This window comes from Apodemus sylvaticus, chromosome 5, assembly GCF_947179515.1.
Source record: "Apodemus sylvaticus chromosome 5, mApoSyl1.1, whole genome shotgun sequence".
NCBI lineage: Eukaryota > Metazoa > Chordata > Mammalia > Rodentia > Muridae > Apodemus > Apodemus sylvaticus.
Window position 1 is genome coordinate 12,544,376 of NC_067476.1, and position 129,368 is coordinate 12,673,743.

At 52.5% G+C, this 129,368-nt stretch overlaps 1 protein-coding gene and 1 pseudogene across 3 annotated transcripts; both read right to left on the reverse strand.

Annotated features, from left to right (window-relative positions):
* Positions 1 to 14,990: 14,990 nt before the first annotated feature.
* LOC127686539 (uncharacterized) lies at positions 14,991 to 15,122 on the reverse strand (annotated as a pseudogene).
* Positions 15,123 to 22,902: 7,780 nt separating this feature from the next.
* On the reverse strand, positions 22,903 to 99,496 carry Lmx1b (LIM homeobox transcription factor 1 beta). 3 transcript variants are annotated; one of them, XM_052181089.1, is made up of 8 exons: positions 99,358 to 99,496; positions 98,407 to 98,593; positions 27,466 to 27,698; positions 25,445 to 25,626; positions 25,223 to 25,300; positions 25,018 to 25,084; positions 23,355 to 23,498; positions 22,903 to 23,060 (listed from the first exon to the last, which is right to left on the reverse strand). In XM_052181089.1, exons 1-8 carry the CDS (start codon positions 99,494 to 99,496, stop codon positions 22,903 to 22,905), a joined length of 1,188 nt encoding a protein of 395 aa, XP_052037049.1. The 3 variants fall into 3 exon arrangements, with proteins under 3 accessions (XP_052037049.1, XP_052037048.1, XP_052037047.1); XM_052181088.1 differs by having other exon boundaries at positions 23,334 to 23,498; XM_052181087.1 differs by having other exon boundaries at positions 23,355 to 23,515; positions 24,990 to 25,084.
* Between the last annotated feature and the right edge of the window lie 29,872 nt (positions 99,497 to 129,368).

Here is a 129,368-nt window from a genome sequence, read left to right on the forward strand (position 1 = left end):
TAAGTATTTTCCTACGGTCCCACCTCAGCTCATACCAACTTGGTGCATTTTGGGGTTGTATTGTGATGTTTTGGGGTTGTATTGTGTTGGAGTATTTGATTTTAAAATGTGCTGTTCCACTTGATGATGAGTTTTATAAAGGACTTGTTTGATGAGTATTGACTTGGCATTAGGACAGAACTCCCAGCACTTTGTCAAGTGGCCCGAATGATACAACTGTCATTATTCAATTCATATTTATATGAAGTGGTGGTCATTGTTATAAAATCAAAATATCAATCAACTCTGAAAAACTTTGTTGTTCTATGCCTTGTGATAACAAATATTCAGCCAAGATCGAATTCTTTATGCAAAATAAACAAATCCAATTCATTAAGTATGCAAATCTGCTCATTTAAAATGTCATACGTAACTTTAGAAATGTTTTAAAATGAATTTCTTCATGACTTATTATGAGGAAATGTCTGATTTGTAGGTGTGTTTTGTATACTGACATTCCCGGGGTCATGAGAAAAGTTTCATTAGTGGAAACTTTTTGAGCAAACTTAATTCCTCCTTGGTGTTACCAGGTGGGTTAGTGAGAGGACCGTGAGCGCCCTCTATAGGTCAAAATAGTTAATGCAGCTTGCTCTTCAAAGCTTCATTAATACCCGCAAGAAAAACCAAGGCTTCTAGAGGTTTCATAAAGGCAGGCAATATGCAGAAACGACACATTCAAAGTCCACAGACAGTGTTGGCAAAGTCATAATTCAAAATCCAGGTCTTTTCCCTGCTCTCAACCATATGCCAAGGGGAAAATTTGGGTCATTAAAAATCCTTCAAAGTGACTTAAACTGGCCTTCTTTTTGTACTGTCCCCCAGCCCCCCATGACACTCTGAGAAGTAATGTTTCACCAAGCACACAAAGCCATGGTGACCAAGGGATGGCGCCAGGCCTTTCTGCTGCCTTCCCTGGTATTTTTCATGGTATATCCTTTCTGTCAAAGCACCTATGTTTGTAAGATCCAACAGTTTTTTAGGGCTCTGCAGTAGCTGCAGCGCTGTTGTCTGCTTGCCGCTCCCGAGGCTTCAGAGAAGCGCTCATGGAGACGGGCCCTGACTTGACCAATTTGCTCTCTCCAGCTGGTGAATAAATTGAGGGGTGAGCCCAGACAGGGAATGAATGAGTGAATGGTAACGGAGACAGAGATAGGAAAGTACGCTGAGAAGTCCGGAAGGATGCAGTGCCTGTAACCATAGCAACGGCGATGCTGCTGAGCGATAGAGCTAGGAAGATGGTAACCATGGTAACCGTGGTGTTGAGGTGTTGTTTAGACGGACAGGCCCTCAGCTGCCCTTGCCCATGCCAAGTCTGACCTGTTTACTGTCCTGACAAGATAATGACCACAATTAGCAGCCACTGTTCCAACACACTGGGCCACACTCTTGTGTGACTCCTGCAGCTGTGAGGGCACAGAGCCTGCCTGGATGTGAGTGCGTGTGGCGGGAAGAGAAGCAGGGTGGAGGGCAAATGGGCAGGGTGTGGCTTTCGCAAAGGTTGGAGACTGCCAGAGATGGCGTGCAGAGGGTGCGTGGGTACGCTGGCGCAGAGGGACAGTCCCACGAGCGTGCAAGCCTCAGGGTCAGACATATAGGAAGCACGGTGTGTAATGAGGGATGGGGCGGCTTGTGTGGTCGCAGTGCGGGCTCTCTCTCTCTGAAGTGTGTGTGTGTGTGTGTGTGTGTGTGTGTGCTCCCGCCCCCGGCTCTCGGTGCAGGGGGCTTGGGGAGGGGGTGCTCCGTCCCATCCATCACCCGGAGCGCATTGAGCCGGGCGGATATGGCGGTGTCACGGGCGCCCCGGCTCGCAGATCTTATCCTCTTCATTTCCGCCCGAGCCGAGCCCGCCCGCGCCGGCTCCCTGAAGGCTCCATCCATCACTGGGGGAGGGGGTGCGGGGGGGCGCGGGGAGAGGGACAGCGGGATGCGAAGCCGCAGGGCGGACACCCGAGAAAAGCATGGGACGACACATCAGGCGCTGGCGACAGGGCCCTGGAGACGCGTGCGGAGCTCAGGGCCCGCAGCCGGGCCCCGCGGGGTGACCTTGCCCGCTGCCCCGGAGGGAGGCCTTATTTCATTTCCCCGCGCTGCTGAGGTTTCTGCGAAGTGTCTCTCTCACCTCTTTAAATTTTATGGCGCTTGGCCCGTGGCCGCCGGGCTCCACCCCGGGGAGGAAGCGGGTGCCGGGGCGGAGAGGCTCCGCAGGCCGAGGGGTGGCCCCGCCAGGCAGGGCGCGGGTCAGGCGCGGGTCCCAGGACCTCCTCGTCGTCTGGACCCCAAGGCGGGGCTTCCCTGAGCTCCTTGGCCAGGACACGCCCCTTTCCCTGGGGTCCTTCCCCACCGCACCCCTTCCTCCTGCTCTCTCGGAGTGTTGGGTTGGGCGATGAAACCCGGATCGTGGAAAGGGAGCAGGTGGGGCTAAGGGGAAGCGAGTCTTAGGGACACTAGCCTTCTGGAGGCTTCTGCTCGTAGCGTGGTGTCCCAAGATCTGAACCGCCGTCAGCGGCACCGGGCCAGCCAGGCAACACAGTGGCTGTGCGTGTTCAGCATGGTACCCGACTGGAGACCAGACTAGGGCTGGGGATCAAAGACTAGAAAGAGTGCATCTCTAGGTCCTAGCTATTTCCACAGTCTGTGGTCACTCCTGCCCACGATAGATCCGTAAGAGAAAGCTGTTGGAGGTGTAGGCAGGAGGCTGTGTGTAGCCTTAGAGGTGCTCTGACGCGACGGTGGTGGTGGTGGTGGGGAACTAAAGAAAACAGAAGACACGTGTGAACAGCTGAGCGGTTTGAAGGGGGAAAGTGTGAACAGAAGACGGTGATTGACGGGGAGGGGCGTGCAGTGCAGAGAGGGCGGGGGGGGGGGAGAAAAGAGTGACTAGCTGAGAGGACTTGAGGGGGAGGGGTGCAAAGAGTAGAGGGAGGGTGGGGGAGGGGTCTGAACTGAGGGGAATGAAGAGCAGAGAGGACAAGAGGGACCCGAAGGGAGGGGTGTGGAGTAGAGAGGGCCTGAAGATGGAAGGTGTGGGTAGTAAAGGGGGCACGGGTTTGTGGAGTAGAGAAGAGGGTGTGTGAGGGTGCGGGGTGTTCTTAGCTGAGTGTCTCCCGGGACTGGACTGTCAAATTTGTGCACTGCCGGGGAGCTGGGGAGCTGCTGTCCCAGGACTTGCCCTCCCCCTCCCCCATTCCAGGGGACTCAGGACCAGAACACAGTTCATAGATCTGCAGTCACCGACTTCATCCTCCACTCTGTACCTGCTCATCGGGAGCGCGCGCGCGCGCGCGCGCACACGCACACACACACACACACACACAGCTGAGCAGTCGGTTCACAGCTTTTGACATGCAAGGAACCAGAACCAGGAAACCAGACCCTCAGCCCAGGGGAGACTGAGGGAGTCAGTGGCTGAGATGTGCTCTGCAGAAGCTGTGGGATACCAGGTGTAGAGGTTGAGGCAGTGAGCTGTAGTAGCCGGCAACTGGAACGGGCCACTTGGTTGGAGGTTGCTGGAAACCTCAGGAGTTGAATAATGAATAAGGCTCTGGAATCTTCCTCCTCCTCCTCCTCCTCCTCCTCCTCCTCTTTTTCCTCCTCTTCTCTCTCTCTCTCTCTCTCTCTCTCTCTCTCTCTCTCTCTCTCTCTCTCTCTCTCTCTCTTTCTCTCTCTCTCTCTCATTGGAAGGAAATGCTTTGAATATCGCTCTCCAGGGAGCTCAAACATTCCCATCTTGTTAGGAGCAGTTGGTCACCTCCTCATGACCCAGCAAGTGTCAGCCACCCTGGCACAGCCCATGTCCCTCTTCCTCCCTGGCTTTGGAGTGCTGTTGGGCTGATGCCGCTGCAGTCTTTATCACAGGAGACTGTCTTTTGCCAAGTCCTATCTATTTATCCACCCCTCTAGGTCCCTTGCATCTGTCACCTCCCCTTTTTTGTCCTCTTGGTTCCTGGGGTCCTTCCTTTGTATTACTGCATAGTACTCCCTCCTGGGATCTCTAACTTCAATGGAGCCTGGTCAGCTCCCTAGAACAATTTAACCGTTGCCCACTGTGCCTAGGCTAACGCTGAAGCTCACAGCTTGTTCAAGGCTGTCTTCTGCTTGTCCACCTTACTTTACTACACAGTAGTCTAGTTCATGCCTCCGGAGGCTCCCTCACTGTGGTTCGCTCTGCCTCAGGGGCTCTTCCTTCCTCTCTGACAGGCTAACTCCTTATTACCCTTCTAGGTCCTGCTCAAATGCCCCTGCTTGCTGATGGCACTAGTTCTACTGTGCCCTTGTGACCATAGTGGCCCCTTATCTCTGTTAGGTTTTCTCTTGCACTAGGCAGGCTGTTTCCCAATGGCTGGAGATGGGGATGCCCCTAACAGGAACCTTAGGATCTGAATAGACCGACGAGGAGACTTGCTCAATGAAAAAGGGAACATGGTGCCCGGCAGGCTCAGCACCAGGGAGACTGCTCCTGCTTCTGGCCTCTCCTGCATCTGTGTCTCTAGGTGAGCAGGAAGGAGCTCACAGTGGGTGTGGGCACTGTGGCTTTTACCTGTTCTTCCAAGTGCCCTGATGCTGTCTTCAAGGTCTGTGGGACAGCCACCTGGAAATGAGGACTCAAGATTCAGGAGCGTTCCACTTACTGCTTGTGGCTTTTGCATCTCCTCTCAGAGGAGGACTGGTTGTCATGGAAACCAGGGTGCAAGAAGTGCCAGCTGGCTTCTTCCCAGGGTGGGAGGCTCACGCTGAGCAGGCTGAGCCGTGTGGAGGGCACCTGGTGCTGAATGACTTTTGGCTGAGCTAAGACTCCTCACTCCATCCCCACAGGAATGTGAAGGCCCATCCCTGATCAAGCTGCAACACCCCCAGCCCCACCCCCAGCCCCACTCTGAACCTCTCAGGCTCTGCAGAGTCTGGGCTCCACTTCCGTTAGGTCCGCTGCGGCGGAAGCTTTGATCAGTTTGCTTCTCTCTAAAATGGTGTTCACAGATGCATCCACAATATCCATTTTTGAGGAGACGATGGCTCCTCAACCGTATGGTACATGAATGACAAAGGCAGAGCAAAGTGAGACCCTCCTTTTTTTTTTTTAAAGATTTATTTATATATAAGTACACTGTAGCTGTCTTCAGCCACACCAGGAGAGGGCGTTGGATGTCATTACGGATGGTTGTGAGTCACTATGTGGTTGCTGGGATTTGAACTCAGGTCCTTCGGAAGAGCAGTCAGTGCTCTTAACTCCTGAACCAACTCTCCAGCCCAAGGTGAGACACTCTTAATGAGACTCCTCATTTTTCTCCATTCTTAATGAGACTCCTCATTCTATCCCTACTCTTAATGAGCCTACTAGAAAGAAAGAGGAGTCTTTAGAGGCTAACCGTCCCCAGCCAAACCAAGCCACCAACCAACCAACCCACCTACCCACCCATCCACCAACCAACCAAAACAACCCTACGAACCTCAATGTGATGGTTGGTTTTTTTGTTTTTTTTTAAACTGTCAGCTGGTTACAACCTAAGATCACCGAGAAGAGATCCTCACTTGAGGAATGGTCTAGATCACTTGGCCTGGGGACATGTCTCCTGTGAGAGATTTGTCTTAATTGTTAATTGACGCAGGAAGACCAAGCCCATAGTGTGGGCGTCACTATTCCCTACTCAGGTGGTCCTGAACCCTATGAGGCTGAAGGCCAGATGAGAGCAGGCGGGTGGTGAGGGTCCATGTGGTAAATGTGATTATACTTTCTCTGCTCCTGACTGCGGGTGTGACATTCTGAGTTCCTACCTTGACTTACCCTCAATAACAGAATGTAATCTCAAATTATAAGCCAAGTAAATCCTTACCTTCCTGGGGCTGATTTTTATCACAGCAATAGAAACCAAACTAAGACACATGGCAAGGTGATGTAGAATTGAAATGTAAGCATGGAGTAGCGGCAGACTGTAGTCAGGAAAGTTAAGCCAAAGGTAGCAATGAACTCTGAGATGGAAAATTTAAATACAGTCCAGAGGCTGGGAGAGAGGGGTGGACTTGAGACTTCAGTCCAGAGCCTGAGTCTCTTAAAGGTGGCGTATGTCATCCAGGTCGGTAGCAGTCCCAGCCCCACAGGAGCAGCTAGAAATGCCTCAGAGTGTGCTTCCTGTATAAACCTTCAAAATACCCATAGCCTGACCATCCACAAAAGAAGAGAGCAAGTCAGTGGTTACCAAACACAAAGAAAGGAACCACGGAGTGTGGCAGCGAGGCAGAAGGCAGAAGTATCCTTAGGCACACCCTTAATACCTTAGCAGCTGGAATTACCTTATCTAGACTGTAAGGTCAAGTATAAAATGCTTTTAAAAATGCTAGGTAGACACACACACACAAATTTAGAAAATGCACCCAAGTGCGAGTGGTTAAGAATACTGGAAAGTACCTTGCATATAACTTGTGCAAATGAACACCATCGCTGATGGTGTAAGCATCTCTTCAGGGCTGAGAGGGCAGCTCAGTGGGTTAAAAAATGCTCGGTACACAAGCCCGACCGCCTGAGTTCAGAATCCCAGAACCCACATGAATGCTGGACTCAGCCTGAGTTCAGAATCCCAGAACCCACATGAATGCTGGACTCAGTGCCTCGGAGGTGAAGGAATCATCATGCAAGCATGAGGGCTGGGGCTCAGTCCCTAGGGCCTAGCTAAGTGCTGTGGGAGTGTGGCAACCCCTTGTAATTCTAGCCAGAAAACAGTGATGGGACCCTCTGTGGTGAGGGTTTTGGTCTGTTTGTTTATTTTTGAAAGTTGATAAGAGCTAGGGTCCTCTGGGAAGAGGAAATTTCAGTTGGAAAAAAAAAACTGCCTCCATCTCGTAGGTCTGGAGGCAAGTCTGAGGGGTGTTTTTTTGTTTTGTTTTGTTTTGTTTTGTTTTGTTTTGTTTTTGATGATTGATGTGGGCGGGCTCAGCCTACTATGGGGCGGGGCCACTCTGGGCAGGTGGATGGTGTAAGAAAGCAGGCTGAGCATAAGCCAATAAGCGCCTTTCTCTATGGTTTCTGCTTCGGTTCCTGCCTTCCACTTCCTGCTCTGATGTCCCTTCGTGACGTAACCCTTCGTGATGTAAGCTGTAAGATCACATAAAACTGGGCTGCAGAGGTGGCTCGGCTGTTGAGCACTGGCTGCTCTCCCAGAGGACCCAAGTTCGATTTCCAGGACCCGTGGCAGCTCACCGCTATCCGTAACTCCTATTCCAAGGAACCCAACGCCCTCATAGAGACGTAAATGCAGGCAAAACACCAATGCACACGAAGCCCGGATAAATACATTTAAAAAATAAAAAGAATATAAATCAAATAAAAAAAGAAATAAATCAAATAAATCTGTTCCTCCCCAAATTGCTTTTGGTCATGATGTTTATTGCAGCAAGAGAAAACAAACTTAAGACAGACCCCCCCCCCTCACCCGAGCAAGCTGCTGGTGAGACAGGCCAGATTGTCAGCGGCCTCACTGAATAGAGGACAAGTGATCAAGGTTGATTTTGACAATTTTGCACCTCCCACATGCCCTGCAAATCCATAAACATGTGCCCACACGCATGTAAACATGCATATACATGCAGACACATTGCACACATGAAAATGGAAAAAGAAAATGGAGGTTGGACACAGTAACACAAGCTTTTTCTTTTTGCGTTAGTGCCATATTCCCATGGGAAGACGTGAGGAATCTCCAGAAACTCACTGACCGGTTAGCCTGACTTACACAGTGGCAAAGAGACCCTGTCTCAGACAAGGTGGAAAAAGTTAGGACCAACACCTGAATGTGGTCCTCAGCCTCCACACAGGTATGTGCACATGTGTACCCCAAACACGAATAAGCACCTACATGCACACACACACACACACACACACACACACACACAGAATCTCATCAGATAGGTTTAATAGCAGATTGTATACAGCTGAAGATACAATCATGAACTGGAAAGTAGATATGTAAAAATTACCCAGAACACAAAACAGACAGCAAAGGGGGTGCACAAGGGGATGTTGTCTGATGTGGCAGAATGAGAAGAGTGGTTATTCAACAAGACCCATCAGGAAAAGGACAGAATGAAGGGTTTGAAATCGGCTGGCTCATGACTGGGAAAATTCACAACATATGAGATTTGAATTCACACTCGGATGCATTGTAAACAGCTTACAGAGCACCAAAAATAAGGAGACCATTAGAATGAACCAGGGAGCTGGGCCTGGTGCTACACACCTGCAGTCTTTTCATTTGGGGGCTGAAGGCAGGATGATCAGGAGTTCAAGGTTACCCTTGGCTCTATAGCAAGTTTAAGACCAGCCCCAGATACATGAAGCTATGAGATCTGTCTCTCCCCTCCCCACCCCGAGAACCAAGAACAACCAGCCTGAGAAAAGAAAAAGTTAAGGACAAAACAGTGACAATTGGAATGACAGAGGAGGCATCCACAGCCACCACAGGATTCTGTAGGAAAGCCCAGGCTGGAGAGATAGATGCCTCAGTGCTCAAGAGAGCTGACTGCTCCGGAGGACCAGAGCTCGGCTCCCAGCGTACACAAGGCAGCTCACCACCGCCTGAAACTCCAGTTCACAGATCCGATGGCCTTTTCTGGTCTCTACAGGCACGATGTTCACACGCACAAACCCAAACACCCAAACACAGGGATGTATGCATAGATATATAATTTAAGATAAAAATAAAGTCTTTAAAAAAAACAGAAGTTATCTTTAAAGGCATCTCAACTCTTAAAATAATGTGAATGAAACAAGACATTCGGCAATGTGAAACGGTTATTAACGGAGACGTTTGTACTTGACACACAGCTTTCAAGGATGAGAACATAATAGTGTCTTCAGGGGCCAGAGAGATGGCTCAGTGGTTAAGAGCACTGGCTGCTCTTCCAGAGGTCCTGAGTGCAATTCCCAGCAACCACATGGTGGCTCACAACCATCTGTAATGGGACCTGATGCCCTCTTCTGGTATGTCTGAAGACAGAGACAGTGTACTCATATACATAAAATAAAGCATTAAAAACAACAACAACAAAAACAGTGTCTTCACTGGACTGAAAGAATTTTCCAGCATTAGAATGCTCACCTAGATAGAGTTCAGGAACTCCTGGGTCTGATCCTCCTCCCCCTGAACAGCAGAAAATTAAGTTAAATTTAAAAGGAGAAGGAAATGGTTATTAATTTAAACTATTAATTTAAACATTATTATAAAAGTAAAGAAGTTCCTAACAACTATGAAAGTTTTAGCACCAGGAAGATGCAACAATGTAGCCAATAAGATAATCTCAAAATGTTCCAAGCTAATGGGTGGGAGGAGTAGCGGCTCGCTATCTCGGGTCTCAATCTATCTCTTCCCATAGTTGCTACTCCAAGCAGAGAAGAAATGGATACATTGAAACTTCCACTTGCTAAGGCAAATTGTTAGGAGTTCTAAAGGCTTAAATGCAACGGCTGGGAAATAGGTCTTTGCAGACACATGTGGGGGACAGCGTGAGCGCATAAGAACACAGAAGACTTGCGTTTTACATATCGAAATGTAATGTGGACCCAGTGATGCATCTGAGCAGGTGAAAACACTTGCTGCCAAACCCCATGGCCTGGACTCAGTCCCTAGAGTTCACGGTGGAAGGAAAGGACCAACTCCCCAGAATTGTCCTCTGACTGCCACATCCCCACCAGGATGTGTGTACCCACCCACACATACACTGACAAATCCACAAATGCATAAATGTGGAAATAATCCAGTGCATATGTTTGCAAATGAGAATAATATTGCCATGGAACATTTTAAAGTACTTGGAACTGAGTGAATGCATGTAATGAATCCAAAACAGTAGTTTGAGAGAAACTGAGAACCTTCGATGCTGGTACTTAGGTTGATGAACCTTAATTTGGCAAGCTACCCATGGAATGAAGACATTGCTAAATGAAAGACTCAGTAGCAACAAAACCTACAGCAGTAGAAGGCCTCAGAAATTAATTTTAAAAAGATAAAGATATAAAAATAGGAGCCAAGTGTGGTGGCATAGGACTTTGACCTCGGCGCCTGGGAGGCACAAGCAGGTCTCTGTGACTTGAAGACCTGGTCTACATAGCATGTTTCAGACTACTCAGGGCTAAATAGTGATACCTTGCCTCAAAAAAATCCCCATAAATCTAAACATTTTGTCTTTTAAAAGTTGAATAAACTTTGTAAGCATGTGTATACAGAATATGCAGAAACAAGGAATAAGCAATATAATTTTAAGTATAAATATTATTGTAGAGATTAAATATAATAAGAAACTATCCAGCATATCTTTGTATTAATGGCTTTATGAGCAGGTAAAATGGACAAATTCCTCGAAATATACACCTTATTCAACAAACAAACCAACACATAAAGGGCTGGATGAAGAAACAAATCCTGCTGCCCCATAGCTTCTCTCAAAACATCTCACAGAGAACAGGCTGGGATTACATGATCTGAATTGTCTGTGCCCTAGAACTACAAAATAATAACGATGATGTTGATAATCATCACACAGTTTTAAAAGTTCTCATCTTGCTAAGAATAAAAGGAAAATTTAACTTGCAAAATTTACCACTTAGCCAGTAACAGTAAAAAGCATTCATTCTTCTTACCAGAACCAGACCGGTGTCCCAGCTGGTGGTCTCCGTGTCAGCATCTCTCTGCAAGTTCTAGCCAGAGTGTTTAAGAAGAGAAGAAAAGAAAGAGAAAAGGCTCTGGGCTATACAATTGTCTACATATAAAAAATATAAAATAATTGAACAGGCTGGCCAATCCGAATTAATTAGTTTATCAAGGTGACAGGGTATCAGATCACTATTCAGACTTAAAAAAAAAAAAAGATTATTTTAGCCAGGCAGTAGTGGTGCACACCTTTAATCCCAGCACTTGAGAGGCAGAGGCAGGTGAATTTCTGAGTTTGAGGCCAGCCTGGTCTACAAAGTGAGTTCCAGGGCAGCCAGGGCTATACAGAGAAACCCTGTCTCAGAAAAAAAAAAATTTTTTTATGTGTATACAAACGCTCTTGAGCATGTGTGCGTGCACCGCATGTGCATGCAGGTACCTGAATAGGCCAGAAGAGGGCGCTGGATCTCCCAGAACTAGAGCTACAAGTGAGTGCATGAGTCTTCTGATAGGAATACTGGGACTAAAGGGAAACCGCTCTTAAACACTGAGTCATCTCCTCAGCTCCCAGCATTCAAACTTAACTTGCTTTTCTCCATAGTTGCCTACAAAAGTTCAGAAAAGGTAAAAATGAGAATAGTGGTAGAGAGGAAATCTAAATATACATCCAGTTAAAGTGTAGAAAATGATTCAACCTTACTGAAAAAATAGCAAGGAAGACACAGTGATATCAATTATGATTTATCAACTCCCTACATAGTACATAAAATAATCACAGTTCCAACCAAAACTTGAAAATTATTTTATAATGAATTATAAAACCCTTATAGAAAATCCAAAGCCCGAGGCCAGACGAGGGGTGCTCCCCCTGGATGAGGGTGAGGACCCGCTCCGGACGTGCTCCGGATGTGCTCTGGATATGCTCTGAACATTAGGGACTGTCAGTGGTTAAGGCTGCTGTGCCTCTCAGTGGCCTAGAGTGAGCAAGTCCCTGTTTCCATCCCCGGCAGGGCAGACAAACAAACAAACAAACAAAGCAGCGTGTTGCTGTCACAGATCAGAGACACAGAACAATGTGACTATAACACACGCCCACGCATGGAAACCTGGCACGTGATGGTCTGAGATTTCAGAGCAGTGTAATGGGATAATTGTATCCACAAGAAAAAATCGAAAACTAGCTCTACTTCACCTGTGTGCAAATAATCACAGGTGGCTTTGAAAACAATCTATTTTAAAAGTTTCTTCCCCCCAAAATAGAGTTTCTCTGTGTAGAAACTGTCCTGGAACTCTGTAGACCAGGCTGGCCTTGAACTCCAAGAACCACCTGCCTCTGTCTCCCCCAAGTGTTGGGCTTAAAAGTGTGCGCCACCACCACGTGGTCTAGCGCAAGAATTTTATATTGATTTACTTGTTGATTGGTTGATTGTGGGTGTATGTGTGTATGTGGTGTGTGAATAGTCTCTGTGTGTTTCTTGTGTGGTGTATGTGTGTATGTGTATGGAATGATGTGTGTCTGTGTGTGTGAGTGTATGTGTGGTATGTGTGTCTTTGTGTAGTGTGTGTATCTGTGTGTGATGTGTATGATCTTTGTGTGTATGTGTGTGTGTGTGTGAGAGAGAGAGAGAGAGAGAGAGAGAGAAAGGTAAACTATTAGAAATAAATGAGAAAAGACAAACAGAAGAAAATTTACCAAAATTCATGAACATTTCAGAGGAAAGGACACTGATGGGGATACTGACTGGTGTGCGAAGCTGCTCAGACTCCGGCGTGTGAGCCACTCATGTAGGGCAGTCACAGTCACACTGTCAAGGGGCTGGGGTCCTGGTGGCCCTGCTTTGACAGCGCTTGCTGCTCTTGACTGCCGTTACCAACATCCACATCGGGCCCTCCCACTCTACATCCAGGGATCCGACATGGTGTGGACTCTGGGCGCCTGCACTCACAAGTGCACTCGATGCATACAATTAAAACATAAAAATAAATCTTAGGAAAAGAAAAACCCACCTCATCCAGGCTGCCACACAGCGAAGAGCTACAAACAGCCCAGATGTGCTCATCAGGAGAGTGAACGCACCAATGTCACACAGCCAGTGAATAACCAGGCAGGGCACTGCTGTTGCTGGCGGGTCTTGGAAGCCAGAAGGGTGGAGTGTAGCCAAGTATGCCCTCGATCTCCTCACTTATCACCCCGCTTCTGCCTCTGAGGACCCCCGATAGCCTCCTGTATTGCCATGCCTTGATACAGATTTCTCCTGTAACATTCATTGCCGTGGTGGAGTGCTGCCAAGCCTGATGCCTTGAGTCTGATCCCTGGACCCCAGGTAGGGGTCCTTTACCCCCTGGAAACTGTCCCCTAACCCCCACAGCTGTGGTGTGGCACACACAGGCACAAACACATGTGCACACAAATTAAGCACGAACATGAAATATACACATGAAGAAATTGAGTGCCCCACATGCTGGTTCATGTAGCCACAGAACTCCCGAGGCTGAGGCAAGGCACCTGTGAATTTAAGGCCAGCCTGGACTACGTTGTTGGAATCTGTCGTAAACAAACAAACAAAACTAAGAAACGTCTGGAGTCTGTGTAGTGTAATATCATATATACAAAACTCAAAACCAACTATGACTGAGTCATATATCATTTTACGTGATCAGGAAGTTGGGTTTCTCTCTCTCTCTCTCTCTCTCTCTCTCTCTCTCTCTCTCTCTCTCTCATTCATAACTTTAGAAAACCTTTTAATGGATTCTTTGTGAGTTTCACATCATGCATCCCAGTCCCACTCATCTCCCTGTCCCCCTTATATCCACCCTTTGCCCTTGTAACCTCTCCCCAAAACAATGCGCATGCACGCGCGCACGCGCGCACACACACACATACACACACACACAAACACACACACACACCCCACACCCCACACACTTCTGTGACACCATCTATACTGGACCCTCACAGGGACTCCTCCAAGTTTTTCTGCTGTTGCCCTGTGTCATGGACATCCTGCAGCTTTGGATAAGCAGGACTGACCCTGTCATGAATCCCAACAGTTTAAAGATGATACAGATTTTTTTGGGTGGGCCACCTTAGAGCCCTGAATGTGGTCCTGGATGGTAGCCGAGCGTCTTTTCCCTTGTCTCACCACCAGGGGGCGATCTCCCACACTGCTCTGGCCAGGCCACCCAAGGCTACCACAGGCAGGGTCAGCTTCGCTGCTCTCGTGGCCTCCATGACAGCTCACTTCAGCTCCAGCTCCACTGTGCTGCCCAGTCAAGGTGCTGGGCCCACTCTCCAGGTCTCATGACCCCAGGGCCAGCTCTCCCTGTTACTGCAGGTGGCAAGAGGGTAAGGGTGGGGGTATCACCCTCACATTCACACCACCTCACATCAAAAGAGTGGTGGGGCCGGTTTTCCCATGCTCTGGCCCTCAGGGCTGGTTCACCTGCACCCTCGCCATCCAAGTCGGCTCTGCTGTCCAGGTGAGGTCCAGGGCCTGTTCTCCCAGTGCTGCAGCTGGTGAGGTCATGACCCCTGTGGGCAGCTTTCCTGACTGCCAGTGGTGGCACTGGGTGGGCGGGGAGCATCCCCTCTGTGCCCATGCCTCCCCCTGGCAGGTGAGTGGTGGGGTGAGCTCTCCCACACTCATGGCCTCAGGGCTGGCTCAGCCACACCCCTCGCCAGCAAGGCAGCCTCCACTGTGCTGCCTGGCTGAGGCACAGGGCCCACTCCTCCTAGTGTTGCCAGGTGTGGGAGATGGCACCAGGTCTTCACAGTGCCATATCCAGTGAAGGGAGAGCCGGTTATGCACAGCCCCTGGACATCCAGGGGCTGCCATGACCAAGGACATCCCCCTATTCTCTAGTGGTTCTAAGAGCCGTGCACATCCACCACTGCCTCTGCATAGCCATGCACTCAGACATGGCCCTCAGAGGCAGCTTGGGCTGGACCTCACCATGGCCCCAGGGGGCGGGGCTTGTCATTCACAGCAGGCTCCTCCTCTCCACCCCGAGTCTCCAGCTCCATCTCTCTCCATACTGCTCAAGCTGCTCGACTTCTCTTCCTCTCTCATCCGACCACCACACACCCACTCACGTGCTCACCATGGTGGCTTCTGTTGCAGGATGGCCATGTGGCTGGGGGTGGGGCCGTGGGTGACATCCTCCATTGGTGCTGTGTGGCACAGCAGCAAGCAAGTGTCTATGTCCTACCTGTGCTGTGCACGAGGGGGGAGGTCTATGGGTGGCATGGTGGCCCAAAGGTCTCTGTCTGTCTGTCTTCCTCCTCCTGCACTGCACTGTCTGGATTTGATTTGATTTTTCTGAGTCCTAGGCATCAGACACCAAACCAGGCATCAAGCTAGGATACATAACGGACTGTCACTGCTCTGTCCCTGACTGGTAGAAGAGCAGCACCACCAACAAGGTGTCTCTCTGCCCATTGCCAGGGTGGGGCTGGGGGGGGTAAGGAGGTGGGAGGATGGGTGGGCCAGGAAGATTTTAAGTAGATAGTTGTTACAGCCAGCTAAGCATTCATTGATATGAATGATCAAAAGCAAGTTAATGAGAAACATAGCACAAAATGATGATTTTACATGCATACACATACATGCAACATGCATACACACATGCACATACACAATGCACACATGCACACACACATAATGCACAAGCACACATTCACATATGTGCATGCAAAAAATACAAACAAATAGCCACAAACCTGGGTTTGAAACATGGAGACACACATCCAAATGGCCAGTACAGTAGAGGAGAATTCCAACCGTGTCCGACCAACCTGGATGAGTGAATTTATGTGACAAGAGATGGCCAAGCTTTGGGACAGAGTTCATGAGTATGACCAATGTTTATATGTGGTACTGGAGGATGGAGAAGACATGGACGACTGGTGGAGAGACAGGCACAGGGAAGATCTAAACATCCCTGTGCCCTTGCTCTGGGAGATGGTGCTTCTCTGTTCCCCTCCCCCAGAGAGTTGACTGAGACAAAATTGATCCTGTATAGAAAATAAGAGGCTTACGATGGCCTCTCTAAATGTTCAGAAGGGCTGGAGAGATGACCCAGTGGTTAAAGGCACACGTTGCTCTTCCAGAGGACCTGTGTTTAGTTCTCAGCATCCAAATGGAAGCTCACAACGATCTGTAACGTCAGCTCCAGGGGATCTGACGTCCTCTCCAACCCCATGTGCTCCAGGCTCACTCCTCAGCAGCGCTCTGGCTTTCTCCAGCAATGTCAAAAGGGGCTCAGACGCATAGCCAGGCCCCAGGAATCCCCAGCCCTTCATCTAACCAAAGTTGGCTTTCTCGTAGAAGGGCCCCCCTTTCCACTCCCTCTTTCCCGGGCCTTTCTGATGGTCAGTAGTTTTGGAGGATCTTGATTTACTAATTCCCTTCCTGGTGGAGCAACGGGGAGATTTACCCATGGTGATGAACCCCTGTCCAACCTTCTCCCAGCACAGAAGCATTTTCTCACGTGTGCCCAGTGTCTGCAAGCCACTCTGAGCTCCGAGCGCCTCTCTTCACAGAAAGGAGCACAGCTGGTGTCTCAGGGAGCCTAGGCAGGGCTGAGACAGGGAGGGAGGGTCCCTGACCATCAGACACCCAGCTCATGGTTTTCATTTTATTTGCTCTCTAGGAATGTCTGACAAAGAAAACACCTCCAGTTTCTCTTCTTAAACACCAGTTCAAAATCTGTCCTGTACAGAATAGGATGGCATTGGAAATTTGGGGGCTTTGTATACTAGACAGAGTATGTCTCTTAAGGATGCATGCACTGGTATTCAGTTCCCCTGTGGCAGCGCTGGGAGTGATGGAACTTTAGGAAGTGTGATCTTGGGAGAAGTACTGAGGTCTTGGGGAGCGCTGACTTATAGTTTTCAAGGGGCCCTGAGTGGGAGGGGGTCTTTGTAAGGCTGGTCTGGTTTTCCAGATACTGTGATACGGTGTTCTTACAGTTGCTTCTCCATTGTACGGAGCGGGAAATTGCCAGTATCCCGAATATCATGGACCCCTACTGCCTGGCATTCATTCTCCCCACAATAATGTCAGGACCCTTAGCAGTCCCTTCTGCAAGCACTGGGAGCCCAGCCTGCTGGTCTGTGGACCATGGCCTGGCTGACTCCCGAGTGCCACCTTGTGGCCTGATGTGTGACTGCAGATTTCATGTAGAAATTCTGGCTAGCCAGTCTTGGGGATTTAGAAACTGGGGAAGTAGAGGGAGAAGAAAATGGGATGGTGTCCACAGAGAGCCACGTGGGTTCTCTGTCACGTGGGCACTCTGATCCCGCCAGATCGGGGTGTGGACAATACATATTCGTCATCTAGGGAATGGAAAAGGGTTTTGTTTCTTCTCTGTTCCATTTGAGAATGTAAACATTTCTTGGTTCTGTACAGTAGTTCACAGTGTGCTGACCTAATTTACTCTGCTAGTCTGGAGACAGGGACATGTAAGTTGTCCCTCCTTTCCTGTCTGACCCTGGTGCCACTCGGTCTCCATTTTTGACTCTCAGGCTCCCAGGTCATCGGGGCTTGCCTCTTGTGGCTCTTCCGATATCCTTGATGTTCCCTGTCTTGCCCAACCCACTATAACCACGCTGGAATGCTCAACCCAAGTGTTTCCTCTTCCAGGAGGGTTTCCCTGGAGTCCCAAGCACTGAGGTGATTTCTCCCACTTTGAGTCACTTATGTCTTTAAAGTATCTGCTCGTGCTTGGCCCAGGACACCTGGTTCACAGAAGAAGGAAGATGGAGATGAACGCCCAGCCCCTCTTCCTCCAGCTCCAGCCAACTCAAAGTAATGAGAGAGGTCAAGGTCTGCCTGAGGACGCTGAGCAGCCATCGACCTGCAGGACCTGGGCCTTTGAAGAGGGCACTCCCCACCCCCTTACTCCCTAGTCCATGCCTTCACCTGGACGGGGTGGGGTAGGGGTGGGGGAGGCAGGTGACAGTGAGGCTGTGGATTAGCTCATCCCCCACCCCCACATTTTTTAGTGACAGGATTCTAGACATTGCTCTAGGCTACAGGGTTGGCAGCCCACTGCTCTCGAAGCATTGAACATGGACGTCCCCCCACCCCTCCCTCCGTCGTCCCTCCTCCAGTTCCAGCTTGGAGCCCAGCCACCAAGGCTCTGTTTAGTCCTGCCTCCGGAGCTGTGCAGTTTGGACCATGTGACTTAGCTTCCCCGGAGTCTTGTGAGGCACGCTGAAGGTAGGAGAATTCCCTACCTCCAGGTGTCTGGCCTGACCTTGGAGGATCTTGTCCTAGGTCCAGAAACAGTGGGCCTGGAAGGAGCAGCTGGGTGTGGGCGTGGGCGTGGGCATGGGCGTGGGTGTGGGGTGGGCTGGGATTGACAAGGCTGAAATGCTGTGATCCAAGCTGCTCTCCTGTCTCGGTTGTGTCCTTTTTTTACTTCATCAAATTGAGCCATCACCTCCTCCCCTGGGCCTCAGTGTCCCTTCTGAAGCCCGGGATCCTGCCTTTCAGGTTGCAAACCAGGAAAAGGAATCTCGGAAGTCGCTTAGCAACGTTACCCAGCAGAGGTTGTGGAGGGGCAGGCCCCTAGGGGGCGCTGGTGCTCACCCGCAGGTGGTCCTGACCGCCACAGGAGCGGCTCTATCTGCTGCGTTTTGTTCCCTGGCTAACCTGTCCATCAGTATCCCAGGGAGGAGAGCCAATGCTTGGCTTCTGGATCCTCAGGGGGCCCAGCTGTGGACCTCATTTGGGGTCATCTCTGGCATGCTCAGCTCACACACCTCAGACTAAGACTGCCCCGCCCATCTTCTCCTTTTGTACACCCCAATAGCAATGACCAGGGTCTAGATATTACCTGAACACCTTGAGAGTCTGGACTTCTCTTGCTTACCACAGGTACCACCCCGGCCAAAGCTGCTGTCACCTCTCACCTCAGAGACCCAGCTGACCTCCCTGCCCCCACTCAGTTCACCTAAGCCAATCACATGGGCTTTCGGCTCAGCACCGTCTTTCTCCTGGCCCCACCTTAGCTGACTTTCTGAACAGATTCTGCCCCCTCCGAGGTTTATAAGCCTGGACCATCCTCAGACACCTTCTCACCCCAGCTCCTTCCCCAGCCAGGTAACTTCAGATCTCAGCTGAATGGCTTCTTCCAGGAAGCCTTCCCTGATTCCCACCCACCCCCATGAGACCAGCTGCCCCAGGACCAAGGCTCCATTAGGTCACCACTGTCAGGCTTTCTACATCCTCTGAGGTGACCATCCCGTCCTTGCTTCTCAGCCTGGTTGACACTCAAAGAAGCCCCCACAGGCAATGGGCACCTGAATGAAGAAATGGGTGAGCTGGGAAAGTGGGCAGAGGGGACTGGAAATGGATGGCTGTGTTGGGCTCAAGGCTGGGGATGGCTAGAGCTGAGGTGGTGAGGAGAGGAGAGGGGGATTGATTATGAGGTGGAGTCGGGCAAGACCCAAACCCTGTGCCCATGCCTTGTTGCCCTGGCAGTCACAGGGAGGTCCAGTAGTGTCACGGGCAGCTCCCGCTCAGGCCCAGGCCCTGTCCTCCAAGGAGAGGCCACACAGGAGTGTACAGGTTGTTTATTTACAAATATACCAACATCTTGTCTTTTTTTTTTTTCTCGCTGTTTCCATTTTCTGCTTTTGTGGGAAGAGGCAGAAGGTGAGTGGGAGGCGGGGGTGGTGATGTGGAAACGCTAATAAATAATTTAACAATGACAAGTTATTAAATAAAATGTGTGTGGGGATGGCAGGCGGGCAGTCTGTACAAGGTAAACGGAAAGAACACGATGGGTGGCCTGGCCCCAGCCCAGCTGCAATGACCCCCTCCAAGCGGGACCCCAAGGCAGGGCAGAAGCCCAGAGACCATTGGCAATTGACTCTGTCAAGGGCCACATGTTGAAGGGTCCTTCCTGTCTCCCTGCTCCCAGGCCACATGTGAGCCTCCTTGTGTCGGGTGTGAGTGTGCGCGTGTGCGTGTGCTGCCCCTTCTGCACATCGGTCAGCCCTGGGCTGCAGCGTCCCCCTGTCCTAGGGGTGCCCAGAGCTCTAAGCCCATCTTCCCCCGCTGAGCAGGGGAGGGGGGCGTCCAGACAGACCAGGAAGTGGTCTCACTTCAAAGGGATGTCTCTAAAGGAGAGGCTGCCCCTCAGCTGGGCATCTCATGTAAGGGCAGGCAGTCTCTTGATGTCCACGCCCCCCCCCCCCAGGAAGCCTCCATGATAGCAAACTGCCTGTGCCACCCTTGGTCTGACTCTCACCCCTGTGCAGTGTCTGTGTGTGGCCTCTTCTGAGTCTCTGAGGACAGCAGAGGGAGGGAAGCCTCATGGAATGAATCCACAGATTGGGCCCTAGCTGGGACAAAGCTCAGGTTCTTGTCACTCTTCTGTGACATCTGAACGGGCTCCTTCCTCTCTGCCTGAGCCTCATCATGCCACACCCCCAGCCAGGAGATGGGACTTGGTTTTTCTCTGAACCCCCTACCCATCTCTCAATTTCTGTCTCATTTCCCTATCTCCCTCTGCTCCTCAGGCTGCAGGCTAGCCCTATCCCCCAGCCCCAGCCCTACACCACCGCCTTCTTCCAGCCTCAGCCCTGGAGACCTGAGTGTGCTATCTAACAAGGTCTAGGTAGGGCTGGATCAAAGGCTGTCTCCCCCCACAGGACAGAAGCCCTCGTCCCTGCATCAATCCAGGGCTGGCATGTCACCTCAGCAGGGCAGCGGGCCACAGCCATGGTGAGAGAATCCTGAGACTGGCCGCCAGGGCATCTCCGGTGGGATGGCTGGGGTCCCTCCTCTGGCAACTAAGAAGTGTCCTGATGATATCTTCTGGCTGGGGACACCAGCATGGGGACAGCAGAGGCCAGGGCTGGACTTGGGCTTTGGAGGCCCCAGAACAGGAAGGACCCTTGGGACCAGCAAGTGTGGTGAGGACACATTGTCCAGGGGTGGGGTGGGGGAGGGGTCCATTCGTGAGACAGAGATGGGGACGGACCTACTGTCCTTTCCTCTGCTGCAGCTCTGTCACCACATTGCTGTGAAGCCTCGGACACATCCCTGCCCCTCTCCTGTCCCAGGTTTCCCAGCAGCCACACAGCCTACTGGTATTGTGTCTTCCAAAGTAAAAAGTGGATCAGAGTCGGCCCGGGCTCGCGGGAACTCGTATCTACCCTGAGTCTGTCTGGAGTGTGCCCTGTACCATTCAGCCAGGGGTCTGTGCCCGAGGAGGAAAGGGTGAAGCCCAGGAGAGCGGCTGGCTCAGGACCACACCTTCAGCGTGGAGATGAGGAGTGATGTCATCACAGGAAAGATGAGGGGCGAGCGGAAAGCTGTGCTGGCTGCTCTTCCCTGCCGACTCCACATCGTGACATCTGAGTGGAGCTGAGGGCTCTGAGGTCCCCAGAGACAGAAAATAAACCCATGCGGCTCAATTAGCCAGGCACAGGAGCCCAAAGTGGTGACAGAGAGATACTCATCCGCAGTGCTCACAGCTAGAGCTCGGCGGACATCAGGATGGGTGGGCAGGTGAGAGGCGTGTTAAATGGTTGGTAGTATTCTCCTGGGCATCTGGCCTGGGACACAGTGCCTGCCAGGGGCCAGTGCGGGGAGTGCCCAGGAAAGACCCACCGCTGCTTCAGCTTTGGTCAGGGAGAGTTCAGGAGACTGGGGGCCGGGATGACTCAGGAGGCTGAAATGCTGGCGGGCTATATACTGTGCAAGGGTACTGCGGGGAGCCCCACACGGATGATGACCTTACCCAGCTGGTACGGAGGGAGGGGATACAGCGGCTTCAGAGTAATGCCCCAAGCTGATGGAGCCAACAAAAGGAAAGGCAGCCAGGTACAAGCCGTGGTCTTTCATGGGCTCTAGGCAATCAGCATCCCACCCACACATACGGAGGGAGTTGTGGCTTGTCACTGTGTCTGTGTGAGGCCCTGGGAGGAGGGGGTTGTTATAGAACAAGGGTGGGGCTCCAAAGTCATGAGGACCTAAGCCACATCAGCAGAGCTAAGGTGCCAAAAGCGGAGAAGGTGCCGGGCCTGTTCAGTGTGAGCTGGCTATGGTCAGAGGTGTGGCTGCCCCACACCTGCAGAGCAGCAGGAGCCCTGGCAGCATACAGCCTCAGCACAGACAGGAGGAGACTGAGGGTCAGGGGAGCCCAAAGAAGAGCAGCTGGTCTGGCCCTCTGTCGCTGGCCCTATGTAAGAAGAAGGACTGGAGGGAATACAGTTACAGATGGTGTCGAGTGGCAGATACTGGAGGTCCTTTCCATCGGGAGTGTCTGCTGTGGTCTGTGTATACGTGGTTCTCTGAGCTCCATCTTTGCCCTGGGACCTGTAGGTCTGTGACTACCCTCCTGCCCTGGCCATCGTGACTTGTACAGAGCCTGGGAGTCACCTAGGTCTGCCTGCTCACACCTCAGGCCTCCTCCTTCCTCCTGCTCCAATTGCTCTCAGAGGAGGCCCTGCCCTCTGACCTCGCTGCTGCTTCTGTCACTATGTGTGTGCACCAGGTGTATATGCATGCACAGGTGTGCTGTCTGCAGGTGTGTGGCTTTTTGTGTGCGTCTCTGTCCCTTTGGGTCTCTCTGGGTTCTGTCCACGTCCCTCCTCTTGCTGAGACTCCTAGTTCAGGCAGGACCAAAGAGCCTGCCATGCCTGCTTGGACGCTCCTCTCCTGTGCTCCAGCCTAGGGCTGGGAACAGTGACCCTGGGCCTCCCGGGACCCAGAAACCATCCCCTGCGCTGACCAGAGGGGGAAGTGGTCTCCAGCGCAGGACACCCGTATAACTGTTTCTCAGGTACCAGGCACCGTCCCAGGGCTGGCCTTGCAGGGACAATGGAGGTTGGCTGGAAACAGAATGTGAAAAAAAAAAAGAAAAGAAAAAGAAAGAACAAATTTAAGCTTCCCCCCAAAAAGAGGCAGGGGTGGGGAAGGTAGTGATGAAGACAAAGGACTGGGAGGCAAGTGGCTGTCCAAGAGCTCTGGTCCCCAGGGGTCACAAGGTCTCTGTGGGCAGGACACAGTCCCTGCCCAGGCTGCACCCATCTGCCTTGTCTGGCTGTGCCCAGTGGGCACTTGAGCCAGGTCTGGCTGGCCGAGGGGAGGGCACCGTATGGCTGTCTGTAGAGTCTGAGCGGGTGGCGGGCTGGGGGGCCGACTGGCTGCAGAGGCCTGTGGCCCCACCCTAGGCCCAGGCCCAAGCGTCCATGCGGCCCGGCTGGCTCTCAGGAGGCAAAGTAGGAGCTCTGCATGGAGTAGAGCCGGTCGATGGGGTTCCCCACGCGGGCCTGCAGGGAGCCCACGTCGGAAGAGCCGAGGAAGCAGTCGCTGAGGCTGGTGAGGGAGGTATCACTATCGATATCGTGGAAGATGGAGTCGTTTCCTGTGGGATGCAGAAGGGATGTCAGGAGCTGGGTGTGGGCCAGGGCTCCAGGGGGTCCTGGCAGCCCCACGGCTCCATGGCCAGGGGGTGTGGACAGGCCAGCTGGCTAGGGCTAGCTTCCTGTCAGGGGTAGGCGTGCTGGCAGGGCTGGGTAGACTGCCCTGGGCCTTGGGCCCTTGGCTCTGGGCAGCAAGGACTGTCATAGCCTCTGTCTGCCTGGCTAGGCAGGGACAGAGGGCAGTGCTGGGGCAGATGGGGGGTGGGGCAGCTTACCATAGGGGTTCATGTGGTCACCTGGCATTTGGGGCGGCGTGAGGCCCTGCTGGAAGGGATCGCTGCTTCCGTAGGGGCTCTGCTCCATAGCCACGATCTGCTGCTGCGGAGGGGCCAGCGGCGTGTAGGAGGCCATCATGCCCTCCATGCGACTTGACAGAACCTCTGAGGACAGTGAATGTCTTCACCATTTGGTCCTGTCCTACCCGGAAGTCCCTGCAGAAATCTCCCGGGTCCCTCTGACTCCCCCCACCCCCAGTGCGCCTTCCATCTTCTAGCTCCAGGTTTTCCTGTGCTCTGTCTCCACTCCCAACATTTCTTCCCCAAAGACTTCCCATTTACTCTCTCTTCCACTTGCTCCATCTGCGAGAGCGGTGCTAGCTACAGAGGTGGCTGCAGAGGTGGCGGGCTGTGCTGGCAGTAGCCACGTGCCACAGCTCACCATGTGGGAGCACTAAGGTAGAACCCAAGTCCTGGAGAGCTTCCTGGAGGAGGAGCCCTTATCCCAGCAGGACCTAAAGAACTGGCAGGAAGGGGAGAGGATGGTTTTCCAGGTGAGTCTGGAAAGTCCAGCAGCTGTCTCCAGACCACAGGACAGTGAGGCAATCATCAGGGACACTGATAGGATGGACAGGCAGCAATGGGCTGTGTTAGGATTCCCTCTGGGGCTGTCTGTGCAAGGGAGGCACTGTGGAAAAGTGTTGGGAGCACCGCAGAGCGCAGAGGCTGGGTCTGTTTTGGGGATGAAGAAATGGGGTAGGTCCCGGGGACTCTGTCAAGGTCTCTGCAGGAAAGGCAAAATGGGTAAGGGACCACCACTCCCCAGATGGTGACAGAGCAGAGGGAAAGGTGGGGGTCGGAGGGGTCATGGGCAGTGCGGTAGCACCAAATGGGCTCTGGTGAGCAAGGGAGGGTTCCTGGTGGCATCTAGGAGGGAGCCGGGGGCACTAGAGAATGAGGCATGTTTTTCTCCAAGAACAAATACAGGCTGCCTGGTGAGTGGCGGCAGAAGACTGTGGGCCCAGGAGGGCCTTTAAGGGAAAACAAGAAATACGGGGCTTTGGAACGTTGTCAGTAGATCTCTAAGTCCAGGCTGGGATGCTGGCCTGGCTCCAGCGCTAAGTGGTAGAGCTGCCTGTAGGTGCCGGGCGCCTTCCCAGGGACCTCCCACTACCTCTTCACTAGTAGTCTCTGGAGCTCTCTGCATCCCCCCCTCTCCATAATGTCAAAGTCTCCATGTCCCTGTGCAGCCTAGGAGACCAGCCCTGGTCCAAGATGTTGGTGCTGAAATAGATTTCTGAGTGAAGCCCAGCTTTGGGGGACATGGCTTACACTCAGTGGACTGCCCCCCACAAGGCTTCCCCATACCTCCCAGCTTCTCTGAGATGCTTTCATAGAGTGAGTGAACAGCCAGTATATGTCACTGCTGACGGTGCGGGTTGGAGCCCTATAATAGGGTAGCTTTGCCCCAAGGTAGTGCGGTGTCCCCAGAGGTGGTTTGAATGTCCATAACCCTCAGTTTCCTAATGAGGCATGCCTGACCGCCCTGTCCTGGTGGGAGTCCATGAGCTGAGTGAGACAGGGTGGGTAGGAAGTGGGGAAAGGGGCCAGCAGTGACGTTCACAGTAAGCACCTTGACATGTCTTCCACTACAACCTCTGCTCCCCGTGTCCCTGAGGCTCACCTTGGCCCAGCCGCTGGGAGTTCTGCTGCTCCTGCTGTTGCTGGTGCCGCCGGGCCAGCTTCTTCATCTGCAGAGGGACAGTCCAGGTGCCCACTCAGTCCCAGTCCAAACGCAAGGCTCTGCCTTCTCATCCCATCCGGATGTCTCTTGCCCATCCCATCTCCCAGGTCTGCCCTGGAGCACTGGGTTAGCTGTGACCTCTCACCTTTGCTCTTTGGTTCTGAAACCAGACCTGGACCACACGCACGCTGAGGCCTGTCTCTGCTGCCAGCGTCTCTCGGACCTGACCCGGAGAGAGGGAGACAAGTCAGGTCGGTGTAGATGGCAGCTGGAAGGTGGCAGTTGGGTTGAGGGGTGGGAGGAACAACGGACCCACAATAAGCAAAAGGGGGTGTTGGCTCCAGGCTATCCCCCCAGTACCCCTCACCTTCCGACAGGGCTTGGAGGAGACCTCAAAAGAGGCCTTAAAAGCTCGTCGCTGCTGGGTGGTGAGGATGGTCCGGGGCCGTTTGGGCCGTCTCGGGTCCTTCCCGTCATCTCCACTGCCCTTACTCTGGCTGCCCTGCCCCTTGGCCGGCTTCAAGTCTCCATCTTCGTCCTCACTCTTCACTGTGGAAGACACAACCCAACCTGTCAGTCGGAGCTTACCTGTAGGTGAGAATTCACTCACCCTCTGCTGATAATTATGGCTCCCAATGACCTCAGGATAAACTAGAGCCGTCCCTAGGCCCATAGATCCTTCTTTGTCATGTCCCATGATCCCAACACATACTCACTTCCTCATTCAGGGCCCCATACCGGTTTAACCCTGCTGACCCACAGGTTCCTCTATAGCATCCTCAGGCACGTGTGTGTGTGTAACCCTGCTGACCCACAGGTTCCTCTATAGCATCCTCAGGCACGTGTGTGTGATCACACACACACACACACACACACACACACACACTTAGGTGCTCACATGCTCAGGGAGACTGTGACTCAGTACCCAGGTGCACATGCATGGCTGTGCATAAGACTTAGGTTGAGGGGTGGGAGAGACGCTTCTGCCCCCAGTGATAGCATTGGGTCAGGGAGGAGGAATAGACCCACAACAAGTAAAAGAGGCACACACTAGAATGTGTGCAGGGTTCTGGGGCTCGCACACAAAGGCAGATCTGCTCTTGTGTGACTCTGAAGGCCAGCAGCTTCCTGCAGTAAGCATATGGCAACTATGGCCCAGGCTGGCCCTGGGCTTCCCCACCTCATCTTGTTTGAAAGCCACCTTCTCCTGCTGGCCTCTGAGGGTCCATGTGTCATGCTAGCTGGGGACCAGGGTGAAAGAGAGGAATAGCTGGAGCCTTCCTTCTTGAGGCCTCCAGGGACTAACAACTGGCAAAGACACAGGGACCAGCCATCCTCACAGGAGGACTTAGGACCAGGACCTGCAGGCACGTGCGCGCGCGCGCACACACACACACACACACACACACACACACACACACACACTGGACTCAGTGACGGGTGCACACACCTCTATCTGTCACTTGGAGACATTTACCATTGCAGGCTCACAGAGGCCGATACTCATGGGCAGAGGTACTTACATGCCAAGACACATGTGGCATGAAGAAGCATGTGTGCACATCCAGCAACACACACACCCTTCTATGACCCCAGGGTTTTGGGTCTTAGTGACCTGGGTACATGGCCAAGCTTCCCAACAGCCACGAGTGCTGACACCTGTCACTGGAACTCGGCCCCTCCCTAGCCTCACTCTGGAGGTTAGCCCCATGGAGGGCTGTGACCTTACAATGTCTGTGGGCTGGGCCAGTGGTCTTCCCTTCCATGGGTGTGCTGGTGGCCACAGGGATGCTATCACAGTGTCTAGTCTAACCCAGCGGCAGATATACAAGGACTCTGTCACACTGAGGTCCAAACACTGGGGCCCTGGCAACTGCAGACACTCCCCACGTGGGCAGAGGACATACCTGTGGGTCTAGGGTACTGCCAAGGGCAGGCCAGCCATCTTGGCATGCTCCCTGCCCAAGTCTCAGGAGTGACAAGGCCCCAGCCTTCAGGTTTTTACTAGCGAGCAAGCGAATGCATGGGTATAGCACATGTGAGTGTGTATAAAATGATGCATGTGCATCCCATGAGTGTGCTGGTCAAATGTAGAGGTATGAAGAATATACATGTATGTGTGCACATAGGAGGAGCTTTGCATGTCTGGGTGTGTAAGCACATGTCCTCACATATGGGCACACAAGGAGGTGTCTTTATGGCACTGGGTATGTGTGCAGTGCACAGGTGTGTGTATCTCAGGGCTGGCACCCTGATAAGTGATAGGGTGGATGTGACATTGGAAGTGGCACCTTGGTGCTGGCTGGACGTGCGTGGACGAGCAGGTCCGTGGCTCTCAGAAGTCCCCGCTCCAGCATCCCACTGAGCCATGTCCCAGCCTAGGCTCACCAGAGTCAGACTCGTCCGGGCTCACGGAGCTGAGGAGGTCTTTCTCCTTCTCGTAGTCACCCTTGCACAGCAGCTGGCCCTCCTTGAGCACGAACTCATCCCCCTTGCGCAGCTGCCTCTCGCACACACAGCAGCAGAAACATCCCAGGTGGTACACACACTCGAGCGCCCGCATGACGAACTCGGTAGGCGCGATCTTCTCCATGCAGCCGCTGCACTTTGCCGCGAAGAGCCTGCGGGGCACAGAGGAGGCACGGGCTGGGCTACAGGGGTTCACCCAGGACCTCTCCCTCCCACCCTGACAGACGGGGGTGGGGGCAGGGACACACCCTCCTCTTCTGCCTGTCCCAAGGTGGTCAGCTCTGTTTCTGGGTCTTCCTGCTCAGGCATGGAAGCCACTAGAGGGCAGTGTGCAGGGTCAGTCTCACACCCTGACCGCTAGCTTCCTTCACCCCTATAGCAATCCTAATTTTGCTCTGCCTTCAAGCCTGGGCCCTCCTACCCTCCCTGGGTCCCCGGATTCTCAAACCCTCAACCCTTTTGCACCTGAGCCCTAACTCAGGACACAGAGGCGCTTTCTAACACACTCCTGCCCCACACTCAACCATAGCTCCCCAGTGCCCACAAACCATCCCATTTCACACCTCCTGCTTCCCAGCTGTTTATTCTCACACAGCCACCGCATCTCCAGGGCACCCTCACAGTGGCCTCCGGACACATTCTGTCCCTGCCACTTGGCTTGGTGCCACCTTCTGGTCCCTTTATTTCAGCATGGGCACGGTAGCTGCTGTACTCAGCACGTTACATGCACATGTCACCTGATCTCGCAATGGCCCTTGAGACCAGAAGAGACCTGGCCCTGTTTTAGGGATGAGGAAGAGGAAGTGCAGAAAGGAGTTCGTGCTCAGAGTGTGATGTGACAAGCAGCTCCCAGAGTCGGCTGATCCAGGCTCATCGTGGCTGACTCTGTCCCATCCAAGGAGCCTGGCGGGATAGGGTCCCTGCGCCCCTGGCTGGCTGATGCTGCCGGGTCCAGCTGTTCTGCTGACCACCCCTGCCCACACCCCACACCCTGTCACATGCCCGCTCTGTGGGAACTCAGCTTCAACAACACTTTGATGGAAAAATTTATGAAGAATCAAATTATTGCTGCTGGGAGGGAATTAAAACCATTTTTCATTCCCCGCATCCCCGGGCCACGTCTGCGGGCGCCACCTTGGGAGCACGGCGCATCCCATCCCTCTTTATGGCCCGCCATCACAGGCACAGATTACAGCTGCAATTCTCTGCTAATCGGTTCTGGAGCAGGGACAGCCGTAAAAGCCAGGCTCGCACCCGGCCTCCTTTCCTGGGGCTGCTGTCAGCACCGCCCACGACAAAATGCTGTTTCACAGTGGACAGGGATCCCTTGGCTTCTGATTATTGCCCTGGCACTGGCCAGAGCACTCAGTGTGGGTACAAGCCCAGTACCCACCTCTATTCGGTCTGGCAGACTCCTATTCAACCTGCAACACTCAAGTCCAGTACCACCTCCTCTGGGAAGCCTTCCCAGAGGCTTCCTTGATGATGCTGTGGCCTAGGAGAGGTGTCTTCCCCTACCTACCTCTGAGCTTCCTTATTGCCTCAGGTTGCTCTGTTGCAAAATGAGGAAGTCAGAAGACCATCCTGAGAATTTGATGACACTGAACATGTGAATCTGCAAGAAGTCACCATGCAGTTCTCCAAGGGGGTCCCAGCTCTAGTGGGGATGCCTGAAGGCAGGCTATGGCTCCTTCTAGTTGTTAGGGGAACTCTGTGTGCATTTGTGGTTGGGTGTGCAAAGTCTTGGTGTGGGACTGAAGGTCAGACCAGGCGCTTGAGGCAAGTGGGTACCCTCTAGGCCCAGGCCAGCTTGAGGATTTACAAGAAAGGTACATACCAGGTGGTTTTATCCAGGGGGGTCCAACCTACCCCACTGGCAACCTTAGGTAGGCAGAGGCTCCTGGGAACCTGTCTGGCTGTGGGTCTCTATTTAGAGGCAGACCACTCTATGATTGACCAAGGTGCCCCGTAAGGGCTGCAGGGCACTGTGAACAGATGGGCACCAGCCAGGCCTCAGTCAGCACATCTTGTGGGGCTCCAAGAAGCAAAGCCCCCTAGGCTGCAGAAGGCAGCGAGCAGGGTGTGTGTTGGGGGTGACCTGCATTCGGTGACTATGCCACAGAGCTTGGGCTCCTGCCTCTAACAGCCGTGCTAATGCCTCGGCAGCAGGGGGTGGATTGCGACTTCTCCGTGCTCATCAACACAATCTATTATTAATACCCCTCCAAAGGCTCTAGCAGCCATTTCCAGGCAGCACAGTCACTCGGGGTGTCATCTGTTATCTAGATTGCAAGAGCCCGGGAAATAAAACAAACGGCGTGCACTTTATAAACGGAATGTGCCATCCGTTCGGTCTCCAAGCATCTCTCCACCCAATAAAACATCGGGGGGCGCGTATGAAATACTCACTCCCAATTATGGGGCAGGCTTTGTCTACCATGCAGGGATGGAGTGAGTGCTACTCGCGGGCGCATGTGTATGTGTGTAAGTGGGGGGTTCCCTCCTCTCTCCAAATCCCCTTCTCTCCCTCAGCCCCTTCATCATGGGCACATGGCCGGAAACAGAAGCCACAGAGAGACAGGGAGAAGCAGGCCAGCCACAGGCAGGGTGCTGGGGCTTGGAGCCTTCATAAGCAATTCCCCTCCCCCAGCCTCAGCTTGCTTTGCGTGTAATGGGCTCAGTGCTGAAGCCTGCACCTCAGCACACAAGGCAGGGAGCTATCAGCTCAAAGCTGCAAGCAGACAGGGCAGGGACACACCTTGTCTCCACAACTTCAAAATACAAACCTAGGTCTTTACTCATCCTGGTTGAATGCCCTGTTCCCTCGTTCCATATCCACCCCGCCATGTGACTTTGGATTAGCCATTTAGCCTCTGAGCCTCCAGTTCCCCATCAACTACACAGGAACATTTGGGCTGGCCATGTAGCTCAGAGGGTAGAGTGCTTGCCTAGCATTCATGAAGACCTGGGTTGTATCCCCTCACACCATGTTAAACCAGGCACTGAAGCAAGCCTTCAAAAGTTCAAAGTCGGGGCCAGTGATATGGCTCGCTGAGGCTTGCTGCACAAGTCTGAACCCCTGTTCAATCCCTCAAAGACACATAAAGTTGGAAGAAAAGACCTCCGTGTGCATGAGGTAGCATGTATGCCCTCCCACGATACACACAGAGTAATAAAAAAAAAAAAGTAAAAGTCAAAGGTCATCTCTGGTTAGGCAGAGTTCAGGGCCAGTCAGCCAGCCTGGGCTCCATGAGACCCTGTCTCAAAAAACAAAACAAACAAACAAAAGCCAGGTGGCTGCAAAAGCACATGCCTTTGATCCCAGCACTTGAGAGGCAGAAGCAGGCAGATCTCTGAGTTCAAGGATAGCCTGGTCTAAAGCTCTAGTTCCAGGACAGCCGGGGCTACATGGAAGAACCCTGTTTTGAAGAGGGGGACAGGGAGCCTGTTCCTAGATAACTGCAGAGGGATGGGGAGGGTTAGGTCCCCGTGAGGCGCTTGTCACTATGCTGGTCCCGGGGTCTTCCGCTTCCACCTGCCCTGTACTGTCACCATGCTCTCACAATGCCTTTGGGGCCCATGCCTATTGGGGCCTCCATGACTTCTGGGAGCAGGTGGCTGACACTGGCTGTGTGCACAAATCCCAGCATGCCTTGCAGAAGCTCCTGGGCTCCTGCTCTCATCTCAGACCCTCTTGCTCTCATCTGTCCCACAGTGCCCTGCTCTCTTGACTCAGAGACCATCTATCTCAGGGCAGCTCTGAGCACTAAGAAGGCTTGGTGGCCGCCCACAGCATCATCTCTCTAAGTCCTCACAGACCTGAAGGGCAGGGCAGACACTTGTCTTGCTCTGACTCTGGATCCGGCCAGCCTTGTCTCTGCTTGCTGAGCCCGTGTGTTTGCCCCCAAGGCTATGAGGTTCCTGGAGGCCCAGTCCACACAGCCTGTGATCTTCCTGTCCACGATGGGTCTGGGTTCTCTACAAACCAAACTGAGCTGGGACATAGCTCAACAAACACGTGTTTGCTGAGCATGCAGGAAGCTGGGTTTGATCCCCAGCATCGTGTAAAACCAGACGTGGTGACCTACGCCTGTAACCCCAACGCTCAGGAGGTGGGTCAGTAAGCTTAAAGTTGTCCTTGACCATATTGTGACTTAGAGGCTGGCTCGGGATACATGAGACCCATTCTAAAAATAGTAATACAATAAAGAAAACCCAAACTGAACACCACTCTATCTGCACATTTTCCAATGATCATTGTGTAAAACAGTCTGTTGTGAGGTCTTCCCTCTCTGGAAGAGTCCCAGGCTGTGAGAACCCATCTTCAGCAGCAATTCATTTGGTTTGTCTGAAGCACAATTTATTAAACTCATAAGAGACTAATTTAAATAAAAAGTCTGAAAATGCAGTGCTTTGCAGAGGATTTGAATGTGGGTCACAAGACTGACTAACTTCCTAGCCAGGGAGCACTGTGGAGCACACATGGAGCACGGCTCTTCAGCAGCACACACACACACACACACACACACACTCACACACAGCCTCCCCGAGATGTCGTCACCAAATGGCATATGCTGAGCTCAGAGTCCTGGCTCTGTCACTTACCTGCACTTACCATCTGCCTCAGTGTCTTCATGTGTTTTATGGGGACACTGAGAGATGTAGCAGGCTGAGGTAAGGCTCTTAGGGGTTGGATGGGTAAGTGGGGGCCATGATTACTGCTATTGTCCCTCCAAGATTGCCAGCCCTGGCGTAGCATTCTCGTTGAGAAGAAGTTCCCTTTCTCCTCCTCGCTCTATAGCGGATGCATGCCCCACTGGTGCGCTTTATAGTTTGTGGGGCCCTTCGCCGGGCTCTGAGGATAACTTCTACTCTACATTTGTGGCTTTCAAGAGGAACCGCCCTCAGCCCTCTAGACAAGGCAGCAAAGGTGAGTCCGAGCCTCATGGGCCTTGTAACCACTACACTCCTCCACAGTGGACACGGCATTTCTTAATGGATTCGAAATTGAGGTTGAGGACACCCAAGACCTTAGTTTTACTTCCTTGCTGTAGTTTGAAGAGAAATGTCTCACAAAGACATTTGCATATGCAGTTAGCCTGTAGCACCATTAGCAGGTGGTGTTTCTTTGGAAGGTGGGGCCTGGGGAAAGGTTAGGTCCCTGGGCTGTAGCCTTGAAAAAGATACTGGGGTTCTGGCAACCATCATGACCTTCTGCCCTGCCACTAGACCAAGTGACCGTGGAACCAAACCCTCTGAGATGGTGAGCCAGAAGAGATGTCTCCTTTTTAGAAGTTGATTGACGGGCTGGAGAAATGACTCAATGGTTAAGAGCACTGACTACTCTTAACCCAGGGGTCCCGAGTTCAATTCCAAGCAATTGGTGGTTCTCAACCATCTGTAATGGGATCTGATGCCTTCTTCTGGTGTATCTGAAGTATATATACTCAGTGCACTCACATATATAAAATAAATCTTAAAAAATAAAGAAGATTGCCCTGGGGATTTTGTGACAGTGATAGAAAGCTAACACACTGTCAGTCAAATCAGACTTCTGTTTGGTTCAGACCACTTGAGAGTACATGACAATCTCAAAGTTAGCTCAAGACCAAACCATGGCCCTGAAGCCACACCCAGGCCTGTCACAAGTCACCATGTTTTTCGCTGCTCCTGAAACATAGCAAATCCCATCTGCTTCCAAGGTTTGCCACCTCCCACTCTTCCCTTTGCTTCTAGAATGCCGGTCTTTCAAGGTCTCCTTCTCCAGGAAGTCTTCCCTGATGCAGAGTCTCAGCTACTATCTATGTATCCAAGGTCTCTACTGAGCTAGGGATTGACCTGGTCTAACTCACCCCCGTCTGGCCATGAGATTATTAGTGTTTATTGAATGGGTGAACAACCTCATGAAAAATGAAATTGCAGTCAGGTTAAGTGAGAAAAAATTATGTTTCTTTAAGGGGCTCTGAGAATAGAGCTAGGTTCCAGGCATGGTGACATAGGCCTTTAATACAGCACTTGGGAGGCAGAGGCAGATCTCTTTGAGTTCAGATCTCTTTGAGTTCAAGGCCAATCTGGTTTACAAAGTGAGTTCCAGGGCAGCCAGGGCTACACAGAGGAATCCTGTCAATAAATAAATAAATACTGCCTAACTAACAAGACAGTTTTGTTCTCTCTGGCCCCCTCCACATCTACACAACTTACGAGTCTGTCTGTCTCTTTGTCTAATGTCTGCTGGAATGTCACCCTAGCTAGACCAGGTTGGTGAGGGCAGATGCCTCCTATAAGCCCACCCCTAGCTAAGCCCCAGAGCTCCTGGACACCACTGCTGGACTCATTGCCCAGTGGAGACCATGTGCATGGGTGCTCCTGGCCTGGTGGCTCTCTGTGCCCGCCGCTCCACCTCCCTTGTCTTTACCCATCATCCTTCTGAAAGTCAGCTCTGAGGATGTCTGTGCACAGAGTCAGGCTGCCAGGTCCCATAGAGATGGCCACAGAGTGACAGGTGATCTGCCAGTTGTGTTCACCACAGGAGGTAGGATGGCCAAGTGTGGGGGACAGTCTCTGCCCTACTAGCTTCCTGATTTGGGGGACCTGAGGCCCTGGTTCCCTGTTAGAAAATAGAGGGTGGATGCCCATCTAGCAGGTGTGGTACCTCTTCTCTAGGCCAAACCCAGGTGGTAGCAGGATCCCAGGTTCCATTGATGGGATCAAGATAGTAAGAGCTCCGTGTGGTGTGGGGTGAGCCTCTTACAATGGGGGCTGTGGGTGCAGTGGTGAGGGGCATGTCTCCTGAGCTTGGGGACAGTAGGGGTGGCAGGGATTGCAGAGTCAGCCCGTCACTGAGACTTTGGGACATCTCCCCCATGTGCCTGTGCATCCTTATCATTCCGGGCTTAGCTGTTTTTTATTTGGAGACAAAAAGGGGCCTGTTGATGGGATCCAACTCAAACCAGCTGCAAACATCTGCTTTGATGCGGCAGGAGCCGCAGGCAGGCCCGGAGTGCGTGTCAATCAGGTGGCTGGAATGTGCTGTGTGGCTGGCCATGCTTGCTGGCGGCCGGTGGTGGTACCTCCTGGCCTGCCAGGGCTTGGCAGGGCCTCGCTGACCTGCCGCCTGCCCAGCCTGCATGAGGGCAGCCCGGGGGCTTCTCTTAGCTCTTTGATCCACCTCCGGGGCACAGTGGGGAGGCCCCAGCTAGGGCTGGAGGTCACACGCCACAGGCAGGCAGAGACCAGCCCAGCTTGGAGCCTGAGGTACTGTCTCCACACATCCAGTAATCCCAGACTCTGGAACCTTCTCCGTACCAGACACTAAATGCAGACAGATTGGGGAGCAGAAGAGACAGCCCACCCAGGTCTCACCTTAACTTCCATTCTCACATCAGAGGGGACATTCTAAGATGAGAACAGTGTATCTATCTGAGCAGAAAGACCATCACACACACGAGGTACAAAAGGAGACAATAAAGTAGCCGGCGGCCACGGAGAGCCCAGAGGGCTGCGGTTTTAGAGGGGCAGTCAGAGGCAGCCTGGGCATCTTGGGAAGAGGATCCAGCTGTGGGAACAGCACTTTAAAGACCCTGAGGTCAGAGTGCACTCGGGATGGCAGGAAGTGACACAGGGCACTGTGTCTGGAGCAGGTGAGTGAGGGAGAGGGATCCGGGTGCAGGCAGAACTTGGGGAGGGCCGATTATGTGACCTGGGAAGGCTCTGGGCTAACGCGTAGCAATTCAAAGTTTTTTTTAAAAAACCATTTATTTAATAGTTTGTATGGGGTGTGTGGTGGGGTAGGGGACAACTGTCTGAATCAGTTCTCTCCTTCTGCCGTGTGGGTTTGGGGACTTGAACTTAGGCCACAGTCTTGGTAGCAATCACCTTTATCTATCAAGCCATCTGTCTGCGTTCCCTGGCCGGTATCTTAACTGACTCTCTCTGGCAGCCATGGAGCTATGATGACCGAGGCATCACTCATCCCTAGACATCAGCTGAGTAACCTAGGCAGAGGTGAGGCTAGCTCCTGCTAGGTGCGATCAGGGAGGCATCCTGAAGTAGGGACCTTCTGAAGAGGAGGACGCCAGAGGACGGGCAGGTCTGAGCCTCTCAACAAGAGGTGGGGAGAAGCCATTCGACAGGAAAGCTGAGATGCAGTAAGGCAGGAGAGGATGGGGCCCAGCTCTGGACAGGATGTACCCAGGGCAGCACCTGCCTGCCATCTGAAGCTCTGAGAAGTGTAGACAGGGACACACAGAGAGATGGACATGAGCACAAACACGCATTCACACACATGGGTACAGAATGAGCGTACACCATGTGGCTTCCCGCCTGACAATTTGCTTCCCCTCTTCAGAGGAGGAAGAGCAATAGTTTACCTTATCCTGAACTACATAGAGAGGGTTGCCCTCACTCACCACAGTGATGGGCTCCTATGAGCCAGGCTTTAGAGTGTCCCTTCCTTTCCTCCTGCTGTGCACCTCAGCCCCAGGAGCAGAGCCAGATCCCTTCCCCTCCCCCTTCCTCACTGAGGTCACCAGCTCCTGTCTCTGCATCCAACAGGCCTTACCAACAGGCCTTAGTACTGTTACTCCTACACTCTAAGATTTATTGAGTGTTTCCTACAGACCAGGCCCCAAGCATTTTTTTGCACATGGATTGTTCCTCTAACCAGAAGCACATCCAGCCTCGTCACAAAAGAGGGAAATGGTTAGAGAAGGCGAGGCTGCTGCTCCCCTGGCCTTACTGTGGGGTCTTTGTTCTAGAAGCCCTCTGTTGCTTTACTCCTGCACACCTAGTCATAACTGTCTCACTCTGTCCGCTCAGAGTAGCCAGGTCCATTAACGTGGACTGCAGGTGCTAAGGATACGAAGGACTATGTGGTCCCCACAGCCCAGGTGAAGATGAGCCATGGGCTTTGTCTTGGGGTCCTCCATGGCCTAGGTGGGCTGGATCCAGAGCTATGTGTCCAGGAAGGGCTGTGGATTACAGCAGAACCTGAGAAGTTATATACACAGCCAGGTAGAAGGCAGCGCTGGCAGCAGGGTGCACCTGCTTGTGGCTTCAGAGACCTTGGAAGAGCTGGGGATGGCAACCCTCATCTGTAATTGAGGATCGCCCCAAGTTCAAAGCCGGCTGGTCTACTAGTGGGTTTTCGGCTAGCAAGTGCCACATAGTGAGTTCCTGCCTTAAATACGTGTGTGTGTGTGTGTGTGTGTGTGTGTGTATACATAGATGTATACATATATACATATACATACACACACTATATATATACACATATATACATACACACTATATATACATATATACATATACACACACACTATATATATACATATATACATTTACATACACACACTATATATATACATATATACATTTACATACACACACTATATATATACATACACACACTATATATACACATATATACATATACACACACTATATATATACATACACACACTATATATATACATATACATACACACTCTCTCTCTCTCTCTCTCTCTCTATATATATATATATATATATACACACACATATACATGCACACACATACTATATATATGTTTCAGAGGAGGAAGGACAAGATGGCATATTGGGTAAATGTGCTTGCTACATGATCTGAGGACCTGACTTCAATCCCTGGAACTGACATAAAGATGGAAGGAGGGACCAACTCCACAAAGTTGTCTGCTGACCTCTGCATGTGCATAGTGGTACATACATACATACATACACACACACACACACACACATTTCAAAAGAATGCACAGGATTCCAGCGAGGGAGTGTGTGTGTGTGTGTGTGTGTATGTGGGTGTGGGAAGTATGACTTGAGAGTTGCAGTCTGCATAGACAGACAAGCAGAAAGGCCATGATACCATAAGGGAGCAGCTGGAAAAGCAACGGCATGAATGAGGAATGCACAGGCTACTTGTAAGGCTGAAGGGACATTGCAATAGATTGGAGCAGGTTGCTAAGAACGAATGTCAGAGAGCAAGGCTCCAGGCCCAACACGCAATAGCTGGAGGTAAAGCATGTCCTTTTGTCCCATACAACAATACATGCATCCACTCACACAGCTACCTCACAAGCTATGCATCTATCTCCTTTCCCATTCGCACATCCATCTTCCCATCCATCCACCCATCCCTTTATCCATTATCCATCCAAAAGTCTAGTCAGACGGTGACCCACTTATGTCTGTATCCACCATCCACTCATCTACCTACCTATCCATCCATGCATTCACCCACCTATCATTTATCCATCCATGCCTTTATCCACCCATCCACCTGCCAATCCATCGATCTACTATCTATCCACACCCGCATCCATCCATCCAGTTTACTCCATACCTCCCTGCACCCCACCCATCCACTCACCCACACAGACTGCCTATTCACCCAACCCAACCTTTCACCGCAATGTGAAGTGTTAACATTTACTAGTGGCCAGTTGCTGTGCCTGGTGACAAATAGAATCCGGGTCACAGGCTGTCCTAGTAGAAGGAACAGCAGCAAGACATTCAAAGGGAGGGGTCTGGACACCACTGTGGGGTAGAGCACTGCCTCAAAATGCTATTGTGGTCCACCACTGCCACCCCAAAGATTTTGCCTTCTTTGAATGTAAACTGTAGCAGGCTTTAATTAGGGTTCTATCAACATTGAGAAACTTCCTTTGAGCAAGCGTGTCCTAGAAGAAACTCCATTAGGGCAATTTAATTTTTTGATCAATTTTCTTTCTGGTATAGTTAAATAATTTACAACTTTCCCCCCTTTCATTGTTTTGTTTTACTAAAATTATTTTTATTGAGATAAATGATTTTTTTTCCACCGAGCGCTTGCTCCACTGCAGGCTTTGTGCCCGCCCTGAGCCTTGCTGAAGGCCAGTGGCGACACTTTAACCCTGCTGAGCCTGCTGCCGGCAGCTGTACTTCAGACTGACTTTTTTTTATTTACCAAGGTAAATCTCCCCTAGGCTCCGGAGGGTGGTTCTCAACGCTGCCAACTAAATCACTGATGTTTGTTTTCACAGATCTTACAAGGCAGCCAATGAAAACACTCACCCAGGGACCAAGAATCACTCTCAGCCCGCCCACTCCTGTGGGTCAAGACGGAGTCCTGGGTATCTTATGTAGGCTATGAGTGTGCCCAGAACCTAAGTGTGTCGCTTTGTGTCCTTTGGGGTCTTGGCACTACCTCCTTTTCTTGGTCCACGCCCCAGGTTCCTGTGACTTGTGTCTGAGAGTCTGGTCCCTTACTGACTAAGTCTGAGTCTCTCCAAAGAGCCCTGAAGGCAGAATTGAGCAGTTCTGTTTCCCCACCTGGTCGTTTCTCCTCACTTCCTTTCTGCCCCGGCGTCTCTTGTCTTGTGCCACAGACACAGCAGAAGCTTTCCTAGCCCAGGCACTACAGCTTCCATGAGATCTGGCCCAAGGCTCTGCTCCACCACCCATTCTGTGTGCACAGTCTCTGACCCTGCTCTGACACATTGGGAAGCACGTATAAGGTCCTACCGAACGCCACACTGATGAAACCTGTCCAGTCCGGAGCTCTCACCACACAGGAAGTCTTCCTGCAAAGGTCCCAGGATCACCTCTAGAAAGGCAGGGTACCTTTCTCAATACAAAGCCAGGGCCTGATCCAGGCTAGCCTACAGACAGACTGGCACCACACCGTTCTCTGAGCTGGGAAGGTGGTTAGGGAGGAATGGGAAAGAAAGAGGTGCCAGAGATATGGGAACCTGAGAGTCACTCTTGCTTTGCCACTTTGAGGTGACACAGTTATAGTTGGTGGGCAGAACAAGTCTCCAAGATGAGCCCCTCAACAGGATTCTGAGAGGTGGGCACAGGAGTGGGCGGGCTGAGAGTGATTCTACAGGCTCCTAGGCATGAGGGTTAGACCCCTCAAAAGCCAGGGGGCTCTCCTGCAGGCTAGGGGTGGCTATGGCAGGTTAAGCCTGATGCCCCTGCTGGGCAGGGCAAACAAGGCCACTCCTGGGGACACCCCTCTCCTGTTGGCCCGTTTAGTGGGTAACTGATCGCCCCACGCCCCGCCCCAGCCGCCCGCTGCCCGCTCGAGCCGCTTAATCACCGCCCGCCCGGCTGCATTAGCATAGTAATGGCCTTTAAATTGAGCCTCTTTGTTTTTTAATTAAGCTCCCAGCAGGTACAGAGAAGAGCGATTATTGAGGAAGCTGCCAGCGCTAATCGCCCGCAGTCATTTGACAATTAAAAAGCGCCTAGGTTTAACCCTTTCCCTGCGCCCGCAGCGGTTCTACCTCCCCCCCTCCCCCGCCCCCAGCGTTTAGCACTGGCTGTGCCCGCGCACGCTTTAGATTGGGATCGGGGCTCGGTCCCCTAGCATCTCAGAGAGGTCCTTTCCAACACCCCCATTTTGATGAGGGGCAAACTGAGGCGCAGAGCAGGAAGGTAACTTGCCCAAGGCACACAGTTTGGGCGTGGGAGACAAGAGTTTGGCAGATGGGTTACTATGGAGATCCAGCGCCCAGCCTAGACGCTTGGCAACGCCCTCGGACAACACCTTCCCATTTAACGAGCCTGGCCAAAATTTTCTCGCCCTTCTAAACCCTTATGGGCCTCTCCTAACGCCTGTGGGATGAAACTCTCAGGCCTCCTCTCCCTCCCCTCCCCCATCTCTTATTGTGTGCAGGCACGAGATTGGGGCTCCTGGGTCCCTGAGAACAGCTGTGTAAGAAGAGACAGGCGTGTGCTGTCTCTGCCCAGGTGGGTGGCCCCCCAAAAGTGGGACAGGCAAATTCAAAGACAGGCACCGCAGTCCCAGGTCCAGCCCCTCCAAGGGGGAGGCGGCCAGAGAAGCCCCCCACCCCCTGCCATGTTTGGAGGGGAGGTTCTGGGGGAAGGCTGCAGTGTGTGCAAAGACCGAGAAGCACCACCGGCCTGACCTAGAAAGAAAATCTGAAGGGGAGGGACACATGGAACCCGAGGAGCCGGGCAGAGCGGGAGCCAGCCAAGGGGCGGGTCTTACAGACTTCACAAACAACTGCGCTTACGTTAGGGTAATGCCTCCCATGATTTACTACTGAAACATCCAAAAGGCAGCCACTTCCTCCATCCTAGCCCGAGTCTTCAGGTACCCTCCCCAGAGGCAACTTGTGCCTTGGCTGGGGTCTCCTTTCTGAGAATGAGACAGGCGACTTCTGAGTGTGTAAACCCGTGCACCACCCACTCTCATGAGCTTGGCCTTTTCTAATGAGGACTGGTTGGCGCCTCTCTCTCTCTCTCTCTCTCTCTCTCTCTCTCTCTCTCTCTCTCTCTCTCTCTCTCTCTCACACACACACACACACACACACACACACACACACTGTTCCCCAGAGCACCTGACTTCCACCCGGGTCTTTCCCGGCAGGCTCCAACCCTGATCTACTTAACCCGCACCCTGCGGATGGCCTTGCGGGCCATTTAAAGGATTTTGTCTTAATCTCAAGAACCATAGGAAGCCATTGAAGGGTTTTAAATGGGGAGTGGCTTGAGTGATTTACATTTTTAAAAGATCCCTTTGGCTCTTAGCTGGAGTCCTCTAAGAATTGCAGTTGGAGTCCAGGAGGAGGCAGGGGGCGGAGCAGCTCTAGGCTGGGGGTACCAGAGTGGGAGGCAGAGATTTAGGAGGGCGATGGAGAGTGGGGCGAGCCCTGGGGCTCGGGGACGGATGGAGAGATGGAGGGATGGAGGGTGCCCCGCCCCCACCCCAGCACTAAGATGGGCACAGGGTGGTGGACTAGGATATCGGGCACGTAGGCTCCACAGACATCCAGGAGGAGATGGGGTGAGCCTAGTCCCCCACAGTGCCCCAAGCTCTCTCTCTGACCCTCATCTCGCTGTCTCCCTATTACAGGCTGAGCTGAGGGAGTCTGGCAATGGCTGTCTTTCTTTCTCAGAGTTCTCTATCCCCAGGGTGCGGGGGTGGGGAGGGGATGGGGAGGGGGGAGGGGCAAGAGGGGCAAGAGGGGAATTTGGGTTGACAGGGGAGCGCTTGGCCCTGGTCACTATTTTTTCTGTCCCTGACTCAGGGGTGGACTGGGACAGGCTGTCAGCACCCTATAGCCCCCTTCACTCTGCCTATGACTCAGAGCTGAGTGGGGCCTGCTTGACAGGAGTTGGGGTGGGGGCGGTCAGGGCCACCCAGCAGCTGCCCTGTCCCCAGGACAGAGGCAGGAAGCATGAAGGCTTTGCAGGCAGCCAGGGGTTAACAGCCAGCCCACCCCCATCTATCAGCTAACATCTCCCAAACAGACAGACAGACAAGGCAGCTGTCCAAACAGGCCTGTGTACCTGGCCACAGCCGCAGAGGGGACAGGGCAGTGCTGTTGACTCAGCTCCTGCCCCACCACACACACACACACACACACACACACACACAGACACGTACGCGCACACACACAGACACGTACTCGCACACACAGACACGTACTCGCACACACATGCACACACACATACATGCACATAGACACATGTGCGCACACACATACACACACACACAGACACACACATGCACACGCACACACGCGTGCGCACCCCCCCCACACACACACACAAAATTTCCATACAGTCTCCCTAGGGTTTGTGCCAAAGGTTTGATGGTTGCTAATGCTGAATTTCATTGTTCTGAATTGGAGGTCCTGGCTATTGGGCGCTAGTACTGACTGGTCCAGCTCAGGTTGTCACTGTCACCGGTGAATCGAGAAACAACACTAAACTGTGTTCTCAGAGCAGAAGCAGACACCCTGGAGCCTGGGAACCTGGGGGAAAGCATCTCAGGTCCCCTCTCTTTCCCTTATGGTTCTCTGAGCAGGTTCTCTGAGGTTCCAAGGGGCCCAGGAAGCCCGTCCCATCACAGCTGTCCATCACCAGGTCCTTCACACAGGGTTCCCAGGTCTGACCCTCCTCCTTAGTGGTGAGCAGCCTCCCACCTCTCCAAGTTCCTAGGCCTGGAGTATCAGGTGCCTCGTCTCCCTCTGCTGGTGGCTTCCCAGCGCACTCTGCAAGTTCTCCCCAGCGTTCTTTCCCTGGGGAAAGGAGGTGCTCCCGGCAGCGTTGAGACTCCTAAAAACCTTGGCTCCAAACCTGCTCTGCTCAGCTCCTAGAACCTACCCAGAGCCTGGGAATCCTACTCCCACTGTAGAGGGCAAGGGACTGCTAACCAAGGCCCAGAGAGGCAGTATACTGTGCCAAGCCCCCACAGCGACAGCACAGTGCCCCAGAAGCGGCAAGACAGACTGGAGGGGTCTAATGGGTACTGCCCTTGCGGAGGACTGGAATTTGGTTCCTGACCCCGTGTTAAGTGGCTCACAAATGTCTGGCACACACAGGCACATGCACATACATGCACGAATGTACACAGCCATACTAGGAGGGGGAGGAGGGAGAGCAGGAGGAGCAGCAGCAAGGTGGGCACAATGTGGGGGGAGAACAAAGAGCCCTGGTTCATGTGTCCTAGCACCAGGCGGCATAGCTAGAGATGCCCAATTTGATCAAGGTGCATTGGGTCTGAACCTCAGAGCAGCCGGGAGGGATGCCCCCACTTCCCGGGCTCTCATGAGCTCCGGCTCAGACTCCCCTAGCAGGGACACGTGCAGCGTAGGCTGCACATCCTCTCCCCAAGGCCAGGCTCCTCAGTGCCCCTACCCAGTGTGACATCTTTACAGCACATGCCGTGCCTGCTAAGGCCTGGGTGGGGTGAGGGGGAGGCAGGACACCTCTCAAGTAACGGATTGTAAATTCCTGGGCCCCTGGCTTTCCATCCCTAACAACCTTCTCCCATGGCCACAGCGCCTGTCCCTTCGCAGCCAATTTAAATGAGGGGTCCCAGACCTTGGGCGTAAAGCATTCCAGACTCCAGAGAGGGGGCAACTATTGTTTCTTTGGGAAAAAAATAAAATAAAATAAAATAAACCGGATCTCTGCAGCGTCTAATCACTCGCATATGTGCTGTGGGCTTCCCAGCGTGGACAGCCCTTTACAGTGTGAGAGCCCTGGGGGCACAAACCTGGTTTCCCCTCAAGAGCCTGTGAGGAAGGTCGCTATGGGAGAGACCGAGGCAGAGGCCAGAGCCCCTAGACCCCATCTAATTTGTTTTACTTCATTACCTCACAATGACTAATGGTCCCATTTCACAGAGAGTACAACTGAGTCTCTCAGTGAAGGTCACCAGCCAGTACCTGGCCCAGCCAGGATCTTTGTAGAGGCTCAGGCCTCCTGGGAGCTGCCCTGCATGGAGTGGTCTCCCCGTGTGAGGGCCATGCACTGCCCTTGTAAGAGGTCTGGTCTCACCAGTCCTGGCCCAGGCAGGCTCTGCTATAACCACAGCTAGGGCCTGGAAGCATCAAAGCTGGTTTTTAATAAGGAGGATGAATCTTCTCGGAAGCCCTAGTCCAGGAGGGAGGGGTGGCCAGGCAGCCGACCTCAGTTCTCCTGCCTTTCTGTAGGCAGGGAGGGGAGGCCTGGCCCAGTGGCCTGTCGCTGGCCGCTGGGGGCCTGGGCGGTGGGGGGTGGCTGCCCTGGGCCTGGAGGGAGCTGGCTCTTCTACCAGAGTAAGCTCACAGGATATTACACAGCCTTTGTGTGCCTGGTGACCCAGCTGCTGGTTATTGAAAAATTCCACCGCTCTGCACAGGGCAGGCCTGCTGACCCCTCATCCCAGGACGCGCCTATCTTTCAAAAGATACAGGATTAGAGCAGCGGGCCCGACCCTGAGCAAAGCCCGTCTGGGGTGTCTGTGTTTTCGTGGCCTCACGGGATTCTGGCTGGAGTGGGTTCTTGGCGCAGGATTTAATTAGTTGGAATCAGTCTGCGATTACTGTGGCGAGTATTTACCCAGGCACTCAGCAGTCTGAGCCCTACTCAGAACAAAGATGGGCCCCTCAGCCCTGGGCTGGCCTGGCCAGGGGCCCCAGCTGAGCCTGGGCCCAGCTGCCGGGCGGGTGGGCGAGCGAGGGAGTGCTGCAGGCCCAGCCAGGCCTTCTGCTGGCACACCCCATTGACTCGATATTTGTGGGTTTTCGCAATGCAAAGCATCTACGTGGGGCTTTTAAAAAATTAAAGCATCTCAAGAAATTTATGGCCAACTTCCGAGCGGCCCCTCCCCCAGCTCGTGGCTCTGTGGCCGTGGTCAGGCAGAACTAGTTTGCTGAGGTGGGACTGAATTCCTTCAGGAGGATGGTAGGGAGCCTATGCCCACAGGCTGCTCTGGCCCCCAGTCTGCCTCCTCAGGTGTCCGAAACTCATAAGCATGTGTGTGTCTGTAACCACATATATGTGACACCTCCTTTGCCTAGGGAGGGGAGTTGGCGCCTATAACATCTCATTTCTCTGGCCATTCCCACACCAAGGGAGCTTTCCCAATGCCTACACTGCTACTGGGAACACCAATACAATGTGTGTACATATATGTAGTCTATGTGTGCTTGCCAGTGCACACGTGCATGCAGACCAGACTCATGTCTGTCTGTATGTCTGTAGCTGTTCAGCTTCTGGTATATGGCCGCTGTTTAGGTGTGTCAACATCTATATATGCCTGCCCATCTCAGGGCGCCCCACCCTATGCACACATGCTGTGCACATGGACCTCCACACGTTGACACAGGCCACTGAACCACGAGCGGCTGCACATGTGAACAGCCAGTGACAAACACAGCTCCAAGCATGTTCACACATTCATAGACAGTGTCTGTACACACATATATACGTGTGTGTCAGCTGCCTGGGAGGCTGCAGGGGCAGTTTGTAGTCTAGTTTGTGGCTTAGACTTTGAGTTCATTTTCCTGTTGACAGGGTCTCACTCTGTAGCCCTGGGTGAACTGGAACTCCCTATATAGCCTAGCTGGACCTGAACTCATAGAGATCCACCTGCCTCTGCCTCCAGAGTGCTGGGATTACAGGTGTGACTCACCCAGGCCTTGCTAAGATAGTTCTAGTAGGGGTCAGGAAAACTGCCAGGTCAGACCACAAGGTAGATCTGGGGGCCTGGCCGCCGTTTAGGCAGGCCTTGTCCCAGCTGTCACCGATCTCTGCACAGCCTGCCCTCAGCCTCCTCTGAAGACTTCTTAGCTCTTACCTGACCTTCCATCTTTGCCACAGCCACTGAGGCCTCTGTCCTGCTGTGGCTTGGGACACTTCAGGGTTACCTGGAGATCAGGAACAGAGAAGCAAACTGCTGGACACGGAAAGACTTTAGGTGGGGGCTGGAGAGATGGCTCAGCGGTTAAGAGCACTGACTGCTCTTCGGAAGGTCATGAGTTCAAATCCCAGCAACCACATGGTGGCTCACAACCATCCATAGTGAGATCTGATGCCCTCTTCTGGAGTGTCTGAAGACAGCTACAGTGTACTCACATATAATAATAAATAAATCTTAAAAAAAGAAAAGAGAGAAAGACTTTAGGTATAATGGTAGAGGGCAGCCTTTTCTGCCTTGCTGTAGAAATAAATCGCTGTGGGCCTATCCCAGAGCCTCGTGCCTTACAAGAACCTCCCATAACATCTGTGTGACTGTGAACACTCACACGTGCAGAGTCACACCTACATGAATGAAGCCACTAGAATATCATCTACTTGCACTAAGAGACACAGGCACATACAAAGGGACACAAGAAACCTTAGTGTGTGGGGACACACTGCATTGACTGGTAAGCAAGGACTCAGTGGACACTGGCCTACCCAGAAACCTCCGCAAGGAGCAGGCACATGTGCACTAGCATACATACATGCACGTGCACACACACACACACACACACACACCACCACCACCACACACACCACAGACCTGGAGGAAAGTTATCTCAAGAGGATGAGTCGCATGGTTGTCCAATGATGATCAGACATGGCTACCAGCTCATTAAGGTTAAGCCACCCCCCACACCCAAGACAGGCTGGCAACCAGGCAGGATCCCTAACTTGCCACTGGCCCCCATCCCTAGGCGTCTCCAAGTCTGCTCCCCTCACAGACACCATGGGAACCCCTCAGCTGATGTCCTCCTCTGCGCCCTGAGCCCCTCTCCCCCCCACCCCCGCAGTCCTGCACTTCCACTGGGCTGACTTCCTAGCATGCCTTGCTCCTGTCCAGCCTCACAAGCCATGCCCTCCCTGTCTCAGTCCACCTCTCTGCCTACACCCAGGGGAGCCTAGCCCAGGCTAAACCCCATACCTGCTGCAGTCTTTGAGTGCATTTCTTAATGGCCCACAAGGTTGTTGGACCCCTGTGTCTTATAAAACCTCACCGAAGATGGTTGCGCAAGACATTTTCTCAGGGCCGAGCAAGGGAGATCATCTTATCCCCATCCTAGGTGGGGGTGGGGACGGCAGGAGGAGGTGGCAGCAGGAGGAGGTGGCAGGCAGCCTTTCTGGAATATGGAAGATGTGTACTCCAGTCCTGCTGCTAGTTAGCTTTGTGGCCTGGGCCTCTGTCACTCATCCAGAGCCTCAGTTTCCCCTTATTTCAGGGAAGTTTAAACCTGCTTCTGCAGGCACTAGATGACAAAGTTACAATGAGGCTGAGGGGTGCTGAATGCTCACTGCAGACTCAGAGGGGGACTCCAGCATCCCCTCCGAATCTGCCTCAGTTGCTACCACCACCCGCAGAGGCCCTCGAATCCTCACCAAGGTCCTTGCAGATCTCAGGACCTCCACTGTCCCAGGAAAAGTCTCTGTCCCGAGCCATGGCCATTATGGTACTTCCTGGTGTCTCTTCGTCCATCTTCCCCTGGCCTGTGAGCTCTCAGCTCCCTTCCCGATCCACCTCTCAGTGCCCAGTCAGTATGTCGACAGAACTGTCTGGGCCCCACCTGCACTTCCTTGCCCAAGGACCCACTCCAGCCTCTCTGCTTTGCCTCAAACCATGACCCAAATGGAAACATCCCTCATGTTCCCAAGGGAACATGCCCACTCAGAGACAGTTGCTGTGGAACAGACAGAGGACAAGGAGCAGCCACAGGGCTCACACCAGCTCCTCCTCAGCCACTGACCACTTTCAGTTTGTTTCCTCTCTTTCATTTGAAGAGTCTCTCTCTCTCTCTCTCTCTCTCTCTCTCTCACACACACACACACACACACACACACACACACACACACCACACAGGAGAGCATGTCATGTGGTGCTCAGAGGACAGCTTTGTGGGGCCAGTTCTCTCCATTTCCCTTTACACTGGGTTCCGGGAATTGAACTCAGGTCTCCATCCTAGCATGTGACCCAGCTAGGACGTTCTCAGGTGCACAGGCTCCGAAGGCTGTCCCGCAGTTGCTCACTGACCCACCTCCTCGGCTTCTCTGTGGGCGCCTCAGGGCAGCACAACCCAGTGTTCACGCCCCAGCTCCTGTCAGTTAGCATATGTGCACAATGGCAGATGCACCAGGATCCCTGCTGCTGTGCGGCAAGGTCCTGGCAGGGAAATGGTTAATAAATCAAGGCCTACCCATTCCCTGGAGGGTTGTCCCTACCAATACAGACTAATCTGTGCACAGTGATGTGGGCGACTGTCCTCAGCGTTTTACTGAGCAGGACAGGCAAAAGGATGGCAAAGATAGAGGTCCCATGAAATGGACGGTTCACTGGGTATACTCAGCATGCTCAGAACACGCTCCTAAGAAACATGGTTGTGGAGCTCAGTGGATAAAGAACTTGCTTCACAAGTGTAAGGTCTGCAGAACCCACGAAAATGTGACAGCCATCTTCAATCCCAGTGCTCTGGAGACAGACACAGGAGATTCCCGGGGCAAGCAGGCTAGCCAGGCTAGCCAGGCTAGCGTAAAGCATCGAGTTCTGGTGTTTGTACGAGGCTCTGTCTCAGTACATTAATGTGGAGAGTGATTGAGAAAACCTGAGCTCAGCCTCTGGCCTCCACATGTGTGCACACACAGGCATGTGCAACTACACATGAGAACACATACACACTCACACCCATGCCACACAGGAAGGAAGGAAGGAAGGGAGGGAGGGAGGGAGGGAAGAAGGGAGAGAGGGAGGGAGGAAGAAAGGGAAGAAAGAAGGGAAGAAGGAAGGGAGGAAGGAAGAAAGGGAGGGAGGGAAGGCAGGAGGAAGGTCACGAGAAGGGTCTGGAACTTCACCTGGATCATCTGACTTCTAGGGGGGAGATGGGATAATGGAGAGGGTCTCATTTTGTTTATCTTCTGCTTTGCAGCAATGGTTTTTGTATCATAAAAATAAAGGGATGTAAGAAAGAATTATTTTAAAGGAAATATAAAGAAGAGAGAACATGACCTCTGTGTACTTTCCAAAGCAGGAGTCCCAGAAACCCGCCTGCCCAGTTCTTCTGCTGACCTCCTCAACTTCACCTCTCTTGCTCATCTCCAGTTCTTTCAGAGTGAAATCCTGCTGGAGGCTGGGGGATGGCTCTGTAGGCTTAGTGCCTAAAAGCCTAAGTTGGGCTATGTGTGGTGGCATACAGCTTTGATCCCAGTACATGGGAGGCACTGGCAGGCGGGTCTCAGAGTTCAAGGCCAGCCTGGTCTACACTGTGATTTTCAGGACAGGCAGAGCTATGCAGAGAAAGCCTGTTGAGAGAGAGAAGGAGGGAGGAGGGAGGGAGGGAAGGAGGGAGAGAGAGAAAGAGAGAAAGAGAGAGAGAGAGAGAGAGAGAGAAACCAGACCCTAAGTTGGGGTCCATGTACCTGTGTAAACACTGGGTGTGGTTGTGTGCACCTGTCATGATAAACACAGAGGTCAGAGGACAGTTTTGTAGATTTCTTTCTCTCTATTCACCTTCATGTGGGGTTCTGGGGATCATCCTCAGGCTGTTGGGCTCGGGAGGCAGAGAGGGGGGTTACTGGGGCTCGCTGGCCCATCAGCCTGCCTAATCTGTTGATTCCACATTTCATGAGAGACACTGCCTCAAAATATAAGTGTTATAAGCAGACAGATGATGTAAACCTCTGGTTTCTACATGCATTCACATATATGTTCACATGTATCCATTCATGCACATACACACACACACACACACAGGCGCGCAGAAAATCCAACTCTCATTCATAGCAAACAAGGTAGAGAACCTCAACTTCTCAGCCAAGCCTCCACAGGCTGGCTTCAGCTTGCCTTCTTTTTAATTAATTAATTAATTAATTAATTTTTGTGCATAGAGTATTTTGGCTGGCACTGAGACAAAGGACGTAGGTCCCTGCTGATCCTGCCACTATTGCCAGGACTCTGACGCCTGCCATTCACAGTTCCTCTGCCTGTTCCCTTTGCCTCTGCTCTTACTAGTAGCCTTCCCTGCCCCTTCCTGGAGAAGGCTGTAGGGCGGATGGCTCCAGTCACACAAAGGCACGCTCCCATTCTTCCTAACCTGGTCCTGTTCTCCACCTTCCCCACCCCACCCCCACCCCACCTCTGCCCTTCACTCTCACCAGCCCCTCTCCTTGGCCCTCCAAGACTCTCCATAAATGCTTTCCTTTCCACAGTGCTAGATTCTGAAAGTATTTCCTCCAGGGAAGTTGCTGGGCTCTTGCTGGGCCTCTAGGAGAGAAGCCATGTTCCTGACAGATCTGAGTTCAAGGCCAGTCTCTGTCTCCCATCAAGTATTTCCAATAGGTGAGACAGGAGAAAGACCACAGCCAACCAGCCGAGCTTTCTGAGGATGCGGTAGGTGGCCGGGACGTCAGGGTCCTTTCTCCTGTCTTTGTCTCCTGGCAGGTGTGTGTGCCATGCACTCGCATACACGTTCACATGTATCCATCCCATTCTTCCTCCTGCACACTGCCTTCTGTGTTTGGGTCTCCATTTGCATTTGCCCTGGAGACAATGGTGCAGTCCATAGGGAGTGCCCAAGCCCCCCTTGCTCATCATGGAGACACAGCTGAGCTGCCCCAGGCTGGCATGGGCTGGCCCCACAACTGAGGAGGCAGGCTACCCAGGGGCTATTGGGGGGGGGCAGCTGGTGCCTGCTCTATTCAAAGGCCAACAATTCTCCACGGCTGGTGAGAGGCGAGAGGGGGTGCCCCACAGGCTCCCCTCCTGCAGTATACATTGCCACCCAGGAGGAAGTGTGTCTAGATCACAGATTTGACCACCCATCCCAGAAGCCCAGCACCATGGGTGGGGGCCTTTGTTTTCCTAGCAAGAGGCTGCTCCTTCCCCAGGTCCCGCCCCCTATGATGGCAGGCACTGAGCCCCCCCACACACACACAAACACAAGGTGAGCATTCTCTCCAACACTCTGTGACAACTCAGTACTGCATTAGTGCAATAAATACTAATTTAAAGAAAACCGAGACTCAATTTAGCCACCAGAGTCAGGAGCAGCATTAGCAAGGCTGTAGAATGTCACTTCATGGCTGGCAGCCCCGCCCCCACCAACCCAGCTCTAGCAGGGGCAGATGAGGAACCGGCAAAGACCATGCCAGAGTTTACCACCAGTTCAGACTATGGGGGTCGGGGGAGGGGGTGAGCGGGCCAGCAGCTAGGCCAGCAGCTCCAGGGAGCCATGGTGCATCCCCCCCTCTGGAGAACATGTAGCCTCAACATGAGCAGGAAGAAGACAGTGCCCACCTAGTGGAATCTGCTGGTGCCACGCTCGGTACAGGTGTCCTTTTTCAGTGTATCAACCCATCTGAAGAAGTAGATCCCTTTATCCCTGCTGAGGCCAAGGAAGGTAAATTACTTTGGTGAAAGCCTTGTGCAGCTTTTTGTCGGTTTATTAACCATGGAGTAGAGCCACGTGCTGTCTCCATGTTATGACCCTTCCTTTAGCCAAGGGGGCAGAGACTCTGCATGAGGTCACACCTCTTGCTCCTGCCTCTTGGCCTCAGCGGGGGATAAAGGGCCTCTTCAGGAAAGGGATATAGTGCCCACCCGCTCCAAAAAAAAAATCATGGGGTTGTCCATCTGATCACTAGGTCATTGGGTTAGACCGGATAGGGGACTTGAGGGGCTGTAACTTGGTCTCCAATGTTATGCAGGCAAAACAAACAAGGCCCCTCTGTGAAGGGCTGGGGATTTGTGCTCATTGCCATGGAAACGACACAGAGCATGGGGGGAGGGGACCAGGGCTCGCTGCTGCCTTTACAGATGTGAGACCCCTGCAGCCTCCTACAGGCTAGGCCATGGGTGGTCAGCAGACTGCGGGAGCCAGGGGTAACCGGATAGGCATCCTATCTCCCTGGCGTTCCCCTGGGCTGGGCGTGGGAGGTAAGGTCCTGGTATAGACCTCAGGCCTGGGCTCTGTAGGTGTGGCAGCTGGTGCAATGAGGGCAGAAGATCCTTCTGAGTCACATGTGCCAAAAATATATGACAGAGATAAGAACAGCAGCTCCCACCTGCCTGGCTAAAAATACCCACACTCAAGAGGCCAAAAGGGTGGGGGTTCCCCAGGAAGGCCTGGTTTACTGTGCCTGCCCTGTGGGTGGCCAGCTCTAGGGGGAACCTATTTCTTGGGGAAAACCACCAAGGCCAAGACCAGGGCCTGCTCTCTAGGGTGCTTCCTGGGGGAGGTGCCAGGTGCTGCCCAGTGAGGGAGAGACTGGTAAGCAAGGTTCCATGCAAACAAACTTAAAAACCAGCGTGAGTGGGCAGCAACGGTGGCTCAAACCTACTGCTCTAGCCCTAGGCCTGACACTACTGTGCACACCACACCCTCTGTGCTTCACCTCATTTTGGTAAGGAAGAAAGAATTCTAATTGCCAGTTTTAAAGATGATGAAATCCAGACCCACAGAGTTCAAGTTCTCAATCAAAGTAACCCAATGTTAACTGACTGAGTTGCAACTAGAACCCGAGTCTGGTAAAGTTCAGACAGGGCCATTCATTTGCCCCAGATTACCCAGCAAGGACCAGGGTTAGAGAGGGTTGTCTGGCTCCCAAGTTCAATACCCCTTCAGGTCCTAAGGCCCCACTGGCTGGCAAGTCCTGTGTCTGTCACAGCTTCCTCCTCTGTCTGTCTGTGGGGTCCCATCTGAGCAGAGGGCACAGCCCCCTACTGCTTGGGGTGCCACAGCCTGGGACAGGGCCTGGGGCTGCCTCATCTTAGATGCTTGTGAAACTCAAGGATGCCTAGCTAGGCTGGTCTCAGCAACAATGAACCCTCTGTGCCCAGGTTGGGGCCTGCTCCAATAGGCCGCCCACCGGCTCCCAACCCAGCCTCACACACTTCCTCAGGCCCCCATGCCCACCCTAGGAGCAGGCACCCCTCTTCCCAAGATCAGGGCGTGGGAGCTCACCAGGCCAGCCAGGGAACTGGTTCTGCAGAATGTCTGGGCTGCCGGTGCTTAGACTGGGCAGAGGCCAAGAGGACTTAGGGCAGGAGCCAGTCCCTGGCACTGCCCCCTGGCAACAAGGTTCCTACTTCTCAGCTAAGGAAACTGAGCTTTGCAAGGAATTTGCATGAGTATTTCCTAGGCCAGGACAGTAATGATAATAAAGACCTAGTTATTCGGTCAGTATCTATTGGTCAGGCACGTGCTAAGAACTCCATATCCCCTTCAGATATGAGGCCTTGAAGCCCAGAAAGGTTAAGTCATTTGCACAAGCACCACACAGCAGGCAGGTGACAGCATGAGATCATGAGATGGAGTGCCCAGGTTGCCTTCTTTTTTTTTTTTTTTTTTTTTTTGGCCTCTGTGGGATAAAGCCCTGCCTGAGGGAGAGGGGTCAGGACTCTGCTGTCCTGCAGGTGTTGCGCCCTGTGGGCCTAATACTAGGAACTGGGCCCCTCCCCTTGCTGCTCCGCTTCCACAATCCCTGCATTGTTGATTCATTAGGTAATTTCCCTGGAAGCACCAGCTGTTTGGAGGGTGGGGAGATGGCTGATGAATGTGGCTGGGGCAGCAGGGACCACTGGGCCAGAGGTGCTCTGATCTGCCCTCGTGGGGCAGAGGTCACACTGGGCCAGGTGCCTCCCACCCCGTTATGTTGCTGTGACCATACACCAAGGGAACCCCTGGGCATTCGAGGACAGTGAGGGGAAGGTCTGGCCCTGCCCACTAGGGCCTTGCATACCCAGGTGCCTGCGCTACGGGAGGCCACAGCCTGCACACAGGCTAGCTGTGGGGAGGGAGGGAATAGACAGAGCCCCAGGCTCTGAAAGCCCAGCTGAGCAGAAGCGGTTGGGGAAAGGAGAGACCTCCCTCATGCATGGCTCTTCTGAGGCGCCGCAGGGCTGGCCCATTAAACCTGCTCCACTGCCCAATAAATAGACAACCACCATGTGCTTCAGGTCAGCTTCAGTGCTCCCCATGGCAACGTCTACCAGCCACACCCGGACCAGCCGTGGGGGCACCAGCCCGCCTCATCCCAGCTCCTGGTCTGGACTGGAAGAACCTGGCCCAGAAGGAGCTCTTTATCACCCTGGGGGGAGGGGCTCCCAGGTCACCCAGCCTCCGAGGCTGCCCACACAGGTTACAGGTAGCTGGGTATGAGGTTCCCATACAGCCAAACAAGCTTTCTGGGGTGCGCCAATTTTTCAGTCCTTTCTTTGGGGACTTGGTGTCTCTTGCCAGTGCCAGCATTGCGGTTGCAGGGACACCTTCTGCAGATCTTTGACTATTAGGTACTCCTGCTCTGACCTTCTGTGATCTGGCTGAGTGCTTCCAAAGTTCCTTGTCACTGCTCGTGATGATGTCTGAGATCTTAGTATACCCCGGGAACCACGGCTGGCTCTGCTACGGCTGCAGTCCTACCTTCCTGAACTACCCAGGGAAGGAGGATTGTAAGTGGAGAAAGCCAGAGCGGCGGGTAAAGCGCTGTGCAAGTATGAGGAACCAGAGTTTGGATCCCCAGTGCAGGCATAGAGGTTCATGCCAGGATCCCTGGGGCTGGGGGACAGGCAGGAGGGTCCCGGCCAAATGGCATGCTCCAGGTTCAGTGAGAGGCCCTGTCCTGAAATAGAAGGCAGAGAAATGTTTAAGGGAGAGCTGTAATGCTGGCCTCTGGCACATGTATCTACATGTGCCTGTACATACAAATGCACATATGCGTGTGCGCGCACATACACACACAGCACACACACACATGACACAGACACACACACAGACACACACACACACACACACGTACACACACACGTACACATGACACACCCAGATGAAGAAAGGACTGACTAGTGAAACACGCATATGAAGTGCTCCTCAAGTGTTCACGCCAGCCTCTGTAGTGCCCTGACCTCTGATGTGTGCAGCGCTTACCATGTCCTAGGCTCCAAGTCAACATTTTGCAAGCGTCACCCCTCAGGGAAGCTTGGAGGTGGGTATTATTGCCACCCTAGTTTATAGAAGGGAAAATGGAGAAACACTGAGAAGTCATTTGCCCAGTTTCACAGTTGTAGCCTAGGATGTGAGTCTAAGCTGCCTGGCTCCAAGCATCCAAAATAGCCACTATGCTATTTATATATGCTTTGTCTTTGTATGTGCACAGGCGTGTGCAGGTGTGTGTGCACGTGCATGTGTGCGTGTGCGTGTGTGTGCAGGCATGAATGTGTGCAGGGCCATGTGTATATGTGTGTGTGTGTATGTTCAGGTATGTGTTTATGTATGCAGGTCTGTGTGTGTTTATGTGTTCAGTGTCTATGTATGCAGATGTGTGTGTACATGTGTAGAATGTGTAGAGACATGTGAATAACTGTGAGCACATGTGTATGTGTGCGTGTGTGTCTGTGTGTAGGTTGGTAGGTAGAAGCCAGAGGATAGCCTTGCACCTTTGGGTGCTATCCCTCAGGTCTCGTGTACCTTGGCTTTTTTGAAAGAGTCTCTCACTGGCCTGAGACTTCCCCATTAGACTAAGGCCAGTCGGCCAGTGATCCTCAGGGACCTGCCAGCCGTGGCTTTCCCAGGACTGGGACTACAAGCTTGTATTGCCACACTTGGCTTTTTACTTGGGTTTTGGGGATCAAAGTCAGGTCCTTGTGCTTGTGTGGCAAGCTCTTTACCAATTGAGCCACATCCTCTGCCCTAGTGGTTTTTATGCTACTATTTATACCCTGCCCCAACACACACACACACAGACAGGATAACGGTTAGACCTGTGTAGACACCTCTGTTCCTCTCAAGGCGATGCCTGAAGCTCTCATAAACACCTTCCCTTGGAACCATCCTGGAAGCTGAGCTTGTCTGCATGTAGAGGAGCTGGCTGGGCCCTGCCCTGCCCTGTGTGAAGGTGGCTGCGCGGGCTAGGGTGAGTCCCCACAGAGCCAGCCCAGCTCTGGCCCAGCTGGGGCTCAGAAGGACCTCCGGGGACAGCGTGAAATTGCCATTCTCCACTCCGGGGCTGCTGCTAGAGGGAGGCTCTGGGCTCAGCTGGGAGGGGGTCAGCGGGTGCCCCTGGACATGTTCCACCCAAGCCTGGGATGGTCCTCACCACCTGCCCTGCGCTGGTGGCAGAAGAGGAGCCAGACAGGCCTGGGGCAGGAGCTACTTGAAGCTGTCATGCTCAGTAGGGGTAGGGGCTCCATTCAGAGCTGTGACAGAGCCCGTCTGGGCCAGACAAAAGGCCTTGGCTCTGGTTGCAGCTGACAGGAGAGAGAGAGAGAGAGAGAGAGAGAGAGAGAGAGAGAGAGAGAGAGAGAGAGAGAGAGAGAGAGAGAGAGAGAGATGTGAATGTCTATTTGTGTACATACCTCTGTCTCTCTCTGGGTATATATGCATAAGTGTCTGTGTGTGTGTGTGTGTTTGTGCAGAAGTGTTTGTGTATGTGTGTGTGCAGAAGTGTGTGTATGTGTGTGTGTGGGAGAAAGCACACGTTCATGTGTGTATGCCTCTGTGAGTGTGCATGTGTGTGTTCATGCAGAAGTGTGTGCATGTGTGTGGGAGAAAGCACATGTGCATGTGTGTGTGTTTGTGTGTGTGTGTGTGTGTGAAGACAGGGATCCTTTACAGACCTACTCTCAAATGCTCAGCCCCAGGCCCAGGTCCAGACGCCTCTAGTCCCCAGCCAGGCCCTCCCAGGCCACATCTCAACCCTAAGCTGGCCTTGCAGCATCTCAGGACGCCTCATGCTTCCAGGATGGGCCCCCTGCTCTCAGTAAGAAGCCCTCCCTCCCTCCTTGCTAGATCTGTGGCCTTTATAGGGCAGGGCCTTTCCAGATTTGACTCTCTTAGCTGCAACTTATGCAAATGACTTAGGGAGGTTTTGGCTTGATAATTCGATTATTTGTTCAACATTTATCTTAAGCAAACTGGGTGACAAAGGACTGGGAACTAATGTGATAAAAACCATTTATAAAGCTGCCTTGTTCGGGGGCCTTCCCCTAAATATTTGTGACAAGGTAATAATGCTGCTGCGTACGTCCGCCTGACTTTAAATTGGTTACTTAGCTGCGTGATGGATGAGGGGCGAGGCCACCTTCTTCTGAGGAGAGCTCCTGATTTCTGATCTCATTTTTTGAGGATAATGAATTATATCTAATTAGTTCTTCCCAAATCTAATCAGGGGGTAGGGATTTGGTACCCGGAGGGAGGGGACTGGCAGGTGGCAGGGAGGGCAGAGGGGTCAGCAGGCGGGGTGCCCTGGGCCCTGAGGGAGGGGGTTGGGCAGCTGTTTGCCCACTACCACACCTGGCTGCAGAAGCCAGGGCTTTGACTCTGCCCTACACCTTACCCCGAGCCTGCCATCCTGTACTCTGCAGGCTGGCACCTCCCATCCCAACGCCTCCCTTGCTCTACCTCACTCTTCTGTGACTTCCAGACCTCGGTCTCCAGGAGCATTGGCTTTTACACCTAGCGATCGCCATCTTGGCTGGCTGGCCTCAGGCTCCACAGTTCCATCTTTTGTGTCTTCTTCAATTCCACTGTTACTTTCCGGCCCATACACAAAGTGAAGACCCGAGGCTTCTGGTTAGTTCTTCTATGTGACCTCTCCCCCACTAGACTATCAGCCCTGGCTGGAAAATGAAGGAACACACCCCTTCTGCACAGACACGGGGCCCTGACGGGTGAGCAGGGTGGACATTGGTCCTCATCTTGCTCTTCAGACCAGCCCTCCTGCGTGCTGGGATTAAAGGTGTGCTCCACCATGCGCCCTCTGATGACCTCCTACTTCACTTCTCATAGTCCACTCCTGGTGTGCCCATGCCAACCCACTGCACATCCTCTTTGCTGTTTGTCAGTTGCCTGCTAGATTAAATAATCAAGACCCTCCCAAAACGGTGGCCCAGGAGCTGCAGAACTGGGGCATCCATGCCCTTGTTGAGACAAGGGCTCTACAGTTAGGACACACTCCCGCCGGCCCTCCCTTATGAGGCTGATGGGGTCTGAAGCTGATAGGTACCCCTCTGGTCTAACCCTGGCCCCGTAGCTGGCAGTCTCTCCTACATAGAAATCAGATGACCCTGGGGAGGAGCTGCACTGCATCTCTGTCGTGGAATACAAGACAGAGCCTGAGTTCTATTTGCTGAGGGTGGAAAGCGCCATGCTTCCTCCTTTTCTCATGCACTGTGCCCGCCCACTCTCCAGATTCACCCACCTCACCGGTTAAACACTCTCCAACACTTCATGTGTGGCCAAAAGGTTTTCTCTCCCCAACTGGAAGGTCCTATGGCTTCTGAGTCATACCACGCACCTTTCCTTTGCCCACTTCCTGCGTCAGTGTGCGGCAGGTGTGAGCTTGCAGGTGTGAATGAGGCCAGATGCAGAGCAGGTGCAGGTCTATCTTGTTTACTGAGATGGGTCTCTCATCTGGACTAGAATGCACCAGTGAGTCCAGGCTGGCCAGAGAGTGCTGGGAGGCTATGTCCACTGGGATGACCAGTGTAGATCTGGTACCACAATCATGTTTCTCTTTAAACCTGGGTTCTGGGGTTTGTCCATGCATCTATCTCCCCAGCCCCCTTTATGTTTTCAAAGCCCCAGGCTGACACAGGAAACATTCAAGCCCCACACCATGCTGCTTCAGAGGTGCAGTTGGACTAAGAGGTGCAGGAGCCGGTCAGTCGGCGCTCACACCCAGTGGGTCTCCGCCTCCCAGCAGCTGAAGTCGGACAGCTGATCTGGATGGGGGCTCTTTGTGGTCACACGAGAGAGCAAGGTCAGAGGGCTAGGTGTTCTCCATGGTGTCCACAGGGGATACATAGCAGCTTCTGGAGTCATCTTTGATGGTTATCATAGGGAGAGGTATTAGCGACACCGAAAATGGAGCTCACTACCTAGGTAGAACCACCCAAGACAGCACCCCCTTGTGGTGATCAGCCACTGCTACTGAGCAGCCCTGAAGTTTAACTGCTGGTCTCATCTGAGGAAACAGTGACTGACCCTCAGAGGGCACAGAGACTGAGGGGGAGGACAGACAAGCGGCCATCCTTCCTGGGGCGTCTTAGTTCACCACAGCTTTCTCTCTCAGTCCCAGCCCTGCCAGCGTCTCTCCGGGGCCTTCAGGGGATTCCTGCCTTGCCTGTCTGAAACCGTGAGCCAAGGGAGAGGCCTCTGAGGATCCTGATCATTATTTTGTTTTATCCAAGTCTTAACCAGAGCCTCCGCTGAACTGGTATGAGGCAAGGGCTGGGAATCTGACACCAGTCCATTTTCCTTTCTCACAGCATGCACACGTGTGAGGGGTGGGTGGGAGTGGAGGTAGGGGCGGAGGGGAAAGTGGGGGGGGTAGGGGTAGGAGTGGGAGTGAGAATGAAGGGTAGGGGTAGGGGAAATCAGTTGGCTAACAGGAAAAAGGAAAATTTCTCAGGGCACTCATCAGCCTTCTGTGGCCAGATAGCAAATGCCTCCACCCCATCCTGTTTCCCCATCTGCCTTGCCTGCTAGGACACTCAGGGTTCAACTTTATCCTCTGTCTTCGAGAGAGCGTAGCTCAGGAGCTTTTTCTAGGTTTCTACCTCTGCAGCCTCCCACCTGTCTCTTTGGGAGGAGCATCATAAAGAGGGTTCAGCACAGAGGAAGCACGCCGTAAAGCGGGCACCCAGAGAGCTGGACTTCTGTGCACCACTCACGTCCAGGTCGCAGTCATTGTCAAGACAGCAGTGTCAAACCTGCCACCTCAGTAGAACTGAACTGTGCACTTTAAAACAGTGAGCCGGGGCCCGGGGAGCTCAGTGGGAGAAGACGTGCCTAGCTTGTGTAAAACCTTAGGCTCTAGCTTCATTATGGGGCTGGAGAGATAGCTCAGCAGTTAAGAGCACTGACTGCTCTTCCAAAGGTCCTGAGTTCAAATCCCAGCAACCACATGGTGGCTCACAACCATTCGTAATAAGACCTGACTCTCTCTTCTGGAGTGTCTGAAGACAGCTACAGTGTACTTACATATAATACATAAATAAATCTTTTTTTTTTTTTTAAAAAAAAGGTTTGCCGGGCGGCGGTGGCGCACGCCTGTAATCCTAGCACTGTAATCCGGCGAGGGTGGACGCGGCAACTGGTGCTGCCTCTGGGAGACAGAGGCAGGCGGATTTCTGAGTTCAAGGCCAGCCTGGTCTACAGAGTGAGTTCCAGGACAGCCAGGGCTACACAGAGAAACCCTGTCTCGAAAAAACCAAATCCCAAAAAAAGGTTAAATTATGGCCAGTGAGCTTCCTGCATGGGTAAAGAAGCTTGCATATAGGTCAGCAAATCATGAGTTTGATCCTAGGAACCCACATAGTGTAGGGAGAGGGCTGCTCCCTCTCACCTCTGTCCATGTACCATGGTGTGCAGGTACACACATACACAAATTAAAAAAATAATTAAAGGTGATTTGATATCATACAAATGAAATGAAAAAACAAAAGAAAACAGAAATTATTCATCCATTTGGCAAATGCTTTCTTTGTTTAGATTTTCGAGACAGGGTCTCACTCTGCAGTCCACAGAGCTGCGTCACGCCATGGTGGGCTCCACGGGTTTTTGGATTGGCTCCTGTCTGCCCAGCACAGTTCTGGGTTCTAGGTGAGCAAGAGAGCAGATGTCACTGCCTTGCTGTTGTCTTGTGGGGGACTCGGCTGGGTTGAGGGGAGCGGAGCAGAGGCAGGATTTCAGTCCATGGCCTGAGCATTCTGAAGCCCATTTCCTGTCTAACCTGTCTGTCTTCCTCGGGCAGAATTGCCCTTGCCAGCAGGTGCTCCTACCCAACGTCCTCAGGCCCTCTCAGGATCCTCTGCCTCCATTTAATCAGGAGTGGAAGCTGAGGTAACACAGCTGCCATCCCAGGACAGGGACAGAGCTGGCATGACAGACTGTGGCCTCAGGCTAGGGCATGTGGGAGCCTCCCCAGAGCCACCCATGCTGTAAGAGATAGCTTCGTGGGTTCCTTCTACTGCTGTGTTCCTGTCCCCTCTAGAGCCTCGGGACACATTAGTACTGTTGCCTGCTAGGTAGCTAAGGAACCCATCCAGGCTGACAGCTGAACTCAGTCAGGACTGGTGTCACAACTCTCTCATTCCTTTTCCTCAGTCAGTCCTGCTCCTTGCTCAAGGCCCAGCACTCAACAGCAGCTTAGCAGTTGTACCTCTGTTTCCTTCCAAAACTGGACACTTATGTCTTGTCTACTCTCATGATGAAGAAAACAGGTCATGTAATAGCCCCACTCTGGAACAAGTGCTTACTCTCTGTACCAGAGACTAGCAAGCAGTCCCTCCCTCTTGCCTGGTCTGTCCTCAGTCTGCACTGGCACAGAAGGCTAACCTGCCTACCTTCCATCTGCTTCCTACCAGCCCTCCCATCACAATTTAGATGGGGTGTCTGTTACCTCAACACCCCAAAACTCAGTCTTTACAGACAAGATCTGTACTTTTGAGTTATTCCTGTCTATAGGAAAAGCTCAAGCAGACAGAGACTAAGGATCAGAGGAATCAGACTGAGATGGAAGTGACCCGGGTGTGTGTGTGTGTGTGTGTGTGTGTGTGTGTGTGTGAGACAGGGTGCTTAGGGGTGTGTGTGAGAGACAGGGTGCTTAGGGGTGTGTATGAGAGACAGGGTGCTTAGGGGTGTGTGTGAGAGACAGGGTGCTTAGGGGTGTGTGTGAGAGACAGGGTGCTTAGGGGTGTGTGTGAGAGACAGGGTGCTTAGGGGTGTGTGTGAGAGACAGGGTGCTTAGGGGTGTGTGTGAGAGACAGGGTGCTTAGGGGTGTGTGTGAGAGACAGGGTGCTTAGGGGTGTGTGTGAGAGACAGGGTGCTTAGGGGTGTGTGTGAGAGACAGGGTGCTTAGGGGTGTGTGTGAGAGACAGGGTGCTTAGGGGTGTGTGTGAGAGACAGGGTGCTTAGGGGTGTGTGTGAGAGACAGGGTGCTTAGGGGTGTGTGTGAGAGACAGGGTGCTTAGGGGTGTGTGTGAGAGACAGGGTGCTTAGGGGTGTGTGTGAGAGACAGGGTGCTTAGGGGTGTGTGTGAGAGACAGGGTGCTTAGGGGTGTGTGTGAGAGACAGGGTGCTTAGGGGTGTGTGTGAGAGACAGGGTGCTTAGGGGTGTGTGTGAGAGACAGGGTCCTTAGGGGTGTGTGTGAGAGACAGGGTGCTTAGGGGTGTGTGTGAGAGACAGGGTGCTTAGGGGTGTGTGTGAGAGACAGGGTGCTTAGGGGTGTATGTGAGAGACAGGGTGCTTAGGCAGGCACTGTACGGAAGGACCACACAGCATCGCCAGAGCTGAGGCCTTTAACACGTAGCCACTGTGGAGGCATCAGGTCCAGCTACTGGGTCTGACCTTTAGACAGTTGGGTTGAGGATATGGGACAAGGCAGGGTTGTGACTCTTGCTGCATTTGAGCAGGCTTTGGGCATGTGCAGAGGCTGAACGGATGGGGCCAAGCCCAAGGCAGAGAGCCCAGGTACAAGGGAGAAGTAACAGAGAGAGGAGAGAGTGAGTGGGGGGGGGGAGGATGCAGCCAGCATGGGGTGGAGATGAGAGGTGACATGATGGGCTCATTCTCACCACAGGAGTCTGGAAGATGGAGGAGAACCATGATCACAAAACAAACAGCACAGAAAGGCCTGAGGTCAGGAGGGGAGAGAGGAGAGATAGAGGGGGGAAGGGGAGAGGGGGAGGGGAGGGGAACGAGGGGGTGTTTAGAACTAAACGCAGGATCCCCGTGCCCTCGGACTGGCTCTGGGCCTTGTGTGGAGGTGGACCTGGTAACCTATGTGTGTAATCAATGGCATAGAGAAACCCTCACCCACACGCGCGCGCGCGCGCGCGCGCACACACACACACACACACACACACACACAGAGACACACACTCATATAACTAAGTAAACTGGAGCATTAGGCTGGTGTCAACATCCAAAGTGACACTGGCATATGTTAGCACTCAGAGAAGTGGGGTAAAGGGTACATTCTCAGACCCAGGTCTGAACTCTCCATCACTGGCTGCCCAGAGTCAGTCCGTCCTGTACCTGCCACGCACACAGGTGGCTGCGCACACTGACCTGCAGGCATGCAGAGAGCCGACTGCAGGCATGCATCTGCATGTGTCCCAGCCATGTTCCCCTGGACACAAACCCCAGGATGTAGGCCTGCTCAGGCTGCCCCTCTGGTCTCCCTGCCTGTAGGAAGGCAGCTCTGCCAGGTGCGCCCCCCTCCCACTGCACCCCAAACAAATCCCTGGCTGATACGGAGTCTTTGAACAGAGAGCCCTCCCTTCTCTGCCATCAGATACACAAGGAAGAAAGAGAAAACCCCCTCTTCCTCCTCCTCCTTCGTCTCCTGAAACTCCACACGGGGGCTGCCCCAGGCCTGAGCCCCCTCCCCACCACACCCCTTCTCAATCTTGTGGATCACAGGCAGCCTGACAGGCAGCTCCTCCGGTTTGGGTTTCAATCCAGGGAGCCGAAGCCTCGGGCAGTGCAGGGAGGCCTTTACACCCGAGTCTGTTTGACTACAGAGCCTCTGTTGTTGGGAAGCTTCTCAAGGGTCCTGGCTGTAGGGGTACCTGAGCTAGGAAGGGCATCCCACCTCTGAGACCCCATCCCCTACACCTCAGGCCCCCTGGCTTGAAGTTTTGTTTGGTTTTTATTTTTGTCTCAATGGCTCTTATTTGGGGGGAGGGCAGGGTGTCCTTTCTCTCTCAAATTAGATCATGAGGTACTTCACTTAGGCCTGGAGGTTGTCCCTTTCTGAGTCCTAGCTGTGGGATTCTTGGAGTAGACATCCCCCTCCCCCTCCCTGATGAGATACCAGCTGGGGGCCTTGACCTGTGGGGGGTCCTCACCTACCAGACCTTGTGACTCAAGATGCTGTTGTCAGAGATCCTAATTTCTAAGCTCCCAGATTTCTGAACCCAAGTCTGGCACTAGAACTGGGGAGGTCTCAGGAGGTGACAGGACCTGGGGGAGAAGGGTCAGGCAGGCAGGTGAAAGGACCGCATTCCCAAGGTCCTGCCTTGGGGCAAAGGCATAATTACAAGGCAAGGCCTAAGTCTCAGGTGTGTGTGCTGAGGGGCAGGCTGAGGGGCAGGCTGACAGGCGAGGCCTGCCTTCACTGCTCTGTTTATCCTTCACAAAGACCCCCTATAGGGGGCCACTATCTCCCTGAGGCCTCTGTTCTAGGCTGACCCCCAGGCCCTTGCACCTGTCAGCTGCCTGGTGAGCAGGCCCAGGGAACTGGGGTGGGGGCAGGGGCTGTCCCTGGACCACATGGGGACCACAGGCCATGCTGGGGCCCTTCTCTTAGCCTTTCTTCCAGGTGCCTCCCCCGCCCAGCTGACTCAACAGAAAACCCTATGATTTATTTATGCCCAGGAGCAGCCTCTGCCCAGGCTGCAGGAAGGAGGAGGACCCATTCAGTTCCAGAGAGGGAGGAGAGGGGAAGAAAAGGGAGGGTAGGAGAGAAACAGGGAGGGGGAAGGGAGAGGCAGGCCTGTCTCTCCACCAAGGAGCCCCATCTAGGCCCCAGTCTTCAGGTCCCCATATCCTAAGGAACCTTTCCCTTCACTGCCTCGTCTGGGCCGTGGAGGACCCAATTACTTATAATAAACAATTCCGTTTATCTTTATCAGAATCATTATCTAAATTGGCTACATGACACATACTGTTCTCTAAGTGTGCCCCGGGGAGGAGGGGCCATAAAAGCCGGGTTCTGCACTCCGTAATTATCCCTCTATGGGCCATAAACCATTACACTGGTGTTTAAAATAGGTATGGTGAGCAGTTTCCCTGACCATGAGCGCTGCCCAGGGCACCCACAGAAAGGATGCAACTGGAAGTTTTGCTGCGACTGACAACTTCCAGCTGCTCCGGTGTGGCTCCTGTGGGGACCCGGCATTGCTGTCCTCAGAATGATGAGGGGCCTGGCTGGAGAGGAGGGCAGCACGGAGAAACCACGGAGGGAGGCAGCCATCTGTTCTCTGGGGGTTCCCCGTGCCCTCCTGACACAATGAATGGCCTCTGTCCAGGACTGCTGTCCCTCCCACCCCGGCAATGCTGACTTGAGTTCCCTTGGTGTTTGCAGAGGTGCCTCCACCACTGGCCCTCCCCTCACCGTCCCCAGGGAGGGACACATCAGCATCTCAACCATGATTAAAACAAAACACAGGCTGTGCCTTAGAGCTGCCCCATCCCTGTCACCTGTCAGCTGACTGGTCAGAGCTGTGGCTGGCTCTGGCCTTGGTTTCCCAGAGGCCTCTGCTCCCTCTAGCTACTCTGAGGGTTGGTGGGGGGGCTTACCCCTAAAACTGTTCCCTCTCTCAGCACCCAGATCCTTTGCTTATGATGCTGGGAGCAGGAACCAACCTGGCAGAGCAGGACTGCATTTTCTGAAGTCATCTGTATCTAACTCCTCAGGGGAGTCAGTCATAGGGAATGAATGACAGGTACAAAGGGACTGTTCCAGAGGGGCTTCCTGCTGACCTGTCTCTGGGGATGTGGAAGGAGATGGCAGGAGCTCCCTGGCTGGGATAAGGCAGAGGACCATTTTGAGCATGACTTTGAGCAGGTGCAAAAATGCCCAGCACAGGCACAAAGCAGATGTCTGAGACTAACGTCCAGTTCTGTGTGTTCAGACCGATGTCCCCGGGGAGTTTCCCTGGCTCGAGCATCCCTGGGGATCTTGGAGAATTGTGGATTCTCAGTCCCCAACCTGGACTAGCTCTCTAGAGAGCCTGGACACTAGCAGATACAATGGCTGCTCAAGTCTGAGAACCTGATCCTGGTGTGGTGGTGAGAACCACACCAAACCCGGGGAGAAGAAACCGCAGGGGGCGGGGTGCCTAGACCAGCCCCAGAGGTATTGAATCCTTCTGGAGGGTTGCTGGAGCTCCTGGGAGACTAATCTAGGGAGTGACAGAATCAGATCCTGGGGGGAGGAGCTGTGTGATGAGGGGGATGGGAAGAGGGGGAGCTGATACTGGGATATAAAGTAAATTGACTAATTAAAAATTAATTAATGAAAAAATCAGATCCTGAAAACTTTACTGAAACTTTAGGATGGAGATGGAGCACAAAGCAGGGTTATGGGGATGCCAAGGAGACAGAAAGGCCAGTGTGAGGGACAGTAAAAGGGTCAAGTGGACGTGTGGAGGTGGTTCAGAGGATGTGTGGAGGAGGGACAGAGGGTGCTGGAAGATACTCGTGGTTCTGGCCTAAGGACCTGGAAGGAGGCCTAGAAAGATGGCTCCGCGGCTAAAAGCACTGGTTGCTCTTGCAGAGGCCCTGAGTTCAGCTCTCAGCACTTCCATGGAGGTTTACAAATATTTGTAACTCCACTTTTAGGAGATTCAACATCCTCTTCTTATCTCTGTGGGCACAAGGGATACAGATAAACGCTCATGTACATAAAATGGGGGAAAGGCCCAGGTTCTGGATGAGTGGGGTTGGGAACTGAGACTTCAGATCTGACGAATGACCGAGGGGAAGTAGTTGCCGAAGTCTGAGCCAGCCTGGGGGTGCTGAGCATTCCTGAGGGGCTGCACAGTCAGCACCTCCCTCTAAAGCCTGACCCAGCCCCTAAGGTCCCAGGCAGCCTTGATGTCTCCAACTGGCAGCCCAGTATGTTGCTGATTCAGGCCATCGTCAGCTGCTCAGGCGTCCACCTGTGTGCCCACCTTCCTCCATCCAACCGGCACACCGGTTAGTGCCAATCTGTGCCAATCCAACCGGCACACCGGTTAGTGCCAATCTGTAAACTCCTTGCTTAAGGATCTTCCTCAACCCATGTCAGGCCTCTGCGGAAAAAGATGAGCTTGTCCATTTTACAATGAAGACGTTAAGACAGACCAAGGACAGGCTGGAGAGATGGCTCAATGGTTAAGAGCACTGACTGCTCTTCCAAAGGTCCTGAGTTCAAATCCCAGCAACCACATGGTGGCTCACAACCATCCTTAATGAGATCTGATGCCCTCCTCTGGCATGTCTGAAGACAGCTACAGAGTACTTACATATAATAAATAAATAAATAAATAAATAAATAAATAAATAAATAAATAAATAAATAAATAAAAAAAGAGAGGCCAAGGCCCTGCCCAAGGTAGCATAGTACCCGGGAAGGAGTGTGAAGACCTGAAGCCCAGCTTGCCTCTGCCTCTCCCTCACGCAGGGCTAAGGTACCTCTTCAGCTGCAGAGCCTGCACGAGTTCTCCCGGGGCAGGAAGGAGGCAGTTACCCAGGGCGGGCAGACCCACAGGCTGGAACCTGCCTTCAAGGGAGGCCCTGGAGGCTCGAGGCCTCCTTAATGTGCCTATAACTCATTCTCTGGGTTCACTAATGCTCCTGGCTATTAGTGCCTAGCACAGCTAAGCAAACTACAAAATATTCCTCCGCCTCAACAATCAATTTCCATATTGTTACAAATGGAGTCCATGCCTGCTGTGGTTCATTTTTCTTCCAGGTTTTCCCCCCTTCCCTTTACCCAGGACTGTGAGGAAGTCATTATGGGGTGTTATGAATTTCACAATGTGCTAAAAAAAAATAAAAATAAAATAAAAATGCAAACCGCGTGGAGTCCACGTGCTGGAGGGCAGCCCTTCCCTTCACCCAGGGAGTTGCTGGGGTCAGCAGAGCAGGAGGGGATGGCAGTGATGGCTGCTCCCTGGGGACAGAGGACAAGAGGCAGGGGCAAATGCCAAGTCTCTGGGGAAGAGAGTCTGTGTCCCTGTGAACTGTTTTTTCATTTTGCTAAATTTTTTTGAGTCAGGGTCTTGCTGTGTAGGCCAGGCTGGACTCAGACAGATGGTTATGTCTCAACCTTGGAGTGCTGTGTGTGCCATCCTGGCTGTCTTGTTTGGCTGCTCTTGAGCTAAAAATTCTCCAAAGGACAAAAGGGCACAATGTGGTCTCACACATGGGCCAAGGCACTATTCAGCCTAGACAGAAGGGGTAAGGCCATCATGGCCTCCCAGAAGGATTTCTCCCTCCCCAGAAGGGAGGGAGTGATGGGAAACCCAGTACTTCAGCAGCCCCGAGCCACCATCCATTCCCAAAGTGGGCTGATCTGAGCGTCAGGCAAAGGGCCAGAGAGTCAGGTTGGGAGCACTACTGCTCATTAGGGGACTGGGGGAGAGTGAGAGCCGGGGGCAGGCCTGTGGAAGGAGTTGTGCAATAAAGGACATATAGTCACCCACCCATTTCCCACAGTGCTTTGTGGGAGGGAAAGCATGGGGATATATTGGGGTCTGGAGCTGATTTGTGGGGGAGAGCTCTTTTACCTTATTCAGTACTTTGTATTTGGATTTTTCCAAGCACATATACTTTGCTAATAATTTCTATTTACAACAAATTTGTCCTTTTACTGTATTACTATTGTATATGAGTTTGGACATGCATGTTTACAGCTTGAGTGCGGCAGTCAGAGGTGAACCTTGGGGAGGGGTCAGCTCTCCTCTCACTAGAGGTTCCGGGGATTGAACCCAGGTCACCAGGCTCTGGCAGTGGGCACTTGTACTCACTGAGCCACCTGGCCAGCCCATGCTTTGCCGCTGCCAAGTTTTTAAAGTCCAAAAGAGTTAGCACACACACATTTTCTTACAGAAAACCTTTCCTGATCCAATAAAGCAAAATGTGTTCACTTGGACTGAGTGCCTTCAAAGTTCTGCAATGTATACATCATACCATGTCCCTGTCAGACTGTGACCTCAAATTCAGGAACTGGTTGCTTAGCTTACCTTGCATCTATGGAGTCTGAGCTGGGAAGGACTTGTCTGCTATGTCCTAACAAAGGGGAGGAGTTGGGCACAGGAGAGCTCAAGCAAGATTTGGTGACTGGACTCAGAGTTTATTTCAAGGGAACCCCGTCTCTAAGTGCCAGGCCCTACTCATCTGCAAGAAGATGAACCCTAGGGCCAAGGTACTTGTCTTACAGATGTGCCAGTCAGCCCTGACTGCACAAGAGATAGCATACCTTACCAACCACTGGGGACATGGCCTTACATTGGTAGGTTTTGCTTGTGGGTTTTACTGTTGTGTTGTCTTCATTTGCTTAACATATCTGTATACCATGGGAGTTCAGTAAACACTGGGTAGGTGGATGGATGGCTAAGAAGATGGATGGATAGATAGACAGATGGATGGATGGGTGGATGGATGGATAGATGGATGGATGAGTGGATAGATGAAAGGATGGGTGGGTGGACGGGAAGATGGATGGATGGGCAGATGATGTATGCATGGATAGATGGATTGATGGGTAGGTAGGCGGATAGGCAGATGATGGATGGGTGGATGCTGGATTGATGGGTGAGTGGATGGATAAGAGGGTAGATGAAAGGATAGCTGGATGGATGGGAAGATGGTGGGCAGGTGAGTGATGGATGGTGAAAGCTGGCTGAGAGGACGAACAGATAGAACAAACGGATGGGTAGACTATAGATGGATGAGTGTGTGGTTAGATGATTGGGAGTTGGATGTGAAGATGGACAGATGGATGAAGATGAGAGGGGTCAGCACACCTTTCTGCTTTTCTTTACCCTGATATCCCTCCTATCATTCATGATACCCTGGAATGGTCTGCTCTATCTATCGCAGTGGGGCGAGTGGCTGGATTCTGAGTAGACTCAGCTTCACCCATTTCTACTCCAGGGGTCCAGTGGGGCTGTCATTCCTAAGTCTCCCTCCCATTAGTGTCCCTCACTGTCCCCCAGGAGGCATGGGGACATCCATCATTACCTCCTCCATTATAGCTTCTGCAGCACTCTCTTTGAGCTCTACAGTCAACTCAAACATGGACTCTGAGGACAGGTGCCAGTTCTAGGTCTCCTGGGAACTGCTTCCACAGCAACTCCATACCCTCTCTCCTTGTGTCCTCAAGGATTGCAGAGGGTATGTCGGCTGTCCTTCACAGCACCACCCTACTTTAAGATCTCTACAACTATCTTCTACTTCATGAATTCTACCCTCTTTGGGCCATCCTATATGTTTGTGGATGCTGTTTACAGAATCAAATTCTCAGAAGCAAACATGACTTAAAATTTTGAGCTCAGTTAACCGTGTTTCCCTGCTGGGCTATGTTAGGGATGGTTCTGAACCCTGCTGGGCTCTAGAGCATCCCTCACAAAGCAGGTAATATTAATATAATACCAGCTGAATCTGGTAATATTAATATCCCTGTCTGTCTCCCTTATTAGTCTAAGTGTTCCTTGGCAACATGGTCCAGGTGTGAGTTTCTCCACAGTGCAGAACAGGACCAATGGGGGATACTGAGGAATATATTGGTGGCCATGTACAGTTTGGAGAAAGCTGTCTACTTGCTTTGGGGAGGTTAATTCCCTGCTCTGAGGGTCTTCACAGGGCCCTCCAGTGGGACAGGCATAGCTAGCCAGATGAGCATATACCTCCCCCCCCCACCCCCAGGGGCTGCTGCTGGCCCAGGTGGGAGCTGAGAGCAGACAGCCATTTTGCAAGGAGACTGATGGCAGGAAGAGCCCCAGGCCCTCTGTCCCTGTCAGCACTTGGCAGGGGTTCTGAGGAACTCCACATTGGTGCTGAAAGGACCTGTCTTGCTTGAGAGAAACTCCAGCGAAACATACTGGCCTCCAGCCGCACCTCACACCTGACTCAGGCAGATCCAACGAGAGACAAAGTTGGCATCCACCCAGCCTCCCAGTCCGTGAAGAAGAATGAATAGATCTTGGTTCATAGGGCAGGAAGCTGAAGGTCACAGATGGACAGCCCAAGTGACACGACTAGGAAGGGGGTAAAGGGATCCCCCTCAGGTCAGTTGGAAGGAATGACCATTCTCTATGTGGCCTTAGTGGGTGGGAGCCCCTCTCAGCACTAACACGGGTCATCCCACCATTCAGGGTGCAGGCTTATGCAGGGCATCAGGAGCATTAGTTTTCGGGAACAGCTGATCCTCAAAGATAGCCACCAGAGGCTCTGGTGGTGAGTGTGGCTTCCCAAGGGGTGGGAACATCTCCTAGGGGAGGGTGTTAAGACAAGGCAACTTGCCTTCCCTCTCCCACCATCTCTGTCCTGTGAAGCTGAAGGGTGCGGGGGAGCGGAGAGGCGCCTTCCCAGGGGATCGATCAATAGCCAGCAAACAAGTTTCTCAGAACTGGCTTATGGATTTCTCTCCCTGTCTCATTCTTTAAGCCTGACAGCTGTGGAGCTGATGGGAGAGGCTCTCCAGCCTGGGCTGTGTGGAGGACACATACGGGCTTGGTTACCTGGCAGGATGAGATGACTCCCACCTGGCCTCCAGATGGCCCTTTGTCAGCTGCTGGGACACAGAGGGGTAATAGTTTACAGTGGTTAGTCTGCAGCCCTGTGTCTGCCATGGTTTCCTGGGCACTCACTTGATCCACTTAAAGACCCAGTTTCTAGAGGACTAGAGTCCACTTCCAAGGGACACGGTGACATTCCAATGACAACACAGTACCTGGGACACCCAGTAAATGCCCCATAAGGGCCCCAAATATCATCTCCAAGGGAATCCCATCCCCACCCCCACCCCCACCCCCAACAGCCATTTACACAGCAAATCAGAAGCGAAGGAAGAGGCATTCATGACACTCCTTGATCTACCGTGTCTGTGGACCGTAGAGGACCCTACACTGAGAGGGAGCTAGGACCCATGATGCCAGCGACCTTCCTGGTGTACAGGTGTGCTCTGCACATGGGAGCTAACATCTTCTTCGGCTCTGCAAGAGTCTCTGCTTGAATAATGATGAGAGATGTAGTCACTGTTGTCTTGAACTGCTCAGTTCTGCCAGGGATAGATAGTTACCTCTAAGTCTTGTCAACAATACAAGAGTAGGGATATGTTCCCCAGTTATGGAGAGACAAGTGGGGTTCAGAAAGGTATCTGACTTGTCTAGGAACACACAGCTGAAAGTGGCAACACTGGGGGCCACATGGGTCCTGTGGCCTTACTGCACTGTCCCCACCCACCCACCCAGCTCACATAAGCACTCTGGCCTCTCCCAGGCAGACAGAGCCGAGAGGTTCCTGTTTCTTCTTCAACTGTCTCCAGATGCATACATCCTTTCACTGGACTTGTAGGTCAGTGAGAGCAGGCCAGCTACCTGCAAATCACCCCCCTCCCCAGCTGTGCACACCAGAGATCAAGACCCAGGAAAACAGGCTGAGATTTTTATCAGAGGCTTGGAGGCTGGAGGCTGCCTCTGTGCACTGTAGGCAGCTGGGGGAATCCTGTTTTCTTTCCTAAGTGGGACATCAGATACTCATCTCTGATTTCACTCTGGATTGGGAGATAGGGATGGAGCAGCCACTTAACACCCACACCCAGGGTGAGAAGGGGGAGGGTTGCCTGTCTGTCACCAGCTGCCACTGCTGCCCTAGGCAGGTGGGGTCAGCCTGACTCAACCAGAAGACCAAGCCACTTTTTTGGTATAAGATTGTCACAGTGGTATGAGGTGCGGCAGGTCCAGGGGAAGTGGCCTTGAGGGAGTACTGGTGGTGGGCTCCTGAGGCAGGTGGGAGAAAAAAGAACCTACCATTCATGATTATCTGGGGTCCAGACAGCACCCCTTTTTCATGGCGGCGGTTGAAGGCAAAGAAGCTCCGGCTCGCAAGCCTGGGTCCCATCCAGCCACTCTGCCTGCTTCACTGGCTCTGACACACTCCCTCCGTACAGCGTTCATGAATCTTCCTGGTGTCTAAGGTTGTTTACCCTTGTTATGTGAGAGACTGTGTGTGGACAGACCCAACCTCCATCCCATCTGGCTTCCTCGGCCAGCTGGGGACATACGAACCCCACTGACATGATGTCAGGTGCCATGGTACAGAGAGCTATGGGGTTCGACAGCTGTGCTGAGGATGTGGTGAGCCTCAGTGGCCCGTCTCCTTCCTCGCAGGAATATGTCATGTCCTCTCTGCACCTGTTTCTTATCTGAGGTGGGGCATGATCAACAATATATCCCGGGGGCCCGCGGAGACTATACCACCAACCAAAGAGCACGCAGGGGCTGACTCCACACACACATTTGGAGCAGATGTACAGCTTGGACATCATGTGGGTTTCCTAACAGTTGGAGCAGGGGCCACTTCTGACTCTGTCCCCTGCCATTAGATCCCCTTCCCCTACCTGGACTGCCTGGTTGGATCTCAGTGTGAGAGATGTTTAGTCCTGCAGGAACTAGATGTCCCAGGGTGAGGTGGCACCCAAGGAGGGACTTCCCCTTCTCTGAGGAGAAGAGGCAGAGGTAATGGGGGAGGGAGTTGTAAGGGCAGGACTGGGAGGACAGGAAGGAGGGAATTGCAATCAAGATGTAGTGTGAATAAACATTAAATAATGGAAAAATATATAGAAAGAGTGCTTGCACAGGGCCTGTTATGGAGCAGGATTAGAGTCCTGTCACCATGATACCCGTGTGTAAGAGGGCAGTAGACTAGTCAGGGCTGGCATGTGGGCAGCAACGTGGGGAAATCAGACCAGTGGACACAGGAGAAACCTGGGAGGGTTGGTGACATGACAATCCTCAAAGATGGAGAGATTGGGCCTGTGAGTACAGAATTCTATCCTCATACCCACCTCCCGATCCACACACACACACACACACACACATACACACACACACACACACACACACACACACACGTAGGATTAGTGTATGTTGTAGGTCTGACCCAGGACAGAAACTCTGGCTAGGATATTGAAGATCAGAGGGGGAAAGGAAGAGGAGGAGGAAGAAGATGAAGAGGAGGAAGAGAGAAGAAAGGGGAGGTAGAGGCAATCCTACCATTCCTTGCACAGGCATGCCCTGCCTTGGGAAGACCATATCATACCTAGGCCCAGAAAGTCATAAATGCCTGGCTTCACATCCTATCCTGCTACTTAGCTGTGATTTCAGACAAATGAGTAAACTCTCAGAACTTTGCATTGTCTCCATAAATGGGAACAGCAATGTGGCTGGTTCTTCTGGACAGTGTGGCAAGATATGCACAGATCTCGAAGCAGAGTGTTCATGATGCAGTGGGTGTGCCACAAAGAGTCTTGGGAGTTCATCCTACAGCCTCAAAGACCTGGACTCTGGCTCTCCATGCTCTAGGAAAAACTTTCTGGATCATAGGAGCTTACACAGACCCAGGCGGCCTGACTGTGCCCACCAGAGCTCTCTCATCTGACCCCAAGTCACATGGCCTACACTGCCCTGTGGAACCCTGGTACCTTGGATGGACAGATACAGTGCACCTGCCTCTTACCATCCCCTTGTCTGTCTCCAGGCAGGTCACTCGGATGAGCCTCCTGAACTTCTCTTTCCCTAAGAAGATGTTCTGTGGTTCCCCAACAATCTCCTCCCCCAAGGAATGGTTCTCAGAGAATCACCCATGCTCCCAGCGTGCTAACCAAGGGCAGAGCCACCTCTGGCAACCTGTCACCAGAGCAGGTGGCTCAGCTTGGAGATGTTGTCCCAAGAAGGTACAGGGCCCCTTCTTTGCTCTCATAGTAGCCTAAAGGGACAATGGTCTGGCCTCCAGGAAGTTAGGCATGGGGCACTCATCAGCCCTGATCTTGCCTGTTATTTACCCCTCCCAGAGGGGCCAAGAGGGGAAGGGGAGATTCAGGCAGCTGCAGAGAGGATGCTCTGACCTGGAACTCAGGAGAGCACATTTAGACAGTGTGGTGAGGCCCCATGGGACCTGTCCTAGTGGAGAAGCACCCACCCACTATTGCTGTTCTTACAGTGAGATTCAGGTCACAACATTTGGCAGCAGTGGGAAAGTTGGCCTTGTGTCAGCTCTTGGCAGGGCAATGACCTGGAGCCACTGGGAGAGGTCCCGTGACAAGACCTACAGACCTCAGGATGGCTTCAGCAAAAGGACACCAGTAGGCTTTGCCTGAGTCCTGGCCCCCAGCAGCCAGAAGGGAATTCTCCAATGGACACATCTTTAAGTATATCAAAGTGTGTGCTCCCCCCCCCCCCCCACTTCTTTCTATACATTGGACTCTAAAATCTGGGCCATCCCGCCACTCACATTAACTGTGTTAAGGAGGAATTATAAAAAGAAATCAAATTTCCCATAGCATTTGAACGCCATTAAAATGCCAAACAATAAACTACCAGGCTGCAAATTAGATCAGTGGAAATATCAAACACATTGAGGTATAAAATCCATAATTGCATTTAGTGGCAGCCGTCCCTGGAGAGGCGCTGCTAAAGATCACCACAGCCCCACATATGAGGAGCTATTGACAGAAGAATAAAAATCGACAGGCCAACCAAATAAACCGGCAGGCCTCATTAAATATTCAGCTATGGAAATTTGACTATCCAAGCTTCCTCCCCTTGGCCCCAGCTGGGGGCTCAGTCCCTGCGCTCCCCTAACTCTTGTCCCCATAGCTTGCGCAGGCAGGGTGAGGGGAGGGGGCTCCGGAGGGTGGTGGGAGAGGGAGAGGAGGCCGCAATAACAGGGGCTCCACTGGGGTTATTATTGCTGGGCGGGTGTTATTAGCCCTCACCCAGGAGTGCGTGGCCCTCCGAAGTCTTTAATTAGGTCATTACAGGGTAATTTCCAGGGAGGCTTTAACTCCTTAGCGGCCAAAAGAGCCTCCAGCTCAGTCTCAGATTCCCGAAAGGCCCTGGGGTCAGCCCATGGGTTGGAAATGAGCGGGGGCGGCCCAGGAGAAGGGGTTGGGCTTGGCTCCAAGTCCCTGGAGACTGAATTCACCTGCTTCAGGATAGATGGATGCCTGGCTGGCTGAAACCGGTGCTCAGCCCTGGAGGCGGTCCGGGTTTTGCAGGGCGCTGGTCACCCAGGTGGGACCCCGGCCCCCACTGGACCCCCCTTCGCTAGGAATGGATTTTCATCCACCCGGCCCTCCCCAGCGCCTCCTCTTCCTCTTCTTCCCGGTCCTGCCTCCCCACCGCTCTTCCCAGGCCTCACCCAGTCTCCATCCCAGCTCTCCACCCATTTCCTCCTCTCTCCTCCCCTTCTCTCTCCTCTCCCATTCTCCTTCCCAATTACGCCCTCCCCTCCTTGCACACCTAGGAGCTGCGGCCATGTATAATGCATGCGGTGGAAGCACCAATAGGATTAGGCACCTCCGCCCGCCTTGGCGGAGTAAAGTTTATGTAAATGACTGATGACAGCGCTATTGTGTGAGGAATATCAATGGAGTAATTACAGTTACATCGGGCGCCCGCGCCGCCGGCCCGTGTTAATTTTTCACCGGCTCCCCCGGGAGAGATCGCAGCGCGCTCCGAAGAGCACAGCTAATAATGGGAGCTCGGAGCCGCCGCTGCGCCATGCGCCCCGAGGTCTTTCTGAGCAGACTGCTAAGCACTGGCTGTCTCCCCGGAGAGCCGAGAACAGAGATAAAATGATTAAAAACTGCCAAGCGGGCCTGGCAATCACTCGCTCCGCTGTCAGCCCGACACAAGACAAATCTCCGCGATTTTTTCTCTTTCCTCCCCTCTCTTTGTGAGCCCCTCGAGCTGGGACGTGGGGGGCCGGCAGGGGTCAGGGTCAGCTCTCCAGGGTGGCAAGGCCGTGGGCAGGACAGGCGGCCATGGAGAGGAGGGCAGTGGCCTCTTGGGTTGGGGGTGGGCTCACAGGCTGCAGGGAGCCATGGGGGGAGCCAGAGATCAGCTTCTCCCAGAGAAACTCCTGTCAGGGCACACCTGTCAGGGCACACCTGTTGGGGGACATGGTGGGCACACCTGTGAGAACATACCAGCCAGGGCACACCCTATTAGAGCACACCTGTCATGACCCACCTGCCAGGGACACCAGCAAGGAGGCGGGTTGGGAACTCCTTAGGGTTCCAAGAACTTGTTCCCAGGCATCCTCCTCCAAGCCTTAACACGGCCACCATCTGGCCTCCTTTCTCATGCTTCCAAGGCCAGCCTGGCACCTCCAGACCCTGAGACTCCAGCCTGAGCAGATTCTGGATAGAGTGTCCACCCTCTGCTTTTTCTCAGGCTTGGGCTGGACCTGGCCATCCATTCCTGTGGCCCAGAAACTTTAGTCTAGTCCCAGAACCAGAGAAGGGAATAAGAAGGGCGAACAGAGGGAGGTAAGGCTGTCCCCACCCCCACACGCTGTCCCCAACCCCCTAGAGCTTGTCAACCACCATCAGGCTCTGCCTGGACCATCACTGTCCCGCCCGCCACGCCCACCTGTGTCCGTCCACAGATCACATCTGCAGGGCCCACGTGGACACAAGTCTTCTCTGTCCTGACAGAACCCTCCACAGACAACACCACGCGCTGATGTCCAGACTCACAGTGTCCTCAGTGCAGACACATAGGTCACACATCATGGGAAACATCAGTCCACCCACCAAGGAATAACGCTCACCAGAAATTTGCCTGCATCGACACCCTGAGCCTGTGCCAGCTCATGACAGGCACCGCCCCTCTGTGCTGCTTGCCTGGCTGCCTGCATTGGCATGCGCAGCACCAGCCAGGGTCCCCACAGAGGCACAGACAGCCTCTCCAGATGCTGTGTGTGCTGGAGTAGTGTGTGGCAGGGCCTATTTGTGGCTGGGCAGGCACTGCACCCTAAACTGGGACAATGGCAGTGAGGAGACCCCCAGCCAGCAAGGTGGCTCTAACACTGGGTGGCCTCTGGCTGGATGCTGGGTGTCGAGGTGAGGTGGTTGCTCCTGACAGACCACAGCTGTCTGCCCTCTCACCCAAGGCTCCCCGGCTTAGTTCCAGATTTGAACAGTGATAATGGAGGGATCACAATATCTCCCTTCATTGGGATCTCACTGCCAAGAATACCCATTTTACAGGGGTGCTAGCACCAAGGTCAAGGTCAGCCTTGGAAGTACACAGTCCTTCAAATTCTAAGCCCCACACTAAGTGCACTCACTTCTTTAGAGATGCACAGGTCACACCACTGCCAATGCTGGACTCATACCTGAGTACTCCAGCATACAACACACATCTGAGTACCTGGGCTCACTAATATCTGCCCACACATGGCCACTGAGTTTCCACCACAGGCCAGGTCCTGTACTGGGTGTTAAGTAGGGGGCCTGACCCAGAATGCAAGGTCAAGGTTGGGTTCTCAGAGAACCCCAGTCAGCTGACATCCTGGCCATGAGAAGGTATAGCCGTGAATGCCACCTTGCGAGACCCTCCTTGTGGGGCCTCTTCTCTGTGACCCTTTACCCCCAATCTTCTCTGCAACTCACACAGCAGTCAGGGCCTTTTCTAATTTCAAATCTGACATGCTACCTGGGACTTGGAACCACGTCATGGTACCTGACCCCAGTAGTAAAGTTCTGCCATGGCAGCAGTGCCTTCTACATTGACATGGCCAGCTCTCTCTTGCATCTGCATGTTGCCCACCTTATCCCCGTCTTCCCTGGATAATCTTCATTGGCTCGGATCGTCTTCCTCCAGGAAGCCCTCTTCCCTGCCTCTTGGCTGTGAGGAACAACAATGCCTCAGTCACCTCTACAGAGCCCTAGCTATGCTCTCTACCCCAGGCCTGCTCTCTCCTCTCTCCCATGGGTCAGAGATTCTTTAGGGGTAGGGAAGCCCGTGTCTGGAGAATCTGAGGAAGGTATTCAAGGCCTTGACAAATACTTGGAAGGTGTGGGTAGGAAGCTTCTAGAGGGTTCTAGCCAGTTCAGGCCTATAGCGAGGTTGGCAGAAAGGTCATTAAGAGGGCCCTGGCAGGAAGGACATGGGAAACTATGGGGCCATCACGCTGCCCTTTGACAGGAGGAGGCTGCCTTTCTTGTCAGTCATTGTCCCCAGTGCTCCTTCCTGAGCCACGGGAGTGGGCTGTGTCCTCACTGAAGAGCTGACAGGCCACAGGGCAGCCTTGGCCTCTACTTTTCTCTCTTCTGCTAAAGACAGATGACCCTCAGAGCTTCTCACAGGCCCAACCCAAGCCACACACTTTACCGGGGAGACCCAGTGCAGCCTCCACCCGAGCTCTTTCCTCAGCAGCAGTCTGTGAGGTGTGAACAAGGGTAACACAGCATCTGTTAGTTCTTTATTTGCTGAAATCCTGATGGTTTTTTTGAATCCCCATTTGGGTACCCAGGGGCTCACTTGATGGACTGAATGTTTAGCGTGCATGAAGCCCCGAGTTTGGTTCCCAACACTGTATAAATTGAGCACAGTGGCACATACTTGGAATCCCAGCATTTAGGAGGTGGAGGTAGGAACCAGAGGTTCCAAGTCATCTTGGCTACATAGTGAGTTTAAAGCCAGCCTGGGAGGCATAAGATATTGTACACACACGTGCATACGAGTGAGCACACACACACATATACACACACACACACACACACACACACACACACACACACTCACTCATACTTATATAAGAGCTAAGGCTGGAGGCAGCAAGTAACAGAACCAAGCAGAATCCTAGCCTCTTATTCCCTGGAGCCACTAAGGTCCTACCTGTGACTGTGGCATCAGTCATGTGCATACTGTCAGCCCAGACCCTGGCCATAGGGTCTCCTACTGGCCACATGCTTTTCCAAGCTTACAGCTGGCCTCTTCTGCATGCTGGGTTCAGTCCCCCAGTTTGTCTGCCTTAGTGGGAGACCTCAGAGGTCCTGCTTACTCTTACTAAGGGCATCATGGTCTTGGGGAGGGGGTGCGTCCTGAAGCCATCCAAGCCAAGGTACAGCGGGAAGGGAGCAGCTTTCAGGCAGAGACCAACACAGGGAGCCTAGAGAGATCAGATCCTGGAGTCTTGAAGGCAGTGCCAGGGAGGGGTGGGGGCGGGAACGGAGAAGGGCAGTGACCTAGTGAAGACAAGTAGTGGGCTGGGCAGTGGAGGTCAGGGACTGACACTCCCATGCTGTGTAGCCCTGTCTCAGTCACCGCAACTTATCATGGAGGCATGCTGTGAGCATCAAACGGTGTGTGCCTGGCCCTCAGCAGATGCTTGCTCTCCTTGGTTCTATGGGGAAGGGGGAGCTCTGTCCCCAAGAGCTGCGTTATCCCCGGACAATCCACCTCTTCATCTTCACTAGCGCTGTCCAGGGTCACCTGGTCTTTCTGTTCCTCTGGCAGCATCCATAACCCTTCCTCTCAGTGTCCATCACCAAAGACCCTCCCTGGGGTCACAACTGCCACCTGAGAGCATCTTCATTATCTCTGCGCCCCATGTGAACTTCTGAAATTAGCAGGGTTGGGACCAGTTAAATCACCACTGTCTCTTGCGTCCTTTTGGGTGGGGAGCTGACCCAGAGAACAAAGGGGTGAGTCTGTGGCCAAGACCAGTATGGCTTTTTTGAGTATTCATTGATAAGAAAAATACTGGGGTGGGTCTCAGGATGGAACACTTACCTAGCATGGGTTAAGCCTTGGACTCTATGACCAGCACTGACTGGATACATGCATGCACACGTGCGCGCGCACACACACACACACACACACACATAAACTATATACAAACTCACAGGAACATATACACACAAACACACACATGAACATACACAAACACACACATAAAAATACACACAAAGACATACATACACACAGACAGCAAACATATACATACAAACACACAGGAACATGCACACACAACAAACACACACATAAACACACACACAAAGACATACAGACACACAAACATACACACAGAAACACAGACATACACAGAGTGGGGCTCACAAGCTGCCATTATCCCCAATTTTGTAGTAATGAGCACTGTGTTAAAAGACTTAAAGGTCTTCTTAGTATCCCTACAATTTGTACCCATTCCACAGGTAAGGACTTGGGACTCAGGGAGGTCAAAGTCCAGCTTACAGATGGACCCTGCAGTAAGGGGGTAGCCAAAGCCCAGCAGTCAGGGAATAATAGGGCTGCTGTAGGAGGACAGTCCCTTAGTACCTACCATGTGTTAGGCCAGGCCTACCTACTCTTGGCATCTGCTATACCTTGCCTGGAGCTATGCTGCTCAGCATGGAGGAGCTACCTGTCTTAGGGTAGGGTCTTCATGGCTCTAGCCCCTCCATGACTCCCCAGCAGGGCCGGCATGGGGGGAGGAGGCAGTGTCAGGCCACTGGAGAAATGGGACGTGGTGGTTAAGGACTGGCCTAGCCGCGGCCCTGTGGTGGCACTCTTGGGCTCCCGGGCTCCAGGCTCCTCAGGAGCTCTCTGATGCTTCCTGGCTCATGCTGCTAGGTCAGTATCTGCCTCTGCTTGCTCCCAGCTTGTCTGGCTGGGCTGCTCCTGTTCTCCCTGGTGTCTTCACACAGCGGGGATTTTCCTGGAGGGGTTAAAACTTCCTTCTCCTCTCTGTCTTCTTCCTCAAACACTGTCGGGCATCTACTATGTTCCAGGGGCTGAAGGCTGGTGGGAGACGGCGACAGGCTTTGCTATCTTGGAGAGTGATGATCTGTCCCGTTCCTCAGTTTGCACATCTCTGAGGTGGAGAAATCACACAGATGTCACCTTGCAGGCCCTAAGGGTTTAGGTTGTTTTGTTTTGTTTTTTTATCAGGATAGGGTGTCTCTGTGTAGCCCTAGCTGTCCTGGAACTCAGTCTGCAGACCAGGCTTCCTTGATCTCAAAGGTCTGTGTGTCTCTACTTCCTGAGTGCCTGGATTAAAGGCATGTGCCACCATCTGGCTATACTACGACAGTCCTGGTAACCTGAGGTTTAATGAGGTGCTGTGAGTTGGTGTCTGCATGATGCAAAACTTCTAGAAATACAAAGCATAACTCTTGTATTTATTTATTTATTTATTTATTTATTTATTTATTTGTATTTTTGAGACAGGGTTTCTCTGTGTAGCCCTGGTTGTCCTGTAAATCACTCTGTAAACCAGGCTGGCCTCGAACTCAGAAATCTGCCTGCCTCTGCCTCCCAAGTGCTGGGATTAAAGGCGTGTACCACCACTGCCCAGCACAAAGCATAACTCTTCACCGTGTGCAGGGAGAACATGGTTGAGAGGATTCAACTCTTTTGGAGGTGAAGAGAACCAGGGAGAGTATAGTCTGGGAGACTCCATGGCTTTTGCCTCTTCCTGTTTCCCAGAGGATGCTAATTTTGCCCTGCCCTCCCTTAGCTGGCCTCCTCTTCCAGCCATTGCCTCTCCAGTCCTCTCTCTACCCACATTGACTACACCCCACACCATTGCTTTCAGGCTAGGAAAAGGACCAGGCCCTCGGAGAGGGGCACACCAGCATAGCCGGACAGCCACATCTTGTTTGTGCATTTGAAGTGACATTGTACCCAGACACGAATGCCGATCTGGGGTTCCCACGTGTCTGTGTGCAGAAGCATCCATTGGACAAGCTAGGATGTTCATACTTGGTCTTTCTCTTAAAAGCTTGAGTCTTTCCACAGGCCTGGGAATCTGCCGCTTTAACGAGCGCCTCAGGATGTACTCAGGCTGGTCATGGGTCAGAACACAGCCAGGGAGACTCCCCCCATGAAACTATGACATATGTATTAGGCTCTTGGGGGTGGATGCCATTTCCAGAAGCCAGAGGACATGGTTAGGAGACTCTCAGACGTGGGCTGGCCTGTAGGCCAGCAGGAAACTAAATGTTTGGTCAAAGCTCAGACGCTCAGCAATGGGGAAACTGAACAGTAATTCAACCACACACACACACACACACACACACACACACACACACAGAGTAGGCCTGGTGACTAGTCATATGCTCATGGAGCTAAAAATCCTTCCAGAGACATGATCAAGTCAAAGAGCCTTGCTTGGAGCAGGTCAGAGCACCTAGACTCCGGGTGCCAACCAGGCAGCTGGGACCTGAGGTTCCAGCTCAAGACTTCTGTGACATTTCCTTCGCCTACACTCAGAATCATAACCTGATGTTGGCTTCCACTCATACCCTCTGCTGCCTACTTCAGGACCTCCCTTCCCAGGGCCAGCATCCGCCTTGCCAGTCTCTAAGCCTGTTCTCAGGCCGCTGGCTCATCTTCATAAAGGGCCCCCCTGGTTCCCGTCACTCCCCTGTCCAATAACCTTCAATGGCTCCCTCCTGCCCGCAGGATCAAGTCTAAGCCCTGTAGCACAGCTTCTGGCTACTGCCCTCTTTGCAGTCTCCTGTCCCAGTGTCCCGAGGCAGCCTCTCCAGCCAGACTTACAGCCCCAGACCATCCTTCCAGGTCCAGATTTAACTCCAAATAGCTCTGTTTGCGAGCTTTGCTGCGACACTGTCCTCAGGTCGCACAGCTTCAGTCTCCCAGGAACCTGCTCGCAGACTACGACACACGGAGCCTCTTGTAGACTAGATCTTGTATGCTTCTGACCCTCATACTTTTCCCGGGCAATCTCAGGCACGTATCACTGCAGCGTGTTTACTCAGTGCTGGGACCAAACCCAGGGCCTCTCACATGCCAGGCAACACTGTTCTGGTGAAACTACACCCCCTGTCTCCTGCACAGATTCTTTTAAAATATTTTATTATTACGGGCGAGGGGGACATGCATGTGCCATAACCTGTGTGTGGCGGTCAGAACACAACTTACATTAGCACAACCACTTAGATAGGTTTCTCCTCCCACTGTGGGTTCTAAGGATTCAACCCATGTGATCAGGGCTGGCAGCACCTTTACCTGCTGAGCCATCTCACGCAGCCCCAAGCCTCCAGCCACACAACTTCTTGATTTATCACAGCACTAGCCAGAGGTCCTTCCTGTGACAAAAGTCACTCACACTGACTAATGTTGCTCTTCACACACATCAGCACATTTAACGTCTCTGGACTGCCCTGAGGGCTGGCTAGGTTCTTTGATTCCTAACATTTTTGGTGAAACAACAAGAGAGGCTGAGAAGCCTGCTGAGGGTCACACAGCTACAGAGAATTCATGCCAGGACTCCAGACCAAAAAGGTATAACTCCTGCCCCATACTGACTGAGCATCTACTGTTGCAGCGGAGGTCTAACACACAGAAGCAAGCCATCAGGGAATCGTCAAGAGCCTAGCTCCTACCTAGAGGCCTGTTCTTTGAAGGGCACTATTGCCCTGTGGCAAGCATTTAGGTCTCAGCAGACTTTGCTGGAACTGAGATGCAGCGACAAGGTCTAGCCCAAGGTCACAGTCAGAAAACAGCGGAGTTTTCTGCAGGACTCTGCAAAATCCTACTGAAAAATCTGGCCAAGGAAGATGAGTTTCAGCTGGGTTTTCAGCTGGGCTGGTGAGGACCAGGCATCCAGGTGCCCCAGGCTCACCCAACTCTCCCTGCTGAGACTCCCTTGAATCTGCACTGGGTCCCTAGTCCCTAAGACAAATGTTTCCTTTACTGTTTATCTCCATCATTACTACTATTTACATTTGAATGTGAGTTGTCTCTGCATCCAAGAGAGCAGGACTGTGGGCGGGTGGCACCTAAGTGACCTTCCTGAACTCTTGCCTTGTAGGCCAGCCAGACCAGTGGAGGCCAGCTCCGTCCTTCTCCAGGGGTCTGTCACTGCTCACTTATCAGTCTGATGTCCCTCAGGGGGCAGCTGCCCTGCCCGCCCCCTCCAGCTCCAGGCCTGCCGGCTGGAACCAGACCTAAAGGGGTGGGCAGACAGGGGCACGTGGGAGGGGGGCTGAGCTTCACCACAGGCCCCTTTGCAGTTCAAAGTGACATGCTCAGGCGGCTGTCCCTTCAAAGGGCAGACACAGCCTGCCTCCAGTGGCTATAGCAGCAGTCCGGAGCCAGGAAGGCGATGCAGGAGTAAAAGATGCCCTAGGAGGTCTGCTGTGCCCCCTGTCCTTACTTGCCAGGCCTCCACTACCCTGGCTGCAGAATCCTGCCGGATAATCCTGGGAAATCACTTTCCTGCTCTGGATTTGCCCACTCTTGCTCATTGCCAAGCCATACAGGGGGTGCTCAGAGCATGCCCAAGGATGCTAAGACCCTAGGAGACTTGAGCGCCTCCCACCAGCTGCTTCCCATCCGTATGACCGGCATGAGTCACTAGTTCCTTAAGCTTGTTTCTCAAGAGTCATATAAGGCTAAGACGGAATGACATCATGCCCAATGGAAGTAGACAGGTCACAGGTAAACTCCATTAGTGCTGAGGTATGCCCTGCCTACTGCTATAGCAGCCCCAGCGAGACTTAGCGGGGGTGGTTTGGTCCAGGAGCTCAAATTCAGCCCGATGGAAAGGTTTGGCGAGGTGATCATTCTCTAAGTCACAACCCTAGCATCACAGAAGAAACACAGGACGGTTATCAGGAGCCATTGAGTCAGCATGAACTCTTTCCTATGCCTGGCTGCTACCAGGGCACCAAACCCAGCAAGGAGCCAGAAAAATCCACCTTCCCAAAGGATCTCAGAAAAGTTCTCCACTTTCAGGTCCACAGGCTGGCTGTGTGACCTTAGTTGTGTCTTCTATCTTATCTGAAAAGGAAAACAAGGTAGCACCCATGTCAGAACGTCACAGGAGAATGAAAACTGCTCAAAGCTTCGCCTCTGGGGCTAGCAGCTCTAAGTAAGGACACAATTGTAGCTGCTGCTGCTGCTGCTGCTGCTGCTGCTGCTGCTGCTGCTGCTCTCCAGGTCCTGGCCCGCCTACTAGAAGCCTGTGCAGCTGGGCGCCCTTCTGCCTCTAAGACTTGTGAAGTGTCAGCTACTGAGAGGCATCCCAAGGAGCGCCCTGCAGATCTCAGGCTGCCGAGAGCTTCTCCTCAGCTCTGTTTCCCTACCAGCTGGAAAGTGTAGAAAAAGCCCCAGCCCTGCTGGGCTTGTCAAAGCAGGGCTGGCTTGACTCGAACCAGGCTTGGATGGTAATTTTGCGGTCATGACAACTATTTTCTTTACATACTGCTATGGAAGGGGGAACCCCCTGCTTTTTTTTTTTAACCTAATTGAAGACACTATCAAGCGTAAATATGCTGGCATTCTTAATAAAAACATGATGGAGGGAAATATTCAAAAGCTCAATAATCAGAAGCAATTTGTGTTGTGCAGGGAGATGTGTCATGAGTTGGCTCCCCTCCCTGACTGAGCTCCCTGCAAGACTGACTTTCGGGCTGGCAACTTTAGACCTATGGCAGAAAATCACGAACAACAGTGGGGCTCGGAGGTAGCCTGAAAAATATCCTGGAAAAGAAAAACATATGCCAGAGAGTGTGGTGCAGAAGTCATATTTCATGCCTGACTTTAGAGACTGTTAATAAGGATTAGAAACACTCCAGCAGCCAACTATCAGTCAGGGCAGGGTAATTAATGCCGCTTGCTTCAGATCTCTGCGTGGGGAGATGGAGAAGGCAAATGTCCCTCCCTCATCTCACAGCAGAGAGGGCTCATCCCGTGGAACAGCCCAGAGGAGCTCCAGACTTAGGTCCGGAGCTCAGCTGAAACCTGGATGTTGCTGCCTGTCCCTGCTGATCTGTCGTTGGGCAGATTGGGGGATCCCTTCTAAATTGTAACAATATCAAACTCTCTTTTTTTCAGGATTGGCTAATAAATATGATTAAGATAACACGTCTGAAACCACATGTCCTCAGCTCGGTGTCCAACATGTGGAGGACAGATGTATTTTCCATGCACAGATGACCTAGTCGGCTGTTCCCCTGAGGCGGGGACCTGGAAGATGGAGCTTAGAGAGGTCTTGGCAGTCTACTGTCCCAGTCTACCAGCCAGGCTGTTGGCCTCTCCATGACCCACTGTGGGAATGAAGGGCCAAGTGCAGGGTGTCTGAGAGTCATACACAGGATGGCAGAGAGAGGCACCATGTCCAACTCTCTCTTATCCTTCAATATCCCAGAACCCCACTGCACGGCTCAGAAGACTCTCAAAACTATTCTACTATCCAGGCCACTGTCACTAGTTCCCTCTCGGGGGCCGGGAGAACTAAGACATCAGCTAAGTATTAATGCTAGAGCCTGTTCTGCAGACAGCTGTGGAGCGCTAGTTCCTATGTAGGCATGTGCAGGCCTGGCTCTTGCTTCCACTCAGGCACTACAATGCAGGATGCTTAGCCAGGCTCTGGTTGCACCTGGACTCAGGTTTCCCCCTTGCTTCAGGATTGTCTTTTTGTGGGGGTGGTGGAGTGGGAGGCTGGGTGTTAAGATAGGGTTTCTCTGTGTAGCCCTGGCTGTCCTAGAACTCTCTCTGTAGACCAGGCTGGCCTTGAACTCAAAGACCCACCTGCCTCTGCCTCCCAAGCACTGATATTAAAGGTATGCACCACTACCTGGCTTCCCAAGGACCTTAAAGAGATTTCAGCTGGACCCTTATGCAGCAGTCCAGAGACCTAAGGTATATATATGGTCAGGCTATGTGCTATACAAGCAGGGTCTTCAGATCCTAGGTCTGCTGAGGTGGAGAGCCCCAGCTAGAACACACTGTGAGAGGTGGGGCTGAAGGCTCAGAGATGCCAAGCCAGGCTGAAAACCACTGCCATGGTAGATCATGCAGGCAGGGAAGGCAGACTGTCTAGCCCCAGTAAAGAGTGAATGAACGAGCAGGCAGTGGTGGTGCATGCCTTTAATTCCAGCACTTGGGAGGCAGAGGCCAGCAGATCACTGAGCCTGGTCCACAGAATGAGTTTCTATACAGAGAAACACTGTCTAAAGATGAAGGAGGAGGAGGAGGAGGAGGAGAAAGAAGAGGGGAAGAAGAAGAGGAGGAAGAAGAGGAGGAAAAGAAGAGGAGGAGAAAGAGGAGGAGGGGGAGAAGAGGAGAAAAAGAAGGAGGAGGAAGAGAAGGAGAAAGAAGAGGAGGAGGAGGAAGAGAAGGAGGAGGAAGAAGAGGAGGAGGAAGAGGAGGAGGAAGAGGAAGAGGAGGAGGAGAAAGAGGAGGAGGAGGAAGAGGAGGAGGAGAAAGAGGAGGAGGAGGAAGAGGAGGAGGAAAAAGAGGAGGAGGAGAAAGAGAAGGAGGAAAAAGAGGAGGAGGAAGAAGAGGAGGAAGAGGAAGAGGAGGAGGACGAAGAGGAGGAGGAGGAAGAGGAGGAGGAGGAGGAGGAGGAGGAAAAGACCTGTGTCTGGGAGGGGCATTGCATCTGAACTGACCACTGCTAAGAGTGGGTGATCCAGCCTCTGGTGAGACTCCAGAGGATGTCCCTCTGAATGGTCCCCTGGACCACTTATTGCAAACAGCAAGCTCCGACTTCTTCCTGAGTCAGTCTGGCTTGGAAGATCAGCAATGTCCTACGCCTCTGGCTGATGACCACTACTTTCTGACCCCCTATTAGAGCTCTTGCAGTGGTCTCCCTCAACACCCAAGGCCTCTCCCAAGTGCCTTCCCACTGGAGGAGCCCCGGGCCAGGGGGCAGACACTGTGAGCACAGGGTGCGGCTGGCAGGCTGGCTGATAGGAACCATCTGCGTTGTCTTAGGCTGCCCCTCTGCCCACTGTCCCTCTGAACTCGGCCGGTTCCCGCGGGCCGTTTGATGCTCGCAGGGTCACAGACCCCCGCACACAAATCACCAACGAAGGGCTGGGGGTGGGGTGGAGGCGCTGAAACCTAATCCACAAAGTTTGCCGAGCCGCAGGCTCACTCCTTCCCTCTGTGCCTAATGCCCCCTCCCTTTCCAAACAAGCCTTAGGTTTTTTTTTTTTTTTCTTCTTGCCAAAACAACAAAAGTTGGTATCAAGTGTTTTGAGGGAGAAAGTCTCCTCCACAGCCCCCACCCCTTACCAAGAAGAAGAGTCTGCCACTCGACAGAGCCGGGATTGCAGAGAGGCTCCTGGAAAGGATATTTAAGTTACCATCAGGTCCATTCATCCTTGGCCCTAATTGCCACATATCCTACTGGCCAGCCCCGATGCTCCTGTGGTCCCCTTCCTCCGGGATCCAGGTTCCTTCTCCATTAAATCACTGGGTCCCTGCGTAGCCAGAGATAGGAACATTACTTCTGCCCTCCTCCCACTCCATAAAACAGTCCTAGCCTGTCCCTTTTGGGGTGGGGTGGGGTGATATCCTATGCTCAGCCTGTTCCTTTCAGTGACCCGATGCTGGGCTCAGGCAGGAGAGGAGAAGGAACCAGGAGTACCCCGCCCTGCTAGGATGCGTGGGTTCCTGGCACAGTCAAAGAGCTTAGGAAAGAGGCCAGGCATCCTGGTATGAGACACAGAATTCCTCTTCCTGCTCTTATGACTCTGAGGCCTTGGGACTGAACCCTGGGGGCTGTGGGTGGTGCTCCTAGAGGGGGGTAAGCAGACTTTGGGGGTCACAGGAGCACAAACATTTTTACTTCTGGGGATCAGTTTTACTTTTTGTTGTGGTTTTGTTTTGTTTTGTTTTTCAGTAGATGCACGGCCCGGAATCACGCTTGCCCGGCTGCGTCTCCAAGACTCCGGGGCTCCCTACTGTGCCCAGAAGCCCTTGATTTTAGCTGGCCCGGGACTGGTGTGGTTCTACTAGTCCTCACAGGCATCTGGGGCTCCTACTCAGTGGCCGCAAGGACGGGCTGAATCTGCACTGGAACAGTTGAAGGGTGAGATTCTGAAGGAGTGCTCGCTGCAAAGAGGAATAAAAGGCGCCTGTGGCCTGGCTGCGGAACGGGTTTCTGCGGGGGTCGAACAAAGGAATTTGGCCTCTGAAGAAAGGGGCTGAGCTCACAGCTGGGAATGCCAGCTCTAGACCTGCAGGAGTTTCAGCACTAAGGCATACTCCCTAGAACCTAACGAAATCTGCCCCTCAGAGGAGCCTAGTCTCCACGCCAACCCTATTTTGGCTTTTACCAGACTTGCCTTGACCAGGGTGATAGTTGCATGAGCTTCCTTACTAGAAGCCCCAAATACCCGACTCTAAGATACCCTCTGCTTGTGGGGCTATGTCCCCATTTACCAGATGCTGCCACAGAGGCTTCTGTTTTTTTTTTTTTTTCTTTCCTCTGCTGGCCCTCTTAGCGGGCTCAAGAGACCCTATCCACTCCCAAAGGAAAAGCTAGTAGTGGGGACTATGGGGCCCTCCGAGGCCCCCCTCCTCCGGTCGCCCTCGGAAGGGGTGGAGGGGACACGGTTGTAAGGTGTTCAGCCTCTTTTCTCTGCTTGACATGAATAAGGGGATTAGGGCGGCAGGTTTCCGTCGGTCACTCGGTGGGACAAAGGGCCCCGCGGTTTGAGCGGTCAGCTTCTGATTAAACGTCAGAGCCTGTCACTCAGCACTAGGCTAGGTACTTGTGTTTCTGACATAATCTTATTAGAAGATAAAACCAGAGAAATCCTTTTTCATAATGAAAAGTTACATTTAATGGCTGCACTCGTCCCCCACACCCTCCCAGACCCTTCCCGCCTTCCCGTTGCTGTAGGATATGGCTCGCCTGTAATTGGCATTTAAAGTACCAAGTCCGGGAGAAAAACGGGGTTTAGGGTTTTTGTAATCCCCCTAAACTGTCTTTGTTCGAAATCTCCACAGATACAAGTCTGTTAAGGGTAAATATTTGTGGATTGATACAACCACACCCCCCACCCCTGCAAACCAAATCTGAAAGGGGGAAAAACCGTCTAGCCACGGTGCTGGTGCACGGGGAGGGGGTTGGGGGGTAATTCTGCCTGCGCACGCAGCCGTGCTGAGGACTCTGTTGTGGCCCCTTCGCCAGCTCCAGGAGCAGAGGCACTTGGGACATTTCTCAGGCGGGGAAAAGAGCGTGCCGGCTTTCCTTCAATGTTCTACTCCCTAGATCAACAACTCTCCCGGGCTTGCTTCCGTGCCTGCTCAGAGGGGTGGGCTGGAGGGCTGGGGCGGGAATCTTAAAGCCTGTCCGTTCTCCCCACCAGCCTGCTCCCTCCAGTTGGCACCTTTAGTGGTTCCCAGGGGTGCCGCCGCTCCCCGACTCCGTGTGGGTGCTCCATCCCATCGGGCACCCGGCCTCCAGCCGGGATGAGCCTCCAAGCTTTCGAAGATCCCTTAACTGCGGAGGAACCCAAGGGCTGTGACGGGGCCCCGGGTTCCGGGTTCCGGGCTCCAGCCCAGCCCGTCTTGGGTCAGATCGAATTCCTTCATAAATCAGCGGCCGGGTGAAAGGGGTGCGCGTTAGAGAGGGCAGGACCGTGTGCGCGTATTAGAGCGCGCGGTTCCCAAATCCGGGCTAAACCCCTGGTGACACTGAAATTCATCAACCACCGCCAATGCCCCTGCTCCATCTACCGAGGAGCCCGGGAGCCTGCACACCCTAGCTGCCCCACTCCCGGGAGAAGAGAATCCTGGGAGGCAGGAACGGCTGAGAGGAGTGCTTGGAAAACGGCGCAGACCCAGGCTGCAGTGAGCCGACTTGCCTGTCCCGCTCCTCTGGGAAGGAGTTATTCTAACCTTTCTGTCCTCTGGTCAGGGCTGGCCTCTCAGGAGCACTCGCTGCTCTCCCCCTCCCCTCTAACCTTCCAGGCCTGTGCTCTGAAGAGAGGTATCTAGCTAGCATCTAGGGCTTCAGCAAGTCGAGACAAGGTGATCTAGGGATCCCGGGAAGGGAGGGAGGCCCTCTTGAGCCTGTTCCCTCACCCACCGGTTCAGCTGGGGGCATCAAGTCAGCATACTCCACAGGCACTCAACAAGTAACGTTTCTTTCTAGAAAACAATACTGCCTCAGGCCCACTGTGCTCAGCCTCGCTCTGCTCTTGCAAGTTCACATGCGTTGGTCAAGCCCCAGATTGTCGGGAGAAAATGGCCCCATCGAGCTCGCCAGCCATGGCGGCCATGCGGTGCTGCCTGGGGTGGGAACATGCGTATTTCCTTCTCCTGGGATTCAGCACAGGAGCGGCTGCGCTTCGTGAGCCTCCCACGCAGGGTAGACAGACAACGTGTTCCTGCCTCCGGCTTCTTTCCCAACAGGAAGGGAAACACACACACACTCACACACACACACACACACACACACACCACACTGACACTGAGTGCCCCATCCAGGCTGGCACCTCTGAGCTTGCTTCACTTTGTTGCAACCTAAGATGGGACCCTTCATCCCCATTCCACAGAGAGGAAATCCGAGGCTCAGACTCTGCCCCAGTGTGTACATGGAATGGATCTGTATCTCAAAGCTGCACTTGCCAGCAACCAACCCCCTTTTGATCCTTTTCTCTTACGTTTAAGATCACAGTGCTTGGCTGGTAGCCTAGGTTACCCTTCAGCATCCTGTTTCTCTGAGCTAGGATCCACAATGGACACCCAAGCAACTGCAGCAATTTCAGTGCTCCTCGTCTACAAACAGGTAGGGGAAGAGTCTCAGCGGGTCAGCCATATTCTAGGTCAGCACTTGCCCCTCCTTTCTGGGCCAAGACTTTGGAAGCACCCACTGAGGCAACAGAGAGCTGGAAGCCCAGTGTTGGGGTAGCCTCATCTTCCCAGCCAATTTGCTAATTTAAACAGCTTGCTTCTACTGCCCTGGTGGGAGAGCCCTGACAACTTCTCTCCTCAGCCAGCAATCTCCCTATAGGTGTGTGTGTGTGTGTGTGTGTGTGTGTAGGGAACTCTTTAGCACGGGCCAGCCAGGAAGCAAACACCTTTGTTTCTTACAGAAGCAGAAGGAATGAGTCGTCCTCCCCCCAAGCCCCCAGCCAGCCACACACGAAGCACACCAGGCTAGCCAGGTGCCCTGCCATCAACCACTACTGGAGCCTCTGGGCCACTCTAGGGTCACTTGGGGCCAGGTACTCCTTGAAGTCCTGTTCCCTTCATAAGTCCACACAACTTGAATCCTCCTTCAGGGCCCGAGGTTCAGCAGGCAGACCCAGGGGGCTGCCAGTCTGAGATGGAGATACTATTGCCCTGAACATAACAAAGGAAAGGCTCACGTGAGAACTTATTTGTACTGATCTGGGCCAAGCAAAAGGTAAAGGCCATTGAGGAAGTGCTGTCAGCCAGGCCTGAAACCGGGGAGAGATACCACTGGGAGCACACCGGCCTCTGTGCCCCGGCACTCTGTGCCACAGCGGTGGTTAGAGCAAACACAGGCCCTTCACTGCCCGTCACTTACACCTTCCCCCCAAATTACACAAACTTTGAAACATTTTTCTAGAAGAAGATGGATGCTTCAGGAGACTTGAGGTCAAGGCTGGGCTGTTTAAAGTATATTATTAACAAATAAACATTTACTGCAGGGGGAAAAGAAGAGGAGGAGGAGAAAAACCCTATAGGCCACCAGGGAACCAAATCATGTTGCTTTTGGCATCAAATGACAGGAGACATTTATGATATGAATGGAGAACACCAGAGGCTGGTGGAAAGGCAGCCAGCTGCCACCTCACTTCCCCTGCCTTCCGAATCGACCTTTCCACCCCTCCCCTCTTACCATCACCTTTCCACGTCTGACCACAGTGGTCATAAATATATATAATTTGGATTTTGCTTTTTGCTGCCATCAACACAGAATCTAGGAACTGCAGAGTGCTAAAGATCTTCTGGCTGGGTCTGTCAGACAGCCAAGGACCTGGAGTACTGGTCACCTCAGGACTGGTTAAAGGCTCTCAGAGCTCTGGGCATGGGGTGTGTGGTCCATCCTCTCCGCCTCCATACCCAAGTCAAGGACTGGCTATGGTGTCCAACAGATTGAGTATCCTCTTTCCTAAGTGATGGATGGCGTTAGTTTATATTTTTCTCTCCTCTTTCCCACCTACTCTGTCTCTGTCTCTCTCAAATACCTGCAGAGTCACAAGTGCCCTGGGAAGCTATGCTATCCCCTATCACAGGTAAAAACCACACAGGCAGGGCCACAGAGCCTGAGCTGGTGCATGTGTGTGTGTGTGTGTGTGTGTGTGTGTGCTAACCTTCTGGAATGTTCTTTTACCTTTAAGTCTGTCTTCCCTTTGAAGCCCCTGGAGCTCTTCTCCACACCCTCTAGATCAGCCTTGCACACACACGGAGGTTGAGCATTTTGCTTGATGTTTGAGTCACAAAAACAATAAGCTAGGACAGTTCTCCGACTATCAGATGACAGTGTTGAGTATGCTCTTCCAAGCAATATGCAGGCACTGGGGGTGCCCATTGTTTCCTCAGTGGAAAATTGTTTCTCTGGGCCAACACACGATCCCAGGAGGAAAAGAGCCACACACCAGCCCAAGATGCTAACAGAGTCACCTGCTCTCACAATCAGAAGTTTCTCCAACACTGGAGCAAGGGATAAAGGATGCCTGCAGAAGGAAACTTTGACTGAAGCCCCACCAGGTGTCTCTTGGAATCCAGAAAGCTACTATGCTAGGTGATGTCACCACGCTCAGGAGAGCCCAGGGCTGGGGGCAGGCTGTCCCTTAGCTGGGTACTGGGCCTGGGAGGTGAACCTGGCTCTGATCTGGTGTCTAAAGCTCTTTGTGTGGCAGAGGGAGGTAGTAAAGACAGAGTGTCCTGTCAGGCGAAGGGGATGCTTTTCAGGGGGAAGAGCTGGTGTGCTTACAGAGAGGCTCCTGGCCAGCCTGGCTCGGGCAAGAAGCCTGTCTGCAGACTGGAGGGTATCTTTGGAGACAGCTTTCCCTGCAACCACAGCCCCAGAACAGCAATAACTTACAAAATGTAACAACACACAAGGCCCAATACCAGATCCTTTGGCCACCTAATGTAGAGTCTGTAAGAATACTTTCCCAGGTAGGCAGAAGACTAGGTAGGTGCCTGGTGGCTGTTGTGCTTCTAAGTTTGGCATGGAGGTAGGAAGGGATGGACCCTCCAATCACATACTACAGAGCAGACCTCGAAAAATATTGCAAACAAATAAGGCCGCAACAGCCCAGGAGCCTTGGGAATAGAGGGTGAGGCAGGAGTCGGGGCGCTGAATAATGCCTTCCTTCAACCCCAGATGCCTGCATGGCAGGAAGGATTTCCCTCCTCTCCTTCCTACAGAGAAGGTACTGGGGTTAAATATACAGGCTCCCTCCAAGGGACCAGGCATCCTCGGACTGGCACTGGCAGTGGGAGCCTTTCAGTTCTTGGCAGTCCAGAGAACACCCCCAGGCCTTTTCATAAGGCAAAGTATTGACTTCTTTTTCTAAGCAGGTTCCTGGAGATACCCAGTGCCCAGGCAGTGGGCTACAGTGTCTGTAACCCTGAACTAGTTTGATACAGCAGTGATACTTGCCGACTGGGGTTTTCACCATTAAGCAAGTGCTAATAGCAATTCTAGAGCATCCAAGAAAAAGGCCTTCCGAGCCGGGGGAAACGAAACTCAGAAGCCAAAAAGAACAGGGAGCCTGGATTTGTCCCTCGGATGCTACACTGACAGAAGCTGTCGTTGTTCCGGAGGCCAAGGCAGCCCCCCTGATCCAGGAAAGCCTTTTCCCGGGCAAACACTTGGATCCAGGAAAAGAATGGGAAGAACCCGGCTGAGCCACTTGCGGAGATGTTTTAAAACGCAGCCAAGGACTCAGGCTTTTTGTCAAAGTCATAGCCTAGCTGCCCCCTTTTGCCGCGGAGGATTTCCCCTACTTGGGGGCTTGGGGAGACAAGATCAAGACATCCCCAGCGTTCCCGTTGCCGGGAGCCAGGGAGGTCGTAGCATCCGAGGCTTGGGACGCCTGGGCAGACTCCTTACAAGCTGGTGGAAGAGTTCCGGGCAGGAGCTCCGCATCCTGAGAGCACAAAGGCTCCCGCGCGAACACCTACTGCTCCCCAGACCCTACACAAGCTGCTCTACAAGCCATCAGACTCCATTATGTGACAGATTTTTGGACTCTCCCACCGACCCTCTCCACTTCCGGAGCCTCCTCCAGGAATCCGCCACCTCCTTAAAGACAGAAACCTTTTCCAGACAAGCCATCGGGGCGAGTGAGAGACAGCCAGCAAGAAAAGGGAGTTACATAATTTGATTTCACTAAACTGCCAAGAAAAACATCATATATTGGGGAGGGAGATTGTCAATTTTTTTTCTCATACTTTCTCCGGGCCGGGGGGCGGGGGCGGAGTGGTGGTGTTCGCGTTTTTTTTTTTTTTTTTTTTTGCGGAGGCCACGCATTTTCCCAGTTTCTAACCCGGTTTTCTACTCAAAAGCGGGCCGAGGTCTTGGGGTTTCCCTCCCTCTCCTTGAAGGAGTCCCCAAAATACACATAAGGACGGGGAGGGGGCGGGTAGGAGAATTTTCGGGTACAAACAAAAATGTCTCAGTTCCAGGAACCGCATTTTCTTCGCTCTGCCAGGCCTGCGAGTGGAGTTTATCAATTGTCCTATATGTGCCCAATAGCCAGTTAGCCACCCCCGTGGTGCGTAAAACAACTTCGCGCTCCTGCGTGCCCGCAATCGTTGGGAACAAACTGAAAGGAAGAAGACACATCAAGAACACAGCACGTCTTTAGAAGGACCTACTCTGCCTATCTGCGCAGGCGGGAGAAGAATGCTTTTTACAAAAAGTACTTTTGTTTTTAAGTGTGTGTGTGTGTGTGTGTGTGCTGCAAAATTTCCCAGTGCTAAGAAGACACACACTCAAAATCAAGAAAGCACGTCTCTGTTCCCGTTCGACTTCATTCTCGTCTGAAAAGCATTTGCGCACACATGATATAAATATGCATCTGGGATTCTCAAAGAAAAAATCATGAATAAAAAATATTTTTTATTGTGTAAAAGAACATTGTTTCCGTGTGAGTTCTTGCGGGCCTGGTTGATCTCCTACTCCCTGCAAATGCTGCCAGGAGACCCTGGGGATTTGTCCCCAAGATTGTCTTGATAACCACTACTCCGCCCAAGCACACCAGGAGGCCCGCCTATAGCAGATACTTAATTGTCGTTATTGTTAGAAAGGGGAGATGGGGGATTTAGGGGGAGTGGAGTAGATAAGGCCGATGGTTCTGTCCCCGGGAAACTCAGGGACCCGAATCCTGGGGACTAAATTCCTTCCTAGCACCTGGAGTTTTGCACCTCGGTAGAAGCCAGCTCTTTGGTGATGTTTTCCTTTTCCTTCAAAAACAAATATCAGTGGGACAAAGCAGCTGCAAATGTTTAATTGTTTTGTAAACTGGGGAGGCTGGTCACGCACCTAGCTCCTGCTGCTATTTTAGGGCTGAGCCAGAAGGACCAAGGAGGTGCCTTTGCTCGGTCCAGAAGGACCCCAGCGGCAACTACGTACAAAAGCTTTCGAAGTCTTTACAGTGTTAATTAAAAAAAAAAAAATCCAAAGTTTCAGAGGCTCATTTCTACTTTCCCAGGCTTCTTAGAAGACCCACGTGTGGGACTGCTGAGGTTAGTGGCTAAGCCGGGTGTAAGGGGGTACTAGCCACAAATACTTCCCAGAGAGGGGCTGCCTGAGTCACCCCAAGTCCCCAACCAGTGCTACCTCGTTTTATTCCGGCTGCTGTAAGTACAGCTGTGGGCAAATTGCCTGGTGGCCTTTTTGCCCCCCACCCCCCACCCCAGGAACTAGAGTTCTATGGCACAGACACAGGACACATCAATGATCCTAAACCTGAGGGACACCGTAACACCGTACAGAGAGGACAGGCCTACACCAGGTTCTGGGATCAACAAAAGAATCCTCAAAACCCATCCCAATTCTTGCCCATAGAAAACCCCACCCTACCCCAGCCACAAGAAAGAAGAAGGTGCAAAAAGCAGTTCCTGACCGGTGCCCAGGTCCTGGGTACACTACAGCAGCCAGCCACCAAGGCCCTCTGCAGGGCTCTGGCCTGCAGCCTCAGTTGCCAGGCCCCAGTCAAAGAGTTCGGCTGCCCCCTTTTCAAGCTAGAACCTGGATCTGGAGACAATACTTTGGTCGCACTCGCTGCTTGGCACGCAGAGCCCTGCCTTTTTCTCCAAAGGCTTTCACACTCAGAACCCGCTCCAGCCCGGAGCACCTGAGTAGCCACATCTAAGAAGTCCTTCCAAGCACCACTCAGAACTTCCCATGGGCTCCTTCAACTCAGCTCCCAAGATTCCCACACCCCTCTTCCCACTGGGGCTCTTCAGCGCACCCCAATAGCTCTCTCCCTGTTGCAGTTCCAGGTGTACGACCCCAGGTAGGTCACAAGAAAAACCGCTTCTTCTGCGGTCTGTCCCAGCCCTCAGCCACACAAGTCCACAGTGCCACCCGCTTAGCATGGAAGCCAGAAAGTAAGGCTCAAATCACATCTCCAGTATCAACCACCTTTTTCCAGCAAGCTGCAAGAAAGCAGGCTGTCTGGGGGAGGCCTGACTCCTTCAGTCAGCCACTCTGACTAGACTAAGATCCCTAGGCTGCAGCCTCCTAGACAGATTGATTCTCCAGCTAAGAAAAACTGTAAGGGCAAAATTCCCGTATGGAACGGTTTAGGAAGAAGGACACCCGTTTCTCTTTACCAGAGAATAAAAGTGCCTCCAGGAGCCAGCCAGGCTGGGGATCTCCCGCCTGCATCGCAGCACGGGTTCAGCACCCACCTCCCTGCTCCAGGAATCCCAGACGATCTTGAACTGGGGAAATACAGTCAGGCTTGGCTCTCTAAAGCAATGCCTTTCTTGGAAAATAAATTCTTGGTCCCCACTTCAGGCCTTAGAGGGGCCAAGCCCTCGACCAGGTCAAACATCGTATCGACTAGTCCGCCCAGGGCTTTGTCTTGTACCCCAATTCAGTCACTCTGCGCAGGTTTCCGGGACAACAGATGGCACCTAGGGGCACCCCACCACTGTCGGTTGGAATGAGATGATTCGCCCTAGCCCGGAGACACGCAGCCCTTTGAGCCCTCGGAGCTGCCGGGCCCAGTGGAGCGCAGAGCCGGCCGCAGGGCGGCGCGGGCCCTTCCCGGCAGGGACCGGCCGGCGGGGCTGGAGTGCTGGTCCGTGGCAGGGAAAGAGAGGAGGGCGAGAAGCGCTTACTGTTGGTAGTCTTGTTTGCAGTACAGTTTCCGATCCCGGAAGTAGCAGCTGGTGGTGAGGGCTTGCTGACATGCCGCGCACTGCAAACACTCCTCGTGCCAGGACGACTCGTTGACTCGCATCAGGAAGCGGTCGGAGATGGGCCGCTGGCAACCCTCGCAGACGGCGGGATGCGGGCAGTCGGAGCCTGCAGCGCACAGGGCGAGAGCCGGGCCGTCAGCGCCGCCTGGCCCAGCCCGGGAGCGCCACCCGTCGCCTGAGGACCCCAGCCGGCGAGCCAGAGACCCGGTAGCCCTAGACAGCACGTTCCTTTCCGCAAGCCGGGGCGCCGAGAGGCCGAGGGCCTGCAGCCTTGGCTGGGCGCTGCGCTCTCCCCGCTCGCGGAGATCCAGCGTCTGATGTTACCAACGGGAAGGAGCTCCGCGCGGTGAGGCCGGCTGGAACCCAACCAGCGAGGTGAGGCCAGGACACTCGCTGGCTGACACGCCCCACGGTGCTGATGTTTCTACCCCAAGACCCGCGGTTTGGATAGACCCGGGGATATTTTTTCTCTCCTAGATGCCCCCCTTCCCCAGGTGACCTGGCATCTCTCCCGGGCTCTAAGGAGACAACTTGGTTCTCCAGCATCCCAGCATCCCTGTCACTTGCTTCCCGCCCCAGCCCAGTCCAGTGTAGCAGTACTAGAACCCACACCGGAGAGGACGGTGTGAGTGACGGCTGAGGCTGCTCAATCCTGTCTAGGTGACGTCCCTGAACGTTGTCCCCTCGGGGAGCTGTCTAGGTGTGCTTGTTGCCCCTCCGGTGGTCATTCCAGGAGTCCGGACCCCCCTCCCTACGTCCTGAAAACCTATTTTCTTTATTCTTTGGCCCTCACGCCGGTGTCCACTGCGGCACGACGGACGGCCCTATCCCCTGACCCGGACTATTCGGGCGTTGCGACCCAGCACTCACCCAGCAGCACCCCCAGGGTGGCGGGCCCGGGGCGTAGGGCGTGCTCCTCCATCTTGATGCCGTCCAACATCTTGGCGCAGTCCGTCTGCCCGCGAGGGAAGCACCTCTCCAGTGACTCGGGACCTGTTGCTATATCCATGGGACGCCCGGCGCGCTGCGGACCCCGCCGGCTGGGCCGCTCGCCCTCCGGGCCGTCCGCCCGCTCCGCTGCAGCCGGGGAGGCGCGGCGCCCGCGGGGTCGGGGCCGCCCGCTGCCCCGGGGCGAGCGTGGAGCGGCGGCGCGCTGGCCCCGGGCCCCGGCGTCGTGCGGGAGGGCCCGGGCGGCTGGCAGCCCCGCGCGCCGCGCTCTCCCGGCTACTCGCAGCCACGCGCACCCGCTGCTCGCCTGTCACCTGCTTGTCAGCCCCGGGTCCCGGCTGCGGCGGCGGGCGGCACGCGGAGCCGCCGGGAGGAGGAGGAGGAGGAGGCGGCGGCGGCGGCGGGCGGGGGAGGGGGCGGGGGTGCAGGGGCGGCCCCGAGGGCTGGGGGGGCGCGGGCGTCGCAGCAGGGTCCCGGGCGGGGCGCAGCGGGCCGCGGGGCTCCAGGCGCGCTCCCCGCACTACTCCAGTGCCATGGTGCGCCCGAGGAGCCGCTCGGTTTAGAGCTGGGGCTGGCGGCGGAGGGATACTCCGGCCCGGAGCCGCCTCACCCCTCCTCAAACTTCCTGACATTTGAACTCATTGGTGCGCCTCGTATCACTGCGCCGGGATGAGCCGGCTGCTCCACGTCAAATAGTGCCGTCGCCTCCCCCCTCCCTGCGGGAGGGCTTCAGGAGCCCCCGGCCTGCACCCCGTGCCGCGCCCTGAACCCGGCCGGCCATCCTGCCCACCCTTGGCAGAAGTTTGGCTAGACATCGAAACAAATCCTGTGCCCCACCCCTCTTGAAAAATTGATTTGGGAGTTGGGGAAATCAGGCTTTCTTTTTTTTTTCTTTCTTGCCTTTTTTTATTATTAATATTTTTTTTAAAGCTCCAGCGCTCAGAGGAGTGGCCCCGAGCGAGCGAGGCCAGACTGTGAAGACGGCGGAGAACGCAGCGACTTCTCCAGGGGACGGCGCCAGGCGGGAGCAGCTGCCCCAAACCCGGACTTGTAGGCTGAGGTAGGTCGCAGAGTCAGAGTTGGTGTCCCCCTAGGGAGGCGGGGCCTGCACCAAACAGCCTGGTGCGCAGAGAGGACTCCTAGGGTCGAGGGATGGGGACCATTAAATGTAAGCAAGGACCGCTGGTCCCAGACTCGCCAAAGAGAGCCCTGATCTGGGGAGGGGGTGCAAGGTCTGTGGTTTGAGTGAGTGGTCCCGAAAAGCCCAGGCCTGGCAGAAATGGGGCGGAGGAGTGAGCTGAAGGGGTCCTCATAGCCAGAATGGGAGATATTGGGTGAACGGGGACGGTCAGGCCCAGGTTGAGACCAAGAAAGTGTTAAGAGGGTCAACAGGGCTCGGAAAGGGATCTCGTTCCGGGACGGGGTCAGTGGACGAAGGCTGGGCCTCCCAAGGCTTGGAGTGTGAGGGGCAGGTAAGAAGTGGTGGCCCCAAGATTTAGGGGCCTCCACCCCTGGAACGACGTGGGTACGGTCGTTTTAAGGAAATCCGTGTGACCTCTGAAATCGGTGCCCTTTCATTGTGGCTAAGAGCCTGGTTAGGGTTAGAGACTGAGAGGCCACCAGCCTGGGCAAAGTGGGCCTCGACAGCGGGCAACGCAAGCCAGCGGCGTGCAGCTGGCGACTCCTGGGTGCATCCGGCCAGACACCCACGAGAAAACTAGAAGGCGTCGCGTCGGGACACGGGGTACCTTCGGCCCCGCCACTCCCGCGCCAGTTCCGTCCTGGAATAGCAGGAGGGATGGTGCTGTGCCAGGGCAGGAGCCAGCTGCCCCCGTGAGCCGCTGCTGGGCCGCTCTGGCCCCTTAGGCTGTGGAGCAGCGGCGCGGAGCCGGGAGGGGATGAAGGGCTCGGCGGAGGGCGGGTCCCCTGACCCCGCTGGAGGCGAGAGGGCGGATCGGATTTGGAGCCTGCGGGAGGCTTGGTCAGAAGTGGCCCCCTGTGCAGGGGGGGCCCCCGGAGGGGCCCGGCTTTGTGGAGGATTAGCGGTCACTGCCCCACCCCAGTACCTGCGTGTGCGTCGGTGGGTATCCGAGTGTGTCTGTGCGTGTCGGCGCTCCCGGCTCGGAGGCTTTTGAGTACGTGTGCACCCGTGTTCCTGTGCACATACATTTTGTGTTTGTGTGTCCTTACGATTTTCCAGGCAACGAGTGTCTGTGTCTTTGGTACACGTCTCTCATTCTTCTATGTCATGTTTTTTACACGTCTTTGTGTGTCTGTGTCACAGTGAAGAAGTCTACGCCTTTGTATGAGCCTTGGCCCCTGTAGTGTGTCTGGTAGATTTTTTTCTTTATAAGTGTGTCTCCGAGTTACCTTTGTGTTTTTGTTTGCCCCCGAGCTCCTGAATTGTTCTGTGTCGCACAGGGGTTTTTGTGTTTGTGGCTTTGTGTTCTGTGTATTTCTCGGCGCCTTTGTGTGTCTGTGTCCGGGATCATGGCTTTGTGGAACTAGAGTTTTCTTCACCCACCCTTCGTCCGCTTGTCTTTACCCAGTGTGAGAAATCTAAGGCCTTGAGCCCTGAGGTTGGGCAGAGGCCTGGGCCTGGACAGCCTTCTCTGGGTATCTGGGCCCCGGCGCGTCGCTGCGGGAAGAGCTGAGCGGGTAAAGCTGGGGCGAGCAGAGCCGGGAGGCGCCGAACCTCGAGCAGAGGCAGCGGGCCGGCCGGTTGCACTCCGCCCTCTGCTGGCCATCGTGTGTCCCTGCAACCACTGCTGGGCACCGAAAGCCCCGGTTCCAGGCCCGGACCTTCGCCAGCTCCTTCAGGCTGAATCGAAGTATTTTCTCTGTCTCAAGCCCTAAAGACGCACCTCGGACTCTAAGCAATCCGCGCAGTGTTCCACCCTCGTTTTCACCCTCGCGTTTCCCCCACGCTCCCCGTGCCTGTCCATTTCTTCTCCATCCCTCTCCGTTTCTCTTTGGCTGAATGGTGGCCCCTGTGAACCGGCCTCAGAGGCTTTCCTGATGGCCTGGCTGGCGTCCAAGACCGGGTCTGAACCTTTGACTGTGTTTGCCGCGCGTTCTGCAGCGCTTGAAGCCAGGTGACGGCACACCTGTAGCCCCCCCCTCCCCATTTAATGCTGGCGTGTTTTCCAAGGTGCAGAGTTTTGGGGGGGTCTCTCCCTGAGCAGCCCTGTTACCTGGTCCACTCGGGTCAGGCTGCCGGAACTGTCTGCAACCGAGTCCAGTGCTCCCTGGGTGAACAGTGAAACCAGGGTTGTCTCAAGTCCGATTGAGGTTGATGCTCCGTTCACAACCTTGATCCCTTGCACGCCTGTTTCCCTCTGTCCATTCTCCTCGGCCTGTAGGCCTTCTTTGTCCTTCTCAACCTGAGTTTACTAGACGGGGACTTCAGATTGCCCCGCATAGTTGTCCATGTGTCTCCGAAGCGTCCTTAGAATTCTTGGTCTCTTATCCTTTGCCTCTGAGGAAGAATTATACGACTGGACAGGAGAACAGCAGCTTAGGCCTAGAACCCACTTCTCTCCGCGGGCCCCAAGCTCCTGGCCCCGCCTGTCTCTTCTGTACTAGCCGATGCCCACCTCCACCCCACCCCCCACCCCGGTTCTGGCCTCTGAGACTCACAATCCCGGCTCTGGCCCATCTCCCCCCGAGCGCTCCGTCCAACGCGGGATGCTTGCGGCCTCCGACGTCTGCCTCAGAATCCGCTCGCTCGGGGAATTGTTTCCACCTGAGCAAAGATGGAGGAGGATGCCCGCCAGCACAGCTGGAATCTCAAGAAACAAAACGGGGAGAGATCAGGGCTCTCCTTATCCCAGCGGTGTGCAGCTCCCGAGCCCTCACTTGATCTCGGGCTCTTCTCCTTTAGGAGCTTGCAACCTCACTCGGCAGCCACCCGTCTCGTGCGAGCATATGAGCAGGGGTGGGGTATGGGCGGTGGGAGGGGTAGGGCTATACCGGCGAAAACCCAACCGTTTGGTTCTTCTGACCAAAGTCCGGGAGAGAAAGGACCCTCTCTCTCCGGGTTTAGAGCCACGAGCTGCTGTATCAGATCCCAGCAGGAGGAGGAGCAGACACAGCCTTGGATTCATCAGCAAGAGGGAGACTATCAGAAGCATCGCCGGCCTTCCTGCTCTGCCTCAAGAGCCGAGGGCTTGGGATATCTATGCTCACCCCATGCTGCTCCAGGCTAATGGAGCCTCAAGATCTATGAGGCTCAGCCTCGCGCAGAATCCAAGCTGTCTCAAACTGTGGGCCAAGTCGGGAGCTGCTCCCTAAGGAGACTCAGTCTACCCCAGGTCCTCGGTGATGCAGAACCGGAAGACCACGGAAATGGAGCAAGGCTCAGCAGAGGTTGGCAATCCAACTCCCGAGCATCCAGGTATCCCTCCGAGCATTCTGGCTGGTCTTCACCCAGGACACACAAGTCAAAACATGGGACGACCACTTTCTACTGCCAAAGGAAGGGCGTCGGAGGTCTCCCTGTGCGGGTGGAAGTTCTCCAGAAAGGAGAGAGGAGAGACTGGAGAGGGATTTCTGGGGTACTTCTTATTCTCCACTGGGGGCTTTTGAAGCTGAGGAGAGAGGGGTGCCAGGGTTTGCCGATGGCCAGTGAGCGTTAGGATGCTCAGAGCCTGGAGATGAACATCCGCAGCCAAATTCCTCAGCCCTCCAACAACCCCCCCCCCCCCCACTCTGGCCAGTGCTCTGGGTCATTAGTCATGGGCTCGCTCCACGTGTTGGGGAAATCAGCCTCTCTCAGATCCAAAGGCTGCAGGCAGCCCTTGGGAAGGTTCAGAGAAGGTTGTCCTCCCATGACTGGGTAGCCCAGAGCTGAGGTCTCCTATAGGAGAAGCAGCATCCCAATTTTGTCTCAGGTTCTGGTTAGGAGACACCAGGGTAGAAGACCTGCATCTTTGTACTCCAATGTCCCTGTCTCTGCAGTGGGCATAAAAGAAGCATTGATCTAACAGAATTGCTGAGAGGGTCACATGGACGTGCTCACGATGTGGCTCACTGTAGAGCTTTAGACGGACTATTTGATGAAGAACACATAGGAGACTCTCTTCCTCCTTCTCTTCCTCTTCCTACTCTAGAGCCAGAAGGAAAATACACTTGTCTCAAATTCAGTCCTGTCTGGTGTCTTCCTTCCCTCCGGGACAGATGAAGTCCCCGTTCCAGCTGCTGCGGACTGGCTACTTGAGACATGGCCAGTGCCTGGGCACCCAGCACAGACAGCTCGGCCTTCTCACTTTGTCATGAAACCTGAGGCCGAGGGCAGCTAGCACCGACAGTGAGAGCTTTGAGAGGCAATAGAATCAAGATTTTTTTTTTTCCTTTTTTAAAGCCCTTTGGGAAGAAACCCGTTAGAGACTGTGATGTGTTTATTCTTGTGTTATGTTTGCTTTTTACCAAGCATGCTCCTTAAGAATCTCTGCATTTCTTGCCAAATGGATGGCTTCAACAGGCATCCTGTCTTTAAGAATGAGGGGCTCCCCAGTCCAGGACAGGAACCAGAACAAAGAGAGGGTGAAGGACCGTGTTTGCAGCCATAAAAGCCTCATTAGGAACTTAAGACTAACTCACAGAATCGGACACAAATTCACAAAAGCCAGGGAGCTCATTGGCCTCCACCCTGAGGGTCCACGGCTGGGGAAGGGGGTGGGTGGGTGTGAGCCAGGGAGGGTGCCTCTCTTATTTGATCTCTATCTTAAATCCACTTCAAAACGCTGCGGCTCGGCCGAATTGGAGGTTGGCCCCTTCCTGTAATTATTTGGTGTCTAGTAAAGTTTTTATGAGTGTCTGTGCAAATAAATGCATCTGATGATGTGCGTTTGTTTGGCTCTGCCGCTGGCTGCATGTGATGTAGATGTGTGCATCGCGTGTTGGCCCTCAGAAGAGAAAAGAGCAAGGCATAAGCAAATAAAAATAAACCCAGGACCCCTGCATCAGTCAGGCGGGGGTCGGGGGTGGGTGGGTGGAGGCTGCGCTGGTCCTATGCTGTCCTCAGCTCAAGGGCCCCCTGAAGAACCTGCCAATGGAGTCTAAAGCCCTTGGGCGCTCTGTGGGGGTGTTCACGGTTGGGGAGCCTTCTTGGTGGCTTGCTGTTTTTTTGGAGACAAAATCCCTTTTGGAAACAAATCAAGGCTCACCCATTCTTTCCTCCCTGCAGGGTGTTAAGGCAAAAAGTCAAATGAATGCAAAGGGTGAGTCTGGGGAGTTACATTGTTGCCTGTGTGAGCTCTTTAGAGTCCCCGGGGAAGACAGTGCTGGTAAGAGAGGCATGCTGGCTGTCTAGTCCATTTTGGAAGCCTCCACACTGGGCAGGGGGGAAAGCCAGGGTCCTGCCCTTCTTCATACGACCTTTAAGCACAGTTGGAGGGTACCTGTGGAGTCAGCTAGCCTTCTCTCCTCCAGCCCTGCAGCCTCGATGCTTTTCTTTGAACTGATTATAGAACTTTTATTGAACTATAATATGCATATAGAAACGTGTATAGAGTGTGAAATTAAAAAGGGGCCCCTCCCATGCCAGTAATCCTAGATTAAGAGCAAGGATGCCTCTGGTTTCCCAAAAGCTCTGGCTCCTTCCACCAGCTTGCTCTCTCCTGTTCCATCCTTAGTTTGGTTGGTTTTGAACTTTTATCTAAATGACATCATATAGCACATTTTCCTTCCTGTACTCAATCATGAGGTTTTGTATGAAAAGTCTCTTCTCTCCCATCATGGGGGTTGACAACTTGGGATTCCCATCCCCTCAAGGGGCTGATTTCTAGAGTTTAAACCATTCACATTACATATCTTCTCCCGTCCATTAAAAATCAGTTCCACACCCTCCCTCAAAGCACTTGTGTTGGTGGTCTTGCTGGAAGCCTAGAACCCCTCCCCTACCCCAAGCTAGAATCCCCCCAAAGGGACACCCTGTACCCCTGGGAAATATACCCAGTATCTTCTTTCATCTCAGCCCCTCTGTCCACATCTAGAATCCTCGGAGACAACTGGCAACAAAATCAGCACCTCAGAGAGGTGAGGTCAAACAGCCTTGAAAGGGTCGGATCCTGGATTCAAAACCCCAACTGGCCTAAGTCCAAACCCCAGGCTCTGGTCCCCTCTCCACAGGGCTCCCCTGGGCATCCAGGCCCAGGCGTGAACAGAGTCCTCTTCCAGCAGGGAGGAAGCTGGACTTTTTCCAAAGGAAACGCTGGGAAACACAAAACCCCAAACAGCAAACAGGGCAGGATGGTTTCCCAGGCTCCAGCCGCCTAATTGATGGGGCTGGTTTGGTCTGGACTGGTCCAGTCTCCCCAGATGCTGCGTTTCACCAGTGAGGTGATATTATGCCATTCACTGAGCATTCGGTCAATGCCAGCACTTCCTGAAAGTCAGCTGTTTGGCCCCACCTTGCAGATAAAGAAACTGAGGTTGAAAGAGGCCCCCTGTCTCAGCCCACCAGTTTTTCGGAGCCTGAACTGGGATGCAGATGGACCAAGGGCTGCCCTATTGATCTCTGTTCATCTTCACCTTGAACAAATCGTGTCCTCGACTCTAATCTGATCCACTCTTTCTGCCCTGTTTTGCTTGAAGCGTGGCTCAAAGGTCCTGGAGTCTGGGGGTGGGTGGGCGGAGCTGAGTTGCCAGAGCCCTTGGCTGTTCTCCAGGCCTCGGCCTCCAGCTCCATTATCTCATTGAGCGAGTGATTTCGATACTTCACGTTGCTATTGGGGAGTTTATCAAGGTCTGTGGTCATTTGTTTGTTTGTATGTGAGCATGTGTGTGTGGGGAATGCACATCTCTGTGTGTGTGTGTGTGTGTGTGTGTCTGTATATGCATGTGTGCATATGTGTGTGTGTGCTCGCATGCATGAGATACCCAAACCTGAGGGTGAAGTCTTAATCACGGTCTAGTTAATCTACTGAGGCTGAGTCTCATGCTGTTGCGGATTCTGGCTTGTCTTGCCAGCCATTTTGCCACAAGGAATCCCCCATTTCTGTCTCCTGAGTGCTGGGATTACTGGTTTTTGTTTGTTAGTTAGTTAGTTAGTTAGTTTTTTCCAGAGGTTCTGGAGATCCAATCTACTGAACCACCTTCCCAACCCTTCTGTGGTCTTTAGAATCTATAACAATTCAGAATGTCAGTTCCTCCTATTAGAGGAGCCAAGGGATATGCAAAGGCCCTAAAGCAGAAGGTGCAGGAGCCGTCGTGATGTCATGCGGCTGGTCTCAGCAAAGCGGTGTCATGATAAGGAGTCATGTAGGTCACGGTAAGGAGGGTGGACTTGCACTTGAGAGCTGAGGAGCCTTGAAGGGTTCCAATAGCCATGCCATGGTCAAGGGTGTTGCTCAGGACAATCTCTCTGGCTGCAGTGAAGGGCAAGCCCGCTAGGCCAGAGGCCAAGTGACCAGGCATTGGGTTTCAATATCCCCTTTGTACGCAACGAGGCTGGGCAAGTTTGCAGAGCAGGCCTTATCCTCCAATTTCCCATAGAGGTTGTGTTTCCAGAGTCAGGGTTTCATGTTACACAGAGCTGTTCGTTCTGGAATGCGGGCCCCCAAGCAACCCCTGCTGGACCCTCCACAGAAGGAGGGGCTCCTGTGAGTACAAGATGCAGAAAGCTCTGCGGTGTCGTCCCCACAGTCAAAGCCGTGTCTGGTGTGTTAGGAGCTGTTCTTGCTCCTAAGCCCTGTGGCAGCTCACTGAACGGTCCTGGTGACGCTCCTGACATCAGTGACCTTGTGGAAGCCTAAAGTGACCTTGTGAGTTAGCTGTCACGGTTGCCCAGGGAACCCAACAGGAAGATGAGGCTCACCCGGTGAAGCACCTTGACCAAGGTCACTGTCTCCCCTCCACACCTCTGGGCAGCAGGCATCGTCAATATGTGTGAGTGTGTGTGTGTGTGTGTGTGTGTGTGTGTGTGTGTGTGTGTGTGTGCCTGGTGGGTCTTGGAGTTTGCTGAGATCCCCAAAGCCCCACAACTGTCTCACAGTGTGTGGAAAAGCCAGAAAATTCCATCTGTGCATCCTGACTCCACCTCTCCTTCCAGCCCACACGCTATGCCCAGCAGAGTCCTCCTCCCTGGAAGAGCTTGGTGAGTCAGGCTTTTTGAAGCCCAGCACAAGCCTCCAAGTCCAGAAACCTTCCAATGGCCTCTCCTTGGCCTGGTCTCTGCCGCCCTCCCCTCTGTCTCCGCATGGCCTCACCTCACCAACACTCCTGGCTTTCTTTCAGCCTCTCAGACTTGGCTGGGCTGCCCCCTCAGCCTGTGTAGCTGGACCCTGTCCTGTTGTCAGCCCAGTCCTTTGCCTCTTTTGTGTGTCTCTTGTAAATGTCACCTCCTCCCGGAAGCCCTCTTTCACATTCTGACAGGCCAGACTGTGTTTGGCTTGTTCTCAGTGTCCTGTGGCTCCTTCATGTGTAAGGAGGTCATAAATCTCTGTCACCTCCTTTCTGTTTCTTTACAGCTTTGAGAGAAACACAGGAATTACAGGGAAGGCCTGGTGGAGGGGAGGGGATACTATATATATATATATTTTGTTATCTGACAGACCAGTAACAGTACAAAACTGTCCAAATGCTGCCCTAACACAGCCTGCTGTCAGGCCAACTGTGGAGCGTTCTTACTTCTGGCCATCTCACCCCTAGTCTGCAGATGGGAAAACGAGGCATAGGAGGGGACGGCACATGCCCACGTCCCACAGATAGGAGGGAAGACCTGAGATTCGAACCTGTACACCTTACAACCCTGAGCTCATCCTTTCTGCATCATGCTAAGAGCGTCTTTATTGGCCCCAGTCCTCTGGGAGCTTCCCAGCTCTGTACCTGCCCAGAGGAAGCCGTCCTGGAGGGTGGACTCCCGCTCCTGCCTGGCGCTTGTCATCACTGGCTGCAGTGCTGGATTTCCTCTGCCTGGTGACTGGTGGTTTCTCCCAGGAAGAAGGCTGGCACAGGGGTGGGTGCCTGGTACCCAGGGCCCTCTAGAGCAAACCTACTCACATACATTCTGAAAGTAGAGGCTTGTGGGAAGAGGGTCACCACCGCAGCCACCCTAAGCCAAACAACGACTAAAGTATAGGCGATGGCAGGGACCCTCAGCACAAGCCTGATTTTGTTTTGAGAAAGGGATTTTCAAATTATTTTGTGGGGCTGGAGAGATGGCTCAGCTGGTAAGAGCACCGACTGCTCTTCCAAAGGTCATGAGTTCAAATCCCAGCATCCACATGGTGGCTCACAACCATCCATAAAGAGATCTGACGTCCTCTTCTGGCATCTAAAGACAGCTACAGTGTACTTACATATAATAAATAAATAAATATTTTAAAAAAATTATTTTGTTTTTCAAGATAGGGCTTCTCTGTGTAGCCCTTTCTTCCCTGGGACTCATTTTGTAGACCAAGCTGGGGCCTCGAACTCACAGGGATCTTCCTGCATCCCAGGTGTTGGGATTAAAGGTATGCACCACCATGCCTGGCCTCCATTTTTGTTTTTTTGTAAACATTTTGCTCATAGACAGCATCTAGCTGGCTTATAGCTCTGGCTGGCTTATAGCTCTGGCTGGCCCGGTACTCACTATGAAGCCTAAGATGGCCTTACAGTTTCAGCAACCCTCTTTCTCCAAGCCTCTGCAGTGCTAGGGATAAAGGCACATTTTGCCACACCCAGCGACTTCTTTTGTATGATGGAAAATCTCAAATTTATATAAAAGTAGAACAATATGGCCATATTAGGTTCAGCTATAACAGCTCATCTCCATGCATGTTTTGTTATTAAACAAACATCCCATTCCAACATCCCCCTCCCAAGGGATTTAGAATTATTAATTTATTTATTTTGTAGGTAGGTAGATCCAGCCTGGGCCTCAGATACGCTAGCCAAACACTGCATGACTAAGCTAAGTTCTCAGCCCCCTTTTACCTTTTCAGTGGATGGCTTAAAAATGTAAAGGCTTATTTCTCATTTGCATGTCATGCATATGCATGACATATGTATGGGGGTACCTGTGCAGAGGTCAGGGGGAGCCCTGCAGGAGTCAAGGCTTCTCCCCCTTTGCCTTTAAGTGGCTTTTACCAATCAGACTCCAGGCCACTAGGCTTGTATGGGAAGGGCCTTACCTGCTGAACCATCTTGCTAGACCATTCAAAAAGAATATTTACTTATTTATTTTATTAGTTTTATGAATTATTTCATGGCAGATTCTAAACTCTATATTGTATCAAGCATAGCTGTTGGGCTATGTGAAAAAAAATGTTTTTGAGACTGGGTTTTGCTAAATATCCCAGGCTGGCCTTGAGCTCACCATATAGCCCAGGCTGGTCTCAAACTTAAAGCAATCCTCCTGTGTCAGCTTCCCAAGTGCTTGAAGTACAGGGACAGGGGCTAGGGGATGCCAACATACCTGACCTGGTATAATCCATTTCTAAAAGAAAAAAGAATCATTAAAATTTCTTTATTGTATTTATTTTTAAAATTTATACCTATGAGTCTTTTGTCTGTGTTAAGTGCATCATGTGTGTACAGTGCACATGAAGGCCAGAAGAGGGCGCCCCTGAAACTGGACACACAAATAGCTGTGAAGTGTTATGTGTGGGGGCTGAGACTGAACCCATGTCCTCTCCAACAGCCGTAAGTGAAGAGGTGTCCATTTACCGAGGCCCATGTGCAGAGGGCAGAGGACAACTTGTGAGAACTCATTCTCTCTGTTCACCTTGTAGGTCCTTGGATGGAAGCCTTCTCTCCTTCCCTTTCTAAACTGCACCGATACCACTGGGCTAGTCTTCTGTTGCTGTGACCAAATATCAGACAAAAGCGACATAAGGAATGGAATTTTGCTCACCATCCATCATGGTGGGGAAAGCAGGAGATAGAGGCAGCTGGGGTTCAGGAAGCAGAGAGGGGTGAGGGCTGGTGCTCAGTCAGCTTTCTTCCCCTGCACCCCATCCCGACCCTCCCCCCTTCTATTGAGTATGGGATCTCAGCCCCTGGGACGGTGCCGCTCATCTTCAAGGTGGGTCTTCTCGATCAACGTCTGTGGGCGCACTGTTACAGACACCCCTAGTGTCTGTGCCTCATTAGTGCCGGGCATTTGCTAATTCAATGAAGTTAACAAATGAAACTATAGCCCAAACTTATCCAGCCAATGCTCCAGACGCCGCCCCTGCACCCCTGCCCCTGGTCTTCTCCGTTCCCACCTTACAGAAGGCTCAGGGTTGTTTCCGGTTCTCTGAGGCTTCTGATTCCCCTCTCCACCTGCTGCTTTTTCCGGCCCTTGCCTTTTATTGGTTGAGCAAAGCAGCTTGTTTGTCCTTCAGCGTTTTCTGAGGGCTAGATCTCCGCCGCGGGTATTCCTGAGGGGTCCTTAAACATGTTCCTCTGTCCTCTGTAATGCCTGTAATTAGATCTGGAGACTTGATCAGATTCAGGTTCAATTTTTGGCAGCCTGCCTCGAAGGAGGTGGAATGTCCTCTTTCCAGGAGTCCACAGTGTCTTTTTTGTGTGGGCCCTTTTGTGTTATGTGTGAAGTTAGTGGTCACTGGTGTTGACCGCCTAGATTCATCACTGGGTCAGGACTTGCAAAAGGTTGCTATTCCGTGGCTTCTTTGTGTGTTAGCTGGGATCTGTGAGGATGGCAGAGTCTCCTTTGAAACTATCCAGTTGCGCTGAGTGCTATAGAGGTCCTTCAGAATGTGTAAGAGAGTCTGTGAGGGCTTGGCTCTTGACGTCTGTCTGTCTGACTTTTTTTTTTTTTTTAGGGTTTTTTTTTTTTAATGTTATTTTGAAACAGTCATGCAAAGCTGCCCCTTCTGTCTTGGGCTCCTTACAGCCCTTCTGACTCAGCCTCCCTAATGAGGGCAGTCCAGGTGTGACCACTGTGCCCAGCAGCCTTGGCCTTGACAGTTTCTCAAATCATGAGTTAGTTAGTTCGTTGTTTCTTTCTCCTTAAGGACAGGATGCCATGTGTCCTGGCTGACCCGGAACACTATCTAATCCAGAATGCCCTTGACCTTACCACTCTCCCACCTCCACCTCCCGACTGACACTAGAGGTGAGACCACCGTGGCTGCTTTATTTCATGGTGGGGATCGACTCCAGGGCTTTGTGCTTGCTAACCACTAACTGAGCTACACCCCAGACCATTTTTATTTTTATTTTCAGTAGCAGGGGTGGAACCCAGGGTCTTGGGCACGCTAGGCAAGCACTCTCCTGCTGAGCCACACCCCCAGACTGAAGTTATCTTTAAAAAAATCTTTTCATGATTATTTATTTATTTTGTGCACCTGTGCATGTATGTGAGCATATGATTCACGCATGCCACAGTACATAGGTAGGCTATGGGGACTGAACTCAGATTGTCAGGCTTGGAGCCTTCTCACTGGCTGGGGATTAATTCTCTACTCTCCTTGTGGAGACACGGATTTAATGTGTGGCAATCCCCTGGGTTCCCTACTCTTATTCCATTCTTCCCTTTGGCCAGAGGGGTCCTCATTGGCTTGACCCCTGGAGCCTGTGACCCCAGGAGGCTCTGGCAGCCCCTTTACATTTTTGAAGATCAAAGCACTCTGGATGGACCTTGTGAACATGCTGCTACACACCTGAGATCATAATTTACGAGTCCCCAATCTCCTTGCACGAGTGATGCTTAGAGACCACGATCTAGATTTAAGCAACATGCATCGCTATTGGACTGGTCTTTGTTTCTGTGTGTTTCCAGTGGATGAGCTAGGAAATACAAATCCTCACCCCCTCCCCAAAGATAAAATACAGAGTGACTCCTGAATGCCAAATCTTGGAAGCCACCCAGATGTTCTCCTACAGGAGAATGGATTAACAGACTGTGGTATATCCATTTGGTGGAATATTTAGGTGCCCTTAAATGCATATTGCTGTACGAAAGAAGCCCATCTTTCTGTTTCTAATTACATGGCATTGTGAAAACTGGAAAACTAGAGGCAGGAGAAAAATCGGTGGTTCCTCAGTCTCGGGAAGAGAGAGCATATCTCACCTACCTTGTGGAGCACAGGGGAGGTTTAGTGCAATACCGTGCATGCATGGCCTCGTAGCGACCAGCTGGAGCAACCTCTTACCTGCAGAGTACTTCCCGGTTTTTCTTACCCATGGTCAATAGCAGTCAACTGTACTTCACTAGGACAGCCGGATAAACTCTCCCAGTGTTCCATCTTGTTCTCCTGGGGTGTGAGTGAGCCCTTTGTCCAGTGTGGCTGTCTACCATGTATATGTGATGTGACCTGCCTGTTAGCCACTTAGTTGATGTCTTGGTCATCATATGAGCTTTTGCTTGTACTTTTTGGCTTGTCTATTTTTGTTTTTAAATCGCTACTTTTACTTTTTTTTTTTTTTAAAGAATTGATGTTCTTTTTAAAAATATTTATTTATGTGAACTGTTCTGTGTGTATATATGGTACATGCCAGAAGAGGGCATCAGATCCCATGACAGATGGTTGTGAGTCACCATGTGGTTGCTGGGAATTGAACTCAGGACCTCTGGAAGAGCATCCAGTGCTCTTCTTAACCGCTAAGCTATTTCTCTAGCCTGTTACTTTAAAATTTTAATTTATTTAATTACTTTTTCATAGGTTGGTGTGCGCATGTGTGAGGTGTGTGTGTGTGTATGTGTGTGTGTGTCTAGAGGCCAAGGTTGATATCGGATGTCTTTCTTTATTACTGATGGATTGATGGCTACTTTAGTGTGTACATGCTGTGTGTGTTGGAGCATGTGTCTAACATGTGAAGATCAGAAAATAACTTTGTGGGACTGGTCTCCTTCTGTCTTTATGCAGGTTTCAAGGATGGGAGGAAGATCACCCTGCTTGGGCGGCAATTGCCCTGACTTCTGAGCCATCTCATCTGTCCCTCCACTTCAGTTTTTGAGTCAAAGTTGGGACCTGGGGCTCACCAATTATGCAAGGCCAGTGACCCTCGGGGACCAGTTCCTGTCTCCCCAGTGCTGGGATTGAGAGCCCCACCATGCCTGGCTTTATAATTTTCTCCATGTATTTTCCTTCCATCTTTCCTGTGTATCAAACTCAAGGACTCATATCTTCACCGACTAACCTGACTCCTTAGCCCCATTTTCTTGTTTATTACTTGTTATTTTGAGATAAGACCTTCCTTCCTTCCTATGTGGCCCAGGGTGACCTTGAGCTTCCTGCCTCTTTTTCCCAACCACCGAGGTTTCAGACATGTACTACCACGCCTGGTTTTTACAGTGTTAGGGCTCGAATCCAGGGCTTTGAATGCCGGGCAAGCACTCTACCAACTGAGCTCTGCGCCCCCTGGCTGTGGCATTTCCATTCCGTTACCAATTTTAATGGCTAACTTCTCTCTGTGCTGGTTAGTGTATAGCTGTGGACTCATGTTACACATCTGTCAAAAACTATGGAATGCCTAACAGGAAGAGGGAGCCAGGCAGATTTGAACTTTAGCTGGGAATGTATCGATGTTGGCTTAGAAATTATAGCGAATGGTGCCATTGGCACAGGGAGCACGGAAACTGTACTGATGCTCAAGTTTTCTACAAACCCCAAACTGCCAAAAATAAATAAAGGTTTTTAAAAATTAATGACTTCATATTAATATTTCTAATTTAAATTCTGGACTGGAGTGGGGTTATTTATTTTTTTTAAGTCAAAGTGTCATGTATCCCAGGGGCCTCCAACTCAATATGTAGCCAAGAAGACCATCCATTCCTGATCCTCCTGCCTCCACCTTCAGAGTTCTGGGATTAAGGGGCGCATTACCAGGCTATTGTGGTGCTGGGAATGGAACCCAGGGCTTGGTCCCCGTTAGGCAGTATACTCACCAACTAAGCCACATTCCAACCCCATATAAATCTTCATTTCCAGACAGGATTTTGCTGTGTAGCCCAGGCTGCTCTGAAACTCACAGTAATCCTTCTGCCTCAGCCTCCTGAGTGCCAAGGTTACAGGTGTGAGCCACAAGGTCATGCTAGCATGAATTTGGGACAACAGCACACAACTCAAGCAGAGATCCCGCCCCCTCCACCCCCACCCCCTGGTTTTTGTGTTTGCTTTTCTATGCCTTCCGGGGACGTCCCCTTGACGCACAGCAGATATTCCCGCACTTTGGCATGGGGACCGTGTGACTCTGGGACTAGGTTACCAATTCGCCATAATAAACTTGTACTTCTTCTTTTACGGTTCACTTTTGATAGCACTTAATATTTAATAACTTGATGGTGCATGAAAGGAGTGCTGGTTTTCAAGCAGAGGCAGACTTTGTCCGTCCTCAGTCCTCACCGCACTTGCCCTGCCTGGCTCCAGACAGCTCTGCCCCCTGTTGGCAGTCCAGTGCAGTTCCCAGACATCAAGCTCTCACAGGACCCCATGCAAAGGTAGCCACTCCCACCTTTACAGGACCGGAAGCTCGCATCCATCCTGGACTCGGTCCTAAGTGTGGGCACTTGAGCGTCTGTCTAGCCTTGCCCCGTTCCACCCAGGGCACTCAGGTACGGAGAAGACAGACACTTGGACACAGAGTTAACCTTGCGTGGGGCCTGTCACACCCCCACTTGTTCCTCATTATATCTAGTTCTGTTCTGTCTGTCCATCCACGGCACAAGGAACTCTTATAGACACTATGAACGCCAGCCCCGTACGGCAGAAACCAATGTAAGCTTGTTGAATTAAAAAAAAAAAAAGAAAGGGGAAGAAAGCGTGAAGCCGATACGGACATCTTCAGCCTCTTGGACTGAGAAACTTTTGTATGAAATTGAAAAACTTTTAAATGATAAATATGATGTACTTCAGGACAGACTGTTTGGAAGGTGCACTGAGACAATAAAATAAGCAGGTAGCAGTTTGTGTCTGTGGTCACCCTATATAAAGATAGCCTTTACAAAGCGTTAGAATTCACACACACATGTCTATGTACAAATATTCATGTGTGTATATGTGGCATTGTTTATATTTCCAGGAAACTGCCTCTAACAGTCTGTCATGGCGGTTTTCCTCCCCGAACCTCCCTCGAAGCCTCACTACCTACTTAGGGCTTGGATTTATTTTCACAGTGATAACATTCTTTACCACATAAAATAATTATCAAGTGGAGTCAAGGCTGTAGTCACAGGAAGACGATTATCTAGTGGCTGCGGGGCTGAGCACGGTTTCCCGGAGAAATGCCAGGGAAACGCAGCCAGGGCGGAGGCAGGGACTCCTGCCTGCTTCGCACTGGGTATTCTGGCCCCCCCCCCCCCCACACACACACTGGCTTTCTACAGTCCTGGGCAGTGCTATCTCCTTCCTGGCTGTAGAGAGAATTCTTGATACAAAGACCTTTAGAATGAGTGATTCAGGAGTCTTGCCCTGAACACCATACCCGGAGTGAGCTGTGTGACCTTGGATTACAACTTCAGGAGCACCAGATGTGAGCGGCATCTACTCCTTGGGTAGGGAGAGACACTGTAGCTCAGCTCCTGAAAACTTCATAAACTACCAATAAAGAGACAATCTTTTATTTCCCCCTCCCCTTTCTCCCCTTGCTCTGGCCCCCGCTCGCTCCAGCCCATAGGTTCTTCATTTGTTTGTTGTTATTACTGATGGTTGTGAGCCACCATATGATTGCTGGGATTTGAACTCATGACCTCCGGAAGAGCAGTCTTCTTAACCGCTGAAACATCTCACCAGTGCATAGACATTCTTTTGAATATTTTATTTTATTTTGTTTTATTGAGATAGGGGCTTGCCATGTAGCTCTGGCTGGCCTGGATTCACACAGACCTGCCTGCCTCTTCTTTACAAGTGCTGAGATTAAAGGTGTGTGCCACCATTGCCTGGCTGTCTTAATTTATTGAAGGTTTATTTATTTTTACTTTATTTGTAGGAGCATTTGCATGCATTTACATAAATGCACACCACACCTATGTCTGTTTGCCTTCAGAGGCAGGAAGAGGGGGTCAGACCCACCTCGCCGTGGAACTGAGGTTATATAATGGGAGTTGCTAGACCTGAACCTGGTTTCCTGAGCACTGGGCCGTATACAGTGTGTGTGTGTCTGTGTATGTTGTGTGCAGGTGCCCGTGGGGACCAGGAGAAGGCATTGGTCCCTGGAGCTGGAGTTACAGGCAGTTGTGAGCTGGCCCTGGCATGGGTTCTGGGAACGCGGCCTCTGGAAGAGCAACAAGCACTCTTAACGCTGAGTCGTCTCTCCAGCCCCCTCAGTGGTTCTCATTCTCCAGCTGCCCTGGCCCTTTGCTGTCACCAAGTTGTCTTGATAGGATAATCCAGGCATTAGGATGTCTCTGTGTGACAGCCTGATTTGACCTATATTTGAGCTAGAAGCAAGGGCCAGGCTATATCAGGAATGGTGCGACCCCATAGATTAGCACGGTTTAAACAACTGTTTCCTGACTCCCCCTTTGTAAGTGTTGTTGTTGTTTTATTTCCACGAGGCAGAGGCAGAGGCAGAGGCAGAGGCAGAGGCAGAGGCAGAGGCAGAGGCAGAGGCAGAGGCAGAGGCAGAGGCAGAGGCAGAGGCAGAGGCAGAGGCAGAGGCAGAGGCAGAGGCAGAGGCGAGACAGGTGGATCTCTGAGGGCAGAAAGATCTCTTAAGTTTGAGGCTATCCTGGATTCTACAGAGTGAGTTTCAAGACAGCCTGGGCTACATAGAGAAACCCTGTCAAGCAAAAACCACAAACAAATAAAAGTTTTGTTTTGCATTTTTTGTTTATTTTGTATTGTATTGCTTTTGCTACAGGGTCTGTTGTAGCCCAGACCACCCTCAGATTCTCTATGTAGTTTAGGTTAACGTTGGAGTCCTGATCCTCCTGCCTCTACCACCCAGGTTTTGGGGTTATAGGTAAGCACTGCCAGGTTGGCTTTCTGTGGCAGTGTGGTAGAACCCAGGGTCTAAAGCAAGGACACTCTGGCTCAAGCCATACCCCAGTTACTACAGCTCACTAACAGGAACCCATGATTACATTTCGTTTCCAAATGAGTGCAAACAGGTGTGTGCGTAGCCAGGGAAGCTGCGACTGGTGGTCGCCAAGTTTACAGTCCTCAGGGCTCAGCTTCACAGGTTCCCAACCTTCGGTCCACAGACTTTGAAGCCTGGCTTCCACTCTGCTCGTAACTATGGGGTGCAACTTTGTTTTGCGCTCCATCGTACATCCATCACGCAACTTTGTCTTTCCTCTGGGGGAACCAGTTCTTTAGGATGGTCTCAAACACTGGCTCCTGTAGACCATGTGACCCAGGTTCTAGCCAATCAAAACAAAGCCATCACTGCACCGCGGAGAATGGTCCCTGACTGTCAGTGGCCCACGCTAGGCCTTCAGGGTGATGCTCTCAGTCTAGGCTTGAAACGCATCTTTGCCAGAACTTTACAGTTTTGCACAGACTGCTCAGGGCCACCTGGCTCCCAAGTGGGGTTGGCTACGTGAGAATGAAGCTGTCCCCGGGAGGTGAGGCGGGGAAGTGAGGCCGGGAGGTGAGGCCGGGAGAAGGGAGAAGCCTCCTGGCAGATGGCGGTCCTGAGCCCCAGCAGAAGCTATGAGTAGGCGTTCCACTGATGCTCTGGAAGGAACCATGGTCTTTCTTTCTTAAACCAGTTTCAGTTGAGTATTCTGTCTGATTGGACTCTGACCATCGTGACTCACAAAACAAGAAGGACTGTGTGCGGATGGCTCAGCAAGTAAATAAAGATACTTGTCACACTAGCCCAGGGACCGAGATTGATCCCTGGAACCCAAAGGAAGGTGGATGCAGCGAATTAATTTCACAGTTGTTATCTGGCCTCACCCACATATTATGCATGTGTGTGAGAGATATGTATAAACACACACATACACATGCACATAAGAAAGATGCACACCCAGAGACACATATACACAAACATTTTTATAATAAATAAAAAATTAAAAACAACTTACAGTTCTTCTGTCCCAGACTCCCAATACTGTGATTGCAGACCTGTGTCATCATGTCTGACCAATACCCAATAATTTACATTTTGGATGGCATGCCACACACGAAAGGCTTTGAATTGTGTGTGTGTGTGTGTGTGTGTGTGTGTGTGTGTGTGTGTTAGCCAGAAGTCAACACAGGGCATCTTCCTCAACTGCTTTCCAGCTTCTTTCTTTCTTTCTTTCTTTCTTTCTTTCTTTCTTTCTTTCTTTCTTTCTTTCTTTCCTTCCTTCCTTCCTTCCTTCCTTCCTTCCTTCCTTCCTTCCTTCCTTCCTTCCTTCTTTCTTTCTTTCTTTCTTTCTTTCTTTCTTTCTTTCTTTCTTTCTTTCTTTCTTTCTTTCTTTCTTTCTTTCTTTAAATTTATTTCTGAGACAAGGCCTTAATATGTAGCCCTGGCTGTCCTGGAGCTCAATATGTAGACCAGGCTGGCCTCAAACATGCAGAGATCCCCCTGCCTTTGTCCCTGAGAGCTGGCATTAAAGGCGTGCACCACCACCTCAGACTTCCATCTTATTTTTTGAGACAAGCTCTTTCCCTGAACCTGGAACTTGAAGGTTAGGCTGGGCTGCCTGTCCCATGAGCCCAGGGGTCCTGCTGTCCCCACCCACGTGGCAGGTGATGCTGCCACACTTGACCTTTGACCTGGATACTTGGGATGAGTTTAGATCCTTGTGCCTTTGGTGGAAGGTGTTTTGTCCAAGCTTTGGATTTTGAAGTATTTTGGAGCTCGGATTTTCAGATTAGACATATCCAGCCTCCAGTACACATGCTATAAAATGCTGTAAGAATCCACAAAAGAAACATAAAGCTTTTGGTGTGGATCCAGAAAATGCTTAATAAATGGAAGTTATTTATACTTTTATGAATTTAACTGTAGAAAAATGAGGGAAAATAAAGATAAATGGGTTGGAAAAATGGAAATTTTAAAAATCATACCTTTAAAGGTAAATATTTGTTTCTCAGACATTTTCAGATCACAGAAATGTGTGTGTGTGTGTGTGTGTGTGTGAGAGCGCGTGCGCGCGCGCGCGCACGCCAAAATGAAATCATAGTGTTATAAATTGAACATGTTGGGCCAGTGAGATGGCTCAGCGGGTGAAAAGGCTTGCTGTTAAGGCCAAGGACATGAGTTCAATTCCTGGGACCCACAAGACAGAAGGAAAGAACTGATTCTTGTAAGCTCTCTGATCTCTGCCCACATGCAGAGATATACAAGTGTGCACCCCCTCCAAATAAATAACTTTAAGAATTAAAAAAAAAATCAAACACATCATGAAGATGTCTGTAGTCTGTTGTGCTGGCCATCGGTGACATTTTGTTGGTGATTCAGATGCACTTAGTTATTTTGTACAAATGGCATTCTGATCACGTAGCAGTTGGCTGATCCGCACTGTTAAAAAAAAGTAGGGTCTTGTGTAGCCCAGGAGGACTCTGACTTCCGATCTTCCCACCTTCTCCACTTGGTGTACACCACCATGTACCTCAAGATCAGTGGGAGACTTTGTCCCAAAAATAAAGTGGAGAGCCAGAGAAGACTCCACTCAGTGTTCCTGCATGCACTCATGCGCACGCTCACACACACACACACACACACACACACACACACAGGGAGAGAGAGAGAGAGAGAGAGAGAGAGAGAGTGAGAGAGAGAGAGAGAGAGAGAAGAAAAAAGGGCTGGTAAGATGGGTTAAAGGGACTGCTACTAAGCCTGAGGACCAGAGTTCAAGGCCCAGAACCCACGTGACAGAAGGAGAGAACCAATTCCCACGAGTTATTTTCTGACCTCCACATGTACTATGAGATACCATTGTGCCTCTGCAATAAATAAGTAGAATATAAAAAAAGTAAAGAAAAACTACTGCTACATGAATATTGAAATGTCTGATCTTTGGTTCTACGTGCCTCTGCCCACAGAGGAGGGGCCAGCTCCCTGGTTTCTCTCCCCAAATTTAGACACCTTCTCAGCTTTAATGCCATGAACACTTTGACTCCCGGCAGGGGAGGAGTGTAGTCACATCTCCAAGGACAGTAGCCTGCAGTAGGCTGGCCCTGAGGATCGGAGTGGGCTGTCTTCCCTGAAGGTTAATCTTGGTTGCTGTTTTATTTTGAAAGGGGGTGGGGAGCACAGGGCCAGTACATGGCTCAGAGTTTAAAGGTGCCTGCTGCCAAGCCCCATGACATGAGTTCTATCCTTGGGACCCACCTGGTGGAGAGAACTGTCTCCTGCAAATTGTCCACTGACCTTTACACACATGCCGTGGTATGCATGCTTACATACACGCATACAGAGACTTGTGTACATGCTCAATAAATAAACGAATGCATGCTTTGAAAAGTGCAATTGGGTTTATTTGCAGACAGCATAACCAATTGAGTGGAAAAACCTATACAACCCATGAGGAAAGTTACAGGAGCCGAGGAGCCAGACCTAGCATGCTCACCTGAGAGCCCAATGCTTGAGAAATGCAGCCAGGGGTGTCAGGAGTTCAGGGTCCTCCTCTGCAAGATCGTGAGTTCAAGGCCAGCATTGGCTAAATAAGACCCTGTCTCACATCAACTAACCAACTGCTAACTTTAGTAAGATTGCAAAATGTACAATTAAAATAAGGAAGCCAATTGAATCTCCAGTTCCTACCAGTGAGGCGGTGTGGGCAATGCCCTCTGAATGAGCTCCTGGTCTCATTTGCTCTTGGCTGCTCCACTGTCTCCTTTGTCAACTCTGCCACTGTATTTTGGGGACACAGTTCACCACTATGGCCCCTGGAGTGGAAAGATGCAGGCTAGGGTCCGACTGCTGCCCCTCTGTTCCTGTCCCTACAGAGCCTGCCCTCCTGTGGACTTCCTCCACTATGGTGGCTTGAGAGGAAGGTCCAGCCATTCTTCTGGTTATGTTTGGTTGGGTGTGTGTGTGGGGTCCCCCAGCATGGCTATTAAGGCCACAGGGAGGGCTGAGTCCTTCCCCCCATCCTCAGCAGAACCATGTCCACGGCTACTCAGCAACCGTGTGGTGTCCAGGCCCGCTCTGCTCCTCAGTCCCTGCCTGGTGTGACTCACTGTTACTCCCAGGGAGGATTGTCTCAGGATCTCCATCCTTCCTACAAACTTCCCTGGTTCCCAGATCCACCTCACCGTACCCCACATCTGTCCCCAGCCCTCAGAGGTTGTCTCATTCTAGCGAGTCCAAGCTGTAGCTGGCCAGGAACACTGTACTGACTTTGGATGTTGCAGGACCCAGGACAGGAGCACCGTGCTGACTTGGTATATCAGGATGCGACAGGGGCAGGACTGGGTTTAATGGAGCCCCCAGACTCATTTGTCTCAGGCACCAAGTTCATGGGTCCTGGGATGTCCCATTTCCCATCAGCTCTGAGAGCTCTGAGTAAGAGGGGGTGGGGGGCAGGTAGTGGGTGGAGGTGACAGACAATCATAGCACCTGTGACAGCAACCATGCCAAGGGCCACCATACAAGTCTTCTCTCCTTGAACCATCCACTAGAGCCAGCTGGCCCCTGTAGGCCGTTTACCTGTCTGGGTGCTGACATGGGACTGGGCAGGAGGGAGGGAGGGAGGCCTGGGCTGTGACTGGCAGCTGAGCTCACTGCTCTGAGCCTGCCCCTCCCTGCCCCCTCCACTCCAGCTGTCTGCAGAAGCCAATGGGGGGAGTCAAGCTTACAGGGAAACGTTTGTTCTTGCCTAGAACAGACATGGGCTGGGGACCCAGCTTCCCTTTGGCTGCCACGGAGACTGGGGCCACTTGAGTTCATGTTTATTTTCACAGCGTGGATTCCATGGAGATAATCACCCCAGACAGGGAAGCCCTGGGAAGAGGGCTCCGGCCTCCATGGAGTACCTACTATGTGCGAGGTTAAAGACAGACCGGAGCCGGTGGGATTCCCAACACACACGCGAGGATCAGACCTCTGACTGAGGGTTCAGAGAGGGTGAACCTCTCACCCAAGGTCACACAGCAGGCTAACAGAGAGCTGGAAAGGAGGTCACCTGTGCCCAGGCTCTGTCTGAATGAAGCCTCTTCTAGGAACTAGACTCCAATCCAGCATAAGAGCCTGGCCAGCCAGGCAATGCCTCTCTGACCTTCAGTCTCTTTCTTTTATACAAGGGTCGGGGAATTTGAAGAAAACCCTGGTGCATGGTGAGAATACCTTGTGAATATTACTCTTGTAGCTATTTTTCTTTCTTCTTTTCTCTCATCTGATCCTAGACTTTTGGCTAGCCATGGACCGAGGATGCCCTCAAAGCTGTTGGTGTCTTCCTGAGTAGAAGTTGTGAGCCCTGTCCTGTGGAAGGAGGGCTTAGTCCAGCAAGAAGCCCACCCACCACTCGTTGTCCCCCAAGGGACAGACTGAGTCCAACAACCCTGTCCCAGGGGGGACAGACGCCCCGAGTCTGACCCCTTCCATCCTGGCCCTTCCCCCAAATCTATGCTGACTGTAATATTGCCTTTCTCCTTCTCCTCCTCTCATCAGCTAGCTGCCTTCCCTGCTGAAATCCACCTCGAAGCTGTCTCGGATCCTCTCTCGCAGCCCGACTGGACAGCAGCCCTCACCGCCTTCCTGCTCAGACCTGCGAATCCGAATCCGAAGGGAGAGGACTCGAGGAAACAGCCAGATCAAAACCAAACATGGAACCAATCAGATCCTTAACCTGACACTACAAACTTCCCACAGACTTCAGAGAAATACCTCAGGAAGGGCATGACCTTTCATCTCTCCCCAAGGCTACCTCCTCCGCCAGCCCTGCCTTTCTAAAACACAGATTTGACCTTGCCGCTTCCCGGCCTCAAGCCCCTTTGGCTCACTCCGTATTATTTGTTATTCTTATTTGAGAGTGTTTGTCGATGGCCCCTGCTTGCTGGCCCTGTGCCAAGTGTTGGTTTTTCAGGCATCTGTTCCCATGGGGCAGGGACAGTTGCTACCCTCATGCTGCACTGGGGATCAGGAGGTCCCCTGCAGGTCTGGTGGTGGGTATGTAGGGGTTCACAGAGCTAGGTCGGTGAGAATCCAAAACCCATGGCACCGTCCAGCTCCTGCTCCGTGCCCTTTCTCTCAGGAGACCCCTCCAAGCCGCCATGAGATCTTCTATACCCCCAGGTGTCCGACAGCTCCTGTTGAGTTTGTGACTCACTGAGAGCTCAAGCTCCCTTTTGAGATCAAAGTCCTTCTGCTCCCCAAGCCTCCCCCAAGCCGCTATCTTCAGTGGTCCCAGGTTCTAGCACCAGGCTAGATCCCCTCAGCTTGGCTCTGTCTCTCCCCTGGGGGAACCGGCCTGGGGGCATGTGACGGGGCAACATGGTGTCTGCTGCACTGACCAGGACTTCTGACTTTGTTTCCCACCTTTGCCCGTGTGACCTGTGTGGCAGTCATTTGACCCCGCCCCTTTGCGTCCCCTCCTCCCCATCCCCCACTTTCCAGCTCAGCCCTGGTGCCGACCTGCTTCCCATGCTCTCCATGGTCCTCAGGCAAGCCTGCCCCCTGTCCCAACCTGACATCCCAGAGGCCCCCACGGTCCGCCTTGCTGGTGGGCTGATGTCATGCCAGGTGGGCGGGCACTGCTGCCCGCGGCAGTGAGCCATGAAGCGAAGCATCCTGTACAGTTCCTCCTCACGGCTCTCACTCCGCTGCCAACTTGGCAGCCAGGCCTGCCCTTCCTCTCCTGGAGTCTCCTCTGCCCAGCATTCCCAATGCCACCACTTCATTTCCTCTTTTATTCAATTTAATGTTTAGACTGGGTCTCACTATGGAGCCCTGGCTAGCCTAGAACTCTCTGTATAGACCAGGCTGGTCTCAAACTCAGAGATCCACTTGCCTCTGCCTCCCAAGTGCTGGAGTTAAGGTGTGTGACACCAAACTCAGTCATCGCCATCATGATCACCATCCTCATCACCACCATCATCATCGCCATGACCAACACCGTCATCACCACCATCATCACCATCATCACCACCATCCTCCTCAGGGTTTCGTGTATTCCAAGCTTGGACTCCAATCCTCTCAGGGCTGGGGTTAAAGTGTGCTCCACCACACCTGTTTATGTGGTGCTGGGGTTCAAACCCTGGGCTTCCTGCACGCCAGGCCAGTATTCTCTTACCGGTCCTGCAGCCTGCTTTGCCTGTTCCCCACTAGCTACATCACCAGCCTTCCCCAGACTCTGCTCTCCAGTGCACACAGCGATCTTTCTTCTCAAGGGTAGCTGCTGGACGGTGGCTCGCACGCCCCACCCCCGCCCCCGCCCCGCCCCCGCCCCCCGGGGTTAGGCAGTTAAGTATCTTCTTAAGTATCTTCTCCTGACACTGGGTATGGAAAGGGCCTGTAGGTGAGCACTCTTGCCCCACAGACGTTTGCAGAGCCTTCCTCTGTCTCTAGGTGAGCCACGCGTGCCTTCGTCCACGAGCCTGTACTTATGGGACGGTCATAGTGATGTCATGTCTTCCTGTCTCCCTTCCCCATACTGACAAAACTTTCTAAATCGGGACGTAGCAAGAATCTGACTCTGTGTCTTCATTAAACATTTTCTGTGCCTTCAGTTCAGAAAAGGAGAGGCAATCAATCAAGCAATCAATAAAATAAATTCCCACGTTCGCATAAATTCAAGCTAGCCTCAGCTACATGTTGAATTCCAGGCCAACCTGGAGCCGGGTGGTCCAAGGGCCAGAATAGATTCAGTGAGCTTTGAGTGAAACCCTCAGACCCTCAGGACTTGTACTCTACCCTCCCTCCCCTACCCTAGGCTGCTCGACGTCCTCAATGAGGTTAGTCCTAAAGTCACATCTCCTCTTCTAGGCTGTGGCCTCAGACAGGACGTCGCCTCCTCTTCCATCTTATAACAAGGACCTGACAAGATCCATCTCTCAGGGCTGCCTGGGCCCCTTGAGGTAGTTGGGCTAGTCCTGGGCACCCAGCTAGGAGCTGCTCAAGCATTCAATCATACATCCTCAGAAGGAGGCAGACCTCCCTTCTCTCCCACTCCGGAGACCTGACAGGAGAGAGTTGTGATTACCAGTGGCCAGCCCTCTGTGCCGGGTGCCTACATTACCCCAGGCTATCTCCCTCTGCTGGTTACCAAGAGACAACAGGTTCAGAGAGGTCAGGCTCTTTGCTCAAGGTCACACAGCCAGTGAGTGAGCTTCGATCTGAAATCAACCCAAGATCTTCAACGTGGGGCCTGTTTGTGTGTCCTTCCCAGAGCGGCAGCCCAGCCCCAGGCCAGACTGGCTTCCCTGCCTTCCCTCTACCCACTGCTAGGTCTGTTTAAACTAGCCGAGCAGGGTGAGGTGGGGAGGCCACAGAGAAGGTACGGAGATGTTTGTTTTCCTTGGGGGTTTATATCAACATTGGTCTTGACATTTCGCCTGTTATTATGTGTGGTTCTTTAGAGGGTGAAATAATATTTTCTTTTGCTTGAGAAAAGGACAAAGTTCAGACGGAGCTCTTGGCCCCGAATGGATTTTCCTTCTCTGCGTTTGCACGGGCCAGAGCTACAGACTTCCCTCAAGGACTGTCCCTGTGGCTTCAGAGACCAACCCTGGGTGGCAAGTTCGGCCTGGGTGCTGCCTTTACTCTTCACTGGAGAGATTCTGTTGGTGGGACCCAGTGCCTCCCTCCCCTGGCTTCTCTGGGTGCCTGAGAGACGCTTGCATGCTTGCAGCGCTCTGCCAGTTCCAGGTCCAGAGTGGCGACTTGGTTTGCCCATGCGCAGTTGGAGAGTGGAGCGGTGTTGGTCCCTGTGCTGTGAGATGTACGCATGGCATCATGGGTTTTTCCCGAAGTGCTGCGATGCATGCTGGGTACTTCCGGTGGATCCCAGAGGCTCTGAGGATCCCCATAAGTGTCACAGAAATTGTGTGTTTGGTGACACAGACAATTCTCTGTGGTCTGTGGGTGAAAGGGGAGCTTCAGACATCTGGTTTCAACTCCCAAACCCCAGCCACAATGCAAAGAATATGATTACAGAATAGGAATGCTGGGGACCTGAACTCAGATCCTCATGATCGTTCAGAAAGCTCTATGCCCTCCTTAATTAATCCTCACTCCTCATTAATGTATTTACAGTTAAGGAACTATGGTAGGTAAGGTTTTACCCTGCCGTTTTGTTAGCTGCTTACAGCTTACTCTGGGGTCTGTCTCCTCTCTCTTTCCTTCCTTCCGTTTTTGTTTTTGTTTTGTTTTGTTTTGTTTTGTTTTTTGGAGACACAGGGTTTTCCTCTGCAGCACAGACTGGCCAGTCTACATAATCCATTCTGGCCTCGGAAAGGGGATCCTCCTGCATCTGCCTCCCAAATGCTGAGATTACGCCTGTGAGACACAGACCAGCTTCGTGATTTCCTCAGTGCTAACTTTCTCTTTATGGTTTGTGCTATACTGTTCTGATTACGGTGAGGCTTCTATGCAATATCAGATAGGTAGAGCAGAGTGTTTTATACTGATGATATGTTTACTTAAATTCCCAAGCTCCACACTTTGATATTCCCCAGAATTTCTATTTTGGCTACCACGATTTACATCTTAGGTTAAGGTACTTAACTCCTCTTTGTATATTTTAAAAAAATTTTTTTAAGTTATGTGCACATGTGTCTATGTGTGGGTATGCACACCTGTGTCTATGTGTGGGTATGTGCACATGTGTCTCTGTGTGGGTATGTGCACATGTGACCATTTGTGAGTATGTGCACATGTGACTATGTGTGGGTATGTGTACATGTGTCTATGTGTGGGTATGTGCACATGTGTCTATGTGTGGGTATGTGCACATGTGACTATGTGTGGGTATGTGCACATGAGTACAGGTACCCTCAGTGGCAGAAGAGGACATCAGATTCTCTGGAGCTGGAGTTACAGTTGGTTGTCAGCTGTCTGATCTGGGTGCTGGGAATTGAACTAGAGACCTCTGAGAGGTGGCTTGACCTCTGAGCCATTTCTCCAGCCTTGTATTTTTTTTAAACTGTGTTAACTTTCATATTAATGATATCTGACTTACACGGTGCCCTAACAGTGTGGGGGATATTCTGAGTTTAATTTTATATTTGCCTTTGTCAGTTGTGATGAGTTTTTATGTCAACTTGACACAAACTAGAGTCATCTGAATGGAGGGAGCCTCCGTTGGGAAAATGCCTCCATAAGATCTGGCTGCAGGCAAGCCTATCATGCCTTTTCTTAATTAGTGACTGGTGGAGGAGGGCCCCGCCCACTGTGGGTGGTGCCATCCCCAGGCTTTGGTCCTGAGTTCTGTAAGAAAACAGCAGGCTAAGCAAGCCATGGTGAGCAAGCCAGTAAGCAGCATCCCCCCATGGTCACTGCCTCCAGATTCTTGTCCTAATTTCTTTCTTCTTGTTTTTTAAAATATTTATCTATTTTTTTAAAAAAATATTTATTTTTATTTAAATGAGTACACTGTAGCCATATTCAGACACACCAGAAGAGGGCATCGGATCCCATTACAGATGGTTGTGAGCCACCATGTGGTTTCTGGGAATTGAACTCAGGACCTTCAGAAGAACAGTCAGTGCTCTTAACTGCTGAGCCATCTCTACAGCCCCACTGTCCTAATTTCTCCAATGATGAACTGTGATGATGAAGTGTGAACCAAATAAACCCTTTCCTCCCCAAGGTGCTTTTGGTCATGGCGTTCCATCAGAGCAACGATAACTGTAACTAAGATCCCAGGAAATCTTATACGTTCTACCTTTCTTGTTGCTGCCACCAAAATATCTGACAAGAAGCAACTTGTTGTTCTTGGAGTTGGGGTTACAGGCATTTTTAGGGAAGCCTGACTTCTTGTGTGAGTGCTGGGATTTGAATTCTAGTCCTTGTGATTATGAAGCAAGTTCTTTAACTCACTGAACCATTTTGCCAGCCCTTTAAATTTGATTTTTATAACATTTAGAAAGAGTGTATGTGTGTGTATATGCATGTATGTATGTGTGTGTATATATGTATGTATATATGTATGCATATGTGTGTAAATGTATATGTGTGTT

Coding starts and splice junctions, on each gene's coding strand:
- Lmx1b (XM_052181087.1), bottom strand. CDS start 99,496: ATGGATATAGCAACAGGTCCCGAGTCACTGGAGAGGTGCTTCCCTCGC. Junction 27,699..98,406: donor TGCAAACAAGACTACCAACA/GTAAGCGCTTCT, acceptor TGTGCCCCGCAG/GCTCTTCGCGGCAAAGTGCA. Junction 25,301..25,444: donor CCTCCAAGCCCTGTCGGAAG/GTGAGGGGTACT, acceptor TCTCCGGGTCAG/GTCCGAGAGACGCTGGCAGC.